Below are 121,896 nucleotides of genomic sequence, written 5' to 3'. Positions count from 1 at the left end.
ACTGCTAGTTTGCTCAGGGATGCGCTGCAGGTTTGCATACACTTGATGAACACTACATGCGCATGCAGAATACTATAAAAATGCTTCTGTGTATGCGCAGAAGCAAAAAACAAGATGGCGATGCCTATAGAACCGGTTTGGGGGCGTGGCCAGCCGAGTTACTACTTACTCGTCCAAACCGGTCCGAACCAGTAGAAACCCTCCTGATCTAAATTCTGCCAAAAGGATAGACTTTCTCTAAAGTTTATTTGTGATCCTACATATGTGGGATTGAGCAGTTACAGAAATGTCACTTTAAGAGATAACAATAAAAAAAGCTTCAACACAAATGTTATAGAAAATGAAAACTATATTTACATTTCTCAGATATACAAATACTTATAACACATTTTTCATTTTGTTTAAAAAAACTACTGACAGCTGGTACTTTTCAATGATTTAACTTAGCACCAGCTGGAAAACACAGGTTTCAATGTAAAATAGGAGAATATGCAAATACAGTGAACATTGGAAATAGTAAACAAATCATTCCTTAGAACAGCTACATACACAGTCTATTGATTGTTTCTTATTGTTTTCCATAGATTTTGTAAACAGTATTTACAATTCCAAGACATTCCGTATATACAAAGAACAAGGTGTACTAATCACACTACATTCCTTTGCCTTCAAGGATCTTCACCTAACTTGCCATCTGCAACTTTCATAATTCTTTACATACACAACCATTTTAGAATATTGATAGAATCAAAACAAAAAAGGAATTTCTCCAGAGCCTCAGACTTGTTCTTTGTATGTACATGTTGAAAGTGGTTACTTTTTTTCAGCGTTGGGAAGACCTGGTAAAGTTTTAACTTCTCTTGTTCTATTTCCTATAAAGACATCAGAAAACAGTGCACTAACGTTAGCATCTCCATTTCATTATCCTACTTTCTTTTCAAATTTGATTGAAAAGAGGAAGAAATAGAATAGTTGTAATCACAGTATTTATTTAGAATGATTTAGAAAAAGACCAAGACAACTTGTGACCTATTGAGTCACTTGTTTCAGAGATATTTCCTTACTAAATGAACAGAAACAGAATGATCACTGGTGAGTAAAAAAGCAATGGAATGGGATTAACTCCTGACTCTGTTAATTTCCCCACTGTCTTTCCTTGTAGGAATCTGACAAGGAATATTGCAAATTAAAACCATGTGACCACAGCAGTATGTTGGCATGGTAGCTTTGAAATGGGCACAAAATTGCCAAATTTCAATCTATGGGAGTCATGGGTCCCAAATTTGGGGTGCATTCTGTAAGTTAACCCATTTGAGGTACATAGATTCAATAAATTGTTGCTTTGTGAAGCACTGGTTTGCCTAAGTGAAGGTTACAAATAAACAAAAAGTTTAGCAGTGTATAATAGATCTACAATTGTGACACATGAAATGGGAGATAGTGAATTACAGGAACCTTCCTCAATCTAATACATTTCAGACATGTTACTCTTCCATTCCAACATACCACAGAAATACAGTCTTGGGATTCACTTAGATGTCACTAGGTTCACTTAAGAGACATACCAATTATTTTTATATACAGCATGTTAGACATAATAGCAATAGTTACAAGTTAATTCATTGAGGAAAGACTTCAATTAAAACAGGGGAAGTACAATCTGGAAGGTAACAAATCAGCTTTAAGAGGACCAATGCTGGCATTGATTATGGATTAATTCTTTCAGAGAGTAAAAAATTAAGCACCCTTTAATCTGTGCTTAATGAAAAAGTTCCTTTATGTTGCTTCATAAATTACAATGAGTAATTCTGTACTGTTTTGCACATTTTTTGCTCTAGCTTTGACTGCATGAGAGAAAGTTATGCAGAATATCAAGAATTCACCCACCATTTCTGACAATCTTATTCAGTTATGTCTCTGGCTCCTATGATTTAGAAGACATATATATGTATATGCACTTCAAACATATATTTGCCTCCATTAATGCTGGACCCATTCTTAAAAGCAAGGTTCTTAGAAATCTACAATTGGCACTCACTATCAGTCTGCCCTTTCATATATTGGAGGCATGTGTGCAGCTTTCACTTTCTTAATTTTTTTTTCAAAAACACAAAGGAGGCATACTGTGCCTATTGAGAAACTAACTTCTACTATTGTCTCTAAAGCAACATGTTAGATGCTTTTTGTCAGTACTCTTGGTGGTGTGTCAAAGATCATATAATATATCAACTACTTTCCAATCCAAATATATTCCCTTTCTGAATTAGAATCACTAAACTAAACTAAATACAATTGTTTTGGTTCCTCAACTAGCTCTTCTAGAAACTTCTTGTAATTTTAAAGACCACGGCAAAACTAATTTGTCACTAAGGAAAACTTTCTTTGTTCTAAGATACCTTGTTGAAAAAATATAAATTATTTTTTCTACTTTGCGATAACGGCATATTAGTCCCACCCTAAGGTTGAAGAATATCTGTTTAAGCAATAATAAAATTTCCAAAAATCATGTTTTCACTCTTCTTAATGTATTACAATTCCAACTTGCAGTTTTTCAGGCCCTTCTAGTAGCTTGACCCTCTTATCTTGAAGCCCAAGACATTAAAAGCAGGGACTACAGGTGTGGTGAGAAGTAAAAGAGCACTCCATTCTGCTGAAGTACCCAAATGGCAGCTGAGCTGCTTGAATCAGAGGAATGTCACAGATGTAGTGCCTTATAGCCCAGAAATGGGCAGACTTCAAGTTTGCAGGATATTAAACCTCTTTTTATTTAAAACTACTGTCCGCCATCTGATATGTGGGGTGATGGAAATATACTTAGTGTTGCAAAATTCTGAGCCAACTAATATGTTTAATTACTAGTACTATACTGACCAAAACTTGCAATCCAGCCAAACAAAAATCCATACTTGGACCCCAAAACTTTCAACAGCACATCTTAGGGCAGTAGCAAAGGGAAAATCTTGCTATTGCCAGTATTAAATAAGAGGGAGTAAAAGCCATGCTATTCTATTGCAGTAGATCCAAATGTGCCCACCATCTTCTTTCCTCAAGAGCTAGGAGACATGAGAGAAACAACCCTACTGGGCCTTAAAAGGACCATTAAGGCTTTAACCGTGTTCATCATGCATGGGTAATTCACTGGGTTTGTATCCTGAGGTGTCTTGATTGTAAAAGTCAATTTGACTGGTCATGAGAAATAGTTTTTATGCAAAGTCCTTGGAACAAGTGACTGATTCTGACAGTCCTAAATACTCCAGGTTCTCTGCTGTTGGGGTTGGAGGAAAGCCATTGGTAGCAGCAGGAGGAACAATGGAGGTGGCAAAGAATTCTGCTGGATTGCACTTAGGATTTTCTTGGTTCCAATAGTAAAGGTTGTCAAAAGCCTGTGGTAAAGGGCTAGACGCAGGGACACTGCATGGTGTCAGGTACTCTGGATTTTCCACTGCACTGGTGAAACTCACATAGAATGCATTCTTTGGTTCCTTGACAAGCCCATTTTTGCCCATGTGCCTTTTTTGCTTTTCTAGTGTAGATCCTGGTAATCGTAGGTTTTTGTTGGGTGGAAGGTTGTTTTCTGGTTGATTTACATACTCTACAGGGAAAAGAAAGAAAATAGTAAGAATAGTAAAATGCAGACTGTGGTAGCGTGCATGTTTAATAACAAAAACTACTAACAAAACTACACCTATCAGGATCTATATAGGGTTGCTTAAACTAAACATATTTTCTTAACATTGTGCTGCAGAGAAAAAAAGATTTAAGAATTTGCAAACTACATAAATATCCCAAGCACTTCAAAATCAAATTTCTATGCTGCCTTCCAATAAAAAATATAGCACATACCTGGTATGAGAGCCAAGCTTAATGTGTAGCGTAGCTCTTATTATCAGGATTCTCCTTTTCATTAATTGACGCACTCGTGGGATCTTCACTATAGCGCTGAAGAAAAGAATCAGGTGACTGCAAAGGTGCTGAATTCTGCCCTGCTTTGCTTGCTGCATAGTCTTCCTCACGCACATCAGTGGGGATACTTTCTGACTCTTCAGAAAGGGGTGGCCCCAAGTATGGGTATTGAGGAGACTCCTCAACCACTTCTGCATCCAATTGAGTCTCTAGAACATTCTAGAAAAAAACAGTTCACAAGCGCTTAAAAATTGGTGCTGTAAGAGCATGCTGTGGATCTAGATCGGCATTTTATAGGAAATGTTGTAATACACGCACACGCACAAACACACACACACACACACACACACACATTAGATGGCTGTCTGCATTTATACACACACACTAGCCAGTTTGGTCTAGTGATTTAAGGCACCAGGCTAGAAAGAGATAGATCGTATGTTCAAGTCTGCCTTAACAGCAGTAATAGCACTTAGACTTCTATAACTTCTCTCACAGCCCTTTCTAATCGGGTTACAGAGTCAGTATATTGTGCCCAACAATCTGAGTCCTCATTCTACCAACCTCAGAAGGATAGAAGGCTGAGTCAACCTTGAACTGGTCAGAAGTGAACTGGAGTGAGCAGTGAGTTAGTCTGCAATGTTGCATTCTAACCACTCAGCCACCAACGTTCTTAGCTATGAAAACCAGGATGACTTTGGGCCAGTCACTCTCAGTCCAACTCACCTCACACGGTTTTTGTTGTGGGGAAAATAGGAAGAGGAAGGTGTGTTTGATATATTCAGTTTTTGTTGTGGGGAAAATAGGAAGAGGAAGGTGTGTTTGATATATTCGGTTTTGTTGTGGGGAAAATAGGAAGAGGAAGGTGTGTTTGATATATTCGGAGCTTGAATTATTTGTAAAATAATAAAGCCGTAGTTTACAAATTTGGGTTTTTAAAAATGTAGTTTTAAACTAATATATGTTCAAATCTTCTACTTATCATAGCAAAAATTAGCAAAACAAAATAACTTGCAAGAGTTTTGCTAAAAGTATGTTCGTCTTCCCCCTTGCATATACCTTATTGTGTATTATTATTTGTTTTTCACTTCATAGACATATCTCCAGCCTTTTTGGACCCATAGGCATATTTCTCTCAGGTATCTTCAGGTGAACTGTTGAGGGAACTGGACCAAACCTCCTCCTACTTTCTGTATGTAGGTTTGATGTTTGTGATTTTATTACTTTAGCTCTTTCACCTCACCTTCTAGACTAGCTATCTCTGGAACTATGTTTTTTTCTTTTTTTGCTGATTTTTTTTTTTTTGCTCTTGCCTCAAAAGAAAATTTTGTACTGCAGACTTCAACTGCTTGGTGATACTGGCCGCTGTTTGGCAGATTCCTTTTCTCCCCTTCCCACCCATGCTTAGAAAACAAGTGCTAATCTTTTTCATTATGCAGACAAGTGGCACTGGTTCCCATCTATGATTCCATTGGAAGGAACATTAGAGATTATCTAGGCAAGTTTTTCACACTTGGCAACTTTAAGATATGGACCTAGCTCCCTGAATCCCCCAGTTTCTGGGAATTGAAATGAACACATCTTAAAATTGCCAAATCTGAAAACATTGATCTAGTCTGATCCTCCACTCAGAGTTTGAATTGCTTGTAGCTGGAAACAAAAACTCTTTTTATTGAGACATCCAAGGAAGAGTTTTAAATTTTTGTTTGCCTAAATTAAAGCAGTCCTTCAACTAAAAAATTCCCTGTTCCTAGGTAGGAGAAATAGTGTGGCATAATCAAGATTCAAACTGGTTTTGACTGTTTTGCAGATTATAAACTAAATCATATGCTTACTCTTGTGAAGGACATCCTAGATCGATAGTCAGCTGATGTTTCACCACTGAAAAATCCCTGATGGGGGACAAGGTATTCTTCTGCATCCACCAAGTCTTGCATGTCTTCTTCCTCCAGCAAAGTGCGATAGAAAGTGCTGTCTATGGGGCTGGCAAGACCCATCTTTTCATCATTCTATCAAGAAAAACAAACAGCAAATGCTTGCAGGTCCCAAAATTATCTTGCTTCCTGTGGAAGTATCGACTAGGCTTATAGCACCCTGGATAGTCAAAATTAATATCCTCATAATGCAGTTGTGTCAGCTAATGCTGTTAAGATGATTTATCAAAGGTCATTAATATTTTTATGATGAAAATTGGAACTTAAATGGGGAATGTCATGGTTCACAGCTTATGGTTTATATTAGGGGGCACCAAGCCAATATCCATCTATCTTCTGCAATCTTATCCAAGATTCAAAATAAATACCACTTTGGCAGCAGAAGAGCACAAACAGAAAGCAATACAGCAAAAGATTACTACCGGTATTTCTAATTACTAACATCTACTATACAATGCAATACCAAAACATAAATCAGAGATAAAAATCTAGAACTCTCAAGCCACAATGGCCCCTGAAAGCTTTGGATGTGGATCCTAGAATGTTACCAATTATTGCTTAAGGTGGAGGAAAGCGTGACCCGTCAAAACCACGGTCCACTAAAGCGCCCGATCAAAGCGCGTACGTGACGTCATCAGCAGCGCGACAAATAAAATTAAAAATATTAAATTAAATTAAATTAAAGCAAGCCGATAAGGGTTAGGTTAAGGGTTAGGGTTAGGTTTAGGGTTAGGTTAAGGGTTAGTGTTAGGTTTAGCGTTAGGTTAAGGGTTAGGTTTAGGGTTAGGTTTAGGGTTAGGTTAAGGGTTAGGGTTAGGGTTAGGTTTAGGGTTAGGTTTGGGGGGGTTAGGGTAAGGTTTTCGCGTTAATTTTAATTTACCGCTCACAGCGTGCCGTTTTCGTCGCGCTGTGATGACGTCACGTACGCGCTTTCGTCGAGCGCGCTTTAGTCTACCGCGGATTTGTGGTGGAACCGGAGGAAAGAAATTATGAAGTAAGCAGAAAGTATTCCTATTCATGATATGTAATTAATTAAATTACAGTTAAATGCCAAACAAAACAAATCAATATTTTTATCCTGAATGGTCCCCCTTTATCTTGGTGTTATGTACTTTATAAAATGCCACTCCCAGCAAGTAACTTAAAAGAAAACTGGGACTTTCCCTTGTCTATCCAATATAGCTTCTCACATCTATTGGATTAACAGTGGGTTTCTAATACAGAAAACTGAAGCAGAATTGATGAAAATATTCCAAACTCAGATAAAATAAATAAACACAAAATTGTAATACTGTTGTGTGATATAACTTAGCTAATTCATGCTCTTCATTGTATGAGAATATCCATATACTATGCTCCTTCTGAGTCAATTTGAAATTGCACCTTCTATAAATTTGGAAGCTGGATAAGTGAAATGGTTGCTTATATTATAAAAGATACAACACATTGTCCATTGTTCTGAAGGCTACAACATTAAGAACAGACACATACTGTTGCCTGAAATTAGTGAAGGTCCAAACATGTGATCTTAAACCACTGAGGTAAAGATGGACATTAAACCAATACTTTATTAGTCATTATTAATTAATTTTCCTTAGTGTAAAATATTTCACTATATCCAGACTTCCTATGTCCAAAGCATAGAGAAAAATTTAGATCACTGAGGTCTTGTTTAAAAATAAAAATTTTGAGAAACAATGTTATTCTAGCTGGACTTAATCTGGTAACAGGAAGTTCTTTTAGTTTTTCTTCCCCTTTCTCCCACACTATCCCTACTGTTGTGGAATAAAAAAGTTGGGAGGCAGTGCAATCCTCTTGAAAGTAAAATATTCTCCTCACCTGAATAACCACAAACCTCTGAGGATCCCTAGCCATGCGGTGAACTCAGTGACCAATTCTCGGAACTTAGGCCGGCATTCTGAGTCAATCATCCAGCCTACAGGGCAAAAAGAGAATACATGTATCTATACAAATTAAGTCCTCCTTATGATAAAAAGAACTAGTTTCTCTGATAATGGGAAGGAAAATAGTGAAAAAAACATGATCCTTGCAAAGATCAGCTACTTAACATGAATGAAGAAAACACAGGAAATATTATCATGACTTCTGGAAATTAAAAATATTTATTTATCTACTTCAGAACTTTAATTAAAATATTGCTTTTAATCTCCTGCAATGTTTTTCCTATTGTAAATCTAAGTACAATGCACTTCAGGGGTATGTTGTTATGTTATGTTATGTTATGTATGTTAGTATGTAATTCTGTGCCGGACAGTTCATACCTTTGTTTCTTACAGGAAGGAGTACAAATCTCTGAATATGCTAAAGATGCCAATTCCAATTTGGCAGAAAACCCAGGCAGTAGACAGGACAAGAAGTCACTGTCCACTTTTAAATAGCTATATCTAGAATACATGTTGCTTTTGATTTTTGAATGGAAGCATGCTTTCCAAATACTAAACACTGCCAAATATAATATTCTATGCTTTTAAAAATAATTCAATAAAACAGATACATAACTGAATAAATAGAAGCAAATTTAGTAGTTGACAAAAAAAATTAAGCAATTTACAAAAATTAAGCCAATGGTTTATAACTAGCAAATGTTGGAAGGCATATTTCTAAAAATAAGAAAGCTATTTCACTAGACAAAACTTCAAATTCAATTATGTTGTTTGGAAAAAACAGCCAAATACTGTCATATCTTAGAATAATATTGGAAGTGATCTGTGAGGTCATCTAATTCAACTTCTGTTTGACACATACAGTTAAACTTGCCCTCATTCTTTTCCTGCTTCATTTACAGGACAGCTAGAGGCTAAAGTTAGACAAATTACAGCAATCAACCAACTATATGCTTTATATTTTATTGCAGTTTTGACCACAGACTTTGCTAATCTGATACTGCTCAGAAATATTGGAGGTATAATTTCCAATCTAGGGTTAATAGCCCCAATATCTTTTCCCCCTGTTAAAAATCTATTAATTATCCCTAATTGCTTACATTTAACCATAATCATATAGACGTCAATGGTGCATATGGGAGGCTGGGGCAATCTCTCTCCTTTTTCCAAAAGATCAGGAATCTCCCGGGCTGGGATACCATCATAAGGCTTTGCACCAAAAGTCATCAGTTCCCAAACAGTAACCTGTTGAAAGCAGAAGAGAGAAGAAAGAGATTTCCATGAAGGAACAGTAAAGTTTTCACAATGGGAGTTAATTGAAAGGAGAAAAGACTACACATACCATAGCTCCACACGTCACTTTGATGAGTAAATCGTCTGCGCAAGATGGACTCTAAAGCCATCCACTTGATAGGCACCTGGACAAAGAAATCAATCATGCACGATGATCACAAATCACATCTATGTTGGTTAGTTTCAAGCAGTATTGTTATTTGAAAGTTTTTAGATCCTGCTTAGAAATGGTTGTGGTTAGTTAAAATGTTTCTCAATACAATGGTAATGAAGTATTATTTAGCATCTGAAGATGTCCCACTTCAGACTCAACAGGTGGGAAAAGGATCTGACAGAATAACCAGAAAGTTTTGCTTGGAAAAAATCCCATCATATATACTGATTCCTTGTATGCAATAAGCACAAGATAGTTTATCTATCCTACTTCCAAGCTCTGAAAAATATCACCCAATTATTTTTTTCAGCATTTTGAGAAAGCGTTTTAAAAAGATTTGAAATGGCAGCTGTTTGCTTTCTGAAACCCTTCTGCTAAAGCTCTTCTTTCTTTAATTTTGGAAAAAGATAATGGTACTGCTGATATTTTTCTCACTGAATTTCAGGCAGTGGAATCTTTACAAACTAGGGAGATACAACCGACAAGAGCTCTAATTGGTCATCCATATTAAAAAAAAATACAAATTAGAAAGGGATTTAGAAAGTTCGTTCTGATTATTGTGCAATTCTATCCTGTTGCCTTTCCATTTTAAAACTAACTTAATTTTGTATTTCAATTTGTTAAGTTGCTTTGGACAGAAGGAGAAAGTGAGGGAAACTGGGATAATATGCTTTCAGAGCCTTAATTTAAAAAAAAGGAATTAGTTCATACATTAAAAAGAAGAGGCAGGACCAGTAGAAAGGATGACATCAATGAGAAGGACTGAGTATATTATTCACAAACATTCCTTGAATATAAACTGTGAAATGTAATCTGAAATGTATTAAAGTTGTCACTCTTGTTCTATGTGTATGTGGGGTGACAAGACAAAAAATATTGTCAAAGTATTAGCCAGCCTTCGTTCAGAAGAGATTGTGCTCTTAACTTTACAAAAGTTAAATATTATCAATCAAATTATTTGCAGTTGTTTTGGGTTACAGCGATAGAATTTTATCTGTTCAACTAATATATCTTCAATCTGGCATTTCTCATAATCAGTATCTCTCACACTTGACAACTTTGCAAGTTCAATTCCTAGAACTCCCAACCAGTAACGCTGCCTCAGACCATACAAGTCTAACTAAATATGGGAATTCTGATTCAAATATCTAGTAGCAAGTTAGCAAGTTGAAGGAGACAGGTCAAAGCAATGTGTTAGGAGAAAGCTAAGTGCACTTATTATTATGTACTGTACAGGTAAATGTACATTTCCTCACAGAACCTATCTACATTTGGCCTATTAATGAAGGAACATTGCTATATCCCACCTTCCCTCCATCAGCGTGATATTCTGTTTCATCAATGTCCAACAGTCGGGCCAACCCAAAATCTGTAATCTTCACATGATTTGGGCTCTTCACCAGGACATTCCGGGCAGCCAAGTCCCGGTGAACCAAACGGACATCCTCCAGATAGCTCATGCCCTGAAAGAGAAGCAAAAACTATTTGTTTGTTGGCCAATAAAAATATTGATGGATCTCCTTAATATAATGTATTCCTACCCACATTAATTATAACACCTCCCTGAGGCTGGTGATTGGAGCTGTTTTCTACAAGGGGGGAATCAGAGAGACAAAGATAGGGGCCCTTTAACTCCATTTCATTTCATCATATATCTATAACCAAATAGCAATAATACATTCTGGATTAGTGCCCGTGAGATTGTGATTTTATTTTATTTCAAAATGACCGGCTTAGTTCAATGTAATAGCTGTTTTGCACTGTCTTTTGCAGTACTCTTTTCAAATTTGGATACGGTCTCCTTTGTAAACAAATTACTAGTCTACATAGACAGATTACCTATACAGAATCTCTAATCTGTGCTCTCCAAGCAGAAATTAGGTGTCCAATTTGACCATTCCACATTATGGAGATGCCACGCTATCAGCCCCCTCTACCGCCAAGACCCTGCAGGAGAAGAGCAGTCTGGACAACCGTGGGATCTGGCAGGGTAAGAGCTGTGAACCATAAACACAAAGCTTTTGCTGTGACCCAGCATAACGGATATAGTGCCCTTGCTGATCTTAATGGGGACACTAAAGAGACAGATCAAGATAGTTTGATAATGATGACTCAAATAAGCAGGGATCGTGATCCAAAATGAAGAACTTTCTTTGGAAAGTGAAATGGGGACCCAGGTATCACACATCAGTCACACAAGAAGATCAAGGTATGTAAAAGAGAAGTCACCTTCTGGTTGGTGATTCAATCGTAAGGGATGTAAATTTAGGAAAGGATATGGAGGTTTTAAAAGAGGTCAGGTGTCTGCCAGGTACTACTGCCAGCAGAGACAAGAAGCGTATTCTTTAAGATAGTCAAGAATGTAAGTAAGACTGTGACATTGATGCTATTATACATCTTGGCACAAATGATCTGTCCCCAAAAGATGTACTTTCTGAGAAGAATGATTTCCAGAGCTTGGGGGTATGACCTTAGTAGTGTATATTGTAGGTTTATCTTTTTAGAGTTTTAACCAATATATAGGGAACAAAAAGGGAAGGGCCAGGTGTGTAGCAGAGTTTATATGTGGCTAAAGGAGTGGTGGAAAAAGGGAGGGCTTTGTTTTATTAGACATGATGCCTGCAGCTGGTCCAATGAAAAAACTGTACAAAAGAGATGGTTTGCACCCATCCAAGAAAGGGACTGAGTTACTTGGCATTAAATTCACAGATTTTCTGGATAAACATTTAAACTGAACAGCGGGGACAGAGAATTAATTAATACAGAAGCTTTCTGTCCCTCAGCAATCTAAAACTCATAGGTTATCAGTGCTGTAACATAGATGTTTGTGTGGGGTAAAATTATCACTCCTGCTGTCAAGCAAACCAAGCATTTAATAGTGAGTGCCATACTATGTGCATGAATCATACAAGTGGCAAGAAAATAGGGGCAGTCAGGGCATAACACAGGTTAGATACAAAGTAAACAGAGTGTCGATCAAAATGGACTCAAATGTCTATACACCAATGCATAGAGTATGAGAAATAAACAGGTGATTAGAATTCAGTAAATGAGGGCAGATGAACAATATTGTTGCCATTACGAAAACGTGGTGGGATGAAACCTACAAATGGAACATACAGCGAGAAGGATTTAAATTTTTAAAAGAAAGAGACCAAATAAAAGAGGAGGTGGAGTTGCACTATATATAGAGAAATAACTACATCTCTACAGAAATAGAGCACAACATGATGAGAAATATCTTGAAGGCATTTGGGTCAATATTAGAGGTTGAGGGGGGAAATGACATTGCCATAGGTCTATACACAGGCCACCCAACCAAGCAGAAGAAGTAGATGAACTTTTTGCTAGTCAGCTAACTAAGGTATGTAGGAAGCATACCACAATAGTAATGGGGGATTTTAAACTACCCTGACATCAACTGGGAAACAAACTCTGCACCAAGTGGAAGATCCAACACATTCCTAACGAATCTAGCAGACAACTTTGTTTCCCAAAAAGTAGAGAAGGAACAAGGGGATCGGCCATATTAGACTTAATTCTCACTAACAGAGAGGAAATGATAGAAGGTGTTGAAGCCCAGGAACCCTGGGGGCAAATGACCATGCAATATTGTAATTCAACATTATGCAAACACAAGTAGTAGAACAAAGTCAAACTAGAGTCTTGGATTTATGAGAGCTAATTTCAATAAACTTAGAGAGAGTTTGGGAAGAATTCCATGGATGAGAATCCTCAAGGGGAAAACAACTCAAGATTGGGAAATTTGAAAAATGAGATTACAAAAGCTCAGTCTAGCACAATACCAATGAAGAAGAAAAATAACGCTCTCAAAGAAAACCAGCATGGCTGCAGAAAGAACTCTCTGACAAATTGAAAGACAAAAAAGTTAAGTATAAAAAGTGGAAGAAGGGGGACATAACTAAGCAGAATATCAGCAAATAGCCGAACCTGTAAAGATGAAGTAAGGAAAGCTAAGACTCACAATGAAGAAAGGCTTGCCACAAAAGTAAAAACACAAAAAAGCTTCTTCCAATATGTTAAAACAAGAAAAAGATTAAGGAAACAATTGGCCAGTGCTGGGAGAAAGTGGCAAGAAGGTGACAAGCAACAGGGAGAAAGCAGAACTATTTAACTCATTTTTTGCATCTTTCTTTACACTAAGGGATAAAACAGTCCAACCTATCAAAAACAGCAACACAAAATCAAATTAGGAACACAAATTGAAATAGGGAAGAAAATGGTAAGTGAGCACCTGTCTACCCTAGACAAGTTCAAATCACCAGGACAGACATATTACACCCCAGGTTCTGAAGGAACTGGCAGATGAGATCTCAGAACCACTGAACTATATGTTTCAGAGTCCTGGAGCACCGGGAACTGCCAGAGACTGGAAAAGAATTGATGTGGTTCCCATCTTCAAAAAAGGGGAAAAAAATAGATCCAGAAACTATAGACCTATCAGCCTGACCTCAATACCAGGAAAGATTCTGGAAAAGATAAGCAACGAATTAGCGAACACCTAGAAGTAAACAAAGTAATAGCCAAAGGCCAGCATGGTTTGTCAAAAACAGATCATGCCAGACTTATCTTACTGCATTCTTGACAAAGTGACAAAATTAATGGACCAGAGGAATGCCATCGATATAGTTTTACTTGGTCTTCAGTAAGGTATTTGATAAGGTAGACCATAACCTACTACTAGAGTAAAGGTAGAAGAATGTGGGTTTGGACAGCATCACCACCAGATGGATTTGTAACTGGCTGACCAACCGCACTCAACGTGTAGTCCTCAATGGAACTGCATCTACATGGAGGGAAGTATGCAGTGGAGTACCCCAAGGCTCTGTTTTAGGGCCAGTAATCTTCAACCTCTTCATCAATGATTTGGATGAGGGAATAAATGGGTAACTCATCAAATTTGCAGATGACACCAAGCTGGCAGGGATAGCCAACACTCCAGAAGACAGGCTTAAGATACAGAAGGATCTTGACAAACTGAACATTGGGCACTATCTAATAAAATGAAATTCAATGGTGAAAAGAGTAAGATTCTACATTTAGGCAACAAAAACAAAATGCACAGGTACAGTATAGGTGGTACCTTGCTCAATAGTAGTACCTGTGAGAGGGATCTTGGAGTCCTAGTGAACAACCATTTAAATATGAGCCAGCAGTGTGCAGCAACTGCCAAAAAAAAAGCCAACACAGATCTGGGCTACATAAACAGAGGGATAGAATCAAGATCACGTGAAGTGTTAATACCACTTTATAATGCCTTGGTAAAGCCACACTTGGAATCTGCTTCAATTTTGGTCGCCATGATGTAGAAAAAGATGTGGAGACTCTAGAAAGAGTGCAGAGAAGAGCAACAAAGATGATTAGGGAACTGGAGACTAAACATATGAAGAATGGTTTGCAGGAACTGGGTATGTCTAGTTTAATGAAAAAGAGGACTAGGGGAGACATGATAGCAGTGTTCCATATCTCAGGGGTTGCCACAAAGAAGAGGGAAACTATTCTCCAAGGCACCTGAGAGTAGAACAAGAAGCAATGGGTGGAAACTAATCAAGGAGAGAGCAACTTAGAACTGAGGAGAAATTTCCTGACAATTAGAACAATTAATCAGTGAACAACTTGCCTTCAGAACAGGGGGTTGGACCAGAAGACCTCCAAGGTCCCTTCCAACTCTGCTATTGTATAGTGCATTGTGGGTTATTATTAAAATCAACTTCTTTTATGTCATCAGAAAGTTGCTGAAATTAATTTGTAAGCAGAAGTAAAGTTGGGGGTTTCCCAGGATGTTTCGGATGCCATTGATTAGTCAGGCTAATGTTTCAATATATGAAGCTAATTATCTACTGAACTAGACAATTATTCTTTTTTCTTGACTTTAAAACATGTATAACTCTTTTTTAATATATATTTTATTCATTTTTCACATTCCATTTGCAATCACTTATATACAGGGTATTTACTATAAGAAAAGAAAAAAAAAGGAGATAAAACGAACAAAAAAGGAAACACAACTCATCATTCACAACCCCACCTAACCCTTCCATCCTCCATACACCCCATCTACCCCCTCCAACTTTCCTTTCTCCCTCTAACACTCCCCTCCTACTTCCCTTTCCCCTCAAGCCTTCCTTCTCCCCTTACTCCCCACACACCCTCCTTACATTCCCCTTACTCCTTCCTTACTCCTCCCTCTTCTTTCCCTCTACCCCGCCCTCCTTGGTGTATGCCTTTATTCGAGTGTTGTTTGATCTGATAAAAGTAAAATGAACCAAGGAAAAAATAATAATAATAAAAGAAAAAAAAGAACCACCGTATATAAATACATTCTTGTTCTTATTAAGACTATGTTAACACCCCCCCCCCCACAAATCCCCATCCCTAATCCTCCCGACTTCCCAGGGCCCACACCTGGCACTACCTTCTGTCTAAAATATCTTGTATACATATGGATTAAAAAAAATAAAAGTAATATGTCAAAAAAAAGAAAAACAGAAAAAAGAAGAAGAGAGAAAAGAAAAGAAAAAAAAAAAAAAAGAAACCACTCTTTGTGTTGATCTCAGCCCCCCATCTTTATCTATGCTTAAATAGTATAAATCATTCTATCTATATTTTATTCTCGTCTCTTACTTCTTTGCTATTTACCCCAACCTTCTGTAGACTCTCCCGTTCCTCTTCCTAAACCTTATGATCCCTTCCGATAAAATTTAAGCAACGTGGTTCATGCCACATATTCAAATTACTTTGCAGAAGAGTAATCAAGCTTTCCCTTCTAGTAAAATTTAAACAGCGTAAATGATCTTTCTTAACCTCCTTTTCAAACAGTAATTCAAATAATCTAGCCAAGCTTCCCCTTCTTAGTAAAGTTAAGCAGCGTAGATCAAATATTACTTTACACAGAAATCAACTTCTATCTTAAGATAATTCCAACCGACTTTCTCTTCTAATAGGATTTAAATAACGTAGTTCATTCCACATGCATTTTACCCTCATCCCTTACTTGTCTGATATTTACCACTATCAAATTTATGCTAACATTTGTTTGAAATCTAACTCAAAGCAATTTCAACCACTTTCCCTTCTAATAAAAGTTAAATAGCATGGATCATTCCACATATTCAAATAATACTTTCAGCAAGAGTCAGTTAACCTTCTGTTTTAAAATAGTCCCTTCTAACAAAGTTTAAACAACATAAATCATTCCGCATTCTTTTTACACCTATCTTAAGATAATCCCAACCGGCTTTCTGTTCTAATAAGCTTTAAACAACGTAAATCATTCCACATATATTTTACCCTCATCCCTTGCTTGTCTAATGTTTACCACTATCAAATTTATGCTGACGTTAATTTAAAATCTAGCTCAAAGTAGTTTCACCCAGCTTTCCCTTCTGATAAGAATTAGTCCGCTTTTTCTACCGGAGAGAGGTCTCAAACCCCCATTCAGTCCTTAACTTTGGCGAATATTTTGAAATGTCTAAATTCTCGATCTCCGTTTTTCTGCTTCTCCAGGGAGGAAAGGCTACCCCCTCCATCTTGCAGCCACATGGCCTGCCGTTTGCCTTCTCCTTCCGCTTGTCTCTCCTCTCTTCCAAGTGAGTCAGGAAGTCCCGCCTTCAAAGTCCTGCAGTAGAAATCTTGAGCCTCCGAAACAGAGTTAAGACGAAATCTTTGATTCTCAAATGTAACCGTGATGCCGGCAGGGGCCTCCCATCTGTATCGAATCTGTTGACTCCTAAGCTCTTTAGTTAAAAAGGTGTAGTCCCTTCTTGCTTTCAACATCTGGAAAGGTATATCTTTGAAGACAATCAGGACCTGGTCATCAACTCGGAGACTGTTGTTATGAAACTTTTGCACAATCGCGTTTCTAGCTTTTTTTGTAGAGAAATGTATAATTATGTCCCTCGGGAGCTGTCGCTGTTCCGCTATCAATGAGTTCTGGCGATAGATTTTCCGAATCTGCCAATCAAAATTAAGTCCCGGGCTTCCCACCGCATGACTGAAGGCTTCAGCAAAGGTCTGTTTCAGATTCTCTTGCTCCTTTTCACGGAATCCTCTGACTCTTATTGCAAATGCCTTCCTATTAAAATTTATCATCATAAGCTGTTGTTCAGTGTCTCTAATTTTTTGTTGTAAAATTTGAATATTGGTAGTCAAATTAAAATTAGCCTTCTCCAAACTTTCCAATGTTCACTATTTCAGCAGAATAATCTGACAGGGCAGACACGGCTGCAAACGTATTCGCCTTCATTTGATTAACTTTAGACTTTAAATCATCATATAGTTCCAATACAAATTCCTTAATTTCTTGTTTAAAACATTAAACATTTTAAAGAAATATTCCTGTGTTAAAAGTTCTCCAGTAGATGGCATAGGAGACAAAGGCTGTGGTTCCAGTAAAAATTCTTTAAATTCTTTAGACACATTTGTAGCAAGGCGCTTCTTTGACCTGGGTGCCATAATAAATAAACAAGTAAGCAGCGCTTTGCTCCCCTCTGTTTCCAAAGAAGAAGAGTTTATTTTGTCAAGGAGCGGTCTGCAGGAAGGTAAAACCGGCTACGTATATCCACTATCAATCATCCACGGAGAGAAATCGCCATTTTGAAATCCATTTAGACAAAGAAGTCTCTAAGACAAATGGTGCTGGTATTTAAGATAGTAATAAAAACATAAATCTCACAGGGGTGGGACCCGCCCGTATCAATTCTAGCTTGAAAAAACTTTGTTTTGTCCTGGGGGGGGCTATCCTGTCTGGGGCTGCCAAAAAAAAAGGCAGCTGAGAAGAACTGGCTGGAGATAAAAGCTCCGCTCCGGCTGGATCTAATCTCTATCCACAGCCAAAAAAAAAAAGGCTGTGGCTCACGAATAGACCCTAGCCTACAGAGCTACTCCCTGCCCCTTTCTTAGCCAAAAAGGGGTGCTATCTATGATCTTATTTAGATATACAGACCAGATCTCTGAGGAGCTCGGTGGAGCCCTCCTCGGCAACAGGCCACGCCCCCAGGAAGTCCAAAAACATGTATAACTCTTGAGAATAGATCTCCAATATACTGGACATAGTTTTCTAGATCTTCCTATTATCATCCTGTGACTCGAGATACAAAAATGGAAAATTGACTTTTGTTTTTACAAAGAAAGAATTTTCATTTCATACAAACTATATTTCTAAGTCCTTGAGAAAGAGAGATTCTCAGGTAAGATAGCTGTGGAAAAATGTTCTAGTAAGAATAGAAAGAGAATTGTGTATATTCATTAGGACAAGTAGGGAGACTATATAAGAGATGTGTGGAGGAAAAGAACACTATTAATTAAAATTGAGCAATTCCTTCAAAATATTTATTGTTTTGAATCTACAACATTCTGACTTTCTTCATAAGAGGAATTTGGGCAAATATCTTTTCCAATTACAGAAGAGTTAAATATAGATACTTGATGGTTCCATTCCTAGTAGCACATTAATAAACTGAAGAACCTTTTTCTACAATGAACCCTTCAATATAACTTGCCCTTTTTAACATTCTCTTCAGACCTGTCCAGTTGGTGTTTTGTAAATAGGTTGTGTTGATGTAACATCAGAAGAATTTCTTACTTTTAGTCAGACCAAATGAAAAAATGGAAAAGCAGAAACCTAATTTGATTAGCATAATTATATGGGAAAGATTTCTTGAAGACCTAGAAAATTTGAGTAGTGCTTCCCATGAACCAAAAGGGTTAAAGGTAAAATAAAGGTTCCTGTTGCACATATATGCTAATCGTTCCCAAGTCTAGGGTGTGGTGCTCATCTCTGTTTCAAAGCTGAAGAGCCTGTCCAAAGAAGTCCCTATGTCACCAAGGCACTATACAACCATCTCCCTACCTAACATTCCACTTACCTTAGCTATCTGCACACACCAGTTGAGGAGGTCTTGGGATCCAATGCGGTCCTTATTCTCCCGCACGTAATCCAGAAGGCAGCCATATGGCATGAGCTGAGTCACAAGCTGCACTGTGGAGGTGAGGCAGATTCCCAACAGCCGAGAGACGTAAGGGCTGCCTACACCTGCCATAACATATGCCTCCTGTTGGAATAGAGAGGGATGGAATTGAGGGATCCTGGGTAGGAAGAGAACTATTTGTAGGAGATTACCAGGCTGAGCCCAAGAGGGAAATCAAACATCATCATCTGGAGTTCCTATGCTGCTGAAAGAGACCTAAATCCAGCCCTCTTTGAAATTTGCTGAATTTTTTTTGGCAGCAATTTGCCTTAAGCACTAGTAGATCAGATTTTTGTCTATAGATTGCAAGGAATAAACTTGCAATGCTTCTGAACTCTATCCTGGCTCCTGTTTTCTTGCGCCTGACACTACTGAGATACCAACAAACACAAACAACAGGAACCATGTAACAAATTAGGTAAAGATGGGGAGGTACACTGTCCTTTTCTGAAAGGAATACACCCTCCTGGGAGGTCATCACAGTTTTCTTACATCCAAAATCTCCTTGTTGGCTTTAGGTGAAGTGTTTTCCCTCAGGACTTTGATAGCTACTGGATCTTCACATTCTCTCCATCTGGAATCCACACACCCTGCAAGGACAAAATAATAATATAATAATAATAATAATAATAATAATATAATAATAACAACACAACAACAACAACAACAATTTGAGCCCTTGGAGCAATACCCAAAGGGCTACCTCGCTATTTGGAAATTTTAAATTTATCAGACTTGAACATTCTGAGTCTACAAAAAACCACCCTACTTGGAACAGCTTATATCCTCCGACGTTACCTTAACAGTTCCTAGGTCCTTGATTAGGACCTGAGCTGTTGAGCTACCAACCAGCCACAAAGGCTGTGAATCTCACCAAAGATTAACCACATATAATAATAGTAACAATAACAACAATAAATAATATGGTGATGGATTCAATCAGGTTATTCTTTAATCAAGAAAGGATGTGATTATGGTGTATATGTACAAAAGAATTCTGTACCAAATTTCTCCAGTGAGTCCTACCCAAATACCCAGCTCCATAGCAAATTAACCATGGTGATTTTTAAATAGTATTATTCAGCTGTAAACATAATTAGCAGTACTTCTAATAAATAATCAGGAAATTACTCAATCACAATGAAAATACAGATATGATGATAAAAATGCAGTAAAAGAAAAAATATATTATAAAATATTCAGTTTTCAGAATGTTGTAATAAAGGACTCTGTCTGAGGATTTGGGAGAACTACAGCACAAATATGTGTTTTACCATTACAAATACAGATAAGATGTATTTAACAAATATTGTGAGTATTTTATTTGATTGTTTGTTTGTTTGAAAAATGAAGGAAATAGAATTGGAATGGATCATATAGGTCAGTGATGGCGAACCTTTTCTGGCTCCGAGTGCCAAAAAGGGAGCGCGATTCATGGCACTGAGTGCCAAAAAGGAAGCATTTTGCTTGTGGGCACTTATCTAGGCCGTGACCAGGAAGAGGAGTTGCCCAGGGGGCATATACACACCAAAAAATGTATTTCTGGTTTCTTGTACCCGGGCTGGCAAGTCTTCCACTTAGCTGGCTGTAAGTGCATGATCACTCTGGAAAATGGAAGACCAACTCTTCCGGTTTCTTGCACTGCCACATGCATAAAGGCCAGCTGATCGGTGCATGCGCATGTGCGCCAGAAACCCAGAAGAGGAATGGCTGACGCCACATATGTCAGGGGACATGGCTTCACGTGCCACTTCGGGCACATGTGGCATAGGTTCGCCATCACGGATATAGGTTCTCTTATCCAACCATATGCTCTGTGCAAGATCCATTAAAACGTCTCTGAGAGATAGCCATCCAATCTCTTAAGACCTTCGGGGAATGAGAACTCCACTAACAAAATTACAAATCTGGCAAAAAAAAAAAATCCTTCCGAAAGAGTAGAGCTGGAATCATATCATAATATGAAAATATGTTTTAAGAGTGAACAGATACTGGTCAAATGAATGGCAAAGCAGCACCGATCACAAGGATAGCTCCATACTTGATCCCCAACTAATTCATTTCTGCTGCTTAATCCTCTTCTTGAATAAAACCAAGAAGTCACTATGGTTTACACTTTAACAGCATTCAAGGTAGTCCTTCAAATTTCAGAGAATTTTCTCATTTTTGCTGATTACAAGGACACTCCACACATCGTTACAGTGAGGGTACCTAATCAGCACCATCTTGATCATCTCACAACTATGAACTATTCAACACCTGAGTCAATTTCCAGCTGAGATCCATCCATAATCAGTGAATCTGGTTTTTCATTAGAAACTGTGAAGCTTACAAAATGTGGATCATTTTCCTCATTGGTGGGAACTGTGGATTTATCATATCTCCCAGCTCTTATACATGTTCAGCCATTACTGCTATATTTCAGTATTTCTGTAATCTTTTAAACTGAGCAGAAGGATAAAACCAAAAGATAAATTATTCATTTTTCTTTTGGTTTATAAAGTATTAAGGATGCGGGGGGGGGATTATGGAGGAAGTGTGCTATTAGTTGTGTGCTGTGTTTTGTACTTTCCCTTTGGTCAGCGGGGAAGAATATTGATTGATTATTGATTATAAGAATATTGATAGTTATGTTTCCAAAGGCTGGTGAAGCATCAGTTTGCTTCAGAGAATTTAGTGAATGAAAACAGAGAAAGAGGGAGATACTCTGAATTTCTCAGGGTGGTTTCCAGCCAAAGCTTCGCCTGTCATTTGCCCAACTTTAGTTATGTAGTTTTCAATTCCTGTTTCCTTACCTTATACACTGTTCCAAAGGCACCTGACCCCAAAACCTTGACTTTTTTCAGTTCTGTCTCCTTGAGAATACGCATCTGAGCCTGGTTTGGAAGAGCTCCACTCGGGGTCAAAGGCTCCACTAACTAGCAGAATCACAGAAAGAAAGGAACATAAGAATGAGGGCATAAAAAAGAAGATAAATGTATTTCCTTCAATGAATCACCAATGCAAGAACATATCAATATTTTCTAAATAACATATGTAAATTAAAACAAAAGCAGTGCTATCTATCTCTCAGAATTATTGGAACATTTCTGTTTTTTTCTGGGTTAGATTTTTATCCCACATATCTTCCATATACAATTCAAGAAGGCAAATATATCAATACTCTGTCTTTCTTTTATTTTCCTCAAAACAACTATCTTGTGAGGTGAATTGGACCAAGAGAGAGTAATTGGCCTAAAGGCACGCAGCCAATTTTTTTATAGAATTCACAATCTCTTGGTTTCTAGGCTTGCATCTTAACCAGTGTACCAACAAGTTTAAACAGTGGCTAGCCACATCTTTCTAATACCCCTGAAAGCAGATTATAAAAATAAAGTCTTCTGGTATTTGTTCCCATGACTCCATTCAGCAGTATTTGGGTTATGACGGCAATTGGACTGGGATTGCTGTTGCTAAGTGATGCTGTTGTAAAGTATAATGCCACATGATCACATTGCTTAGTCATAGCAATCCCAGCATCTCCAGTTACTGTGTGGGACGTTAAGTGGGAAGAAGTAGGATTACTAGGCAAAGAGAGCGGCAGTGCCTTGGGAAGGCCAGAGTAGGCTGCAAAGATGGCCAGTGCATGGCTGGAGGGAGGCTTAGGAGGGCCATGGACAGGTTAGGGAACTTGGTTGTGCACAGGAAGAGGTGTGCTTTGGTGGGAGAAAAAGCAGTGGAAGACACCTACTAGAGCAACTTGCAATCTTCCCTATCTACATCTTCCTTTGACTTTGCTTGTGGAAAGTCAGCAACTAGGGAAGGTTGCAAATGGCGATCATGTGACCAAGACCCATGTCAAGGTCATACTGTAATCATGAGCCAGATGTCCAGCATGGGTCATGATCACATGGTTAAGGGAAAGCTGTGATGAACAGAATGACAGTTGGTATTACCTGAACTGTTCTTTTGGGAGGTTTTGCAGGATTAGCCAGGATTGGGTATTATGATCCAATTGGCCTCAAGATAGAGTTAATTTGAAGCCACGCCTCTGTGCTCCTTGCTTCTGATTTCCAATTTCAACTAGTCAAGTCCACTGCAAAATACCTGAAAACAAGTCATAAGGGAACAAACCCTACCCCCTGAACTCACCAACCCCTGGACCAATGCTAGGGCGGGAACCTGGCTAATCCTGCAAAATCTCCTAAAACAACAGTTCAGGTAAAACCAACTGTCATTTTCCAGAGGAATTTTGCAGGATTAGCCAGGATTGGGACATACCAAAGTTAATGTTCCTTAGGGGGGGGGAACTATTGGTCCTGGACCCCTCATGCACTACCTGTTGTAACACCCTACGAACAAACACCGCATCAGCCGATGCAAGTGTGCTGTGATGCCCAGGGGCACTGGAAGGTGCTGAACCTCATAGGCCAATGCGATGGCCAGTATAATCCACCTCCCTATAGCCGAGGAGGACACCCTCTTCCCCAGGGAAGACGGATAAAAGGAAACAAAGAGCGCCTCAGATTTCCTGAGGCCTTCCGTGCGCCTCAGGTAAATGCAGAAGGCACGCCTGACATACAGCCGGTGCCAAAGGCGCTCCCTATCATGAGACGGGTCCGGACAAAAATCCGGTAATACCACCTCCTGCGACCTGTGGAAAAGGGAGTTAACCTTGGGAACAAAAGTCGGATCTAGTCGCAGGACGACCTGATTATTGTGGAATGTACAAAGATCTGACCTGAAGGACAATGCCCCCAGTTCGGAGATGCGACGGACTGAGGTGACCACCACAAGGAACACTATCTTAAAGATTACAAACTTCAGGTCAACTGTCCTCAGAGGTTCAAATGGTGCTCCTGTCATTTCTTGGAGAACTGTAGTGAGGCTCCATATCGGAAACCTGTGGACTACCGGGGGACGGTGATTCCCTGCACCCTTCAAAAACCTCTTAATTAACAGGACCTGGGAAAATGGAAGGAGTCTCTCTCTCGCCGAATAATCATGGAGAGGGCTGCCACCTGTCTCCTGAGGGTGCCATGTGAGAGCCCTCTATCCAATCCATCTTGGAGGAACTCCAAGGCATGCAGTACCGAAGCCTCGTGAGGATTCGCTCCCGAGACCCGGCACACTCTGCAAAGACCCACCAGGTGGAATCATAAATCCTAGTGGTGGAACCCTTGCATGAAGTCTCAATTGTGGAGATCACCCTCTGTGAAAGCTGAGCGGCCCTTAGGAACTCCCGCTCAATCTCCAAACAGCTAGCTGCAGCCACTGTGGCTCGGGATGCACCAGGTTCCCCTGTCTGAGGTCCACATCCCTCCCCAGAATCTTACACGGTGTGACACCGACAGACACATTAGGTCCGCAAACCACATCCGGTGCAGCCAGCAGGGCACCATTAAGATGAGCTCCACCTTCTCTGATATCACTTTCCAAACTACCCCAGGGAGAAAGGGAAGGGGAGTGAAGGCGCAGAGCAGACCTTCCGGCTACGGAATCCAAAGCACGTCGACTCCCTCCGTCCCCCGAGCCGGGAACCGAGAGAAGAACTGATCCACCTGAGCATTCTGCAGTGTGGCAAACAGGTCCACCTCCGGATGGTCGAACCTGGAGCAGATGGCCCAGTGCAGTTTCGGAGAAAGGCTCCACTCCCCGTGGTCGACTGTGGCCCAACTGAGCCAGTCAGCTTGATGGTTGTTCACTCCTATGATGTGCTCCGCTCTGAGCGATCGAAGATGCCTCTCCACCCCAGAGTGTGTGCCGTCCTGTTGGTTGATGTGGGCCTTCACCGCCACGTTGTCGGTCAGCACAAAGACCTCGATCCCGAACATGGTACTTGAAGTGCCACAATGCCAAGTGAATCGCTCACAGTTCCAGCCAATTTATATTGTGTTGGGGGCCCAACCAGGTCCAATGCCCCTGCCCCATCCGAGACTCCAAGAGAGCTCCCCACCCGTACAAGCTGGCATCCGTTGTCAGGATGAAGCGCTCTGGCTCCCTGAACTCGCAGCCCTCGTGTAGTGCTGGGGAGAGCCACCACCTCAATAACAGCTGCACCTGTGGTGTCACTGGAACCTTTTCCTTGGAATTGCTGGAGTTTGACTTCTGATGCAGCAGGAGACACCACTGGAACGGCCTCGTATATAGATGAGCCCAAGGCACCATGTCTATGCAAGAAATGAATTTCCCCAGCAAGCTGGAGAGTACTACTACAGGAACAAAATGTTGACTTCCAATTTGTCTAACTAAGGCTAACAAACTAACTTTATGGTCATGGGACAGGAATACCTTCCCCAGCTTAGAGTCTATGATGGCCCCAGGTGAGGAACCCTGGTGGTGGGAACGAGGGAACACTTATCTAGGTTAACCGAAAAACATAACTGCTGTAGTGTGGATACCACCAACAAAATATCCTCCCTTGCCCGCTCAAACGATGCTGCTTGGACTAAGATGTCTATGGGTGAGGTCACTATTGACCTATCTATCCCAGTGGTAGGGATGGCCACCTCCCCCCCGAAAGGACCTCTTCCCCTGGGGTTGGAAGCTAGGCCTATCCCTGGTGTAGTGCCTATCCGACTGCCTATCTGATCTCAGAAAATACCTGCTGTGCTGCACCTCCTGATCTGACTGACGATAGAACTGCTTCCAAAAGTAAGGCACAGATTTTTGCTCTGACTTCTTTGTGGGCGAAGGCATGATCTTCTTTTTATTCTTGTCCTCAACGAGGATTGGGTCCAACGGGGTACTGAAAAGGGATCCCCCGGAATAAGGTGATGATGCCAGGTGCCATTTTGCCTTGTTCTCTGCTTGCCACCCCCTCAGTCACAGGAGACATCGGGAGTCACCGAGGCCCGCCATTGCCCATGAGGCATACTTCATGGCATGCAGAGTAGCGTCCTCAGAGAATTGAGCAACAGCAACTAGCTTGTTGAGATCTTGATGAGTACGCACCTCCTCAGGCGGAATCCTTTCCTGCATGTTTGTAGCCAAAGGATAGCCGTGCAACTGAAGAACGATGCAGAGGCAGCTGCCTTGATGGCCCACGTGGAAGACTGGAATGTTTTATGAAGGGTCAGCTCCGCCTTCTTGTCCTCGGCCTTCAAGTAATCAGCCACATCACTGGACACCACCGTTGAAGTGGATGCCAATGCCATCACTGGAGAGTCCACTGTGGGCACCTGCAATGCCTCAGAGAAACTAGGTTCCATGTTAAAGAACCTCCTATCACTGCTGGTGGGGTTAGGAAATGTTCCTGGCTTTTCCCACTGCTTTTTAACTACCTCTAGGAACAACTTAGGGGCAGGCATGTCTTCCTTCGCTGGAGGAGGCTCTGAGTAAACTCGATCCTCCGGCTTTTTCTCCAGCCCACCCTCCTTGGCACCCTCCTCGCCACTCTCCGTCTCACCCAGTTGCACTGTGGCCCTGGCCTTGCGCAACAGTGACTTGAACAAATCCAGATTAAACAGACCAGAGAATGCTGGATCCTCATCATCAGACATATCTATCTCTCTCTAGACCTCAAGGGAGAACTAGGCCTACCCTTCTGTTCAGCCCTGGACATCTGCTTTTCCAAGGCCCTGTGCCTCCTTTCTTCATCTTTCTGCAAGGCCTTGGAGGATTTTCCAGCTGCTGCAGTTTTTCGCAATCTCACAGAGGCTTGGGCCTCACTCGGGCCCCACTGGAGGTCCCCTCCCCAGGGGACAGGGGGGGGAATTCGGCCTCTCCTCTGCATCTGCCATGGCACCAGGTCAACGTTCCACCAGGCTCAGCCCACCAGAAACAGCAGCAACCAAAAAACAGCTTCCCCCAATCACTCACAGCCTCCACGCGACGAAATCAGCCTCTAGTAGACCTTTCCTGCCTCTTTTGCAAGCCACGTGGCTGCCGGTAGCACCACCCAGTGTGCCATGCAATCCTCGCTGTCCCGCACTGCTCCGGGCCTCCTGGCATCGATCTGGGCCTGCAGGGCCTTGCCGCTGCAGAAACAATGGCCACCCAGGAAGGCAGGGATGAAAACGAGGCTTTGTAGTAGCCTCTGCCCCAGCCCATGCAGCCCGCAGGAATTGAGGCCCCAAAATGGCTGTCGTAATGGTGTCCTTCCTCAAGAAGCAACTTTTAAATCCTTTACTGACAGCCGGGAGTGAGCCACATCAAGGGGAAGCTTCCAGGTATCAGTTGGAGGCAAGGGGAAGAAGGCAGGGGGAAGGAATTTGCAGGATGGCACTGGATTTTTTTTGAAAAAACAGGAAAAGCAACCTTTCTTTCTTTGGCCAGACAGAGTTGAAAGTGGGAACCAGAAGCAAGGAGGCACAGAGGCGTGGCTTCAAATTAACTCTGTCTCGAGGCCAATTGGACACCACCATACCCAATCCTGGCTAATCCTGAAAAATTCCTCGGGAAAATACCAAGGTTATAGTCCATGTTTTCATTGCTATTGTAACTTCAGACAGTTGCTGAATGAATGGATATTAGCTGAGAACTAATTATGTGGAACTCTGAATTTGAGTTTTATTTCATTTGCTCTCACTCTTATTACAGTGGGGAGGGGTCACAACTTCTGATTATACCTCAGTTTCTTGCAGAAGACGCCTCATGGTATGTTTCCTCTCTTGCTGCTTCCGTCGACTGATGCAAATAATAGTGAGAAGCAACAGAAGCAGGGCAAGGGCAGCACCCACCACACCTGCAATGATTGAACTAGCATGGCTGAAAAGAGGATGGAGAGAGAGAGAGAGATAAATTGTAATCTAAAACAGGAAATGCCAAGCTGTGATCAGTATTTCCCTGGTTGGGACCATCTGTAGATTGGGTTTACTTGCCCAAAGGATTAGGAGCAAATCAAGTAAACAGAGAAACTTTCCCTAATTATCATTGACAATAGCTGGGAAATCAAAGTCACAATACCTTCCTCTTACAGTGATCTTGTTATTTGTATGTGTGCAATAGTGCTAACTTAATTGGTTTCTCCATCTGGTTCTACAACAGTTAGAAAGATTAAGCACTTCTCAGACATAAGACCCCCACCTCTTCTCTCTCTGCAATATAGATACTTTTCTTTCCCCAATTTCTGTCTCTCCATAATATGCTATCCTCCAGTGGGAAAGAGCAAACTGCCTATAGACATACTGAAATTACAATGAAGCTGCACACAAATCAATATATGGATCATCAGAGGTATTTCATTCATTGGTAATGAGACAGCAGGCCTAACCCCGCCAATGTCCTTTCTTGAACATTATCAGGCAAAATAAGATCTCACCATTCTCCTCTAGCAATGTAGCCCATTAATTGCCTCCAAGTAAAACATTTTTAATGTTTACTTTAAATAAACTTTGAGCATATCAAGCTGATGCCTGCCAAATCAAACCCATTAATTTGCCTAGCTTGGAGGAAAGGGAACAAACTTTAGGGGACACATTTTCTTTAGAAGGTCTTGAGGTTCTTCCTACTATCCAATCTGAGGGCCCGTTTATTATTTCTAAGCCTTATCAAATGGCAGCACGTGGCTGATTTTTTTCTAGAATCAGTAATTAAGCAGACAGGACCTGATTAGTGCCTGGATGAATGACTACCACAACATTCTAACACTGAGAAATTAAAAAAATTCCCAAAGGGTGGCACTTCCAATAAACTTTAAACTTGCAAATTCCTCCTTTGCAAATAATAGGTTTTAAGTATATTATTTTGATTTCATGATAGAAAAATGAGATAAGAGAAACATATATATATATATATATATATATATATATATATATATATATACATACATACAACATACATACATACATACATACATACATACATACATACACACACACACACACACACATAAGTATATTATTTTGGTTTCATGATAGAAAAATGAGATAAGAGAAATACACACACACACACACACACACACACATATATAAATATAAAATACCTGGGCTTCTGATCCACAGGGCAGCCAAATTCATCCCGTACTGCACATCTGGAAAAAGAAAACTGATGTCACACAGTCATTCACTAGCCAAGTTTTACTTTAGTGCAGCCTTTCTCAAGTTTTTACTTAGGAAATACTCTTAAAATAATTCCCAAATCTCAGAGAATCCTTGCATAAAGATTGCAAAAAATCCAAAGGACTTCCAGTTCAATTCACTTCTAACCTACACAAACTTTGTTTTCAATGTTTGCAATGATAGTAAAAAAGCAGGATGGCAGCAGTTTCAAGATGTAAAAAATTCCACGATTATAAACCCTACATCTGCACAGTGCCAATTAAACACAAACACACACACAGATACACACACGCTATTCTTTTCCATTTCAATCACAATCTCACTAGGGTTTTGCAGAATCCTAGTTCGGAAAAGCTGTTTTAATGAATAGTAGTTGTGCAAGAACCAAACGAAATGGAGTTTATGCAAAATAATTTTCTGGTGAGATATGCCATGTACATATTATAACAAGGCTCATTACAGTTTTTGCCTGGGCACCACAATGAAATAAAAAATAAATGTTCATACTCTCTTACTTACTCTAAGGTAAGAACTTATTTGTACCTGAAATAGAATTAGACAGCAATAATAAAAAGTGATAAAAGAAACCAGATTAGACTGTAATTTGAAGAGGAAGGAAATACTATTTTCAAAGTTCACTTATTAACAAACTCTCAAAGCACAGAACAGGTTACACTTTAACCTTTTCTGCAATTCAGTTCCAGTTTAATATTTTATTTTCTTAAAATATGTACGCACCACCCATCTTGAAGTAACTCTGGGTGGCTCAAAACAATAAAAATTTTAAACCATTAAAATATTTTTTTAAAATTAAAAACCTGATGCCCCAACAATTTTCTGTGAACTTCACAACTCCACCTGGGGAGTTATGTTTGGGGAAAGAAACAGATTTTAATGGCCTTCGGGAAGGCCAAGAGAGTGGAAGCCTGTTGATTCCTGGGTAAATGTGTTCCATATGACGGGTAGCTTCAGAAAAAGTATGCTTCCTAGATCCCACTGGGTACAGAGGACAGTGTTTCAGAGAAACGGACTAGAGTGAGCCCCCCCCCCTATCTAATCTAATGGAACAAACAGATAATCTCAGTAAAAAAATCATTTTAACAGCTTGATCCTGTACCATGTAGGACTTTAAAGTCATATCAATAGCAGTAGCACTTAGAGTTATATACTGCTTCATAGTGCTCTACAACCCTCTCTTAAGTGGTTTTACAGAGTCAGCCTATTGCCCCCAACAATCTGAGTCCTCATTTTACCCACCTCGGAAGGATGGAAGGCTGAGTCAACCTTGAGCCTGGTGAGATTCGATCTACCAAACTGCTGGCAGCCAGTGATCTGCAATGACTAGAACCTTGAATTTTACCCAGAAAGAAACTAGAAGCCATTTTGCAACAGAGAAGTAACATAGCCACACCGCACATGCTGTTGCATTCTGGACTAGTTGTAGCTTCCAGGTAATCCTTCAAGGGCAGCCCAATGTAGAAAATGTTGCAATAACTCCTTTGGGGGAGACAGGTAGCTATATATAGTTGATTGATTGATTAATTAATTAATCCAAATAGGAAATGACCAATGCCTCAGTGACTGTGATTCAGAAAAGGTTTAAATCTGTTGGCTCTTGAGCAGGAGCCATGATCCCAGGAGGATTCCCCAAATTACATATCACTCAATCCAGAGAAGTGCAACCCTGTCAGAGTCAAAGATGACATATTAACAAACTGGGGGGGGGAGGAGGCAAGGGGGGGCTGAAAATAAAGCCACTAAGTCTTGTCAAAGTTGACTCAAAGACAGTTCCTCCCCATCCAGACCCTCATAACCTCCAGGAGCTTGGTCAGCACCATAACCACATCACCTGTCAGAGCAGGGCTGAAGTTGTATACTGATAATATCACATTCCATGCCCGTGAATTACTTAATCCAGAAGTTTTATATAGATGTTAAAAAGGAGAAAAACCTAGTCCTTGAGAAACCTCATCTCCCATTCCCAATAAAATGGAATAGCCAACCACATAGTATCAGAAAGATACCATGTTTAACTGTATTTTTATGATTTTATTGAAATTTAAAAATACAAAGATAACTAATGAAAACTAAGAAAAATAAAAGAACAAATAAAAATGCAGACAAAAAAAGAAGGGAGAACTATGAAGGGAAAATAATAAAGAAATTGGTTCTTCTCCTTCATCGAGATAAGTACAGCTACAGTAACCTTACTTCTCTAACATTTTAATGAAAAATCTCTTGAACTCACGTGTGCATGTATGCAGACACACACACACACTCTAAAATACCAAAATATTGATCTTTAATACCTTTAAATAATCTCCCACAAATTAATTTACTGTTTTCTTTTCATCTCCTTTTAGAAACTCCTTTACAAGTTTAACTTTCTTTCAATTTTAACATCATAGCTTATATTTTTTTCTAAACATACAATAAAAAATCTCTTCTTCTCACATCTTATCTATAAGCAAATCTTTAAAACTTTGCCATTTAGTTCAAATCATGAAAATCCTATTCAAAACTACTAGAAAAAAAATCATATCTATATTACTAAAACTCTCATTTGGGTAACTTTTAGCTGGGGAAAATGGTGCACCATAAGGCAACAATTTTTGAAACAAGATACTTCAAATGAGCTAATTTATTCAAAATCTGGGTTCTGTGACCAATGTGGAATTCAAATATGGCAAATTTTATAAAACATTTTATTATTAGATAAACATTATCATAAAACAGTTAATGTATATATAATACAGTATAAATACTTTCTGTGCTCATGTTTGACAAGGCTATATAGTTCAACATGGGGTATTTTTCAAGGCAGATACATCTCTTAATGTATCCCAACTTTTATATTTTAAATTATATTTTATTAGAATTCTGAACAAACCACAGGATTCTTATAATTAGCTTCAAAATCTTATTTCTAGTCAATCTGTTCTCCTTATTGCATTTGTAACTTTCCAGAATTAACACACTAATCACCCTCCTGCTGCTTAATTCCATTTTTTAAAAAAATCTCCTTCAATCCTCAGCAAAAGAATTTTCATGTAAGTTCAAGAACTTAAGAGATTTTTTTTTTCCATTTGGAAACAAAAGGCACTGAGATCCAGGAGGACCAGGAGGGTTGCACCAGCTCTGTCCCAAGCCCTCCAGAGGTCATTCACAAGGACAATCAATGCTATCTCAGTAGTGAAGTGAATGCAGACTGAAAGAGAGTCCAGATCTCTCCTCTGCTCATCCCTCCACATTAAATCCATAGCAAGGCCACCCAATAAATAACTCAGGCCTCTCTTATCTCATTCCATTTATGCATTTGTGTAAGTCAGAACTTAAAAGTTTTATTATCATAAAAACAAAAACAAATAAACTCTTCTTATTGTTCCACTCATGCTTAAATAGTTTGACCCAAAATTGAAAAAACAAAAGTGGAGAATATCCGTTTAAAAGATTAACTCTAATTAGTCGCGCAATTTCAGCAACAAAGGGAAATGCCTATCAATGAAGAAGAGTCTCATTTATAATCAGGCTTAGGTGATTTAAAAATATTTAATTACTGTTGAACTTTTATGAAAAACTAATTAAGAAGGTATATAACTTCTTACTAAATTTAAAATGGAGGATGAACAAATGAAAGATACAATGGATATTTTTTTTGCTATAACAGAACTAGAGAAATGGCAAAATTTATGGGAAAGAAACTATAGGTTGACAATGTAAACTTCTTTATAAGAAAATCTATATAAAATGTTTTATAGATGGGGTTTACCACCTGCTAGGTTAGCTTAAATGTTTAAAAAATATGTCTAGCAAATGCTGGAAATGTAATAAAAAAACAGGCACATTTTATCATACTGTATGTGGTGGACTTGTGTTAAAGCTAAAAAAAATACACAGATGGATAGAAAAGATCATAGGGAAATGTGTAGATTTTAAATCTGAACTGTTTTTATTAGGGATAATATCAGAAAATTTTGATAAGAAAAGTATCTATTAATGTTGCATGCCTTAACAACAGCGAGGATTATTTTCACACACACTATTGGAAAAATGAAGAAATACTGCAAGATGAAGAGATAATTAAGAAGATATTAGATTGTGCAGAAATGGATAGACTTACATTGAATATCAAACAGAAAGAAGATACAGAATATTATCAAACGTAGGACTTATTTTACCAATATTGGGGAAAAGGGGTGGAGAGTAAGAAGGAAATTTGAATTGTTAAGCAATTTAATACCCAGTAATACCAATAAACTCAATGTTATTAAGCACTTATTAAGCACTAAGAAATGTAATAAATAGAAAATTAAAAAAATAAATTTAAAAATTAATTATTTCATCAGTGATGAGTATGTTTTGCTCTTGTGATGTCTTTAGCCTGAAACCTGATCACATTTTTTGTATTACACTGTCCATTTTTTGTCAAAACGTAGTCAGAATCCTGCTGTATCTCGCTCTATGATTTTCCCACCCTGGACTACTCACGAAAGGGTACAGTTGACTGGACAGAGCTGACAGACATTGTCTTCATCAGGGTACTTCCAAACAGGTAAGAAAGAGCCATCAAGCTTCACACCACTGGGACACCGCTCCACGCAGGAAAGTCCATCTTGTAATGGGCACAAGCTATACACTGGTCTGCCTCCTAAAAGGGGGGGGGGGGGTTAAAAATGGCGGGAAAGAGTCTCAATTAAACAAAACAGGGGGGGGAATCCTCCTCTCATCCAAGTTTTGTTGGATACGTTACATTATTGAATTATGTTCTTGTTATTTCGTCGTACAAGCTGGTTGCTGATGTGACCTTAGATGGACATAACCTACAGAGCAGTGAAAACCATCTGTTTGATAGACATCTAGGAATTTAGAGTCACAGGGTATGTTGCAAAGTTACCTCAGGAAAATAGCAGTGGTTACACAATTTATTACATACATATGAAGGAAATAGTTGTATACTTTGGATCTGGTAAATACTGCAGAGAGTTGCTAGAAAGCAAGTTAATCTCAAGGGTAACAGTCTCTCAAGATGAAGTTGTCCAAATCAAATTAACTCAAGTTAGCTTACATAACCTATGATGGTTTGCTCTGTACTATTGCTTGCCTTCTTTCTTAAAAGTGTTGTGACTGCATCAATGACCCTGAATATTATAAGTCACCAATTTTAGGTTTGTAGTCCCCAGAAGGGAAGCCTGGTTATTTATTCTTTTCACTGTGAACCAATCACAAAAGGTTTAAAAAAAACCTAATGGGTCAAAAAAAGAGGCAATATAATATCTGAACAAGATTGTGGTTTCAAGATATTTCAGTGTTCTTACCGATCCATAGCAAGATTCAGTCCCATTTTGAGGCATGCATTCTGGATGACATGTAAAGCAGCGTGTCCCATTGACATATTCTCGGATATCCCTGCAAATTCCAATCAAGCCAAAGTTTAAAACAGTCCAATTTCTCAATTTCCTAGTTTTCTTAAACAACATTATTTTATTTTCAATTTGGAATCCACTGAATTAGAAATAAAAACAACTTTATAATCAGGGTAGAGTGATTTCAAAATATTTAATTATTTCATTGGTGATGGGTATTTTAGACAAAAAGGAGAAATGATGTTACTTCCATGTACCTTCAATAGACATGGAAAGTGAGAAATGGCCCAGGATCAAGCATCCCAACAGTGATAAAAGTACATGTAGTCCTCAACTTATAACAGTTTGATTAGTGACCGTTCGAAGTTACAATAGCACTGAAAAAAGTGACGAATGACCATTTTTCACACTTAGACCATTGCAGCATCCCGATCATGGTCATGTGATCTACATTCAGATACTTGACTACTGGTTCATAGTTATGACGGTTGCAGAGTCCCGGGCTCATGTGATCATATTTTGCAATCTCCTGACCAGCAACGTCAATGGGGAAGCCAGATTCACTTAAACAATGTGTTAATTTAATTTAACAACTGGCAGTGGTTTGCTTAACAAATGTGGCAAGAAAAGTTGTAAAATGGGGCAAAACTCTCTTAATAAATTTCTCACTTAGCAACATAAATTCTGAGCTCAATTGTGATCATAAGTTGAGGACTACCGTAAATTGCCATGAAGTGAATCTGACTCCTTTTAAATTTATTTATATTTGTTGTGAATTTACCTGAAATAAGATAAATCTAAAGAAAAAAAATGAAAAAGTGCAAAGAAAAAAAGAAACTGAAATTACGAAATACGATTTCCAACCTTCTCTTCAACAGAAAAATTACACTTATAATCTTTTAGAGGTTATACAAATCCCTTCAGTATCCCCAATCATATAATTTATTTGGTGCTTTTCAGCAAAAAGCCCCATTCTGTATAAGGACTCTTGATGACCTATAATGCAATACCCAGGCAGTTTTCTGAGCATGAAAAATTGAAGTAGTTTGCTAGTGCTTCCACCCATGATAGTTTCTTTCTTTTTTCTTCTTTTTGAAACTTCTAGTTCTAGATTTTCCAGTCAATCTCTTCTCCAAATAAATCAGAACCAATTCTGTTTGGCTTTGTAAGGTAAGCTACGCAGTGCCACCTACTGAAACTTTAAGGATATTATTTTGCTTTTTGTTTGAGGATAAGGGAAATCAAACACATTCGTACATTGTATTGTGATTTTATTATTATTAACACTAATATGCTATTCCTATTGTATCCAGTTTGAGCAGCTTATACTTCTATATTCAGTGATAAGATTAAAATACAAGACTCTAAACTTATTTCTTCTAATAATACTTTTGAAATCCTCCCCCTTATGATTTTCTCAGTAAGGAATCAGAAAGCCCCACTCAATCACATCTCCCCTTGCCACATACCCATCCAGAACATTGCAATTCTCAATGCATTCCTTCCCACGGAGAAAGCCACTGCAGGACACACACTGAGTTTTCCCTGGTCCCCAACAATGTCCCTGGGAGCACAGAGAATAACAAACTTGGCCTTGGAGATCTAAAGACAAGAAGAGAGGCAAAGGAAGGTTGGGGAGCATATAATTTTATATTCAGGGAACCAATCAATATAATTAATCTGCATTCTTGCATCAGGTCCTAAATTATGACAATCACTGTGATATATGATGTGTTAGACTAGGAGTGGGGAAACTTAGACTCTAATCCCGTGATGGCGAACATATGGCAAGCGTGCCACAGATGGCATGCAGAGCCCTCTGTGCGGGCACATGAGCTGTCACCCCAGCTCAGCTCCACTGCCCATGTGCGCACACCTCCCACCAGCCAGCTGATTTGGGGGGCACATGGGGGGGCATGCCCCCCTGGCAGCCTGTTTTACTCCCAGGAGGCTGTAAAAAGGCCTACTAGGCCCAAAACAGGGTGCAGGAAGGGGGGTTGCACGCACATGCACAGGGGAGTATGGAGGGTAATGTGCGCATGAGTGGGGGCAGGGGGTTACATGTGCATGTGTGCGGGGGGGGCCAACGTGCATTGTATTATTGTGTGAGGGGGCACACACAAAGTTTCGGCATGCGACAACAAAAAGGTTAGCTATCACTGCTCTAATCTATCTTCAGCCATTGAGTGACTTGTGCAGGTACTCTTTTGGCTGAATCTATCTCAAAGGGGACAAATAGGAAGAGTGAGTACTAGATATGTCACCTTGTACGCTGTTCAAAGGGAAGGATATTAGTTGAATGAAAAAAAATGAACCATATGTAAATCAATCTTATGCCTGAAATTTTTTTCCTCCAGTACATTTTTGAGAAATCACTCCATACTATCAAATTATTGCACTAAAATAGAGTAAGTCCCAAACAACTCTCCTGCCAATTCCTTAGGATGAGCTGTCTTTCCCAACACAAGCAAAAACTGAATGAGAATAAAGAGATGGGGAATTGTTCCTTAACTCAGAGGTACTGACAGAATCACTTACCTGACCTTGGACTCAAAATCGAAGGATCCCAACCAAGTCAGGAAAATGCTACCGCTGAGTAGCAGATGACCAAGAAATGCTGGATGATATGGGAATTTTAAGCACAACAGTCTACTCAGAAGTAGACTATTGTTTACATAAAGCTTAGCAACCACAATTTAATCTTACTGGTATTAGCTGGGTTGGAACAGAACTCGGAAGCTTAAGGAATAAAAGTCTTTTCTGAAGTCACTTCAACTTTGAAATGATATCTAAGTAGTTTATCCTTAAGTGCTATATGCCTATGACACCTCAGCAAAGTTCCCTCGTCCAAAATTTTGACAATATTTCTAAGCTTCTCTCTTTGAACTTTACTAGAAGTAAAATAAGGTAGAAACCATTTGCTTTCTACTCTGGACATTATTACTGCCTAAAGACTATCATAAATGCTTAGTACTATATTTTGACCAGAATCATCAGATGGCTTTTTTTCATCTCTGAATGGGACCTTGCTCAAAACATTTCTATTACTTTTTCCTTGTTTTATCTTGATGTTTACACTATCTATTTATTTATTTATAAAATGTATTGGCCTCCCATCTTACCATGGTTTTACTATTACAACCTGCCCAAACCAAAGATATGCTAAGCAACCTTCTAACTTCTTCCTCTGAGCTTCACAATATTGCAGGAAAATCTCACATGGGATTCCATTTTAAGTCCTTTCAACAGCCCACCAAAAATATCAGGCTTAGAGGACATTTTCACACCTACAAAGAATGATGGGTGGGGGAGGACACACATACATTAATGCAAATGGGCTTCACACATGCTTACCACATTGCTCAGGCGAATTGTTGTCATTGTGGAATAGCTTCTGTCGAGGGTTTCTGAAGATGTCGCCCCAAGGAACATTTTGGATGAAGCAAAGGTTGGGATTGTGGTGGATAAGGACCATGCCACTACTGACCTCTTGCAGTGAACGTAGGCCCAACCATGATATGGTTGAGGTTTTGCAGTGTTAGCGAATAAGCTCCACTGTCATATGAAACAGATTTCCCAATTAAAATGAGCAAAATTTCCAATGACGGAAATAGCAATTTCTTCTAGTGTTAAATGTACACCACTAAGCTAGAGACATAATATGGTCATGAAGATAGACTGTCCTCCTGATTCTCTGAGAGATTAAAATATAAATAAAAGTATTTATAGACAGTAAATAGAAAATAGTTTTATTATTCTATAACAGTTGTAGGCATTCATAATTTAAATGTTCTTTGTTATAATAAAAGTTTCCCTCTTACCCCAGCCATTGAGCAAAGATACAAAACCTAATCAGTTGCCCAAATTTTCAGCACTTTGTGGTCAAATAAGTCTGGGTAATCTAGTAATTGGTGATTTAAAAAAAGAAAAGAACCCATGGAAATTACTCAGATATGGACTTTTCCATTGATAACTTAACACAGGTCTCACTTTCATTAAAACACTTGAGACAACTTACTTGTAAAGTGCCCGCCCTCGGATCACCTGAAGATTCTGGAAAGGGCTCAGGTCCAAGAGAGTCTCTGGCCAGGATTCAATGTATAGAAACCCTGAGAAAACACCAGATGGGTCCAATCAATGGAGAACTGTGACTGTTACTTCTTTAAAGGATTGATGTTGCCTTCATTCAGAGGAGCAATACTTTGATCAGAGGCAGGGACCAAGTGGATATGCTGCTATTTATTACAAGCACTGGTACACTGCCCTTATTACAATGCCTCAAACTATCCTGAAATCTTCTTGTACATACCTGTTAAATCTTTCAGATGCACAAATACTTCAAGCTGTTCAGGTTGTAGGGGTGGGGTATTTGTGGCAGGATCTCTAAACAGAAAAGGAAGGAATAGCTTGGAGTGAAACTGAATGTTCACATGCACACATGTCCCCTACTCCCTGGTTATTCTAGTGGTGAACACTATCTTTGCTTGAATTGGTTGAAATGATGCCATAATATTGCACACTTTCACATGTCTCTTTTTGAAGAATTACAAGGAACATCTTTTCAAAAAAAAATTCACAGAAAAGTATAGAAACAAGGAAATATAAATGCACATATATAACTTTTTTCTCCCATAGGTTCTTGCTGTCAAAAGCATATTTTGAGGAGCTACAAGCCACGGTGAGTGTCATGAATGAGAACAGAATTCTGTCCTGCCAGACGGTTTCCCGTTAAGATTCAGATGACTCGATCTCCTGCCAAGACTCTTATGGTCTGGTTCTTTCTTGGGTCAGAGTAATGAGATAGTCCCTTTCTAGGAAGCACAGTGATATGTTGGTTAGTGTATTTGGTTCCCAATTTCTTCTGCTATTTTGATAATATTTTGTGATGGATTGGTAACTGATTTATATGTGTTTGAATATCTCCAAGAGTCATTATGAGTTGGGCAGTCATACAAGTTAAATGAGTGAATGAATGTATAGCACAATACTGTTACCTTAGAAAGTAGGACTATATTTTTTGTCTCCTCATATTGGGAGTTGAGCTGTTGTTGTTTTGTGTGGCAAGCCTATTAGAAGTTGAGTACCACACTATTTTAGAAGACTGTAAGAAAAGCTGCCAGATCGTAGCTTTGCTAAATTGCAACTAACTGCAAGAAAGGGCTGAATATGAATCCTACAAATCACCCATTTCTGCTATAATACTTTCAAGATGACTTAATTTTTCAACTATCACAAGTGCATACTACCTTTTCTTTTAAAAAGTAACAATATATCATGCCATCATGAGATACATTTCTATGGGCTAATTACAAGGACTTTCATAGTTCATGTTCTGATTTCCCTCTAAAATTGTGACACTTTCAATTCAACAAAATGAGAATAGCAGATTTATTCAAATCTAGACCCAATCTCATCCACCATTTCTTAGGCTATAGACACTAGTCTCTTAAGCCTTTTCACCTTTGAGCTGGCAAATGGGAACCAGAATGTGTTCAGCATCAAACATCACCCCTACTGCTGGAAATGTTTATTTTAGGAAATACCAAGTGTTTTTTCAATTTAGAAGCTTCTCCATCGAAATTGTTAACATGCATAAAAGCTTCTATCTTAGGCCAACAATGATTTTCTCTCTTCACACCACAATTTTCACTGGCAGCATTATTCTCCTGCCCATAGTATCCTCACAATAGAGACTAGGTGTTCTGTTTCAGAACAGTATTAATATAGTTCTTTCTCTTCTCGACACACCCCATTTTCTTTTTCTTACAGACCTCATCTTTTGAGAAGTACAGACAGCTTAAACTTTTAGGCCTTCAAACAAAATTGCTCAGTGATTACAATGGTACCATGTTTTCAACCTTATTCTCTGGTCCTATGAGTTAATATCCTTAAAAAAATAAAAGCTTTCTAAAGATGCTGAATTGTGAAATAAGCTGCTATTTCTGTAAACAACTCTGGATGGTTATTTATCCTTTAAAAAGCTCACCTAGAAAACAAAATAGGCCCTGGCTTTAAAAAAATAGCAAAGCTTAATTGCAGCTCTAATTTACTGGGCTTGCTCAGAGGCTTCCCAATGCATAACCTGGGATGCATTACCCAGAACTACACAGATGCATCCCAGAAACTGATACAGCCTTCTGACTCTAAGACTTGGTTACCTACCCTGCAAAGGTCTCTTTCAGAAAGGCTAAACTGCCAAAGATCTTGGTACAGCCAGTAAAGTGGTGGATGTTAGAGGCATTGACAGCCCGAACGCCTTTCAGGAAATCCATTCCTAAACCATAGCAGACTAAAATAGAGAGAAGGTGGTGTAGAATTAACTAAAGCAGAAAAAAGGATGCATATATTTATCTACACATCATATTAACCAACAGTGTAGGGCAGCCTATCACAATTTAACTTCTGGTCTTTACAGCCAGTGAAGAACAGGTTGGTAGGTTGGCCTTTTGTGGAGGCATAACAATATGTAAGTGAATCCTCTGCATTCCACAGCGGTAGCAAATTATGAGATGACTGAACTCTAAAACAATAAGAATGAATGCCACACATGGAGACTGAAATTTACAATTAAGCCAACGTGCTTGGAGTTGGACAAGCATAAAGCCAAAACCCATACATTCTTTCCATAGCTCTATCGAAATGAGACAAAAAAATCAAGGATAATCCAGAGAGATAACATTTTGCTGTGTCCAGAAAAATGGAGAATCTTTTTACACTTCAGCCATTTTCAGTTCTTACCTTCTGGACAGGAACTGTCACATTTCTCACATTTCTGTGTGGTACCCCTGCTCACTTCTTGACTGTTCTGAGGACACACCAGAGTGCAAGAGCCTACCTGCAGCCAAGTAATTATCTGTCATGAGATATGGGAAAACTAGTTTTAAAATTCTGTGCACAGGAATCTATCAAGCCAAGAAAAAGTAACGTTATAATTCATCTTGATAACTGTATGAATGCATGGGTGCTCCAAAAGAAGTGGGAAATCTCACATACCAATATATCAAATGGTTGAAAGTGATTAGAAGTACAGTATATATAGGACCCAACTATCTTCCCCTCACTCCAAGCAAACCTATCCATGAATAGAGGCTTACAAGGGCAATGAGGGACACAAGTTGCTCCAAAGTGTAGCGTCCATTTGGGTTGTGCATAATTTCAAAAGTATCTGGATTGTAGTTCATTAACTGTGGACAGTGCAGTTCACATATGCCACTGTGGTTGAAGTGGAGGCAGGCCTGGAAAAACAGGAAGTCGTAGCACTTAAAAATAAATACAACAGCAGGCAAAATTTAAGGAACAGTCTAGGAGATGTCCTGCCCTATTCATCTCTCGGAGGAAAAGCAAGAAAAATTGTGCCCCAAGAGACAGTCATTGCTTTTCATCAGGTAAAGATAGCAGAACCTTTATTAATAGCACATTAATATAAATATTGGTTTTAACATTGGTCTAGTTAATGGAAATACTCTAGAGTATGTATACAGCTAAATTTTGCTTGCCAAAAGAAGCATCCAAATATTACATCTTTGTAACAGCTTCTTTATTGACTATATGCAAACACAGCACACTGCATCCTATGAGGCTGGATTAAGAGGGACTGGACAAAATCACTCTCCCCATTGGCTGAAAAGATATCAACTTCAGCTTCTCCAATCCTAATACCATTAGGTTCAACAAGACTTGACTTAGTATAATATATCTAGTCATTAAAGTGAAAAGGAACTGTTTTTTCTCGAACGCCATCACTCTGCTAACAAATAATTTCCTCAACACTGTCAAACTATTTACTAAGTGTACATTACTATTACTATTAATCTTCTCATAGTTCCTATCACCCATCTCCTCCCATTTATGACTGTATTGTATCCTTACGATTTATATTGATTGTTTCCTAGTATGAATGCTTATTTGTACCCTATGACTATCATTAAGTGTTGTACCTTATAATTTGTGAAGAATGTATCTTTTCTTTTACGTACACTGAGAGCATATGCACTAAAGACAAATTCCTTGTGTATCCAATCACACTTGGCCAATAAAGAATTCTATTCTATTCTAAAACAAAGAGAGAACTCAACATACTTTCTCACAGCATGGAGTCTTAAAAGTCACTGAACACAACACCAGTGTTTTCTGGCTAGAATCTTCACTACTGGATCCATACTCTTTTGATCACAGCCAATCTAACCCACAGTTTCCAGATGTGTTTATTCATATGCGAAGGGAGGGTAAGTTTAGCTCCTTGCAGGAATACTGGCGGTTATGAATTAACAAATGTCAACTTTGCTGAAATCAGAAAGTAGCAATCTGTTGAATGAAGTGGACATCTCAAGGCTGGGGGAGAAGCCTCCAAAAGATCCACACTCACCAGGCAATCGGAATGCTTGGGTCCTGTACAGCCTGCTGCACACTGCTCATGGCAACAGTCTGTTGGGTGTCCTCCTTTGCACCTTGGACAGCTGCTGGCACAGATTGTACTTGTCACTGTCAGAGAGCCAAAAATGAAGAAACTGGTCATTCTACCTCTCTCCCATACAAGCAGAAGTCCCTGCTCTCAGATACTTTTGCAGGAAGAAAGGACTTCAGTCCAGGCTCATCTTAAACCAGAAACCACTGTATGAGGAAGGAGGCTAGAGAGAACAGCTGCTGAGACCACTGTAGGAAACCACAGCATGAGCAGCACTGACCCTCAGGTTATTAGAGGCAATAGGGGACACCCAGTACAGACCAGGAAGCTTTGACCATAAGGAAGATAATTGAGAGAATAGAAAAAACTGAACTCCCAGGCAGCCAGGATACCACTAGGCAGAAGCACAGCTCTCCCTTCCTCCCCCTGCCTCAAATAACGGAATCCTTTCACCCTCTAAAGCTGGCATAATGGCACACAGAGTCCTATCTGCGAGCATGCGAGCCATCAGCTCAGTTCCACTGCGCTTGTGCATGTGTGCGTGCCTCCCGCCAGCAAGATGATTTTTGGGTCTCTTCCGTGCATGCATGGGGCGCATGTGGAAGATGTGCATGCATGTGCAGGGGAGCATGGAGGAGTCGTACACGCATACACAAGGAGTGGGGAGCGTGGGGGTGCATGCACATGTACAGGGGTTGCATGCACATGTGCAGGGTGGAGGGCATGTGGGGGTTTGCATGCACATGCGTGGGGCACCGGGGTGCACGTGCAGGGATTGTGCATGCATGTGCGGGGTGCACAGGGGATTGCGCATGCATTGCATTATGGGTACGTGCACGCGTGCTTTCAGCATGCTGCAACGAAAAGGTTAGCCATCACTGCTCTAAAGCAACTTTCTCCCAGTGTCTTGGGGTTATGACTGCCAAATTAACATGCTGACTGGGAAACAGATTCTGAGAAGCACAACAATCTGAAAAGAAAGGATGGTGAGGAAAAAGAGAATATGATAACACACTTTAGTTATCTGAAGAGTTATCCTACAGAAGTTGCTCAAGATTTGTCCTTATTTGTCCTCAGACAACAGAACACATAAAGGACTTATATTACAAGAAGATTTACATATTTAATGTAAATTTAAGAAAAACCTTCCTAATAGTAACTTGATAATGGAGCCAATTATCCAGGGGAACAGTAGTGTTCTTGCGCTGCACTAAATCTTTGGCTTAGACTCCAGCACTATACAGCCCCTTACATTTTAAGATCACTTCAGTAACACATTTCAAGTGCTTTATTTTATTTTTTAAGCCCTAGGATCTTGGATTTTGAAAATAGACTTTGTCCAAAATTTCCTTGCATGCATTAGAGATGTTGTATTTTTCCATCAGATCCCAAGTAGTGATATTCCTTCTTACATATTTGACAGCTCCCTTTTGCTTCTCCCCAGCAGTGGTTATTATGTGGGCAGATTTGGCTGCAGTCAGGGCCTAGAGGGAAAGAAAACAGATTTTTAAAATCTTACATCTAGGAGGAAGAAGCTTGCAAAATTGGAGTAGTAACAATTGTGAGATACCAGATGTGCTCAGCTGGGAAGACTGAAAAAATGAACTTGGCAAAGAGTTGTGTATGTTGTAATTTTGCCAGGACACAGAATCCAGTTGTACTGGATTTGGCTTCCTAAGAATATCTGCTTTCATTTTTTAAAAAAAACTAAGTTTCTAGTCTTTACGTTTGTAATAGCAAGCAGGGTGTGTGTAAGACACATTTTCTCAAGTCTCGGATGACAGAAACAGCTGAATATGATTGTTGATGGAGAAGAGCAGAGTTTCAATGTTCCTTGTGAATAAACCAAAATATATCACACAAAGCAGAAAATATTACAGAAGGCATTATATAAAACTAAAGAGAAAATATTTAAATTTGCTAATATAATACTGAATGCAAAATTTGGCTTTTCCTCATGTGAATTTCAGCAATTTGGGCATAGAATCCAGACATATCTCTAACGTCTAAAAGCTTAGATAATGCACATTGACTTATTAGGCTGACAAAATGACATCAGCCAGGTCAAAAATGAGGAATTCCTAGAATACTGATGGTGGGGTTGGTTTTCGTTCTGACATTTTGAATAGATGAACTGTGAACATACCGTAGGAATAGGAAGGAAAATAAAGAGAAATGATTGAGTTACAATCAATTGTTACAACAGCACTGAACAAATAATATTTATGATGGTTCTTCATAGTTCTGGTGCCACAATATCCTCACAGTCACAAGGTCATGACATTCTCTACTGGCTTCCCACAACCAAAGTCAATGGGGAAACTGGCATAAAATTGCAGTCACGTGAGATCCTCATTTAATGACCCATGCAGACTTCACTTAATAGGGAAACTGGATTTCTGGAATTGCCATTGCTAAGTGACATGGTCATGTGACATAATCCTTTATGACTGCATCACTTAAAAAACAATAATTCCAGTTGTAATAGCTTTGCAAGCCAAGCACTACCTAGAGGTAATAAAAGAATACAGCTCATTCAAAACCTCACAGATTGTAAAAAGATTTACAGGGAAGCATAAAATGGAAAAGAAAAATCCAGTGCACAGATAGTATGGGGTCTATAAATCTTTGTTTTATTTGTTATTCCAGTTATTATGGGCATGCTACATGTACAAATCACAACAACTAAAAACACAGATATAATATCTAGAAAGTTCAGAATTAGCGCCAGATAAGAACAAACATAACCCAACTTCTATTACTAACAGCAGCTATGAAATTCATTTTATGTCAGAGTAAGACTTCTTAATTTTACCAGAGAATAAACAGTACTGATGAAAAACCAAATTTTCAAACTTTACTCAGAAGAAACTGGTAGATATTAAATAATTCCCTAGCATCCTTAAAACAAGGATTTACTTCTGCACATAATTTCCCTGTGAAGCCCAGAGCCTAACCAATTATACTTATACTTACAGTTCCTACGGCGATGGCTGCTGATCTCTGTATAGTTTTGCAAGTTATACTTATGGAAGATAGCTTTCCAATGTATAGTCTCTTGGAAGCACAGCTGGGGGTTCCTCTCTATAATCACACTACCTTTTAAGATCTCTGAAAGGAAACAGGAGGAAAGGAAGGATCAGAAAAAGGGAAATGAGTTAACAGTCTGTTTTCGTTCATTATTTTAAAACCACACATTGTCTATTAGAAAGTTCAACCTGTTGTCACAACTGAGCTGGAACTGTATTACAAACTGTGGATAAAATTGTATTACACTTCCTAAAGTTAGCTAAGAGTTTGGCACATTATGAACACAATGTACCAATGCTGAGGAAAATGTGCCTAAGGCATACTTATAAGTTCATGGCACAAGCAATGTAAATTCATGGCACAGGTAAGATTCAAGCAACAAACATCCTACCTTATAGTTCAGGCTGAAATATGATGCCAAATCTTCTAAATCTTCAAGGGGGCTTTGTGTGGGGATATAGGAGCAGATCATCAATCAATCACTATACTACCAACAAAACTTTTACTCATACTTTGTGCAATGAATTCATTGTAAACAGAAATATAGAGTTTGGAGAGGGGGAGCTGCTAAAACTTGTTGGCATGAGTTGGGCATTAAAAAATAGGCCCATTAAGTCTTTTCACCTAGAAGTGAGATAAACTTTTCAAATTCACATTATTTCAAATTCTAAACGCATCATTTGGAGTTCAAAACAGTGTTCCAGCAATTCTAGAAGCATTCTGAATTCAGGACAAGACAGAACAATAATATCTTCTGATATCAGTCTGGGCATTTTGATCTGGGTTAATTTTACAGATTTGAGATGATTTCCACACCTCTTATTTCTAGAAATGGGAATTGAAAATACAACTTTCCTGCAAAACTTTGGGGTTTTAATAACACCTTTAGCGTGATTTTTTTTTTAGAGCTGAGCCAGATATAAATGCTTTCAGCTATCAAGTAGAAATAGTATAGTATTTTTACAGAACTGAAGTTGCTCCTAGGGCTAAAAATTCTTTTTTTAATAATGGCAGCTTCATAAAATATTTAATAAATAAACACTGTAGTACACTTTAGGCCTGGTTAGAACAGCAAAAGTAATGACTTTTGGCTTCTCCTAACAATAAGAATATTTATACCAGTTGTCGCTTATTACGTATATGTGAACTGGAATCTGATTTGTTAAAATCCATCAAAGATTCTAATTCACACATTCTTTTAAGGCAGCAATCCACCAACAGTGCTTCCTGTCTTTATGTTTTAAATGCAAATAATTTTGTTTGGATAATTTTGTGCATGGCATCAAACACTGCCTCTTGCATATTCCACTCCTGGAATACTTCATCCAATTTTGGTCACTATACTACAAAAAAGATGTTGAGACTTTGGAAAAAGTTCAGAGAAGAGCAACTAAGATGATTAAAGACCTGGAGACAAAACATATGAAGAATGGCTGCAGGATTTGAGTTTGGCTAGTGTAAAGAAAAGAATTAGGGGCAACATGATACCAGTATTTGAGGGACTGCCACAAAGAAGAAGGGGTCAAATTATTCTACAAAGCATCATAGGGCAGGACAAGAAACAATGGTTGAAAACTAATCAAAGAGTGAAGCAACCTGGAATTAAGAAGAAACAAGAAACAATGGAAATTTCCTAACAGTGAGGGCAATTAACCAGTGGAACAGCTTGCCTTCAGAAATCTTGGATGTTCCATCACTGGAGTTTTTAAGAAGAAACTAGACAGTCACTTATCTGAAATAGTGTAGGTTCTCCTGCTCGAACAGTGGGTCGGACTAGAAGACCTCCAAAGTCTATTCTATTCTATTCTATTCTATTCCTACTCCTACTCCTGGAAACTATCCAGCCCATCTTAACACACCTGTTAGCTTCAACATGCCCAGTTCCTGCAGCCCCACGTCTCCACTGGGATCAGCATTGTCTAGGACAGCCAGTGCATACTTCTCCTCATAGAGCTGTGTCCCACGAATGATCAAGAGGCTGTTCAGGTGCAAATGGCGCATGTGATTCTTGGCTATTAACACATATCCCTGGACTTCTCTGATGTCCTGAGAAGCAGAGAGACAAAAATGAAACATAAATGTTTCAGGATGCTTGGATTTGCAAAAGATCACCCAGTAAGAACATGGTGAAGATATGGCCCAACAGAGCTGAGGGGCCATAATACCCTCCTTGAACTCTACTATACTGGCAGGGTCAGATGAAAACTGAAGTGCAATAGCTGGAAGACCAGATTCCCTGACCCAACAGACCCAAATCTTCCCTGAGCCAAACCACAGTATGTTGCACACAGAGAACAGAAAGCTTTTAATTACACTGTTCTATGTATACAACATACTGTTATTCCTTCATAACCCACAACTTGTAAATTGCAATAGCTACACTTGGGGAACATGGTGAGTCCTACTCAAAATGCATATTTGGGCTTACTGCACTATATTTGGGCTCAGTGCAGTAAACCTAGAGTTTGTGATTTACAAATTGTTGGTTGTGAAGGTATCATGATATATTGCTAAAACTGTAGCTTATTGATAAAACCATGGTTAATATAAATAATGAGTATAATGTGCACTCAGCATTAGAGCATATAGGGGGAAAATGGAAGATGATTTGTATTTATATTTTCATTCACTTTTTACCTATACCTGTCTATATCTTTGTTTTCACGTACTCTTTCTATTCTAAGCTTGTAGGTGTTGCTTGAAGCCAACTTTTCTGGTTTGTAAGTTGTGTTTGACACAAAGACTAGGTTCACATATTATGCTTTGGTATATTTTGTTTAATAATGATTTGCCTAATTGAAATTTTAATAATGAATAATGAATTTCATTATGGCTTAGCGTGTCACAGAAAGTAAACTAGCTTATGGACAACTGAACCCAGCGTAAGCAATCAAATTCAAATTCTTGGGCTCCAAAACAACATCTTGTTATTGTGCTCATCTGCAGGCATGAGACTCAAAAGCTACTGAAGCCCTTTTAGAGAGAAATAAAAATATGCACAACTAAATTCAATTTAGCTATACTTTATTAAATGTGGTGAATATTTGGAGTTGATCTAATACAATCCTAGTAGACAATGTTTTTGTAACTTCCAGTCATCAATGTCACCTTCTTAAATTCTAAGGGCAGGGACAGCTAAGTGGAAGCATATAGCATTTCTTCTTTTCCCCATTCCCAAACTAATAAAACAAAGAAGTTTGGAAACACCATCATTTTTCACATTAAAACTGTACCTACTTTGAGAAAGGATGTATCCACATCTGCTGGTAGGTATGTGATCTCCAAATTGCCCTGCACAACCTGACAATGCTCATAGAGCCAACGGAGGGTGTCTGGATGGTTTTCTGGACTTGAGGGCGGCTGCAGTTTCATATCGGTCCCTGTGCATACTGAGAAGAAGAAAAAAGGGGGAATTATCATTAAGCTCAAGAGAAAGACGGATCTGCTCCACTCAATAGGATTTCATCTAACTGGCAAGTAAGACATACCTGGTTACTTTGATCACAGTTGCAACTTCTGAAGACTCTCAAATTCTTCATAATGATCCCTGATCAATTACTCAACACAGTTATAGAGAGCATTGCCCTGACCAGCCTCGGCTCCAACTAGCCAACTAATAAGCAAAGACAGAAATTGACCTGAATTCCTTGCTCTCTTTCATTGCAGTAACCTTGGCTTCATGCATGAGTTCCGTGAGAAAAGAAGCGAAAGTAAACCACAATTGCAAAAGGGCTGAAGAATAGCGCAAAGGCACTATGGAGCTCCAAAATCACCTTAACTACAGAAGATAGAAATTGATGGGCCTTCCTGTTAACAGCAAAGTTGCAGGCTCACAGATGCAATTTTGTCATCCCAAATAACAAAACAGAAATTTTCAATTGGAGATTAGGGTTGGCAAAACTGGAACGAAATTAGTTCAGTTGTCCAAGATAACATTAGCAGGCGGAACAAAAGGGTGGAATTCCAATGCACTATATGGAGGGTTTTTTGCTTTCTTTGGAGCTATACCTTGGCAAGATATATGGGTTTATTTTGGAACATTGGAATTAAGTTGAGGGGGTTTAAAATCTTAATATTAAACTGTAAAATAAAAAATTTAAATGCATACAAGCCAGACATTCCATATTTCATTACTAAACAATCACTGAGCAAAGAATATCTTGAGAATCTCAGTTATTTTTCTTTTTTAAGTAAGCTTCCAATTCCTGCCACAATGAGCTTAAAGAAAATGGGGTAATTCTCAAAGTTTACTGTATGCAGTGTATAAAATTGTCTAGTGTATATAGTGAGTGTCCAAAGAACATCATATCTTTTCTCCTAATTAGCAGGACTAAACAGATTAATACTGTAGATATGTATAAACTTGATGTGCACAATTTCACAGCCTGCAGTGTTCCATTGTAAGGGCCTAACGCATATTAAAATGAACATGAACAGCTCTACAAGTCTTTTTTTAGCAGAGGATGGAATCCGTCTTTCCAAGTCAAAAACTAATAACAGCAACAGTGACTGAAGTCACATATTGTATAAGTAAATATTTCCTTTCTATTTTGCTGAACAACCTACAGTGGCCTACTTTTCACAATACCGAACCATAATAGCTGGGTTTCCACCTCATATTTAAGTTACTGACTTGTTATAATGACTGAATATGAAAATATTAACTTAATGTGCTGCCAACTGCTAAAATACCTGTTTTTTTAAAAAGGCGTGTATACCTTGTTTTCAAAAGAAGAAAAATATAAGAATCTAACATGTATGGACATGGGTTGTCTGGGTTAGGAAACTAACTTTTGCTATTCCTTGCAGCATGCAGCTTTTCCTACTATATATAATTAAAACGTATTTTTCTTGGAAAAATGGAATGTGGCTTTTAGCAGTTGAGACTCAGAGATCCAAGAGGTCATTACCCTGTTTCATTGCATGGCATTCTGGAGAAATTAAAAAATGCAGAGCAGGATGGCAATATAATAAACTGCTTTGAAATAAATGTGGGTGGAAGGGGTTTTTTGCTTTCTGGAATTCAATGTGCAATTCAATAGTGGAACTCTGGTATCCATCCAAGCCTTTCCAAGCCAAGCAGCAACTTCTCAGATCCTTTTAGAAAAACCAACACTTCCTGTGTCACTATCCAATTATTGAAAACATAACCAAAATCAGCATACATGTTCCCAAGTATAATTCCATGCCTCAGTATAATCCTCCCCCAGATTCGCGACATGCAATAAAACAGTTGTACAGTAACTGTTTCTTTAGGAAATACAATGAACTCAATTTAACTTGATGGTTCATTTCAATAACTTCCTATTGATTTCCTGTAATAACCTAATTCATCCCAGCTGCTCTGTCTGTGTATGAGTCACTCATTCTCATTTCTCAGCAGGGGATTTGAAACATATTGATTTTGAAGGACTGGGTTTTAAAAGGCATAGTCTTGCTGTTGTTTTTTAAAGATCTGTTTATTTCAAAATATATTTTGCTGTGATTTTCGATTTGGAATGGCTTGACTTGATTCCAAATCTTGTTTTATCAGAAACAGTACACTGGGAAGCCTGACAAATTACCTCAATTTGTTCCCTTCAGACTGATCTCTAATTTTTATATTCAGCACCAATTCCTTCTTGACTCTACCTCTTCTTGTTCTTCTACTACCCACATTTCTCGTTACCAGATTCAAGTTATTTTATTTCTCTTGATAATATCCAACACTCATTTCCATATAACAAAAACACATTCTTATACACAGCCATTTTTTCTTTTACAAGCATACATTTGATGCAACAGAGTTCCACCCACTGTATCTTAAGATTTGTCCATTTCCCCATATTTACTAAATATACTTCCAAGATACACTCATGCTTAGTTTAAAAAAAATTATGGGGAAAAGATATTTATTATATATTAAATGTAGAACTACAATGTAGTGTTAATACATACAAATTGTGCAATTGCATTATTTTTCACCACTATACAAATTACCTAAATCACAGCGGATGTTGTACAATTAAGGTAAATTTGATTAAATAAAGCTATCTTGTCCAGACTACCTTTTTTTAATAAAAGTTTTTATTTTTAAACAATCATAAAACAAACAAACATAGACACACACAAAGTATAAAAACCATCCTTGAATTTCCTACAGTGTGTCAATTGGTTACCAAGCTTTTGAGCCTCCTCACAATAGTCTTCACTTGCAATTTACATAGTCTCATATCATCAATCTAATATATATGTATACAATTGTTATGATTATTAAACATTCATTGACTATAGCTATTATTACATCCTTATGTGAAATATTCTAAATTTAAAATAAATTTATATTATGGCATTTCATTACATCATACTGGAATCCTCCAGTAATATTGCATCTTTATATTCTATTCGATATAGAATTATTTATCTTTTATAACAAAGCTTTTCAACATCATCTCTATAGTCCTCACTTACAATTTATGTAAAATTTCATATTGTCAATCTATTGTATGTATGTATGTATGTATGTATGTATGTATGTGTATATATATATATATATATATATATATATATATATATATATATATATATATATATATATATGCATCATTATCATTGTTAATCATTTATTTGACTATAAACTATTATTACTTTTTCTTATACATAATACTCAAAATTTAACTAAGTTTAACTTAATTTTTATTATGGCATTTCATTTCATCATCCTGTATCCTTCCAGTAGTAGTGCAGTCCTATATCTCTTGCCATTTATAGAATTTGGATTCTAATTGTTTTCTTGAAAAGTCTTATGTGGACTTCTCTTGGCAATTTGTTGTTCATTGCATATCTTGTAAAGACTCGAAACCCTCCATCTGCTCCTTCCATCAGCTTGCCTTTAGTTATGCTTCTGTCAAAAATGTTCTCATTATTTCTGCCAGATTTCCTCCCTTTTCTTCTTCCATATTTTGAAGTCTGAGATAGAGTTCCAGTTCGTCAACCTCTCCTTTCGATATTCCACTCCTATCGTTTCCCTCCACACTCAATTTTACTATCAATGTCAACAATTTTCTTATCACTTTGTTCATATTTTCCATCAATTTTTTGAACTCTATCCTTAAATTTCATCATAGCTTTGAAAATATTCTCAAATCTTCCCTCCATTCTTTCTGTTCTTTGTTCTATAATATCAAATCTCTTTTCAATGTTTTCTGTACTTATTTGTAATTTTTGAATTTTTTGCAATTTTTTTAAATTATTTGCAATGTTAAGGTTCTCTACCTCGCTTTTTGGAAATTTTAAATTTATCAGACTTGAACATACTGATTCTATAAAAAACACCCTACTTGGAACAGCTTATGTCCTTCGACGTTACCTTAACAGTTCCTAGCTTCTTGGTTAGGACTCGAGATGTTGAGCTACCAACCAGCCCCAAAGGCTGTGAATCTCACCAAAGATTAATCATGCAATAATAATAATAATAATAATAATAATAATAATAATAATAATGCCAAATCCGGCGAAACAACTGGCCGCTGTGATACAATTGTATAATAATAATAATAATAATAATAACGATGTCCTAGGCCCCTGGGTGGGGCCCAACTAGTAACCAATGCCAAATCCGGCGAAACAACTGGCCGCTATGATACAATTGTTATAATAATAATAATAATAAAAACTGATTATAAATTGCGGCACAATTCAGTAGCACAAATGATCCATTGGAATTTGTGCAAAAAATTATAATATTAAAACAGCAACAAACTGGTGGGAACATCAGCCTGAAAAAGTCACCGAAAATCAGATGATCAAGATCTTGTGGGACTTCTGTATACAAACGGACAAAATACTGGCGCATAATACACCAGACATCACACTGGTTGAGAAAAATAAGGTCACAATCATAGACATCGCAATAGCAGGTGATAGCAGGGTCGCCGAGAAGGAACATGAAAAAAATCGCAAAATACCAGGACTTAAAAATCGAAATTCAACGACTATGGCACAAACCAGCAGTGGTAATTCCAGTGGTAATTGGCACACTGGGTGCTATTCCAAAAGCACTGGAATTACATTTAAAACAGTTAAAAGTTGACAAAATCCCCATCAGTCAAATGCAAAAAGCTGCACTGCTTGGATCTGCACGCATATTACGAAAATACGTTATGGCGTCCTAGGCCCCTGGGTGGGGCCCGACTAGTAACCAATGCCAAATCCAGCGAAACAACTGGCCGCTGTGATACAATTGAATAATAATAATATAGCCTTTATTGTCATTGTACATCATGCATACAACGAAATTGGCTTAGCCTCTACTGGTGCAATCCATAACAGAAAATACAAGACAGGGACACCCTGTAATTGCTCCTGTAAATCTGCTTCCAACTACGGGTATTTCTGAGCTTGAGTTCTTAGGCAACAACAAAGCACCATGTACACTGCACTGCTGTACATGTTAAGACAGCTGACCTAGAAAGGTGGTTGCCAAGAAACTCTTTCTGATGACCTGAAACGGACCACCCTATCCCCTTTTTAAGGCATGTAGCCAGCAGTATAATTGAAAAGGTTTGGCTCTATAATATTTCCATTATAATATCCAGGAGTGGGGGTGCTAGAGTGTTCCTTCCCAGTGAAAGAGCAGTTTTCAGAGAGCCCTGGTTCCTCTCTTCCTTTGTTCATGGATTTTTTCTTTTCTTTTTTCTTTATTTTTTTTAAGTTCTAGCCTTGAGTAAATCTTTTTGAAAACTCTCCTGGCTTGCATGAAATAAGTGTCGTATTTTGGTGTTTTTTTAATGAAAATCTCTTTCTGCTGAAAGTAGAATGAGATTGGTCCCTTCTTCTACACAGAGAAATGGGATCCTGCATCATTATAAACCACGTCTTCCCCAGTGGTGAAATTCAATTTTTTTACTACTGGTTCTGTGGGTGTGGCTTGGTGGGCACGGCATGGCTTGGTAGGCGTGGTGTGACTTGTTGGGTATGGTTGGGTGGGCGTGGCAGGGGAAGGATACTGCAAAATCTTCATTCCCACCCGACTCTGGGGCCAGGCAGAGGTGGCATTTGCCAGTTCTCCAAACTACTCAAAATTTCTTCTACTGGTTCTCTAGAACCTGTCAGAATCTGCTGGTCTTCCCCTAAAATGATACATGTAGAGAAATGGATGGGAAGAACATTTGTCTTCCCTTCAGGGCACCGTATCAAAATTGCATTGAAACTTCTCTAGGCCTGAGCAAACATTTGTTTGTTTTGCTGTGATCCATTATTAAAAATCTTCCTCAAAAGTGGTAAATTTATTTTTATACTTCTTTATACCTTTTCATCCTCCTCTTTCAAGAGCTGAAAGTTTGGATTGCACTGAATTACTCTTCTTTAACCAATATGAGAAGGCCGCATTCTTCCTAGCTTTTCAAAATAGTCTGATATTACTTTGTCCTTGTTTTGAGTCCTCTGTTATACTTCATCAAAGCTTTAATAAATTGGAGGGTCTGAGCATGTGATGCCTGGCTCCTTCCAATTTTTTGAATCAGAGAGTAAATTAGCTCCCAGGTAACTGGGACCTGGGCCAGGTGAATCAAAGACGTGCACTCTCTATTGTACTGAAGTTTGTTCTCTGCCTTTATAGAGATGACAAGGTGCCGAAAACAACTTGAATATGGGGCCACAGTATCATTTGCTAGGCAGTGTCAGGCCACTCAAGTATGTGCCTTGGGCTAGGACACATGTCTATTCATGAAATAGTTGGGCAAGTGAGATCTTATGGCCATGGGCAGGGGCAAGAATTTATGGCCCACCCAATGTTGATTACACAGGGGGGGACGACAACCTTACTATCTGTAAATACTTCAGCCTAAATTGGGCAGTCAAGAGGAATTAGAAGAAAGTATAAGCTGAGTTTCCAGTCCTCATAACTTGTGTAAAAAAGAGTGGCAGACTAAGTAAGGAGCTCTTTTCATTTTAACAATGTAATTTAAGACAGTTTGCTGCTGCCGTTTTCAAACTCCCAATCAATGAAAATAATTCTTCATCAAATACAATTTATCCAGAAATCTTTAGTATATTCAGGTCAGCTTTCTATTCACTGTTGTTTTAATGCAAAAGTACGTAACTTGAAGTCCTCTAATGTCTATAATGTCTATTTTATATAATCATCTCTCCCATTGTTTTTTTCTTCCCCCACATATTTACTAAGATTCCCAGGCACCAAAAGCTATATCAGTTTTATATTCATTTCATATCCTTTATTTGGGGAGAGGGGAGGAATACATGCTGATATATACTCGTGGACCCATCTCACCAAACCCATATTAGGATCTCTGACTTTATGAAAAATATACAAATACTTAGCTGCATTGTTCAGTAAACAATTGACACAATTCAGCAAGGCTATTTGGTGGAAAGCTGAATTCACATACTATACACAGAATAATCTAAAACCTTCTGTTTAATATTGGAAAGAAACTAGAACTTTCTAATTGGAGTTTATGGATTACTGAATCAGAAAAGATTCATGGAAGATAAATGTTATATATGGTAATGGCAGTATGATTATTATATACACAAAGATGGAAGATAGTGAAATTCCCTCAATGCAAGAATGATTATAAAACTGTCAGAATTATGGAAATGGCAAAAGATATTTGTTTGGTCAGAAAGAAAAAAGCAAATATTTCTTTAAAGTTTGGAAATCTTTTACTGACTTTTTGCTAAAAAAAAAAAAGCAAAAGAAAAAAGCAAAATTATGATTTGTGGATTTAATAATTGCAAAAGATAAGAATATAATACAGAGTTGAAGGGGTTTCTGGAAGAGAAGAGGGAGGAAAGATATCGGTTTGTCAACATCTGTTGAACAAATTATTAGAAGCCATTGTTTTTCATAATTTTAATTTTTTTTCTTTGCCTCCATCTTTTCCTTTAGGTAAAATTCTCAGTAAACACAAAAAATATATAATTTATTTGGTGGACTTGAATCTAAAGGGATACTTATTTTGCTTTGTTAAACAAAAAAAAAGTTTAGCTAAGAACCAGTAGGTTAGTTATAAAACTCAGGACAACTAAGCAATAAACCTGTTATTTGGAATGGATGTCCTCACCTCTTCCCTCTTTCCCCACTTTGCTTCTTTCCCATGAAGGCTATGCCAAGGAAGATGAGAAAATGAAGAAGAATCTGCTTCAGCTTCTCAAGGATGGGCAATTTAATACTGAGAGCCATTGTCAGCCAAGAAGAAACTTTTCATACAAATATCACAGCTTCTGATCAAATAACAGTTAGAAAAGTAGGAAGAAATACTGGTGGCAGATCCCGGCTGGCAAAGAAAACATAGTTTTCACTTAGTTCCAACATTCAGAATTAAGCAATTGATGAAGTGGAACTAATACATAGGTTAATGAATGTCAAATGGATTAGATTTACAATGCATGTTAGTGGGAAATTATCTAAAATAATGGAACAAAGCCTGGAAACTTCAATAAAATATCTGATTTGTAAAATTCATGATCCATGAAGTTAAACAAAGGTTAAGACACCAGCCTGGCGGGAGATCGTGAGTTCAAGTCCTGCCTTAGCCATGAAAGCCAGATAGGTGACCTTGGGCTAGTTACTCTCTCTTAGCCAAACCCACCTGACAAGGTTGTTGTTGTTGCTGTTATGGGGAAAATAGGAGGACGAAAGACTATTAGGTATGTTCACCACCTTGACTTATTTATAAAAATAATTAAGGCAAGATACAAATAAATAAACAAACAGTTCAGTACTGTTGCTGGAGTAAAGACACTTTTACTACACGAAACTGCAACTACAATTACTGTGAAACGACATGTGGATAACAAGCTATGCAAATTTAAACTTCAGTAAACACAGTTTCTTTTAAAAAATAATGTAGGGACAAGATACTTGCATTTAAATAAGAGTGAGAAAGTCTTTACTGGAATTTATATTATATCTTTAAATCTTAGCAGATCTTAGATTTTAAGTAAAACAACAAAAAATTGAATGGAACATTTTCATTTTGGAGTGCAATAAACATCCTTAGCCACAATTAACAATGTTAATCAAAACAACTACTTCTGCATTAATTCTGGTCGAAGAATTTGGGTTATTGGTGTATAGGTAGTTCCCGACTTACAAGAGTTTATTTAAATTATCATTCGAAATTATAATGGCCCTTAAAAAAGTGACTTATGACCTGTTTTCACACTTACGATCATTACTCCATCCCAATGGACATGTTACCAAAATTCAGACGCTTGGAAACTGATTCATATTTATGACTGTTGCAGTGTCCCAAGATCACTTGAATACCTTTCGTGACCTTCTGACAAGCAAAGTCAATGGGGAAGTCGGATTCACATAACAACTGTTAAGTGTTAATTTAACATTAGTAGTGAATCACTTAATAACTCTGACAACAAAGATAATAAAGCTCACTTAATAAAACAGCTCACTTAACAACATAAATTTTGGGCTCAATTGTGGGCGCTAGTTGAAGACTACCTGTACAAGGTTGCAGAATATATTCTTAGCAAAGGGGGGGAAATTATTACTTTGGAATGTAAACTGGAATACCAACAAAAGGGGTCTACTATGCAAATGATTTAAGTGGACCGGCTAACTTTTAAATGAACTATGTACAGTAAAAGACTTTGCAGCTTTGGAAAATTTAAATCAAAAATGTATCCCATTATGTTATAACTGAGAGCCAATGCTGTCTATTGGTATCAGGCTAGAAACTAGAAGACCATGAGTTCTAATCCCATTTAAGCATGAAGCCAGCTACAGGACCTGGGGCCAAACCCTTTCCCTCAGTCCTAAGAATGAAACAATGGCAAATCACTTCTGAAAAGCCTTGCCAAGGCAACTGCAGGCATTTGTGCAAGGGGTCTCTGAGAATCGGACTTGCTTAAAGGAAAAAAAGTGTTCTAATTGCATAATATTGGAATCAAGCAATGAGAAATTTCATTTTTAAAAAATTTGACAATTTCTGAGGCTCCAAGAATCTGGACAACCATATATCAAAAACTACTTATTTGTTGTTATCTAATGATTGTCTGGACTTCTCTGTCACAGATATAATCTTCAATGGGTGGATCACATCTAAATGCAATGGCCTCATCAACGTTTGTTTTTGATTTTTCAGAACAAAAGCAAGGGGGAAATGACCAATGGTAAATAACAATTGCATAAAGTTGGAATTGTAACTCTGCTGTTCACAAACAAAATGAAAATGCCATCTACAAATTAGTAGTAGTAGGAGACTGCCACCTTTGAACTGAGTCTTCTAGGCAGAAAAGGTGACACCCGCCATTGCAGATGGAACTCCTCAGAATATCTGCATTTTAAATCAAGAAACAGATGTAGCAATCGGCTTTTCCTTAATTTCTTAAGGCAATTTCTCCAACTTCATGACTAACACTTCTTTGGGTAACCAGGTTGGAGAAAATTGCTTCAAGGAATATCTGATGCTAAACTCTTTTTTCTATCAGATCAATAATGTCTTTACATCATCCCTTAGGCGGTTGGCAGAGTTTGACAACAAAACTACTTTTTCAAGCTGAGCATGTTTAGAAAGGAAAAGTGATTCTCTGAAGTAACCTTGATGAAGCTAAAATGCTCCATCCCCCAACTAATGTTGGTACTGCCCACACAGCGTGATCCAACTAGAATTAGGATCAACAACCTCAATTTATGTAACCTTGTTGCCACTGGAAAATCTAGATGTACAAGTACAGGCTGTGGAGGAAAGGAGTTGCTAAATTGTTGAGAGACACAGGACAAGTATACTTTAATGCAAGTGAAGTGCCATTACTGTAGCTACTTTTCCTATTCAATGCCAACATGAAAAGCAGAATTTCAAAATAAAGAAACAGATGAAGACTCGCTATTTTCTGGAATACAGTTTCTATTCAAGAAGCTCATATTTCTACTCCCACAAGAAAGAAAGCGATTGTTACTCAGTGAGAAGTGGAAATATATTTTACATATGTTCAAATTCAATTTACACATACCATAACTAGATCCCTTGGGTCCAAAACTAACCCATAAGACTTTAGATAAACACAGCCTGTCACAGAAGGCTTAGGAGATATACAGACCAGGAAGCTAGACAAAGATTTTGTTACCTCTCCTTAATAAAAACAGCAGACAACTCCACCCAAACATACAAGGGTCCTGTGATGATAACAATATAATGACACCACCCATAGATTTCAGAATCTGGTAGATATATTGGGGTATGACCAAGAATATGTTTTAATTGGTCCTGCCTAAATATATCATACATTTTACTATTTTAATTTTTCACTGAATATTGATCCATGGAATGAAACATGAGATAGTATTGAATTTGATAGTTTATGCTTATTACTAGAAATCTAACGATACAAAATACTTGGAAAAGCCGACTTTTTGCAGTTTATTTAACATAGTGGCTTTACAAAATCTCAATTTTTTGCATTCTTTAATCGGCAGAGATCAATTTTTGCAGAGTTTGGAAATTATTTCTTTCTTCCACTCTTTGGCAGGACTACTAATGAAGAAAGGCCTCTGGCCAAACGAAGCCAAGTGTTTTGGTGCTGCCCATGGCAAGGACACATGGGGGTTGGTTCTGCAGCTAGAGGCCACTGCCAGTCAAAGGAAGTTCTCTGACTCTAAGTCAGCAGGGACCCTCCTCCAGGATAATCAACTGAAAGAGCCCGTAATAAAGTGCACTCCCAGCTGCTGGAATTCTCAGTGTGTCCATCAATGGTCTCCTGGCAACAGGCAGCAGGAGGCTGAAGGCCTCGGCCACCCAAATGAACAGGGACCTTGGCTCTTATCTGGCGCTGAGTGCAGCGTGGGAGGAGGCCGGGTTAAAATTAACTGCATTACAGATGGAGAGATCCTCTTCCGGAAAGAACCCCCTTCACTACTTTAGTAACTGCCAATGCCCCTTCAACTCACTTTTAAGTAATTTTTAATGAGAGGAAATAGGCATTGGTGAACAAACTAATAAATAAAATCTGGATGAGACAAATAAACAAACTGGTTTTAAATTAATTTACCAAAAGGTTTGCAATTAAGTAGACAACAAACCACCACAAAGAAGTATTAGTGGCAGTTAGTCTCACAGATGCTGACTGTTTTTTTTTTTAACAGAACAAATCCGGGGTGTAGTTTTGTAAATTTTGCACATCTTCCTTTCCCCTGCATTAACAATTTAAATACTATCAGTATGTAATGAGTCTTCTATCCATCCTCTGTGGGTTTTTTTTTAATTGTATTGCTCATCAACCCAAATTCAGGCAGTTTTTAGAGCCATCACAATAATCTCATTAATAGTCTAATAGTCCTCCCTCCATTTTTCACATTTTTTTCTGCCTTAAACTTTGCCCTTAGAAATAAAAACCAGAGCTTTGACAGACTTCTGTGTTGTGCTCAATTTTGTTTTGCTTTGCTGCATTTGTATTAATTTTGAAAAATTCAGAAAATATGAATATACACTTCTCAAGGAAGTATTTATATTTCCTATTAGTCACTTTCTTTGTATCCATTTAAAATGATTTATAGAGGAAGCATCTGCTAAATAGACTACTTTACTTGAATGTTTGTCCTTCCTTCCTTCCTTTTTTTCCTTCTTTCTTTCTTGCCTCCCTCTTCCTATGATGTAATAAACTTAACTGAGTCATCCAATTTCCCAGAACCAGTTTCTCCTTCCCAAGAAATCTGTTACTTCTGTGCAACATCCACAAATCGACTAATGTAATACCTGAATGTAACAACAGAATAACAGAGTTGGAGGAGACCTTGGAGATCTTCTAGTCCAACTCCAAACTCAAGCAGGAGACCCTATATCATTTCAGGCAAGTGGCTGTCTCTTCTTAAAAACCTCCAGTGATGGAGCACCTATAACTTCCAAAGACAAGCCATTCCACTGGTTAATTGCTCCCACTGTTAGGAAATTTCTCCTTAGTTCTAGGTTGCTTCTCTTCTTGATTAATTTCCATCCACTGTTTCTTGCCTTGTCTTCTGCTGGTTTGGAAAATAGGTTGACCCTTTCTTTTTTGTGGCAGCTCCTCAAATATTGAAACACAGTTATCATGTCACCCTAGTCCTTCTTTTCATTAAACTAGACATACCCGGTTCCTGCAACCGTTCTTCATAAGTTTTAACCTCCAAGCCCCTACCTAATCTTTGTTGCTCTTTTCTGTACTCGTTCCAAATTTTCAACATCTTTTTTATAATGAGATGACCAAAACTGGATGCAGTATTCCAACTGTGGTTTTATTAAGCCTTTCTTCATAAAGCAGTCCTAGTACTTCATGTGATCTGTTAATGTAATCTAGGATTGCATTGGTTTTTTTGTTCACATTGCTGGCTCATATTTAAGAAATAGTTCACTAGAACTCCAAGATTCCTCTCACAGTTAGTGCTATTGAGTCAGATTTCACCCAATCGAAACCTGTACATTTGATTTTTCTTGCCTTACATTTCTCCATATTAAATTTCATTTGTTGGATAGATGAAAAAAAGGTAAAGGAGTTCCTGCAGATTTTATTCTACTATTCTTTGCCTACTATGGGGGGCAGTGTTCATTCCCATTTCAACACTATTGAGCCAGTGCTGTCCTATGATTATGTGGCCAGCTGATGTCACACAGTGCTATTACTTTGCCACTGAAGTAGTACCTATTATCTATTTGCATTTATATGTTTTCAAACTGGTAGGTTGGCAGGAGCTGGGGTGAGGACAGGAGCTAGGGTCTCAAACTAGGGCTCCTGGCTTTCCAACTGATAAACTCATTATTTTAACCTCTGAGCCACCATGCTGTCCCTTTTTTGAATAGGACCCAGTATAAATCACACCCAAATTTCTTTAGCTTACTAACTCCAGTCCAGATCTGCTAATGGAAGCCTACCTTATAAATGAATGGAATTACCATACTCCTGTCAAGGAGGAGTAGGAGGATAGTCTTGAAGAAGGTATGCAATAGTTTTTAGGAAAGTATCAGCTTAGCCCTGAAAGATAATAGGGGGTGAAAAAGAAACTCAAGATTTCCCTGCCTTGATTTATTTTTTTATTTTTTTTAAAGAGGGAGACTGTCAAGACTTTACAGTTTCTCTATAATACATAATATAGTAGAGCTCCAGTAGTTCTTGCCTTATCTATACCCTGCTCTGGCCTACCTCAAAGAACTGGAAACATCTCTGAATATCAGCCTAATGCAGACAAAGAGATATTCTGTTTGGCTGTCTCATCATTGTTATACATGGACTAGATCAAAACGGACATTTAGTCAAAATGACAAACTAAATACAAAGCAGCAATAGCATTTAAGTATTAAACCCAAATCAAAATTATATCTCATCTTTGCTTCAGGGCCATTGATTCAATAGCTTAAAAGGAATAAAATAAATGCCAGAGAGTTAAAAGGAAGCAGTAACAAAAATGATCAAGGATTTTTCTTGTTTTCGCTTGAAATTAACCTGGCAGTTTCCAGAAGAATATGCAGATTGAAACAGTTAAACTTCATTTGCACATTTCTCCAAATAAATCTTAGCTCAAAAGTGTACTTTGCACAAATGTATGTATTTTTACCTAAGTAAGATAATCCGTGACTTATAACCACAACTGAGTGCAATTTTGTTGTTGTTAAGTGGGATATTTGTTGTTAATTTTGTTCCATTTTACAATCTTTCCTGCCACAGTTGTTAAGCGAATCCCTGCAGTTGTTAAACTACTGACATTGTTGTTAAGTGAATCTGATTTCCCAATTGATTTTGCTTGTCGGACATTCGCAAAAGGTGATCACATGACCCCAGGACACTGCTACCATCATAAATATGAGTCAGTTGCCAATCATCTGAATTTTGATCACGTGACCAAGGGGACACTGCAATGGTCGTAATTGTGAAAAATGGTTATAAGTCACTTTTTTCAGTGCTGCTGTAATCTTGAATGGTCACTAAATGAACTGTTTTAAGTTGAGGACTACCTATATGTATTTAAAAATTGCATCTGTGTAAAATATGTTCAGGAATAATGAACATTTCAATGTGGTTGGATTCAAAATAGGAGCCGCTAACTTACAAATTAAGACAAGACAAACTGATACAGGCAAGAAATTGAATGATCTCAATTACTTACTGCTTTAGTCAAACATAAGGTGAGATTGTACTGTATTCCTCAAATTCGGGCTATGCAGCACAAATCTAGTAGTAGTATGCAAACTATTTCAAATTCAAAACAATGGACCTGATCTTACTGGAATACTTTTGAAAGGTCAAAACAATCTGTTTCAAATTCAAAGTAGGGTGTTACGTATTCAAAGCATTTCGCCCATGCCTATTACGTTTGAAATAGTATGAGGTGCTAAAGGTAGGTAAATAGGCACTGCAAAGCAGTAATATTCTGAATATTTTCTTATCAAAATTATTGCCCACAGACATAAGTACTTCTTTGATAATTTATCTCCAAGATCCTTCTTAAAGAGATTGCTCTTGAGTCATCTACATGAATAGAGTCAGTGCAAGCGTGGTGACATTGGCAAAGCACCTTTCTGCCAGATTCTTTCCATTTGAGACTTGAAACAATAACAAAAGTGCGTAACACCTCATTTTAAATTTCCAAGCATATTCTTAATGATCTTCCTCCTATCCTGTTTGAATTTAAAATTGCAGTGTGTCAACTCATTCCTAATTCAAAGAGCACAGAAAAACCAGCTCTATGAGGTTGAGGATTTGGCTGTGTTTAAAAGAGGTAGAGATTCTCTCCCCTCCCCCCCTCGCCTTTCTCTCTTCCTTTTTATCGCCAGGATTCTTAACTTGTAACAAAGGCAAAGTAACTTATATTGTTCTCATTCCATGTCATTAGCATATGATTAAGAAATAAGTATTCATATTACTTGTAATAATTTTAATACTTATATTTTCAAAGACTGTTTTAACGTTGGTTGAACCTTAATGAAAATAAAATACAACAAATAAATAAAGACTCAAATCTTGGTTAAGCAGGTGATTAACAAATATTCCTTAAAGAAATTTTTTAAAAGTCCAAACCCATATTATCATCAACATAGCTGATTCTTGTTTTGCAAAGGAAGGAAGGAAGGAAGGAAGGAAGGAAGGAAGGAAGGAAGGAAGGAAGGAAGGAGGGATTTTATAATCTGTAAATAATTGTATACCTTCAGCAAAGATAATTTAGTAGAATAAGGTTTCTGTTAAAGTGATGCTTATGGCAGGCACATGAAAACTCTCTAAGGAGATTGTATTAATATAACCTAGAGCTTTTTGTTAGTAACAGGGAGATAAAATATGTTTTGGAAGCAAATGGTTGGATATATATATAGAGAGAGAGAGCACTAAGAAACCACAGAATGGTTTAACATAACATGGAAATTATATAATTTATAATACTACAGAGTAAAACTCACCTACTGTCTGGAACATGGACTCCTGAGAAATTGATTTTCATGTAGTTGGGAAAAATATTATCCACCTATTAATTTATAAAGTGTCTTTCCATTGAACATTCATTAATTTTTATATATAATTTTTATTGAATACATGGACAAAAAGATAAACATAAGAACATATATAAAGAAAAGTTAAGGAAAAGGAAAGTATTAGTATAAATAAAGAAAAGAAAAAAAGCAATTTCTGATCTTCTTTATAGTAGTTATAGACCAAATTATTATCCCTCCTCACTAAGATTATGGCTCTCCTCTGTCCTGTTCAATCTTTTTAATATTAATTTCTAATATTGATTTGGAAATCCAGAAATCACCATTTCATTTTCCCCTTTTTAGAAAAAGGTTAATCAAAGGCTTCCAACTACATTTATAAAAATGCTTGTTTTATCTTTAATAAACAGGTCAGCTTTCACATGTCTGTATACCAATCTATTCCCCTCCATTGTGGGCCATTGTGGGTATTTCATTATTTCTTCAGTGTTTTGTATATAGCAGTCTTGCTGCAATTACCATATACAAAATCAATCTTCAATAATATTTTTATAACTAGTTATCCATAAGACACAATAGGGCAATTTTAAAAAATCTAGTTCAATTAGAATATTAACTTTTTTTAAAAAAATTATTCAGTATGTATTCATATATTTTTTTGTTTTTCACTAGTCCATTCATGAGAAAATTGTGTTTTTGTGTTTTTCATATTTCCAATACTGATTGGGAATTCTGACGAGCTGCAATAGTTTCAACTAGCCACATAAATTACAAATGGAGAGACTACACATCCACTCAAGAAACATTTCTCCTTTTGAAAAGAACATGTAGGTATTAACATTCTGAACTCTTGTTTAGTTATACAGGAAGAAACAATGCAGGAAGAAAATATATTCAACTGCTCCAACAATTACTGAGTTCAGTTCCGTTGTTATTTTTAAGATTCTAAGCATATATGACCTTGACTATAAAGTTCCTGTAAATTCCCATTAGTTAAGCAAGGACTCAAAATAAATCATCCTATATGATGCTGTTCACAGATTTATATAGTTTAGGAATTTTTTTGTAAGATTTTTTATGGTACTTCATAGGTAGCAGATTCAAAACAATGTGCTCATTATATAATCCTCTTTGGAGTACAAAGCATAGGAAAGTTGCAACTTTCAAGTGTCCTTTTGCTATTATGCTAAGCATGCTATGCTAAATCTCTTCTAAATTGAACCAATCGTTATTTCCGTCTAGCATCCCTACTGATCTGCAGGAGTTTCCACAGAAAATATCATTTGCCTTAATCCCTCTAGAGCAGGGATGTCAAATTCACAGCCCACAGGCCGGATGTGTCACGTGCTGGCCATGCTGACCCCCAGTTTAACGAAGGGGGGGGAAGTCACCAAACGTCATGTGACGTGATGCCACAAATTTGATACCCCTGCTCTAGAGCAATGTTTTCCAATCTTGGAAATTTTAAGATGGGTGAACTTCAACTCCCAGAATTCCCCAGCTAGCAAGGCTGCTTTGGGAATTCTGGGAGTTGAAGTCCACACATATTAAAGTTCTAAGGTTGAAAAACACTGCTTTAGAGCTTTATAACAGAACGCATGCTAATGGAGGCAGAAGATATGTCAATCCTTCAGTGGCACGGCACACAAAAGTGTACTTTCCAAAGATTTGGTAACCTTAAATATGGGTGCCGGTATTAGTTCCAATCCTTGTTCTAAAGCTTCCCAAAATAACATCATGAAGCACTTCAGATATTCAAAAAGTGTTAGATAAAAGTGATCATTATTACCTACCAGTAGCAGCTGTGACTTATTAACAAACTGTTGCTAGGTTCTGAAATAACAATCCTTTCCTCTTTCAGGAACTGTTCTTGTGTTTCAAACTGCTTGTAGGAATCTACAGGTCTTGTAAATCTGAGTGACACTCCAAGGGCCACTTGCATGGCTTGTTGCTCCCACTCTCAAACATAACCCTACTTGGAGAAGGTCAGAAGACTAGAATAGTGTTGCATTAACAGCAGCACCTTGATTTCTCTTCCAGGAGTAATCCTCTAACTTGAGGGTGGCAAGAGTTGGGAATAGGGAGGAAGAGAAGATCAGTATTTAAAGACAAGAGATCTATAGTGCAGCCACAACAGGAATGGCTCAGTTAAAATTTTATTAACCACTATAATCAGGCAGGCAGTTACTTTGATACATTAATCTTCTCCCTCCCACATGCAATTCCACTGCATGTTAGCTATGTATAATCAGGGATGTTCAATGTGCCACCTCAGACTCCATACATTTCCTAAACTCATTTTTATGGCTGCAAATCTCCTTCAAATGTCAATGCCTTTTCATCTTGAAACAAGAAATTCATGAGAACTGCTGTATAACAGTCAATGAACATAAAATTGGCTTAAAATAGCTTTAAAATGAGATGAAACCACCCCCATCCCCACCCCTATTCTGCAGAAAGAAATGAAATACATAGCTTTTCTCCAAGTGCATCATTTTTATGGAAACATGTATAGGAGCAGGAAATCAAGAGAAGCCTGTTCCAGGTTACCATAATTCTACAAGGAATGCATTTCTCTAAGCACATACTGTATGTCCTCTTGTACTTGAGCATCCTCTGCAATATTACAGATGATACAATTGAACAAGGAAAGAAGTTCTCTTCCATTTGACTAGAGATGCTATTTTGCTCCTATTTCTCATTTCCACTTTTGGGGACCTTGTAGCAGAAAAAAATCCAGGCTATCTAGAGCTAGTTAATGTCCTTTAAATTAAACTGAGAAATGTCATGGGGAAGTGAGGTCAAGAGTTGCATTGGGAAAGTAGACTTTTCTCTTGGTCTGAAAACCATTTTGGTTTAATTTTTAATAAAAACTCTGCAGTGGAAATATAATGAAGCGGAAAGCAAAGGAATCTTCTGATGAAAGCTTGAAAGTCACCTTGGCAATAAATTAAGCCTATGGAAGTTGCATACTATATATTTGAATGCCAAAGTAACATCTTCCCAAATTGTTGTCTCAGATTACTATTCTTCTCTTGGTCTGAAAACCATTTTGGTTTAATTTTTAATAGAAACTCTGCAGTGGAAATATAATGAAGCGGAAAGCAAAGGTATCTTCTGATGAAAGCTTGAAAGTCACCTTGGCAATAAATTAAGCCTATGGAGGTTGCATACTATATATTTGAATGCCAAAGTAACATCTTCCCAAATTGTTCTCTCAGATTACTATTCTTCCATGTAACTTCTTTTAAGCAAAGATCTAAGTGTCTTTTGATGCTCCTTGACTGCAGAACACAAGCTCATATTATTCAGAATTTCATTTGGTCGCAGCATATCACAGTTAATCTAGAAAAGATATGATAAACTTGTGTTTGAAAGTGATTTGAATTGTAGTACCGATGTATTCAGTTGGGCCCATTCAAGAAGTTCAGAAGTTGCTTGAGAGAAAAGTAGAACACGTTTACTATTATTTTCAAAAGAAGCAGAGACATTTTATTCTAATTACTTCCTCCGAATGATATGGTTTGAAATAATTCTCAAATTTAGTCTGGGTTTGTTGTCAGTATATATAGAAGAAACCACAGATCTCTCAAGGAGAGACTGCCACTTAAAACTAGTTTATGTGATGCCATAGGCCAAGTATTTTAAATACGGCTTTTTGTTTGCTTGATGAAGAACTATGCAGAATTTAAAACCTTGCAGAATATTTTGTTATTTGATTTTTTTTTTACCTTTAAAAATGTTATTCCACCAGTAAGGATTGTGAAATGTATTGCAGCAGTAGTCATTACAACAAACGTTTACGTGATTGTAGACATTGTACAAAGAAATGTTATGGTGGCAAAAATTCAGAAAATATATGCCTTTCAGTAAAATTTGATAGTTAGAAAAATGCTACCAGATTTTGTAAACCAATAAGCTGCAAAGTAATATAGTCAGAGGATCAGGGCTATCTGGACCTAAATATGGCATTTGAATTTCATTTTCTTACTGAGAGCTCTTGCTGAAGCCTTATTTGAAACTGATAAATATAAGACCAGGTTATGATATATTCAATTAAACTACAGTTAAATAAATTATGACTTAATACAATGTGCAGATCCAGCCCGAGGGCAGGGCTGGTTCACCCCAATCTTACAGACATGTACACTCCCAAATTTCCAGATGCTCAAACTTGTAGAAAGGCAAGACCAGCCTGAATATGAAGTAATGTCTTAAATTCCTAACTATAAATCACTGTCATATATCTGGAATGAGGAAGAACAGAAAGGCCTCAGCCCCAGGACCTCTTTCTTTGGATCTCAACCAATGGATCTCCTTTATTGCTGATGCTCTCAAAAGTGGCTTCTGCTGTTATTGGCCACTGAGGTTACTACTGAAATCCTTCCATTCCAGTTGCTGGGAACTGCCCTCAATGGCCATTTCAGGCTGCATCAAGGACAAGACATCTGGTATCTGCGGAGACATCTATCTTTCATAATATCAGGTCCTTAATAAATACAAGTTCAGCATCTTTTGAAAGAGGGCATGTATGCATTTGAAAACAGAACTTTCACTTTCTGGAAAGAGTATTACTCTTATGTTACACACCTTAATTTATAAGAGAAGACAGGTGGATTCAAACAACTTGCTTTGTTGCAGGTCTTCACCATTGGGTGTATTATACACTTTCTGCTGTTTCTGTAAGTAACCAAAATAGTAACTAATACAGCTATGCAAAGGCTGTATGCAGTGCCTCTGCATAGTTGTATTAGTTTTTGTTTTATTACTTGGAGATAGGGGTGGTATGGAGTAATGGCACCACCTTGTCTTCTCTGCTTTAACTTCATGGTTGTTTATGGGCGACTTCTGGATGTCGCAAGGCACGTAGATAGAAAGCTGCTAGCACTACTATTTCCTCTGCCTCTCTCAAGAACAGAATTCCTTTTTATCTATTGTTCATGTCCGCTTTCTCCTGCGCTGCTATTTTTCACCTGTGAGTTGGGCTAGGCTTGGGCTCAGGTTTAGGACTCTTTCAGAAAAATGGTAGACCCTTGTTCAAAAGTAGCCTGATAGTCTGCTTCCTAACATTTCTTAACATTTCTTCAGGCAATCTAACAGGTGGCTAAACATGACTTTCCAAGCACACATCTACACTTGTCCAATCCTGCCATGCCACACCTTACAGAAGGTGATTGGTGGTTGGTTCCCTGCCAGTCTACAATGCTTGGCAGGAGGAGAAATGAAGCTGAGAGATTCTACCAATCACTTTCTTTACTCATCCTTCATTAAATCAATAAGAGCAAGATCACTCACCAGCCTTGTTATTTTGACAGAGTAGAACTTGACAACTGAATCAGCAATTTTTTTGCCAGCATTACTTCGAACTCAAGGACTTGTGGGCATCCTTCAATAAGTTATCTAACTGAGTCCAAATGTGGAATGCCACAAATTAAAATACTATAACAATCAATGTAGTGTATATGCTGCTTTAAATCAAAAAGTACAGAACAAGGAAGCACTAGTGAGACAAAAGAAGGTAATAAAAAAAACCTTCTCTGCATAATTTATAGCATGCTATTAGCATTATTTTTATTGCCACATCAAATGTTTTGCAACATTCCAGAAAACACCATCAAATTTGGCGTCTCTGACTCAAGCACCATTATTATCAATTCAAGTTAGCACACACATAAAAAGCTTATCTTTCTATCTAAAGTTTAAATAGTAAACATTTAACTTGGGGTGTGGGATAGAAAGAAAATAATTTAATTTTCTAGAGAGGCAAGCAAAAATTAGTACTGTATGCTCCATTTAATGCCTACATTTAAAAAAAATAATCAACCAGTGTTTTTGAAACCCATTGTCTTCAGTCCAGTATCACACATCTACGTATCAGTTCTCCAGAGACAACTGCTGACACTAATCAGAAGAAAGTTTGTATCTATTTAAAAAGGCAAAAGTTTTTCAACATAATTATATTTATTGAGACACTAAATTGAGATTGTGAAATGCAGTGTGAATTACAAGTCCACCTTCCTTTTGAAAAGACCGTCACCTCTGCTTGTGTTTCTGTGATTTAATGTTCTTCTCTTCCTTTTCTGACTTTTAGAAATTTACCAGGTAATATTCCTCCACCACTGACCTGATTTCCCCAGAAGGAAGTCCACAAAAGGAAGATCATCTTTTCATGAAGCCTCTCAGAACACTAAATAAGGCTAGGAGAAGCCTTATTTAGGCTGAAGAATACCAGCAGTACAAACTGTTTTTCACACTGGTGTCTTCCAGATATCTTGGTCTACCATTCCTATCAACCTCCCATGATTATGTAAGCCCATTACATCTTGGGGAAAAAGTTAAGGAGATGGATAAGAAATTCCTGGTTCTTCTGCACCCATTTGGCCTGAGATTCATGAGACCCATGAGACACCACTTATTAATCTCTAAATTTCATTCCTTTAAATTCAAGGAACCCAATAATATTTTCACAATATTTCCTTAACAGAACCCATTCAAATAAGATATGCAGCAAAAATGCCTGACCTGCATATCATGAATTATTTATTATTATTAACCAGATTCAACTGAACATTTGTTCTCAAATCATCCTTAACTTATTCAACTTCTTTGGAGTAGCAAGATCAAGAAAGGCACTGAGAGAATATTGGGTGTATGTAAACAACCTAAGGCCAAAAGAGTTGGACAGGACAGCATTTAAAGATGGGAGTGGAACATCCATAAAAGGTACTTATAAACCAACTTTTGAAAAGTAGCAAAATGTTCAGTACGTAACCGTGAACAATTAAAAGACAGATGGCAGGCCATCTCTATTTTTGATGGACAATTCCTGCTGGGATTATGACCAGCAGCACTGAACAATGATGAAATGTATAGTTTTCTTTTCTGTAAACTGATATCATCCAATAATAATACATTTCCTATTCCACAAGTCCCAATCATCAAGCTTATCCTGTCTGGAAATTATGGCAACTGTGATCCAACACTTCAAGTTTGTATAAGGCTCTAGTTTGTGGAAGGCTGGTATGGCAACTTGATAAAAATGAAATCCACAAACTCAAATGTGGCTTACTTTTCAGTAGCCTAGGATTTCATTATAAATCTAAATCAGATCCAGCCAAACTTCATATTCGATTAGAACTACTGGCCACTGATTATTTCTTGACAGTAAAATGATTTTAGATTGGTGCTTCCATTTTTTTCGTTCTGAAAAAAAAATCAAAGTAAATGGGCTCCAGGGAGATTTAAAAATTAAAATTCTTTGAATATATGCAAAAGCTGGGACAAACCCGCTTCTGCCATCGTCCATTGAGAGCTTCAGCTTTTTATCTCCCTTCCTTACAAGGTAGAAACATTCTCTCTTATTCACACATACGCTTTTGTATAGCAATCCAGATAACCCCTAATTTAACTCATGAGTAATTCAACCAGACTTCAGACTTCAGGCTCATAATCACTGATTATGAGTGCACGGATTGCAACAAAACAGCCAACCAGAACAACAACAACAACTCCTTTCTCGAAGGGCGGGGCTGTAAAGACAATCTCCTACACTAGATCGACGATAGACCCGGACCCAAAAGAGTGAAATGATCTCCCGAAGAACTAGTAATCCGGTGCATTCTCCTGATTTGCTTTGTTAAACTAAAATCCGGGCGAACCCGTTGAGAAAAAGTCAGTTTTCCATGAAAACTTCTCAGATCCCATCTGCAAAAGCTGCCCCACACAAAACCCACCGAGTTTAACAACCGAAGTTGCGTTTATTCTCTCTCCCACTCGCCTCGCCCTGCCTTCCCTCAGGGTTGGCCCCTATACAAGAGTAGTTCCATGCTGTTTATCGACCCCGTACAATAAAATTACACTCTCACACAGAAGGCGTAAACCGAGAAACTAATTGGCACGCAAGATTGTGTCTGTTGTGCAATTCTTCTTTCCCTCTTTTTCCCTTTTCTTTTTTTTCTTCGCTCCCTCTCCCATTAAATCTTCCATGATTCAAATCACATGTACAATGTATAAGCATTCACAATGACTTACCTTGGGTAGTAGAACCGCTTGGCCAGACAGAAACCAAGAGAAACCCCATTCCGAACCAGCAGGGACAAAAAATGTGGCCCATTGTTTTATCATTGCAACCCCCTGCGCATAATGTTCTAGACTAAGAAGTGGAGTTATTTCCACACAGCAATCTTCAAAAATGTTCCCACCAGCTTCCCTCCACACTTCTTGGCTACCTAACTTTTCAACTCCTTTCACTTCCTTAAAAAAAAAAAGTCACCACCTCTGTGGGTTGGTTTTTTTTTCCTTCTCCGCCAACGCTAAACATCAGGAACGCGCCGAGCGCGGGCACGAGAAAGATTCCAGTTCCCCCGGGAGCGGCTAATGAGCTCCTCTGGGAACGTACGTAAATTATGCCTATGGAAAGTACAGCAGAAGAAGAAAGCTTTCTCTTTTTTCCCCCCTTTGATTCAGTACTGCTGAAGTTCAAATTTTCTTTTTGGCTTCGGATTTTTTTTTAACTTGTAGATCATTGGTTGACTGACGAATGCAAATCTCAAAGTAACATAGAAATATGTTACTTTATGGAGCCCACGTTACTAATGGAGCCCACCCTCCATTAAAAAATTGCAGAACAAAAAACATGATCGATAAAATTAGCACCATAAAACGTTACACATCCACAAAGATCAGTAATAACGCCAAAATTTAGATGATATATTTGTAAAGTGCTTCTAAATTTGTATTAATCTTGTATTGTCTTGAATGAGTGGGAAGATTGTATCAATCTTGAATGAGTTGATGGGAAAAAAGCTATTTGAGAGACTGATTAATCAGAAAGATTAGCCTGAAAGATTAATTGTAAAGTTTTTAACTTTGATAATAGAAAAGCATACTATCTATGCATAACAGGTTTTTTCCCCTAAAGGGCTGAAAGAAATCAATATTATTTTCTCACCTATTTCAAAATACAAAAGTTACTGATACAAAACAGTTTCAATAAATAAGTAAATAAAGCTATAAGGTAAAAGTTATATTTACTTGTATACCAGCATTTAGGGATGTGTGCATATATTGTGTTTGCATAAAGAGAATAATTTGTTTTTTTATCTTTTAGTTTTTACCTAATTTTTACCTAATTATTTTTTACCTTTCCATAAGAATCATGAATTAAAATTGCCCTAATCAAGTTTTTAAAAATTCACTATGTAACCCTATGTTTAATAACCGATATTATTGAATTAATGAAGACTAATTTCTGTATAAGATATGACTGCAATATAAAACAAAAACATAATTTTAATCAAAAGCATCTAAAAGGGAACACGTGTAAGTCAAAATGTAGTTATTTAAGTTTATCATATTATTGTTCATTGTTTGTAAACTACGAATTAAGCTGTGCATATTTATGAGTTATTCAACAAAACTATGGTTTTGTGGAAATTGTAGAATGACTATAAGTATTGCTTATGTTTACAGTAAGTTTCATGCACTGTGAATTAAACTTGAATTCTCTTTCTGGGAAACAGGTGCTATGTACTGTAGGAAGTTAGCACCCATCCCTCTCCTAGAAGAATAAAATATTCTGGGAAATATTAAGAAGGCAGAATATTATATTTCCCTGGATCAGAAATGGAGTGTTCTTAGGCAGGAAACAGACTCACTCTTAATAGCCCCATTTTCTTAATGGGCCATTAAGATGCCCAAGGCAGTCTATTCTACATAATAAAGAGTTCTCTCCTTCAACTCCAGAGTAATGGGATTAAGGCATGATAGTGTTAGCCCTTCACCACTCAACACATGGCACCTGGAAATTCAAACTTGGACTCAAAACAAAGCCTAGAGTTGCCCCTGTATGGCCCCATGGGAGTCTGACAACCAATCAGAATACAGGAAACAGAGGAATAGGAAACAGAGAGTATAAAGCCTGGAACTTTCAGCCCTTCTTTCTCTTTCTTGTTCTTCACCCAACATTGAAACACGTGATCACCTTTTCTGTTCAGGACTCAAGCCATGTGGTCCTGTCCACCAGTAAACCATCTTTCCAAGCAGCCTCCATGTCTCTAGTGTTTGGAGCTGAACCCAAAAGGACATTTCTTCCAACAGTACTTTTAACAATAAAAATGAAACATAATGTTTATTTCCTGCTTTCCACTCAACGGTCAACTGAGATTATGTTTCTAGAATATAATGATCTCCTCAGATGTGGCGTGGGATGAATGGTGGGAAAATCTTTTCTGCAATGCCCCTCCTTTTTGGAAATGAAGTTGCTCCAGAAAGCATAATCAAAACATCAGAGAGGCCCACTTACAGGCTTCATGGCTGCTGTTTGGCCTCAGGCAAATGCCCTTCTCTTTCGCTAGGCTGTTAAAAAATTACCTCCGGCCTCTTACATGCACATGCATACCTTACTTGGATTGAATGCCTCTAGAGGAATATAATGCTTTTTAAGAACACCTACAATACCTGTTTGAAATGTCCCTGATGACTAATCAGCAGAATGTGCAAAAGAGTTTTAGCACGTAGGTAAAGGGAGAAAGTTATAAAGGAAGTGAGCCCAATAAATCACAAGAACTATATTCTGCCATGCCCAGTGAAATAAACAGGAGGGTGCAGCTGCAGCATCATTGCTGGAGAGAGGCCTGTTCAACTTCTGGATATGAACAGCTCATAAGGGTCTGCATGGAGTGATGACAAAACATGTTTTGTCATTGCAAACTCCATGACTTCTTGCATACTTGGCTGAGACAGAGGGATATAAGTACATTAGAGCACAATTTGCACAAAGCCACTACAAAAGTTGGCATTCACTGCAAGTAGCAATGCAACAGTTGGATTACTGTATGGGTTTGCTATTTTATTTATTTATTAATTTTTTAAATTAACAAAAAAGAAAAGCACTGTGGGAAGTTATCATCCAACCCTCTCCCAGAAAAATGAAATATCCTAGGAAATATTGAAAAGGCAGAATATTTCTCTGGATGTGAGGAGAAAGAAACATGTTTTAAGAGACAGAAAAGTTGCCTGTAGCTTCCTTTCCATCCCCACTTTGTCAATGGGCCATTGAGAATGCCAGGCTAGTCACTTTGCATAATAAAGACTTCTCCACTGCAGCCCCAGGGGGGATGGGAGTAAAGGCATGATAATGTTGGAACTTTACTCAACTGATCACAAGGCATCTGAGAACTCATCACAGCCTAGAGAGTAGCCCCTGCATGGCCCCATGGGAGTCTGACAACCAATCAGAATGTATTTCTTACACAGGAACAGGAAACAACGAAGTGGGACTAAACAGGGTATAAAAAGCCTAGCAAGCCCCTTCCTCAGCCCTTCTCTGTCTCCATGTCTCCAGTGTCTTCTTCCCCACTTGGAGCTGAACCCAGAAGGACATTTCTTTCAACAGCACAAAAATAGTTATAATGTAAACACAAAAAATATACATAAACAGTGCATAAAATGAAAATGTATAACCAAAAAAAGCAAAGTATATTTCACTGTAGCAATCAAGTTACAATTACATACACAATATTATATAAATACACAAATTTCTAATGCATTTATTTAACTATCATTCGGCATTTTTGACCTACTGTATTTTGTATAAATGAGTTCCATCTTTCATTTTATTCATCTATACAAAATCTAGGTCTATGTGCAGTACACTCCTAGTTGGCAAGTGTAATTAGTTCTTCAGTCCATTGAGTGAACTAGGGTATATATTTATCTTTGCAATGTTGTGGTAGCCGTTTTTAGCCAAAGAAAGAGCACAGAGCACATTGTTCGTTGTCAAATTCCGTGTAACAAAATGCTGTTTTGACCATTCTTTTCTATATAAACATAAATTCTAATTATTTTTTGTTGTATAAATTGTAATCTGACGTCTACTGGCACTCTTGCTGTAGAAGACATTCTCCCACTGTTTAGGCAATATAGGAAGCTCATATTTTATTTCACCCATTTCTTAGCTTCTGTATATCAAATTGATTTATTAATAACAAAATCTGTAAAACTGATTTTTTTTTTAGTTTTAAAGTATTTAACCAGTTATTCTGGGATCTCAGAAGCTGAAATGCTGCTGGTCAAACAATGTTGTTAACAATTGTTGTAAATATTACAATTGGGTTACATCTGCCATATTAATATGGCTAAAATTCATCTTTATCATCTATCATTTGTCCAAAGAGATAAATTTTGCTTACCTCCAATGTTTCCTTTTCATCATCATCTTCCCAATTTTTAAAAGTTCAGTTTCCCCATAAGTCAAATAAGCATGGAAAAAAGTGTTAAATCTTTTTTTATTGACATTACATTCCGTAGCTTTCTAAGTGACTTGTTTCCATAGTTCTAGTGTACCTAGACTTTAGAAATAAGATTTAGAAATAACCCAAATAATGTCATCTGCAAATAAAAATAGTTCATTATATGATCAACTGAATACCATGAGTTTCTTTTGGAAGCTGAGTTCCAGCTGAGACATAGACAATGGCTTTGGGAGATCATTTTTTCCATCTAGACTTGCTCGGTTTGAATGATTTTTAGTTCTGTTCTCAATGGTTGCACTGAGTGCTTTCAGAAGCCCACCAATTTCATTCCACCAGAAAAGAATTTTTTTAGTTAAACAAAGTGTGCTAAATGAAGTGTATTTTTTAATGTAATTTAATTTACAGTTAATCTTCTGGTTACAACCATAACTGAGCCCCACAATGATGGTTGTAAGTCAATGGTGCTACTGGTTCGGTGCAACAGGGCCCGGCGGCCATCACATTAATGCGTGCAGTTCGCATGTGCGCGTGCACAGCGCGTGCATGCATCCTTACCTTCTGCAATGCTCCACAACACCTCTGCAACGCCTCTGCAACCCTCCAGTTGCTCGGCGAAGCGTCATGCAGGCGACGTATGCTACACGCGTGTGTGCAAATGGCCTGTTTCCTTCAAATACAGATAAGGAATGAGGGCAGGTGAGTGGGCCTTCCAGAGCATACCGCTGGCAACCCACCACTATTATGTCATGACGGTAACTGTAAGGCAGGTCACTATGTAACTAGACCCAATTTTACAATCTTTCTTGGGGAGATCATTAAGTGAGTGTGGCAGTTGATAATTGAACCTACTGTTTGCTATGGGAGAGTTTTTGCTGGAAAGGAGAAGTTAAATTCTGGTTTCCAGTAAAACCATTGGAAATTGTGGTCAAATGACTGTAGAGTGCTGTAAAGTGCTATCAATGCAATCTGGTTGCCAATATCCAAAATGCAGTGAGGGGCAATGTCAGATCTTCAAAACCAGGTTGTAAGCATTTTTTTGCAGGTCTGTCATAACTTCGATGAAGTCTATCTGTACAAGTTTTAAAGCAGGAAAGCTGGAGAGTTACTAGAGTGTATTTGCTTTTAAAATGATCCTACATTATTTAAATTATATTTTACTGTGATGTTGAATATCAACAAGTGAGTAATTTCAAACAGTAATAATAACAATAATACAAGTTTGTTTCATGGCCAAACTGCTGCTTATTCCAATGAAACGTGCCCCAGGAAAATAATCAAAAGAATGGAAAACTGGAATTGAGATTTATCAAAAGTAGCAGCATCCTACACAGTTAAAGGGCATAGATCCTCTGCTGCTGTAGTCTCAGACATCCAAGACAACTGCCTCATGCTATTGAACAATACAAAGGGATCTTATTAAGTTTTCCATTGAAACCAGAGCAATTACCCTATATTAGCACTAATGGATATATGGTAGGATGCAAAACTCTGCCCACTAAAGTAAAGCAGAATTGGACGTTTCTGGCTCTCTTTGCTGCCATCTAGTGGTCATCTCAATTTCTGTAGTTTAAATCTTGCAGTTTTCGTCTGTTTACCTGTGTAACTTTTTAAACTCAGTGCTTCCTATCGAGTATTGATAGGGAACCTGAACAGCTGCTTATAGTTATTTTTGTAATTTTCAAAACATAGAATCTCACAGTATGTTTACTGTTCCTATTTGGAGTGTGATACATGCAATTCCAAGGCTACAAGATCAGGAATTCTTCAATTTTACTCTCAGAGGTTTCTTTTTTAAATTTTCTTGCTATTTTCAATCACTTTGAATTATTATTTTATAGGATGGACCTCAGATGTTATTGAAATGCAGTCCCCAATATTCCTCCTCATTGGCCTGGCTGACTGCAGGCTGCTGGGAGTTGTACATGATTTCATTATTTCGAAGCAAAATGTTTCCCATAGATTTTAGAGTTCCATAGCACAATGTGAAAAGCAACATTATGAATTTAAGCCCCAAATGTGTTTTCCTGAGCAAAGGGCATTTTAGCAGCACAAAAACAATGTACAAATTCATTCCTTAAAGGTAAAGGTGAAGATAAAGGTTCCCCTTGCACATGCATGCTAGTCGTTCCCAACTCTAGAGGGCGATGCTCATCTCCGTTTCAAAGCTGAAGAGCCAGTGCTGTCCAAAGACATCTCCATGGTCATGTAGCTAGCATGACTAAATGCCGAAGGCACGCAAAACGCTTTTACTTTCCCCCCAAAGGTGGTTCCTATTTTTCTACTTGCATTTTTACATGCTTTCGAATTGTTTGGTGGGCAGAAGCTGGGACAAGTAATGGGAGCTCACTCCGTTACACAGCACTAGGGAGTTGAACCACTGAACTGCCGACCTTTCTGATCGACAAACTCAGCGTCTTAGCCACTGAGCCACCATGTTCCTATTCATTCCTTGGTACCCCATAAATCATCATAAAACAGGGTCATGTGATTGCAAGAAGCCGCAAATGGCTGCATATGTGATCCAGCTGCCAAGGGCTCAAAGTGAGATCATGTGACTGGGGGTGGAATTTCAAATCCAGGTCATAAGTACCCCACAAGTAGATTCTTCAGAACTTTGATTGCTAAGCAACCAGTTGTAATTTGAGGATTGACAAAAGAGGCTTGTTAAAATCTTGAGGTTTGTGAGAAGGGACAAAGAAAAAATGAAAAGAAATCAAGCTCTATATTATTTGAAGGGATTAAAGATCAAAATGGTTAGAAATAAAAGGGATATAAAATTGTTTATTTGATCAAATTTAAAGTAGATATGTTATTTCTCGTGACCCCATTGGGACTGAAATGATAAAGCTTTATGGATTTGTTTAGTGATAAGAGATGGTATATAGGAACAAGAGGTCATTTGTTGTATTATAAGAGAAGGGGATAAGTTACTAAAATCATTTATAGTTGCTGAGCTGAATTTCTTTATATATTTCTTTTCTATTTTGTTTTACTCTTATTTGTTTTTATCTCCCTTTTCTGAACATTTTATTTTTTCAACTTTATTAGTTTTTACTATCGTAATTATCTGAAATAAAATTACTATTAAATCATCATTTTTATTGTATTGAAATTGCTAACTCTGCACTGTTAATCTAAAGATACTTGTTAATTTTCCCCATTTTGCAAATATGTCTTTTTAAAAGTCCAGTTATTTTCCTCAGCTAAAGACCAGCCTGCCAACTGAGTGCTCCATTGTGCAAGTTATCTTTGTTCCAATTTCCCTCTTATCTTTAAAACTCTCCTCAAAGTCCCTTCTAAAAAAAATCTCCCAGAGAATCTGACCACTGCAGGTACTGTCAGAAAGTCATGACCGATGTCTAACTTACACAATTTAGCAGGCTACATTGTTTGCTGTGCCTCCTTAGAGCCTTTGGCATCTTCTGCCACTTGCAATGATTAGGACTTCTGTTGCACCATAGTTCCCTTTCAGATAGGACAAGCCAGGCGGTGGGAGAGGGCTTTGGAGGAGGGGAGGAGGGGGCTGTTGGCTTGAGAGCCTGAAGCCTGTGAGGAAATTCTTGGAACAAGGAGAGATTGCTAGAGAATGGGCTCTTTCAAGACCTCTATCAAATCCTGCAGGCAGTGAAATGAAGGCGGGGCAATTCTTTTGTTAGTGTTAACTTTTCCTTTAACTTTACTTTTCAAGACCTGCAGCTGTTTGCAAAATCAAAGTTTACTATCTTGAAAACGACAAGAAATCTGCTTTAAAAGATCAATAGGTTGCACAGCAGTTACCATATTTCCTATCAATATTTGACCATTGAAAATGAAAGGATTTTGAGAAGGATCTTTTTAAAAGACTGCCTCATAATTGGCTACCATAGACATGAATTTTGCTTCTATACAGAAATCACTTCATATCACTGCCACGTCAACAAGGCTATCACGCAACCTGAGTTTAGACTACAGCAATTAACCGCCAAGCCCTAGGTGGAGGCAGACATGCATAAAGATAAGGTTTCCTTCAAAGTGAACAAAACATGGGTGATTTCATAGCCAATGTCCATGGTTTCTTGGCAGCAGTACAGAAATGATATGCCTTTGTTTCCTTCCAGAATGTTTTTTTTTCCCAGTCAGATTGTTCTGGTATTCTCCGAAGTTCTAAACTTGAGGCTGCACAGGATGAGCTGTAAAACAGCAAGAGGATGGCAGAATTTTTCACCTGAGATGTGGAAAAAGCTAAAAAAGCCAAAGATGGATGGTGTACCTCAACAAGATATTGGGAAATGGGAGAAGCAGAGATTTGCAAAATGCCAGATAGTATGGAAAGCTTAATGAGGAAGAAAAGTTATCAAACCACCCCCCCCAAACCCCACCCCCCCACACACAAGACCATCCAATGCAGATTAGCAGCAGTAGTTTTAAAACTTAAAAGTATTTAATTCAATTTATAATAAACATATGGAATTTATTTATAAAATATGTGAGCAGCATCTAAAACAGTGTTTCTCAACCTTGGCAACTTGAAGATGTCCGGACTTCAACTCCCAGAATTCCCCAGCCAATGCTGGCTGGGGAATTCTGGGAGTTGAAGTCCGGACATCTTCAAGTTGCCAAGGTTGAGAAACACTGATCTAAAAAGTACACATTAGCAAATATGTAAGTGTGCTAATAATATCCATAGTTAATATACATAATATTTATGCAGAAAAAGTTGAAAAACAAGATTAAACACAATCTATAAAATGTTAGGTTAAAAAGAAATTAGCTAAATTTATATCTGGCTATTAATTTCTCATTTATCACTAAGCAAAGAGTATTTCTGTAAAACTATTGAAAAGTTAGAATTAAAATATGCTTGACCATTACTTTGAAGGTAGGATTGGTTGTATTCTGATTGGTTGTCAGACTCCCATGGAGCCATGCAGGGGCAACTCTCTAGGCTGCGTTTTGAATCCAGGTTTGGTTGAGTTCTGAGATGCCATGTGTCGGGTTGGGTAAAAGGCCAATATTATCATGCCTTAATCCGATCCCCCTGGAGCTGAAGGGGAGAATTCTTTATTATGTAAAGTGGACTAGCTCAGGCTTTAATAGCTCATTGACAAAGGGGGATGGGCAGGAAGCTGCAGGCAGCTATTCTGTCTTTTAAAACATGTTTCTTCCTTTTCACATCCAGAGAAATATTCTGCCTTTTCAATATTCAATATTCCCTAGGAGATTTCATTTTTTCTGGGAGAGAGGCTGGGTGATAACTTCCTACAATACCTTGGGACTTGGCCGCTAACTTCCACCTAAAAGAGAATCAGGTCCATTTAAGAAAATATACAGTTAATCTCGGACTCAAATTTTCCATTTCTAACAAGGTGGTTAAGTGAGTTTTCCCTGTTTTAGGACCTCAGGAAAGTGCCTCAGGAGTACCAACCGATTACATTATTTAATCAAAGGAATTTGGCGCATGCTAACCCTGTAAGATCTAAATCGGGTTCCCAAACTCTGGGTTGCGGCTTAGAACCGGGCTGCAGAAATGCTGGGTGAGCATGCACACACCTGCAGCTTCACTTGCGCACACAACAGGGGGCACACATGCTCACCTGCCACTCGCACAGAACCAGGTCTCTCCCCCCACCACTGCCGGTTTACAAAGCTGGAAAGGTTAGAGATCTAAGTGGTTGGGCATATACTATGGGAAATAAAAGATCCTTCAGGCCCTATTCCATGATAGTCAACATGCTACAACTAATTAGTTTAGTTTCTGCAATAATGTTGTGATGGGCAGGTACTCTTACTGTTGTGAAGTGCTAAACTATTTCCCTCATTTGGCAGGCCTGTAGTGCTAGTACCAGATCTGCGAGATAACAAGGCCATGGGAGCGGTGAGTGCTGCCACGTGTGCACTGGACCCGTGCCCCTCCTGGCTGGTCGCGAACAGCAAGGAGGTGACGTGGGGCTGGATGCCTCTCTTCGGGAGGGCTTCTTTCCTCCGGCATTGAAGACAGCGGTGGTGTGACCCCTCCTGAAGAAGCCATCTCTGGATCCAGCCATTTTGAATAACTACCGTCCAGTCTCCAACCTCCCCTTTGTTGGGAAGGTTGTTGAGAAAGTGGTAGCCTTTCAGCTCCGAAGGTCCGTGGATGAAGCTGATTATCTGGATCCCTTTCAGTCTGGATTCAGGCCTGGCTTCAGCACGGAAACTGCTTTGGTCGCACTGACCGATGATCTCTGGAGAGCCAGGGATGGAGGTCATCCCTCCATCCTAGTGCTTCTTGACCTCTCAGCGGCCTTCGATACCATCGACCATGGTATCCTTCTGCGATGGTTGTGAGAGATGGGGGTGGGAGGCACCGTTTTTCGGTGGTTCTCCTCCTACCTCTCGGACAGGTCGCAGTCGGTGTTGGTCGGGGGGCAGAGGTCGACCCCTAGGCCCCTGAAATATGGGGTCCCACAGGGTTCGGTCCTGTCCTCCCTCCTGTTTAACATCTACATGAAGCCATTGGGTGAGATCATTCGGCGGCACAGGATAAAATACCATCAGTACGCGGACGACACCCAGTTGTATTTGTCCGCCCTGTGCCAACTCAGTGAAGCGGTTGACGTGATGTGCCAGTGCCTGGAGCTGTCAGGGTCTGGATGGGGGTTAACAAGCTTGCGCTCAATCCAGACAAGACCGAGTGGCTGTTGTGTTTCCCTCCCAAAACTTTGGCTAGTACTCCATCACTCAGGCTGGAGGGTGAAATTTTACGCCCCTCAGACAGGGTTCGCAATTTGGGAGTCCTCTTGGACCCACAGCTGACCTTAGAACATCATTTGTTGGCTGTGACCAGGGGGGGCATTTTCCCAGGTTCGCCTGGTGCACGAATTGTGTCCCTACCTGAACCGGGAGGCACTCGCAACAGTCACTCATGCCCTCGTGACCTCAAGACTGGACTACTGCAATGCGCTCTACATGGGGCAGCCCTTGAAGAGCATTCGGAGACTTCAGCTCGTCCAGAATGCAGCCGTGCGAGCGATTGTGGGTGCACCTCGGTACACCTACGTTACACCTATCCTCTGCGAGCTGCACTGGTTACCGATTAGTCTCCGGATACGCTTCAAGGTGCTAGTCGTCACTTATAAAGCCCTTCATGGTATTGGACCTGGGTACTTGAGAGACCGCCTGCTGCCAATTACCTCCCAAAGACCCATTAGATCACACAAGGTCCCGTCTACCAGCCAATGTCATTTGGCTACTACCCGGAGGAGGGCCTTCTCTGTGGCGGCTCCGGCCCTTTGGAACGAACTCCCCGCAGAGATTCGGACCCTCACCTCTCTCCAGGCCTTCCGAAAAGCCAGGCTTTCCGAAAAGCCGTTAAAACCTGGCTGTGTCGGTAGGCCTGGGGTCGATGAGTTCCCTTCCCCTCTCGAATCGTGTGGTTGTTGGTTGTTTTTAAATACCCTGTACTTTTGTAGTTTTGGTGTTTTTCCCTTCCCCTCCTTGGGTTTGTGCGCCGCCCTGAGTCCCACCGGTCCTTATTTATTTATATAAATAAAATGAAACTCAAACTCAAACAGGGACCTCTGATCTACAATTCTCAAATGCAATTTTTTTTTGCTACCTAGTTCTTAACTATCTTACTCATAGAGCAAAAAGTTGATTATTTCATTAAGCGACCAAATTCAGAAAGGCTGTTTTGAAAACTAAAGGGGAGGACTGGAGCAGATGAATTTAATAGTTTTATCCTTTTAATAAAAAATATTAGTAGGATTCCTACATGGCTTCATGGTAGATAGAAGTGCAACAACTGTAGTACTGATGGTAAATGCAATATTTATCATACAAATATTGAAGGCAAGGAAGCATCCCATTGCAAATGGGATTGGGAATACATTTTAAAACTAGCATCATTATGTCTATGGTGTGCCCCTGTAATTGCATTAATTAACATATTAGATAAGTAGCAGTAATATTTGTTCTTTAAGTGAGTGAGATAACACACATACCTTAGTTCCAATCAGTTATCAATAGGAGCTTCACCAACATCTGAAATGACAGGTTTCTACAGGGCACCTTGCTACATATGCAACTTTCTTAATTAACGCCTACATCTGCCTGATTCAAACTAAGGATCTCAAAATGTTTTCACTAAATCAGTATTTTCCTTCTACCTAATTTCTCTGCATCAATTACTGATGAAATGATAAATTGTGGGGGGAGGGGGGACGAGAAAGTTAACCCCTTTGCTTTGAAAAAAAAAGGTATAAGACGCAAATAGGTCTTCAGAAAACTCTCCTCCACGCAAGTTACAGCTTTTAAAGGCGAGCGCCTTTTTCAGTTCAACGTTTTCAGAATTTTCTTAGGGCTTCGTTGAACTAGGGGATAAAAGGAAAACTACATTACCCACAATCCCTTGCCCTCACGGAAACTTTGAGAATGCAGCTCGGGTTTCCACAACTTTGTGGTTTCCCTCGCTTACGAAGATAGCGATTATTTCCGATGCAACCCAGAAGTGGAGCTGCAGAGCTCCCCGGAGGCGGGATGGCGGCTCGGACCGCGCTGCTCTTTCTCCTGGGAGCGGCGGGAGTGGGTCCAGTGCCCTCCCAAGGCTCGCCGGGGGACCGAGAGCCCGTCTACCGTGATTGCGTGGCTCACTGCGAGAGGCGCAACTGCTCTGAGGCCGGGCTGCGGCACTTCCGCTCCCGCCAGCCACTCTACATGAGCCTCACAGGTACGGAACGGCCCCAGCGGAGGTTACCTACGCCGAAGCAGGGCCACGCCCACACTGGGGATCAAGCGCGGGGTGTTTCGAAATGCCTGTTTTGCATAGCCCCGCCCATCAGGGAGGGCCCCGCCCAGTGCTTGGCAGGCAGGTTGTTCCTTTGGTGATGTCGCCAAGTCTGCTTGGATGCTTTCCCGCCGTCACTTCTTTCTTGGGTCGCCATAGTAATGTTGGAGAAGAGTGTATCTGACTGTTCTCACATTAACAGGAACCATCCCGTAGAAGTAGCCAGTATTCATGGAATGCGCTGAGCCAGAAATCAGGCTGTCATATTTAACCTAGTGTTTGTTGTAGGAACCCACCCTACCTGGTTATTTTATAGGTGGATCTTCTGCACTGTGCCGTTTAGTTAATTCGGCTGTGATTCAGTTAATTAGGGACAAGTTAATTGTTCAAATGAAACCAATATGTACTCTGGTGTAACATCTATCCACTTAGGTCTGCAAACTGTGATAATGTATGCATGGAAGAGCTCTTGCACATCTCTTCTTATTCCCTTGCCTGGAAGAATAAATAGTGAAACTACAAAAAAACAAAGTGGTTACATTTTTAGGTGGTTGAATAGTTTACAACTTTCAAGTTGATTAAAGGCAAATAAGAAAACTGTTAAATTCACAATGATTGGTAAAAATATTATTGACCAATTTGTATGGGATGCCAGCAATGGCAACACCTGACTAGATAGATTTTCAGGGCGGCGAAGATAAACTTGAATTGGGCCTGGGTAGACTGCAATGAATTGTGGACAATCCTTAAAAACATTGCTGTGGCAGTCCATTTGTTATAATGGAATATGAAGCAATTAAATGCTTCAAAATTAGGAATAGTATGTGTCATCACTATATTCTGTTACCTTATTTGTTTAATATATGCAGAATATATTGTGAATAATGTTTGATAAGAACAAATGGAATCTGAATTAAAATTAATTGAATAATTAGTCACCTCAGGTACATTGATATCAATGCCATTTTGATGACTGGGAATAAGCTTTTCTTGAAGGAGACCGAAGAAAGTGCAAAAATTGATCTGCAACTTGGTATTAAAGAGACTAAACGTTTGTCAGTACCATCCCAATACAAATAAGCAGAGAAAAAGTTGATGCATTGTAATAACATACTTTATATTCCTAGGCTTGAAGATTTGCAGGTATTGCAATTGTGAAACAAGGAAATATCTACTTGGGAGAAGGTCCATGACATATCTAGGCAAAATATTGAAATGTGGGATATCACCCTGGCAGTGGTGGGTTCCGGATTCTGGTTGGAACGGCCCCGGCATCACAACGTGGACGCGCATGGCTCACATGCACATGTGTTGTACTTGCCTGTGATGCTTCCGCAAGCCTCCGTGATGCTCCAGCTGCTCGGCGGAGTGTTGCGCAGGCGCCATTTTACAACCTTTTTTGCCGTGGTTGTTAAACAAATCACTGCAGTTCTTAAGTGAATCACATGGTCATTAAGTAAATCTATTTTCTCCATTGATTTGCTTGTTGGAAGCTGGCTGGGAAGGTTCAAAATGACTCCAGATGCTGTGTAAATACTTACTGGTTGATAAATGCTGAAATTTTGATCACATAATTGTGAGAATGCTGCAATAGTCATAAGTTCCAGGACCAGTCATAAGTTACTTTTCTCAGTGCTATTGTAACTTTGAATGGTCTCTAAATGGACGGTTGAAGGCTACTTGTATTAGAATGGGAGACTTCCATTGAATTCCAGAGCTGTAGGCCAGGGGTGTCAAACTCATTTTCATTGAGGGCTGCATCAGGGTTGTGTTTGATCTTGGGGATCTGGTTGGGCGGGGTCTGGGTAGGTGTGGCCAGCTTGACATCACTTGTGTCGGGAGCTCCTGTGGTGGCCTGAGCGCTCTGCCAGTGAAAACAGGCTCGTTTTTGGCTGCAATGGTCTCCTGCAACCCTCTGCCAGCAAAAAGCTCTAGTTTTGCTGGCAAAGGCACTGTGGGCTGGTCCTTCACTGTTTCCAGGGCAGCCTCGCAGGCCATATCTAAGCACTCCACAGACCGGCTCCGTCCCACGGGTCTTGAGTTTGAGTACAACAGTCTGTTTGACTGTTGAATACAACAGTCCCTGCTGTTAACTAAACAGGGATGTCAGAAAAAAATCCCCAAAGAATACAATGGCAAACTACTTCTACATTAGTGAAAAGAATTTTCCCTATTTATTTAATTTCTCTCTTCCTGGGAGTCAAGCTTACCCTGAAGATTTTGTTTTTCAGTTTATAGCTGAATGTGCTACATGAGCATAGTGAGTATAATTAGTTTATGGTACAATAGTTTGAGCTAAACCAGCCAATTGGGGAATATAATAAGCCATTGTTAAGTATACTTTGGGTTAGTATTGTAATCCTACTTAAATGTTTTTAAAGCTTATCTGAGTAAACATACCTCCCAGTTGGCTTTTCCTGATTGAATTTATTTCTCCCAGGTTTCTTTATGGTTTACATTTATATAGTAAAAAATCTCGTTGTAGAATCCTATCTATGCAGTTTAGCCCTTTGTCAACCTTTAAGTTCATTTGAGGTTATAGTGTTACATGAAACGAGTCACAGTTCTTTAATCAGTTCTTTGTGAGTAGTATAAAAGATTTACATGCAATTGGATCCTGTATATATGTATATATATCCAGTTTCAGTTTAAAAAAACACACATTGTCCTAAGTAAATGTATTGTAATATTTAGAGTGCTGAACTATAGCTGAGAAGATCAAGTTTCAAATCCTTATTTATTATCAAACTCACAGAATAATTTTTAGCTTTAATCTACTTCTCAGGGTTGCTGTGAAATAGTAATAATAAACTCGATTACAGTCACTGATCAGTTCAAAATGAAAAACAAATTCTGAGACCACAAACAAAGTTCATTATAAAACTTAATAATTATAAAAGTGAGATGGTTGAAGTATTGCTATTTTATTTAAAACAAAATAGAACCTAGCTATGTTTTGAGAAATCAATCCACATTCATCAGAGAATCACAACAGTAAATAAAATGGATCTGTGTGATTTGGGAATCTAACTAGACAGAGAGTTATTACGCTGTTTCCCCGAAAATACAAACTGTCCTGAAAGTAACGCCTTGCCACATTTTTCGCATGGGCAAAAATATAAGCCCACCCCCCAAAATAAGCCCCCTGGACAACCCCCCCTCCGGCCAGGCAGAGCACTGCTCACCGACCTAGCGGTATCCTGAAGGCCCAAGCTGGGGGGGGGGAGGCGCTCACATTGCTTGGCTCCTTCAGGGGGGTTGCCTGGCCGAAGAGGGGAGTTGCCAGGCAGCTGCTCCCTTGCGAGTGGGCTCCCGAAGAGCTGGGCACAGCCTCAGGGGCAAAGCAGCCATGAGATAACCATGCTCACGAGCAGCCGCCCGGCAAACCCCCTCTCCAGCCGGGCAGAGCACCATTCACTGACGTAGGGGGTATCCCTAAGGCGCCAAGGCACATGGCGCTCTGCCCCCTCCCCAGCTCCCGTGGCTTGGTACATTCAAGATACCCCCTAGGTCAGTGCATAGAGCTCTGCCTGGCTGGAGAGAGGGTTTGCCGGGCAGCTGCTTGTGAGTGTGGTCACCTCATGGTTGCTTTGCTCCTGCGGCTGTGCCCGGCTCTTCGGGAGCCAGTTCGCAAGGGAGCAGCTTCCCGGCAACCCCAAAACAATAATATAATAAGCCCAAGGCCATATTTTGTGGGGTAAAAGAAAGTAAGACCCTGTCTTATTTTCAGGGAAACATGGTAGCTATCGGTAGGAATATTTTTAAGAAGGGCAATATTATATATAGCTGTGATGGTGAACCTATGGCATGTGTGCCACAGGTGGCATGTGGAGCCATATTTGCTGACATGCCAGCCATCAGCTCTGGCATGCATGCACGTGCCGGCCAGCTGATTTTCGCCCTTCCGGAGGGCTGTTTTCGCCCTTCCCAGGCTTCAGGAAAGCCTCTGGAGGCTGGGGAGGGTGAAAAACGGCCATAACAGGCCAACCGGACGTTTGGGAACAAACTTCCGGTTGGAACTTCCGGTTGGCCTGTTGGGCCTGTTTTTCGCCCTCCACAGCCTCCGCAGGATTTCCTGAAGTCTGGGGAGGGTAAGAAACTGCCTCCTCTGGCCCCCCCAGAAGCCAGAAACAGATATTTTCCGAAGTTTCGATTGGCTTGTGGGGGCAGTTTTTCGCCCTTCCCAGCCTCCGGAGCCTTTCCTGAAACCTGGAGAGTATGAAAATGGCCCCTCTGCCCCCCTCCCCGAGGCTCTCCGGAAATCTTAGTGTTTTTTGCCTGGGGAGGGTGGAAAACAGCCCCAATCGGCCAATCGGAAGTTCAAAAACAATCTGGATCATACGCATATGTGCCGGAAGGGGGGAGAGTTGCATACACATGCGCAGTTTGCCATCACTGCTATATTGGAAAATACAACTTTATGTTTTAGCAGCTCTTTTGTCACAGTGGCAGAGTTTTGTTCAGATGGGATATCATATAATTTGTCCTTAAACATAAATAACATAAACGTCCCTGACTGTTGCCTGAAGAGAGGCCCAGATGTGTAAATATTTCCCAGCTGTATCTGCTCCTTTTGGAAAAATGGAATTTTTCCTATTCCTATACAGGACAAGGAGAATTACCACTTCTCAAATTGTGATCCTCACAAGGAACCTCTTCATCTAGTCTAGATTCACTTTCAATGTGTTGTTCCTCATCTAGTTTATTTCTGACTTCAGATAAACATTTGGAATCCCCCATTATTACCTTATGTTGAAGAGAAATAGACCTGGATGTAATCAGTATACTGATAGCACGCTGCTCTACATGCTGGACAGTGTTTGCCAAACAGGGACCACAAAAATCTATCTAACTCTTTGTGACCATTTGTGGTGATTGGAACCTTGGCATCCAGATTTGGTTGTTTTATTTCCAAGTGCTGTTGTGCGCCCACCAGAAAGCATTCGAGTCCAGGGAGTACAAAATGCAAGCATTTTTCACAAGCCTTTGTCCCCCCCCCCCTTTTATTTACTCTCAACTGCCTCCCAAGCAAAGGAAATTTTTAGTCCTAGATGTCAGCACTCAAAATGATAGGGAGTTATGAGCCACAAATACCAGTAGTTCTTTAAGTTGGTTGGCTAAGAACAAGATTATTTTTCAGTTTGAAAAATACTAGTCAATGTGTTTGACTCTAGAAGGGCCTTTACTAGAGCCAGATTTGAGTTGTTGGATTCCATGGTCTAATATGGGCACTTCCACCACCTGCCATAACATGAGAAGACATGTATATGTGGTGTCCCAGCCACTGAAGATATTTTCATGTTTGGTTTGATGGTCAACTCTATGCCATTCTAATGCTTAGATACTTAACATCCGTTAAGTATTGAAGGAAAAGCCTATTGGGATCCAAATTGCAGATTGTCCCATTTCCTCCTGGTTTCTAACCTATACATCATGAGCCGAATTCTAAGCTTATTGCTAAGGCAGTTGACCAAAAGACAATTTGACCAAAAGACACTGTAAAGCTAATGTATTTACCTGAATGGGTTTTGTGTGTGTCTGTATTTAACACGCAGGTATTTTATAAATGCACTTTTCATATTTTACCTTGGACTTATATCCTGTATTTATTTTTGTTTTATTTTTTATTAATTATAGCACTAATCAATCAATAAAATATTGCCTTTTTCCAAATATTAAATATCCCGACAGACTCAAGTTTTTTGAATAAGCATTTATTTCTAAGAAATCCATACTGGATATCAGTTAGATCCATAGATCATGATTCTAAAAGGGTGTTTGGATTTAAGTTTCCATTGTTGTCAAACATGTAAGCCCATTTTGGGCTTACCCGTTTGACAATAAGTGTGGTGGAAACTTAAAAATAAAAGCAAGGAACATGAGACACGTTAGTTTCAGCCACAGAAACCTGGCAAGAACAATATAAAATCAGAATGAAGCAAGTCACCACACCTTAAAAATGATTGTTTTTAATGAAATAAAATATGCTATGCAAATCTGAGTATCTTCATATCATTTCTTTAGAATTATTGCAGTAACACACTGCTATCACGTGTTATCCAAATGTATCACTTACTCTAATTTTACTAGTTTTACCCTCTTTTATATTCTAGGGTGGACCTGCAGAGATGATTGCAAATATGAATGTATGTGGCTGACTGTGGGACTTTACCTCCAGGAGGGATCCAAAGTGCCTCAGTTTCATGGAAAGGTAAGCCTTGTTTACGAAGCCAGATTGGCTAACCTGTACAGGTTGATTCAGTTCTTTGTCCATTTAACTCCGTTTATCTACTTGGGCTGACATTTTTTCAGTAGATCATTTATTAGTTATGTTATGTGGGATCCAAGCCTTCACTATGCGGTTTTGAGCAAGCCAAATCTGTATATGCCAGACAGCAGGAAACCATTTCCTTTTTGGTACACTAATAGGAAATAGTAGAGCAAGCAAAAAGGTGAGACTGTGCAAATTTTTGGGTAGTCTGTATCAGCCCTTTACGTATTTCCAGCCTGTAAGCACCAGAAAAAGGACAAACTGTTAAGCTAATTGCAACTATTTCTTGGCAATCACAACGTGCATAGAATACATGGCAACCTAAACAGAGCTTCAGAAATCTTCAAACCATTGGGGTCAAGAATGAGATTTTTTTTTCCTCTTCCCAAAACACTGCCTGAAGCTGCATTTCAAGGGCAATTTCTACTACCATAGTTTATCCAGTTAGTTTGCTCTGGTTTGGGAGTGTAATAGGTGAACAAGAGACAAACACAGCTCACTGAACATCCATACCTAAGACCAAAGTATTACTTATTTCAGAAATTAGCTGTGCAATTTCAAATGAAGAACTTGGTCAAAAGAAAAAGGCAAAAGATCTCCGTTATTTCTGGAGCATTTGGAAAAAAAATCTGAACTGCAGTTTCTCTTTTCCACCTACTTTAGGATTTGGTTTAAGCAATCATAGGAAAATATGCTGATAATCTCATTTCCATTTGATAACACTCTTTATCATTTTCTCCTCTTTCCCCTCCTTGCCTTGCCCGTAGTGGCCCTTTTCTCGTTTCCTGTTTTTTCAGGAGCCTGCTTCTGCCTTTGCTTCATTCCTTAATGGTCTTGCCAATTTGGTGATGCTGAACAGATATAAAGCCACTGTTCCCCGTTCTTCTCCTATGTATCATACCTGCATTGCCTTTTCTTGGGTAAGTCATTTTTAACAAGAATCTCAACTTCCTTATCTTCTTTATCAGGTGGAAGAAAATTATTGCACAAAGCAAGCTGGTCTCACATAACATTCTAAACCATCATGACTTGTTTGAGTTAAAATATTGTCTGAGTCCTGCCATCATGATCTGTAAATACGATTTAATGCAGACATTTATAACATTCTGAGCTAATGGTTGCACATGTCCAACCATTAGGATGTGGGTAGGGAATTTGCCCTCTCCCCCTTCGACCGGGATTAACCCCCCACCTACTTTAAACTGTAGAACTTTGTCCCTTCTACTTGATCCAGCGGAGGAGAAGCCCCTGAGCGTAAAGATTTCCTCTCTTGTCCTATTATTGACTTATTTATCTCCAAGCTGCGCCAACTGCCTGACGACTTAAGAACGGCGCCCATCTTTGTTTGTTGAGTGTAGGAGTACATGTTGCTATGGATGGCTGAGAGAATGTTCCCACGTGTTTAGACTTAAATTTTAAATTTTATCTGTTTTTATTGTACATTTTAGCCTTATTTTTCTGGGGTATGTATGTGGAGAATGGTTGGCCTGTGTGTATGAGGGGATTGAGAGTGCGACCTGGTGCCCCCTCCACTGAGTGCAGAAGCAGAAGTGGATGGGGGCCTGGGCTCGCCTCTCGCCCCAGAATGTGTGGTTTAAATGCCCTGCCGGGGAGAACGGAGGCTACGGGGGGGGGAAGTGGGGCCGACGGGTGCGGGGATGGGCCGGTACATTCTGGTCATTGTTGGGAGAGGCAGGTTCGACGGGAGCTATAGGGCTAGCCATTGCCGGGGAAGGAGGGTTCGCTACGTTACAGCAATCCCCCCTTCCGGCCCTACCAGTTCCACTCCAGGACCAGATGGCGAGAGTTCTCATGGCCCTGGTCTCAGGCTGCTGTTGCTAAATGCCAGGTCTGTGATTCATAAAGCTCCCCTCGTCCAGGACCTAATATTAGACGAGGGGGCAGACCTGGCATGTATTACTGAAACCTGGCTGGGCCATGAGGGAGGAGTCCCCCTCACTGAAATGTGCCCAGAAGGTTTTCGGGTGCTCCACCAGTCGCGACACCAGAGAAGGGGTGGGGGAGTGGCTGTCATCATCCGGGAGTCTCTAGCTCCTCGCAGGATCCCTGCTCTGGAGATTGTCGGGTGTGAGTCCCTTCTGGTGAAGTTGGACCTTGGAGGTCAAGTGGGGTTGTTACTAACGTACTTACCTCCCAACTGCGTTACAACAGCCCTACCTGTGCTTCTCGAGTCAGTAGCCGAGCTGGCGATTGAGTTCCCCAGGCTTATAGTGCTGGGGGATTTCAACCTGCCGTCGCTCAGCGAACGCTCTGATGGAGCACAGGAGTTCATGGCTTCCATGACAGCCATGGACTTGACCCAAGTAATTCAGGGTCCGACTCACACAGCGGGTCACACGCTCGACCTCGTGTTTCTTTCAGGGAAGTGGAGATGTGATCTTGGGTTGAGGGGCATTAAGATCTTGCCCCTGTCATGGTCAGATCACTTCCTGGTGAGGCTTGACTTCCGGAAACCAATCCCCCACTGTAGGGAGGTGGAACCGATTAGGTGGTTCCATCCCAGGCGCCTGATGGACCCTATGGGATTTCAGACGGCACTTGGGGAGATACCTGAATCTCTGGCCTACAGTCCGGCGGAGTCCTTGGTCGCTGCTTGGAATATAGCTGCGACAGAGGCTCTAAACCGGATTGCGCCTTTACGGCCTCTCCGCGGCAGTGGATCCAGGAGGGCTCCTTGGTTCACCGAGGAACTCCGGGAGATGAAGCGCCAAAACAGACGCCTAGAGCGACGATGGAGGGCTAATAACTCTGAATCCGACCGAACACAATTAAGAGCCTTTGTTAGGACTTATCTAGTGGCGATACGGGTGGCAAAATGTGTGCATTTTTCCGCTCTTACCGCATCCGCAGAATCACGCCCAGCCGCCCTGTTTAGGATAGCCCGCTCCCTCTTGAAAGGGAGGGATGCGGACGAACCTCTACAGGGTAGAGCTGAGGAATTTGCCCAGTTTCTGTCGGATACAATCGCTCGGATCCGGATGGACCTGGACTCCACTTGGACGGTACCAGCCGAGGCGCCGCGGGAAGATCCTGATCGGATTTTATGGAGCGAGTTTCAACTTGCTGCTCCTGAGGAAGTGGACAAGGCCATAGGAGCAGTGAGTGCCTCCACCTGTTTACTGGATCCGTGGCTGGTTTCGGCCAGCAGGGAGGTGACGCGTGGCTGGCTCCAGGGGATTATTAACACCTCTCTTCAGGAGGGATCCTTCCCGCACCCCTTAAAGGTTGCGGTGGTGAGACCCCTCCTCAAGAAACCTTCCCTGGATCCAGCCACTTTGAACAACTATCGTCCAGTCTCCAACCTCCCATTCGTGGGAAAGGTTGTGGAGAAGGTGGTGGCCTTTCAACTCCGACGGACCTTGGATGAAACAGATTATCTGGATCCCTTTCAGTCGGGTTTCAGGCCTGGTTAGGGCACTGAAACTGCTTTGGTCGCACTGACCGATGATCTCTGGTGGGCCAGGGATAGAGGTCATTCCTCTATCCTAGTGCTTCTTGACCTCTCAGCGGCCTTCGATACCATCGACCATGGTATCCTTCTGCGATGGTTACAGGAGGTGGGAGTGGGAGGCACCGTCTTATGGTGATTCTCCTCTTACCTCTCGGACAGGTCGCAGTCGGTGTTGGTTGGGGGACAGAGATCGACCCCTAGGCCCCTCAAATATGGGGTGCCATAGGGTTCGGCCCTGTCCCCCCTCCTGTTCAATATCTACATGAAGCCGCTGGGTGAGATCATACGCCGGCACGGGATTAAATATCATCAATATGCGGACGATACACAATTGTATCTCTCCACCCCGTGCCAACTCAGTGAAGCAGTTGAAGTGATGTGCCAGTGCCTGGAGGCTGTCAGGGTCTGGATGGGAGCGAACAAGCTTGCACTCAATCCAGACAAGACCGAGTGGCTATTGATGCTGCCTCCCAAGGATGGTCCTGACATTCCACCTCTTAGCCTGGGGGGTAAAATTATCCACCCCTCGGAGAGGGCTCGCAACCTGGGTGTCCTCTTGGACCCACAGCTGACGTTAGAACACCATTTGTCGGCTGTGACCAGGGGGTCCTTTGCCCAGGTTCGCCTGGTGCACCAGTTGCGGCCCTATCTGGACCGGGAGGCACTTCAAATGGTCACCCACGCCCTCGTCACCTTAAGACTGGATTACTGTGACGCGCTCTACATGGGGCTGCCCCTGAAGAGTGTCCGAAGACTACAGCTGGTCCAGAATGCAGCCGTGCGAGCGATAATGGGTGTACCAAGGTACACCCATGTTACACATATCCTCCGCGAGCTGCACTGGCTTCCTATTGGTCTCCGGACACGCTTCAAGGTGCTAGTCGTTACTTTTAAAGCTCTACATGGAATTGGACCTGGCTACCTGAGAGACCGCCTCCTGTCATTTACCTCTCAACGACCAATAAGATCACACAGGTTGGCCCTCCTCCGGGTGCCGTCGACTGGACAATGCCAGTTGGCGGCCCCCCGAGGGAGGGCCTTCTCTGTAGCTGCACCAGACTTGTGGAACGAACTGCCTGCTGAGATCTGGACCCTCACCACTCTCCCGGCCTTCCGTAAAGTGACCAAGACCTGGCTGTTCCGGCAGGCCTGGGGCTGTTGACTATTCCAGCCCCATTGATGTAATGGATGTTGTGTTGATTTTAATTCTATAATTTTAAATGTTTTTAAATGTTTTTATTTGTTGTGAGTCGCCCAGAGTCCCTAGGGAGTGGGCAGCGTACAAATTCTATTAAAGTTTAAAAGTTTAAAGTTTGAGTCTGGAAGGGATACTCCAAAAAGTAAGGTATGAAAACAGGAAATATGATTTGACTCAATTCCAATGTAATTAAAATTAAACATGCTATTTTCCAACACACTTTTTTCTTTTAATCACAAAGAGTGACTATTAGAAATTTAGAGAACTTTTAGGGCTATGCTACACAGACTGTGTGTAGAGGTCAATTTGTTGGAAAGGATGACCATAATACACTGAAACATAACAATATAGCATAACTGGAAAGACCTGAGTTCAAATCCATCCTGATGTATGGAGCAATATTTTGCTGTTCACAAAATCCCAGTCCAAGCTTTCTTACAAGTTGTGGAGGGGTGGGGGTGGGAATAAAACAAAGAAGATCCCCATGGAAGATCTTTTACTTCCTGGAGAAAAGGTAGATCTAAAAGGTTGAATATTGATCTAACAGATTATGATGGGGAGGTGCGGGGTGCTTAAGATTTTGCACTTACGCTTCAGAGCGTTGTGTGAATTCAGGCAATTGCAAAAGGAGGCTTCTTAACAGCTTATAGACAAGCTAAAAGAAAGGAAATTATTTTAAGAAATGTCATTGAAGGTAGTAAAAAAGAGGATGAATCACATTTGCTCAGAGCTGGAAAAACAATAGCATGCCCTCTGATGGAATGGTGATTAAAAGGAGTGTTAGGATGTGCGGAGATGGATAGGCTAACAATGGAAATAAAAGAAAGAGGAGAAATGGAATTTGGAACACATGGTATAATTGGTTGGAGAATAGAAGTAAAGATCAAAAAGGCTGAAGTAAATTAAGAGGTGACAGAAATGTAAAAAACATAGTGATGTAATTATAATAATAGCATACTGTATAAAATAGATATGCACATAAAAAGAAAAGGAAAAATAATGTAAATAACTTGTATATACATATTGGATATACGGATACCAGAGTGTTGTGCTGCTACACCAATCAGAAAGTGAAGGGATAAAGAAAGCATATGAGGTCTTTTTTTAGGCTTGTCACATAAACAACTCTCAGACTTTCTTTCCTAAATAATGTCCCAACCTCTTAAGAGGTTTCAGACATCATAGCCCCAGCGACCTAAGAGCTTTCAGGAGAAGAGTAGTCAATCTTTGGCCTTTAGATGACTTCCCTTGGGCCTCATTTGAAATTAGTATCTATTTTCATTCAGCATATTTGACAGACTTACTGTTATCATTTGATTGTGTGTGAGAAGCTGAGATTCAGAGATTATAGTTTGTCTAAGCCAACCAGCTACATGGAAAAAAGAAATTTGGGCAAGAAGACATTCAGTTTTTTAAATTCCTTTCCAAACATTAATCTCTAGGCAAGAAAGAAAAAGGGATTTGAGTTTTCCTTTCCAGTTGTCTTCATTTTTGAATCAATAATCTATTCAGGTTTGTAGATGTAATCCAGGGCTGCCCAACCTTAGCAACTTTAAGATTTATGGACGTCAATGCTAGTTGGGGAATTCTGGGAGTTGAAGTTCACAAGCCATAACATTGCCAAGGTTGGACACCCCTGATATAATCAAATACCATTTGATAGCCACATAGGCACTTAAAAGAGTGGACTATTTCCTTCATTTCCTCTGTGCCACAGCTGCAGCTTTGTTGATTGAATCTATGCTCAGACCAATTCTTTCTTGCACTTTTCCTTCAGGTGTCTTTAAATGCCTGGTTCTGGTCCATGGTTTTTCATACCCGAGAAACAAATCTGACTGAGGTGAGCTTTTGTATTGTGATATCATAGTGGTGTTTTTCAGATGGCATGCACATTGGACAAGATCTGGCCCGCCTCTCTAATTCAATTTCTCCTCTCATAGAAAATGGACTATTTCTGTGCATCAGCTGTCATCCTTTACTCTGTGTACTTGTGTTGTGTCAGGTAAGTTGCTACATAAGACCAAAGTTCACATAATCTTTCAGTGGTTTTGTCTTCATTTTCATTACAGTTATTTGATTAAAATGTCTCTCTGTCGTTTTAAGATGTCTTATTACATGGAAAGTGGTGTAGAATTTGATTAGTTAATGTAAAAAATAGTTCAACTGATGCAGGTCATATATTTTCTTATGTCCAATTCTGAATTTCTGAATTTCCCTTCTATTTCTCTAGAGTATCCTTCCCAAGTTCATGTCCTTTTGGTATGTTGGGAGCACAGCTCCCCATATTCTTAATCATATAGATCTATGTTGACTAGAGTTCTTGGAAGAGGAAGCTCCAGAATATTTGAAGGGGTCAGTTTGGGTAAAAGAAAAGAATTTAGAGAAAGAAAAACATAATTTATCTGTCAAGAAAGCTTCTAGCAATACATTGCCATAGCATGCTATCTGTAGGAAATGGTGAGACATGATAAGAAATGTTTTTTCAATGAAAGCCCATATATTTACAGTATATGCAATCAATAAGCAAGCTCTAATCACACGTTATTTATTGCAATCTGTTTCCTATTCCAGTCCAGACTCTGAATGGCTTGTATTCTTCAGTCTAAGAACATTCATCAATAAATTCAGTACTTGAGGAATATTTATCAAAATATAGAAATCCCTAACTGGACAGTTACCTTCTTAATAAATCTGCACTAAGGCTCACTGGAATAGTCAGTGACTTTCCTAAAAAACATAGTTACAGTCATGACAATTTCTAATCCTCACAATTACTCCCTATATCAGTTTTCTAAAAGTCTTCCCTAAATAGCTCCCCCCAAATCTCCAACTTCAAAGGGTTAGTTAGGGGGGGGAAATGTACCCTTTTCCTGAAGGAAAAAGTGGGGATGGTAGCATCTTGGGGATGGAAAGTTGTCAAAGGCTAGAATACAATTTTCTTATTTAAATTAATGTGTGATTTTTTTTCTATAGCTGTAAGTAATCTGTATTGAGAAAAAAATATTTCTTTTTCTGTTTAGTCTAAACTAGGGATAGAAAATGGTCTGTATGAAATGAGGCAGTTCTTTGAAATATCTTCAACTTCATACGTTTTTTTATTTGCAGAACTCTAGGGCTGAAACGTCCGGCTTTCGCCACTGCCTTTGGGGGTTTCCTGCTCCTTTTCCTGGCCTGCCATGTTTCCTATCTGACCCTTGTGCGCTTTGATTATGGTTACAATATGGCTGCCAATGTGGCAATTGGTGAGATTCAAGGAATCAATATTTTTATTTTATTTATGTATAATAGCTTTAGCTAATTAGTTTCAGTATTTCTTTTCTAAATGTTGAACATTCTTACTGGCTTATGAAACTTTTTTCTCTCCTGCTTGCCTTTTCCCAAACTTTCCTTTTCTTTTCCTTTCCTTCCCTTCCCTTTCCCTTTCCTTTCCTTTCTTTTCCACCCTCTCTGTGCCTTTCTGCTATGGACAAATGGGATATATACTCAGCATTTAGTGCTGAGGAGGGAGCAATGCGATCAGGGCTCTGGTGATATTGAAACCGTAACAACAAAAAGCTCCTTGTTTCTGCTGTGATCAATGAGTAGTAAAAGTGCATTTCTCCTGTGTGCTGCTCCGGGAATCCAATCATGGGTTAACTTAGCCCTCTAGCCTTGAGACTGAGTATGCAAATTTCAAAGTCACGCCTCCTCTGACTGGACTTCCGTTTCCATTCAGTTTCTCTTACTCAGTCCAAGCCTACAGACCTATTTCAATTCTCTCTTGACTAATTGATAATTTCTCAGGATTAATACTGGATTTCCTTGGTTTTCATTGTGGATTTCTTGCTGGTTGGAGGTAAAGCGGCAGTTTTCTGCCAGCCGATTCCTCTCTCACTACTCCCTTTGCAGGGATATCGGATTACTGCAGCTGGAGCGTGGGGCGATCTTGCCGTTCCCAAACGGCTTCTCCGCCTGTCCTCCCTTTAAGTTCGGCGCGCAGGGAAGCTGAGTCTCTCCAGCGCCGCCTTCCCACACCGGATAGCACCCGCCTACGGGCGCGGTCAGATCCGAAGCTGTGGCTTATCGGGGCTGTTCCTCTCCTCCCCCCTGCCTCCCTCCCTTCTGCCCTCGCTGGAGCGGCTGCCGGAGGATTGCATGGATCGGCTGTTTGGGATTTCTCCCTGCCGTTTCTTTTAAATTTCGCGCCTTTGATGCCGGCTGCCTTATTTGGAAGCAACTTCACGCATGCGTGATAATGTCTGGGGATGAGAAGGCAGAATTTATTCGCGCGCTTGAGTCTGCGCACTGCTTTCGCCCCTCCCTTTTCCCTCACTCGAGGTTGCTGACTCAGGAAGGAGGTCGCTTCTCTCTTTGTCTCTGCTTCCACGTGGCGTTCTTGGCGAGTGCTTTGCAATTGCATTCCTTTGTTTCGCTGATTGAGCTCTTTCAAATTCATACTATGGCTGATCAATCGGTAGTGCAAGGTACTGTCGGGCCAGTTTCTGAGCCCCGTTCCCCTGGCGAGGGGGGGGATAACCCTGGGCCTAGCAAGGCCACGACCAGGGCTTCCAGTAGCAGGCCTCGAGCCTCATCTACTGTTCGGGATAAGTCGCACAAGCGCAAAGATAAGGCCAAGGCTCCCCCCAAGGCATCTGGGGCTCCCATTTGTTCCCCTCCGGTTCTGATTCAGCAGCCTGTTTCTCCGGTGCGAGTCGTTGAGCAGGGTTGGTCCCCTGATATTCAGCTTCCCCAGGCCCCTCTTCCTGAGGTAGGGGTTTTCGGGCCTCAATCTCCCCCAATTATTTCTGAGGCTAGTGGGGCTTCTCTTCGTTCGCCTCCACGTGCTGGGCCTTCTGCCACATTCACCCCCACAGCTGCAGGCCTCAGGCCTCTGGAGGGCCAGGATTTGGGCCTTCCTGCTGATTTTTACAGCATGATCTCAGAGGCTATTTCCAGAGGGGTGGATGCGGAATTAATGCGTAGATCCCAGGCCTCCAGGCCTACTATGGCCTACTCGGGCCTAGCTCCTCAGGCACTGCAAGGGGATTCTTCCATTCTGCAAACGGATCCTCCTTCCCCTTTCCCCTCTGGGTTTAGTGCACAATCTCCTTTAGTGGAGGAAGGTGAAATCCCGGATAGGGATTTTTCTGGTGATGAGGGCCTACCTATGGATCAGCCTACTGCCCCTGGGCTCTTCAGGCACACTCTTTTCAAGTCTCTGCTGTATAAGGCCAAGACTACCACCCACATGGGGGAGGCGGTTTCTGGAGAAAGTGCTGCTGTGGGCCTGGATGCCACCGAGCGGCTCTTTGCTGAGCAGGTGGCCTTACAGGATTTTATCCCATCTCCCAAGCTTTTTCTTGATTTAATCCAGAAGCAGTGGGATGAGCCGACCGCAGTTAAGCCTCCAGGGTCCGGAGATAGGAAACTTTACACATCTTCCCCAGAGTTGGAGGCACTCCTCCAGTTTCCCACGGTGGATGCTCCCATTGCTGCTCTTGCTTCACCGGCATTAATTCCTTCTGAAATTTCAGAAGGTTTGAAGGCCGAGGACCGCAAGGCCGAATCGGTCATTCGTAAAACTCATCAGGCAGCGGCGTGGGCCTTACGTTCCGCTACTGCAGCTTCCTTCTTTAATAGGACTTCCTTAGTTTGGCTGAGACAACTACAGGAAAGGCTGGACCCGGAGGAACTGCGCCTCCATCAGGATGTCACCAAGCTGATAGCGGCCTTAGAGTATTCTGCAGATGCCACCCTTAGCGCGGCAAAATTTGCATCCCGAGCCGTGGTTTCCAATGTGGCCTCTCGCCACTTGCTCTGGCTCCGCCACTGGCAAGCTGATGTCAAATCTAAGTGGCGCCTAGCATCCACGCCCTTCAAGGGCGGGGCCTTGTTTGGTGCAGTGCTGGATCCCATTCTCATTGAGACTCGGGACAAACGCAAGGTGCTTCCCTCCACCAGCGCCCGTGTACTTAGGAGGCCACAGCCTTATAGTAGGCGGCAGCCCTTTCGGTCCGGGGACTCGGGGTTTACTTACGCCCCCTATGTCCCCAACTACACCAGGGGGTTCTCCCAGGCACAGGACCGTGGCCAGGACCGAGCTGGGGCCAGAGACAGGGGGCGCCAGCAGGGTCAGGCGCAGAGTAGACGGTCCTCCCGAGGAGTGGGCAACCGTTCCTTTCGTAGATACCGCTGACTCGCAGGAGGTAGAGGCCATAGGAGGACGTCTCTTGGCCTTCGCCCACCAATGGGCGGAGCTCACATCGGACGCCTGGGCCCTTCAAGTGGTGAGCTTGGGTCTCACTCTAGAATTTCTATCCATCCCCCCGAGGAGGTTCATCAGGTGCCCTGTGCCCAGGTGCCCGTCGAAACGGCGCCTTATGGACGCCGAGATATTCCATCTTCTCACCATCAGGGCCATAGAACAGGTACCCAAGGGGCAGGAAGGCCTAGGGTTTTATTCCATCTTGTTCCTGGTACCAAAGAACTCCGGGGGATGGAGGGCAATCCTAGATTTGAAACAGCTCAATCAGCATATCAAATACCAAAAATTCAAAATGCAGTCTCTAAAGAGCGTATTGGCTTCCATCCGCCAAGGCGACATGATGACTTCCATAGACATCAAAGAAGCGTACCTCCATGTGCCCATTCATCCGGCACATCGGAAGTTCCTGCGGTTTCACTTCAACGGCCGCCATTATCAATACCGGGCCTTGCCATTCGGCCTCTCCTCGGCCCCGCGCACGTTCACCAAACTTCTGGCAGTGTTGGCAGCTTCCCGTCGCTCAATTCCAATATGCATCAATTGTTATTTAGACGACGTGTTGGTGTTGTCGCCTTCTCGAGATCAGGCTCTCCGAGACCTACAGGTCACGATGGACTCATTGCGAAACCATGGGTTTGTCCTCAACCTGCCCAAGAGCCATCTGCGTCCAACCACGTCCCTCCTTCATCTGGGAACCACCATCAACTCGATGTCGTGCGAGGTTTTCCTGTCCCCGGAAAGGAGGCAGAGCATATACCATCTGGCGCATCATGTGCTATCTCAACGGCGAGTACCACTGCTGTCGCTGTCCAAACTGCTAGGAAAGATGATCTCCTGCATCGGCGTGGTGCCCTGGGCCAGGTTCCATGCGCGCCCTCTCCAGTGGTTTCTGCTGCCCTTCCAGAGAGCGCATACCAGTCATTCCCACATCAAGGTGCAGCTTCCGGGCAAGGCCAGGTGGTCCCTGCATTGGTGGATGTCGTCCAGGCTCCTCCGGGGATGTCCATTCAAGGAGCCGGACCGCGTTCAAGTTACAACGGACGCCAGTTTATTTGGATGGGGGGCCCATGCCCTGGACAGAGTGGCCCAAGGTCGCTGGTCAGATCAGGAGCTGACGAACAGCATAAACTGGCTGGAGTTGCGGGCCATCCGTCTAGCTCTCCTGGAGTTTCGGGACATTGTATCTCATTGCCATGTGTTAATTTTGACCGACAATGTGGCCTCCAAGGCCCACATCAACCGCCAAGGGGGAACACAGTCCAGAGCTCTGATGCTGGAAGCGGAAAGGTTGTTCCATTGGGCGGAGCCCAGACTCTCATCGATTCAGGCGGAGCACATCTCGGGCGAAGCCAACACTCAGGCGGACTGGCTGAGCAGAGCGACTGTGGATCAGGGGAAGTGGCAGCTCCACCCCATTCTCTTCCAGGAACTCTCTCGCTGCTTCGGCCTACCCGAGGTGGATCTGTTTGCTCACCCGCACAACGCGCAGCTTCCCCGGTTTTACTCCCGATACCAGACTCTGGGGGCGGAGGGAGTAGACGCTCTACGCAGTCGGTGGCCAGCCGGCCTTCTTTATGCCTTTCCTCCTCTCCCGATCCTTCCGTCGGTCATTCAGAAGATCTTGACGGAACAGGCGGAAGTACTGCTGGTCGCTCCGATGTGGCCCAGACGTCCCTGGTACGCAGACCTCGTCCATCTGTCCGTTTCGCGTCCTTGGAGGATTCCGGACGACCGGATTCAGCTCAACCAAGGGGCTCTCCTGCACCCGAGCCCTCAGCTGTTGCAGTTAGCCGTGTGGCACGTGAGCGGGCGATGCTAGCGGCCCTTCACTATTCGGATGAAGTAATTTCTACCATTCAAGCGGCCCGTCGCCCGTCAACTACCCGTATTTACGAGGCTACCTGGCAGGCCTTCTGTCGGTGGTGCCGGCGCACCGGGGTCAATCCCATCAGGGCCTTGGTGCCCCAAGTTCTGGATTTCTTGCAGTCCGGCCTCAACAAAGGGTTGGCGCCAAACACGCTTCGCCGTCAGGTCACAGCCTTGTCGACGGTGGTCGGGGGTGGCCAAGGCCGCTCCTTATCTCAGCACTCGCGGGTTCGGACCTTCCTTAAGGGTGCTTCCAACTTACGACCGCCGACGGTACACCGTTATCCCACGTGGGATTTGGCCTTGGTTCTCAGGGCCCTAACAGCTGCCCCCTTTGAACCTCTCCATTCCATCAGCCTCCGATTATTGACGCTCAAGACGGCTTTTCTGGTGGCCATAACATCGGCCAGGAGGGTGTCAGAGCTAGCAGCCCTTTCTGTTCGTGCGGATCTTTGCATCTTCCACCCGAACAAGATGGTGCTTCGTTTGGATCCGACCTTTCTTCCAAAGATAAACTCGTTGTTTCACAGAACTCAGGAACTTGTCCTGCCGGACTTTTGTCCTCACCCGTCTCATCCGCAGGAACGCCAGTGGCACCATCTGGATGTTCGCAGGGCTCTTTGTCGCTATGTGAAACGTACTGCGTCGTTCCGACGATCAGAGGCTCTGTTCGTCTCCTTCCAGCCATCTTCAATGGGACAGAAGGTGTCCTCCCACACCATCGGCCGATGGTTGAAAGCTTGCATTGCGTTGGCGTATGACACCCACTCCAGACCGGTTCCAAGGCGGATCACTCCTCATTCCACCAGGAGTGCGGCCACCACAGCGGCCTGGGCGACGCAAGCGTCCGTAGAAGAGATTTGCAGGGCGGCCACCTGGGCGTCGCCCTCACCTTTTATTCGCCACTACAAGATTGATGTCTTTGCCTCGGCTGAGGCATCCTTTGGGCGGAGAGTGTTGCAAAGGGTCCTTCCGTCTGCGGAGGAGCCTGACCAGCCTAGCTCCCGCCCTGGGACTTAATTGCTTTGGCATGTCCCATGATTGGATTCCCGGAGCAGCACACAGGAGAATGACCGTTGTCTTACCTGAACGGTCCTTCTATGGGTGCTGCGAAGGGAATCCAAACCCGCCCGCAGTTTCGGCTGGTCAGGGCTCCATTTTGATCGTGACTCTGTGACTTTCTTATTCTGACTGGACTCGACTAGGTAGTGCCGGATGGCCTGCGGCTTGATTGACAATTGACATATTGTTCCTTCGGTGGACTTCGTACGAGAACTGAATGGAAACGGAAGTCCAGTCAGAGGAGGCGTGACTTTGAAATTTGCATACTCAGTCTCAAGGCTAGAGGGCTAAGTTAACCCATGATTGGATTCCCTTCGCAGCACCCATAGAAGGACCGTTCAGGTAAGACAACGGTCAATTAACACAAAGTGTTGTTCTGTGCTTTGCAGGCCTTCTCAATCTCTTCTGGTGGCTGGGTTGGTGTATGCAGAACCAGCAACGCCTGCCCTATGTCTGGAAGTGTGTGGCCGTTGTCCTGCTTCTCCAGGCCTTGGCTCTCCTGGAACTCCTGGATTTTCCACCCCTGTTCTGGGTCTTCGATGCCCATGCCATCTGGCATATCAGTACTATCCCTGTCAATATCCTTTTCTACAGGTCAGCCTATTTTGCATGCTTTTTCCTTCTTCATACTTTTTTTCTGGGTGGGCTTCTGCTGGTAGATCTCTGAGAGTCCCATTGCAAAAATATGAGAATGTCCCAACATTTGGGGATCAGGTGATTAAGATAATGGTGGCTGACCATTCATTTCATTTCATTTCATTTTATTTGTCTTGTATGCCGCCCACTCCCGGAGGACTCCGGGCGGCTCACAACAGACAAGGGAAAGGGGATAAATAGACAAGACAAATTTTTTTTTTAAAAGGCGCAACATTCACAATTTCCGTGGGGCTGGATATTTTACAAGCCCCCCGGCCTGCTGGAGCAGCCAGGACTTGGTGGCTTTGCGGAAGGCCAGGAGGGTAGTAAGGGTCCGGATCTTCACGGGGAGGTCATTCCAGAGGGCTGGAGCTGCAACAGAGAAGGCTCTCCCCCATTGGCTGGCAGATGGAATCCGGAGGAGACCTAACCTGTGAGATCTTATCAGTCTGAGGGAGGTAATCGGCAGGAGGCGGTCTCTCAGGTACCCAGGTCCGATGCCATGTAGGGCTTTATAGGTAGCGACCAGCACCTTGAAGTGGATTCGGAAACTAATGGGTAGCCAGTGCAGCTCGTGGAGGATAGGTGTGACGTGGGTGTACCTAGGTGCACCCACAATCGCTTGCGTGGCTGCATTCTGGACTAACTGAAGTCTTCGAACACTCTTCAAGGGCAGCCCCATGTAGAGCGCGTTACAATAATCCAGTCTTGAGGTCACAAGGCAGTCTTGACCAGCTTGATAGCAGTCTAAACATAGTAAATTATCTAGACTTTTTCAGATGTTTTTCAAGTCCAGTATTGTTCTGACCCCCCTCGTTCCACACCAAAGCACACTCCGAGCCAAAGATAAATTATGGCATTTAATTAACAGACAAACAGGTCCTTGGCAGCAACCCAGCACAGACAAGCTTGGGCAGCAATAAACACAGATAAGGCTTGGCAGCAATCCAGCCTGGCAAGCTCATACAAAGTTCTCTGACATTCGATTCTGTGTTGACTTCTGCAAAGAGGGACGTGTGCACAAGTAGCCTTTTTATAATCTGGAGAGGAGCCTAATGACCACCAGCTGAGTGCAATCACCTCCTGTAAGTGCGTAATTGTTCCTGACGCCTAGTAGCTCTTCGATGGCGTGCATCCAGGAACAACTCACTACTGGCCTCCGGCTCACTCTCCTTTGTCTCCTCCCCACTGGTCCGAGGCTCAGGTGCCTCCTGGTGGCCAACCAGCCTCTCTGCGCCCTGCTCGGAGTTGGAACCCTGTCCAGGGTCCTCCAGAGCCGACTCAGAGGGACCCTCGCTGTCGGAGTCTGGTGGCAGCTCCAGCGGCACCTGCTGGGCCGCAACAAGTATGGAACAGAGACAATATTGGTCTCTCTTGGGTGACCTATTTCTAGGTTGGATGGGGGGAGAACGTCTTGGTCTTGTTTTTAATACCATCAATCTCAATATCCATTGAATTGTCTACAGAGGTTGGCTTTATTTCTTGCTCAGTAGGAAATTTCAGTCTGAGATAGTGGAGAGGAAATATCAGCCTGATGGCCCCCCAATATTTAGAATGGTGCTGTGGCTAGAGGGGTCTATATTAGCTGGTATGTCTGTTGTGAGTTATTGAGTTATTTTGGGACCACATAGAAGCGTATATAGCTTGACACTTGAATATATGCGGGATCACCTGCCTTAGTCACCATTAGCTCAAATGATTAAAAAGTCTAGGGAGAAAATACTCCTAATTCTATATGTTTTAGAGGTTTGTGAGGCTGAAGCAAGAAGGGCCTTTGTACAACACTACCAGAGTTTGGGAACAGCTTTCCAATGTAGATCAAGTTGGTTCCTTTCTTGCTGACTTTCAGAAAAACATTTTATTTTTTAAAAATGAATGATTTCAAGGTGCCTTTTAAAAAAAATTCCATTTGATTCCATCTTGTTTTCTTACTGCTTTCTGCCTTTTTCTTTTCTTTTTAAATTCTGGAGGTAAGTAATGTTTTTGTGGATAGTTTTAAGTGATAATTGGGATTGGTTTTCACCTGATTATGGATTCTTGCTTATGCAGGTAGTCCTCAACTTACAACCATTTGTTTAATGATCATTCAAAGTTACGACGATGCTGAGAAAAGTTACTTATGACCAGCTTTCACATTTACGACTATTGCAGCATCTTCACAGTCACATGATCACAATCTGGGCACTTGGCAGCTTGAATTTACAATGGTTGCAGCATCCTAGAGTCATTTGATGGCCATTTGTGACCTTCCCAGGGGCTTCTGACAAGCAAAGTCAATGGGCAAAGCCAAATTTGCTTAATGAAGATGATGATTTGCTAAAACAGTTGTAACATTTGACATGGCTCACTGAATAACCATATTGATTAGCAATGGAGCAGGGGTGGGCTTCAAAATTTTTTAGCAAGGGGTTCTCTGCCCAGTTGCTGGGTGGGAGTGACCATGTTAGGCATGGCCTAGTCAGCCTCATGACCCATGGTTGAGAAGGGGGTGTTTTTGCCCTCTCCGGGCTCTGGAGGCCCTCTTCCTGAACTTCCAGTAGACCCATTTTTCACCCTCCCCAAGCCTCTGTGCTCATCCTGCACTTACCTGCATCCAAAACAGGCTGCGTGGGGACTCCGGGGAGGGGTGGGTGGGGCCAGCCAGGATTGGGATTTGGAGGTTTTCCGAACTTAGAGGTTTAGAGGTTTCCCAGAACCCCTGCGAACCCCCAGCAGCTTACCCCTGCAATGGAGGTTCCGATCCCAATCGTATTTGGAAGAAAAGGACTACACGTGTATCCTCTAGGCTGCTGAGAATAGCTTTGATTTTCAAAGTTTGAAATAGAGAGATTTCCATACTTACTGGTACAGGGAATCATCATCATCAGAAAAGGCCATTTAAACCACTGAGAAATAATATTAGTGATAAATTATCATTATTACATAGCCTAATTTAGGCCCTGCTTATTTTTTTCACTTTCTCCTATCATGATGTTGAACAGTGATTGCAGCTTATGGCCTGAAAAAAAAAATGTCCATCTGTGTGCTGAATTTAAAATTAGCCTTAATCTATTACTACTGATTTATCCTAGTAACTTTCTTCTTTTTTCTTTACAGTTTCCTCGTCGATGACAGTCTTTATCTCCTGAAGGCCAACTCTCAGATTCTTAAAATAGACTAAAACCTGTGGCAGAGACTAACTTGGAAAAAGCCATGGGCTGCCATCTATAAAAGACACCCGGTTGCTTTGATTTCTAGCATCTGAGGAGTTTGATGTTCTAAGCCCACTTTGCTCTGACGATTGGTGACAATTTCCTCTCTATTGCTTCTGTTTTTACATCTCAACAGCTCCCCTTTCAGAATTCTGTTGCCATAGTGTGATAACCTGATTGCCTTTTTTTGCTTGAATGTATCGAGACATGCCTCTCGTCTCCCTGGGATTATTTTGGGTCCTTTCATTTGCCTTCTCCAGTTCTTCCTACGCTTCTCTGAAGAGAGCAGGGAAAGCTTTATTTATTTCATTCGGTTTCTCTTTTTTTTTTCTTTTTTTTTTCTTTTTTACAAATGCGCTTCTGTGGGTTTTGGCTGGTCCAATAGACTGCATTGAAAGGACTTTGCAAGCCGCTTGGAAAAATAAAGGGCAGCAGCAGGTCTGGTAAACCACAATCCATCTTTATGCTGCTCTTGACTTAAAGTCCAGATTTTCAAACAAGTGGTCTTATAATGCTGCTTCACTGAGAAGCTCCCTGTTTTCTCAACAAGCCATCGGGAATTTAGCACTATGCTCCCTACTTTCCTGTCAGTCATGAGAAAAGTAGAAAATGGATTCTATACTGCAGTGACTTTTTTAAAAAACAACAATAGGTGCTGGGGTCAACTGTCTTCTTTTTCCAAAGTTTGTTTGTTTGTGTGTGTGTGTGTGTGTGTGTGTGTGTGTGTGTGTGTGTGTGTGTGTTCGGGTCTTTTCCCATGTAAGATTGAGATTGTCTTGGCAACGTTTCGGCGAGGTCTCACTCGCCATCTTCAGGCTGGAGTTTTCGGCTTACAAACAAACATACATACATACATACATACATACATACATGCATGCATGCATGCATGCATACTTACATACATATTCATTCTATCATAATAATACTTATTCTTTCATGGACGTGCTCGGTCACATCACTTCATTGTGTACTGCATTATTAAGTTGCTCCAAAAATCTTGAGAACACCCCCACCACCAGATTTATTGGACTGTCATCAGAATTCGCTTCCAGCTGGAGGAGGAAAATCATGGGGAATTATTTAAAAATATTTTAATTAATCTTTTGGAATTAATTTGTGACATTTTAATGGCACAACCTATTCCTAGCAAGCTGCAATAGCTGTCTGAGAAATTTCAAAACAAAATGCAAAACAGATCTGGAGGGGAAATAAATAGCATTTCTCCTACTCATCTTGCCACAAAACTTCATCTTGTTCTATGTTCCCTGAATCATTTGTCACTCAAAGTCCAGGAGGAAGTTTGCTGTCTTATCTGTCTACACTATTGGGGCTTCTATGGCTATACCCCATTGCTTGGATCAGCCAAATCCATCTATATTTAAAGGCAGGCTATTCCTATAGTTTCTTTTGGTGTTCAGCCATTTTCTTTCCTTTAATTGTAGGAAGGCTCAAATTAAGGGATGTCCGTCTGAATCAGAAGATGACAGAGTGCCTGAATATTTATGCCAAGAAATGTTGATTGTTTGCAGAGACAGATGACCTCAGGATTTTGTTGCTCATTAAATTTTCTCATTGTTGAAGCCTTTCAGGGCATTCAATTCAGCAACACTTACAGCACTTAAGAGAACTCATTACATGCTGATTGTGAAACACTTGAGCAATTTTCTGCCTGTGGGAAAACTAGAAAAAGTAACCTGAGCCCAAAGTGTCTCTTGCTTGAAGAGTGCCAAAAGATTCAGAAATTGCCTATGATTAGTGAAAAATCAAAATAAGATGTGCAATGGAGTGAGACTGTCTGTTCATGTGGGTATTTTGGTTCTATTCGGCCACCAGATGGCAGTGCTTGCCAATTCATCTATGATTTGGAAGTGGTGTTTAAAACAAGGTTTTGGTTGTGTTTTTATTGTAATGTGGTAATTTTAAACAGGGGAGCCTTTAATTAATTTATGTTATCAGGCTACTGCACAAGAAAATTGGCAATAGCGGCTAGACTTGCCTGAACAACAGTTTGCTTATTCTCATCCTTTTTAAGAAACAGTCATGGGGAATCCCATTTATTGCTGGTTGTATTGTTCTGCCTGACCTGGGGGAGATTCTTTTGATAGTGACTCCCCAATCTTGGGGCATGTGCTTGGTATCTGTTCAATGTGAAAAGGGTTCACATTGGCAGTGAAGGAGATTTAAAATCCCCCTCCCCCATACTATATGCATTCCCACTTTCAGTTTTGAGAGAGAAAAGGAGTGCCTTTTATTATAGCCTTTTAATTCACTTCAGTTTGGCTAAAACTTTTCCATTTATGTTCATTTCTCTGAAGACTGGAGCAGAAAAGTTGCTCACCTATAGTTCCTGGTCATAGGTAATACTCATTAGGTCTGGAGAAAGTTGAAATCTAGAATATCTGATCTGGAACCTTGGTTGCCTTTCTCTGGCAAAAATTCAGATATGTCCAAGACCAACAATATTATCTTATGCTTATACAAAAGAAATCCTTGTTTGGTGACTGCCTTATTTAGCAGATGTTCACAATTACTATGTGATGAAGAAATAATTTTACAACCAATCCTTGTATGTATGACCTTCACAGGTTTTAAAGGAAAGGAAAACTGAAGTAAGTACAGTTGTTTCACTTAGTGATTGCTTGGCTTAATGCCTGAGTGGTTGGGCCCAATTGTGGTTACTAAATGTGAATAGAAGACAAGAGATCATCAACATGAAGTTCCAGATGGCTAGATTCAACAACAAAAAATCATTATCTTACAAGATGTTGGCCTTCTCACATGAAATTTCATGCATCAATGCTGCTTTCACAAATTTTTCTGTGAGAATACCAGATTAAAGTAATTAAAATAGACAAATGTTGATCATCTTGGACAATTTGGATTGTGATTATTTTAACGGGGCTGGTTTACATTGTTGCATGATGATAACCTGGGGAAAAAATAGCTGATCTTAAATTTAGGCTTCTGGTGTTGGCAATTTCTGGCAGAGTTCCAGGAATGTTAAATAGTTTCTCCCAAAGTTAAGGTTGACTTGAAGATGTTATATTTAACGTTCTACAGCCTTTCTTCGTTATGTTTTGCTGCAGTTGGAGATTTGATTGTTCTTCAGGAAGCAATCAAACAAGCTTGGGAATGATTTCAGACTTAAATGTTAAAGTCCACTGGCGTTCTTGTTCTTTTAAAATGAAATGTTACTTTCTTCAATCATAAACAGGTATTACATTTTGCAGTAGAATGTACGGAGTTCTTCAAAGACGAAAGCTTAATTGACTGAACCATCTTCTGGCAGCATTCTGCAAGCCAGCATTGTATACATAACAATAGGGAGCAAGAGAAGCTGCTCATTGTGTAGGACTTAAACATGTGAAAGCAGAAATTAGAGTCTTGGAAATCTGACATTGTCCTGATTGCCTTTTGTCAGTCAGCATTTCTGTTCAAAAGTGCTGTGTCACAAAACAGAGTGTGCCAGACGTAACAGGGGGTTCAAAATAATTAGGATGGCCACCATAATCATAAAATTGAAGCCTTACTCCTTTTTTTTTACATGCATCATAACACACTTTAAAGGAGGCTGGACTTTGGTTGAATGTTCATAGCAATTATGTCAAGTTTTTGGGCTGTCTTGCAGACACTGCTGAAGTCGGCTGACTGGAAAAGATCCAGGCAAGGGGAATTATCCGACGGTCCTGAGAGCCATATTTGTGAGAGATGCTTATTTTTGTTTCCCAGACACCACTTTTTAAATGTAAGGCTGTTTTTGCATGTCTAATTTTATATAGTACATCCACCTTCAGGTTAAATGTGTGAATTGGATTAATAGTAATCCTATTGTTACTTTCCAAAAGTCACTAATCCTGTTTTAGAGGTACTTTCCACAAGCTTTGCCAATCCTTTTGGCTGGTAGCTTGGAACCTGGACAGCTGGAGATGTCCTGTTACTGGCTTTGGGGATCTATATTAGGCTGCACCTTAGTTTGGCTAACCAAAGAGAACAAAATGTGATGTGCATTTTTTTTTTTTTGCTTTGCTTTGTCTGAGCAATCTGCAGCCTTCTGCATGTTGCTCAATATTAACTCACTGCAACTTCTATCAGAAATGTCATTGTTAACTGACTAGTCTCTGGAAGGTTGCAGGTTGCCCACAGTTTGGATATCTAATAAATGAAAGAAAAAAAAGGAGCTAAAAATGCTGGTTCTGAAAGCATGGGGGCGGGGGGGGGGGGGCTCTTGTGCAAGCATTGGTAGCCAAAAGAACAGTTTCTAATTGGGCCCATGCAGAGCAATCCTGACTGACTGCCCACCCAGTGTTTAAATATATGAAATCAGTGGCATTTTTGCTGAAAGTCCAAGAGCTGCTTTCCTGTTTAGGAGAGGCAGCTGCTAGAGCTTTTTGGTTTCCTAAGCGGAAAATAGAAAGGAATAGGAAACATGTCTGTTGCAGAGCCACTACCAGGCTAGATGTACTATTGGACAGTTTTCAGTTCCTGTGACTAAAATCTCATAGGAACAATTGTAATTGGAGCTGTGTGCCTTCTGTTCTAAAGCTGTTCTGGATTCTGTGCTGAGAAGGGTGTTTTGTAAACAGGAAAAAAATTCCTTCCTTCAGAAGTGGTGGGTGCTCCGTCATTGGAGGTTTTCAAGAAGAGAGTGGACAACCATTTGTCTATTTGCTTGAACAAGAGTTTGGACTAGAAGACTTCCAAGGCTTCTTCCAACCCTATTCTATATTCTGATCTTGACCTTATGGTCAATGGGAGGAAAGCCTTCTTCCTGCCTTCTTCCCATGATTGTTAGGAGCCTCCTGTTTGTGAAAATATATCTAGAATATGCTAGCATTATAGCTAAGTATGTTGTGTGAACACAGTTGACTTAATTTGATAGACCATAGTCTAGTAAACCATGTGCTAGTAATTTGTGCATACAGATCTAAGTTAGCAGTTTCAGATGTGGTATGTATGGGATCAATAAATCATGAAAAATAATGGTGAGGAAAATAAACTGATAAAAGAAGAACCCTAGTTTCCTATCCCAGAAGGATGTGGGTGCATTCCTATAAGTCCTTGCTAACCCATCAAGCTCATTTGGCCTTCCTGTTTTATATTTCAGTTCGGCAGTTTATAACCATGAGTACATTGTGCAATTAAGCCAATTATAGTTTATTAACTGAACCCTGAAAAAAAGCAAACCTTGGTTTAAGCATGAACTCAATCCTAATATGAGTAGTACCACTCATACTCTACCCCACTGTCCTGAGAAGGAGTTGGGTGAAAAGAAGACCCAGCTCATGCTAATTTTTGATGTCTGATACATTTTCACCAAGATAGTAAAGTGCTCTAGTGTCTCAAATGCAAGCTAAATTGTAATAATGGGACTTTTTCATGGCTAACCCCCACCCCTTTCTATTCCAGAAGAGAAATTCAATAACATTATTTTTTCTGTGACTGGTCCCAATTCTGTTTGGAATTTTGGGAAAATCATAGAAAAGCACCCACTCTTTCTTCTGGGACTCCAGATGCCTCGTAAATCATATCCTTATAAATGTGATACCAGGATTTAAGTTAAAATCCAGCCTTTCCTTTGCAAACAGCTTAGACGAAATTCCTAGGCAGGCAACTCTCCTTCTTTCTGTTGAATAGGGTAAGGTTGGTGGAGTTTCAACTGTGAAACATTTTGTCTATCCTAAGATTTTATATATGTCAAGAAGGAAAAGCACAATTTTATTAAAATATTGCATAAAAGATAATATATTCTGTTTAAACTACATTCATCTGTCCAGACTTACATCCCAGGCACTTGGTAATTTTTTTATTGCTACTTCTGCTGGAAGTCAGCTGAATTGAAAGAAACTATTAAATCCCAGATAACATACTGGATCGTCAACTGCATTCCTCTTAATGGGTTACATTGTACAGAGTCTTCTCAGGGAGACATCCTGCTGTAATTGAATTTCTGCTGGGTTTTTTTTTCAAATGTGTGTGCAATTTCCAATAAAAATGATTCAGTTTAAATGCTAAACTCTTGATGACCTTATTTAGCAGCTTGTAACTGCCATGAAAAATCCTTCCATCATATTACTATCCCTTTAATCTCCATTTGTCTTTGAAGCTTGGCTTGGTTAAAGGGCAGCTGCTGAAGTCTGTGAGTTTCCCAGCGTGTGAGAATGCTTACAGACAAGCAAGTCCGTGATGGATCTTCTGCCTGCAAGCTGCCTTTTTCCTAAATCGGGGAATTTGATTTAGGAAAAAGGTGGCCTGTAGGCAGAAGATGGATCTCTTCCACCAGCTGTGCTAAGAGGTGACCACCCTATGAGTAACACTATCACATTCCTCCTATCTGCTTTCTGAAATGACACAACTCAATCATGGATTTGCAAGTGAAAAATTCGGTAAATGTAATGAAATACTTAAAATATTACGTTTTAGTTTTAGAAACATTTGGCTGTTAGATATGTTTCATTCGGTGATAATGTCTTTGTGTCAGAAATGCTGTAATAACACACCCATACATACACACACAGGCACACGGAGGGGCAGCAAGAGGTGTGGAAATACTTGCAATGACTTCAACGCCACCGAGCCTTGAACATAATCATTTCAATAGCCTGGTTGTTGTTGTTTTTCCAAAGAAAATACATGTACAGTATCTAAGATCCTCTGCTTTTAGTATATTCTCTTCTACTCTGAAAATAACTTTTGGAATTAAGGAAGCATACAATCTGCAGAATTTACATAATGCCTTGGCTATGGCTGATGCTGCTTCCTGTCGGGCTTGGAAGCCATCTTTTGCAGTGGGCCTCAAGCCTGCCACATATTCTGCTGTGGGAAACTGGGAGGCGAATTGTATGGAGCATGGAAGGTATGTAGCCAAAATAACATTCTTTCTAAGTGAGTCAAGGTCATCTTGCCCCTGCACCTGGAGTGACATGATTGGGAGAAATCTTCCTCTGGACAATGACTGATTGGACCATGTGATGGACGTGTGGGTGCTGGGGCGGGGTCTTGAACTTTCAACTGGGTGGGGAAAACCTGTAAGCTTTCAGATTTGGGTTCTCCCAGATGTGCCAACATGGCTTCTTTTTTATAGCAATAGCAGTAGACTTATATACCGCTTTCAGCCCTCTCTAAGCGGTTTACAGAGAGTCAGCATATTGCCCCCAACAATCTGGGTCCTCATTTTACCCACCTCGGAAGGATGGAAGGCTGAGTCAACCCTGAGCCGGTGAGATTTGAACCGCTGAACTGCTGATCTAGCAGTAGCCTGCAGTGCTGCATTTAACCACTGCGCCACCTCGGCTCTTATAATTGGAATAATCTCTAATAAATTGGAACTTTGAAGAACCTCTAGCCCTCGATTCTTATTTGATTGAGGATGCTATTTGGAACTTCGACACTTACAACATAATTGAAATCACAACACCTGCTATTTGTGTTTTACTGTCAATATACCCAAACCGTAACTCCTCAGATAATGCAACTAAATTAGAGTGAAGGGAAGTATGAAAATATTACAGCTGAGTTTAACTTATATTCCAAGCAACTTTGTTTTTTAAAAAAAGTTTAGCAGATCCCTCTAACTGCCACCAAAGATGGCAGCCATTCATGGCAAACATCTTTCCAGTTAACACATTTGGGACGGAAGATAAAAATTTAAAAACTATTTGTGAATTCAAAGTGGTTCTCATATTAATTCCTTCAAAAAGGTCAGCATGAAGAGGAAAACAAAACTTCAATAAGCATGCAGCACCTCCTAGTACAGCAATGGCGACCCTTTTTTGGCTCGTGTGCCATAAGTGGGGGGAGTACAGGGGGGCGTTGTGTGCGGGCATGCCACACCCATAATGCAATGCGTGACACCCCACACCCCATGCGCATGCGCACACTACAGGCGTGATACCATATTTTTTGCATGTTTTTTTCGCCCTCCCCAGGCTCCAGAGGCTTTATAGGAGCCTGGGGAGGGTGAAAACAGCCTCCCCCTGGAAGCCCTCTGGAGGCTTCAGGGACCTTCAGGAGGCTTCCCTGAAGCCTCCAGAGCAGTCAAAATGACCCTCTGAGCAAACCAGAAGTCCGTTCCTGAACATCCGGTTTGCCCTTGGGCTGTTTTTTTGCGCTCCGGGGGCTTCAGGGAAGTTCATGAAGCCTCCGGAGGGCCTCCCGGGAATGTGGGCAGGGGAGGCTCCTTTTGCCCTCTCTAAGCTCATATAAAGCCTCTGGAGCCTGGGGTGGGCGAAAAATGGCTTTAAAAAGGGTGAACTCAGCTGGTCAGCGCGTGCATGCATGCTGGCCAACTGACAGGGCAGCGCCTCACATGCCCTGACAAATGGCTCCACATGCCACCTGTGGCACGCGTGCCATAGGTTTGCCATCACTGTCCTAGTAGATGTCCATAAAGTGTTGGTTTTTAAATGAAAGCTACCCAGTCTGCTCAAATATATTTCATAACATATGCTGTAGTATTTATTTAGTTTTCTGTCTCAATATTGAGTTGGATTCAGTTTTAATCATATTTTATATAAGTCTATTGAAATAGATGCACTTAATTATTTTGTCCAGCAATTTTCCTAGATCTTGCAATCTTCCTGATTTTTCTTGCTTTCTTCACCCACCTGTTAGCAGAATCCTTAGTAATATGGATTACATAATACATATAATGTGACACGAGAATTCAAGCAACTGAGACTTCTTTAAACCACAGTTAAGCAAATCATTCCTTAGTATATTATACAAAACAAATCAGTAAGTTGCTTATGATGCACCTTCCTCCTAAGATGTTTTTCCATAAAGCTTTTTAGAACTTGTGATTGATATTTCTGGAATTATTTTTCTTGTGGCTGTGAAGTTTGATTTCATAGCCAATAATACTCATGCCATTACACTGAAAACAGAGGACTTAGAAGATAAAATAGCTTCTAGCAGCAATTTTCTCAGGCAATCAGGGAAAAAAATGTAGGGAAGTGTCCAATTTGTTCTGTAGAACACCAAAACAGGGTTCTTCTGCCAACTTCAAAATTAATAGAACAGGCAATATATAGTATTTATTGAAATAGGCAGGCTATTTTGTGGATAATTGTAGATTGCTTGCTCAACCTTGCTATCCAATATATTTGCAATCTTCAATTTGATGCGCTTCAAATATATTGGGCTCCAAATGTTATATTTGCCAAGTACCAAGGCCTTGGAAGTCCTACACATCTGGAGAATACCAAACTGGAGGAAACTCCCTCCCCCTTTTTTTACTGCAGTTCTAGAGGTATAACTTTGCTCTGGCTGTTCTAAATGAAAAATATGTTTTATGTCCCTGATCTGCACTATAGGTGGGGTATAGAATTTGGGCAACACATTATTTCATTCTATGGACAGTAAAAATGAATAAAATCTGCAAAGGGATTTGGTTCAGATTACTGAAACTCTCCCCTTTTGGCAATAAATGTGAATTCAGATGAGAAAACAGAGGCAATAAGATCTAAGCACAGAGACTCCCACCAGAAAAAACAATGGGAAGAATGAGCAAGCTGAGTTTTTATGCCACATTATGTTTCTTTGACGGGAAATAAAGCAACCTGGAATCAAGCAAACTTTTGTGCATGGATGAAAAAGATCCCTTGTACATCATCAACTCCGATCTTCAAGGTTGGAGGCATCTTGTAGGAATGGAAGTCATGAATACGATAGCCATTTTTTGCAAACGATTCCTTGATGTCTACTTCACTCAGGGGCACCACCGTCAGCTTTACTTCTCCTGCTAAGTAGAAAGACTCTTCCAAAGCTCCAATCATGAGGAAATGGCCACCAGGTTTAAGGAGCCTGGTGACATTCTGAAAAGCTTTATCAAAGCTTGGGCGGTCAGGGCTCGCAGCCTCTAGGCAAAACGTAGAAATCAAAGCATCAGCTGGCTGGCTGAACAAAGAACCCAGTGGGTCAGGTTGATGGATGTCAATAGGAAGGATCTTTTTCAGCTTCTTTTTCAGCTTTTGTTCTTTCTCCTTCCACGGCTCCCTATAGTCACCAGGAAGAGAAAAAAAAGGGAGGCGGAACAGGTTTATGGCTGTTATGATACATGGAAAGTTTAATTCTAATATAGAAATGGAGTCATGTGTCAAATCACTGTATTACATGAGATCAGGGGTGGGATTCAAAATTTTTACCAAGAGGTTCTCTGCCTGGTTGCTGGGTGGGCATGGCCATAGTGGGCACCGCTTAGTCGGCGTCCTGCACTACAGCGGGTGTGTTAAGGAGTTTTTGTCCTCCCTGAGCTCCGGAGGCTTTTCTCAAGCCTCCGGGAGGGTGTAAACAGCCTCTCCAGGCTCCAGAGGCCTGATTCTGGCCTTCCTGAACTTTCAGTGTGGCAGTTTTTCACCCTCCCCGAGCCTCCACACGTGTCCTGCACTTACCTGCATCCAAAATGGGCCATGTGGGGACTCCTGGGAGGGGAGAGGTGGGTGGGGCCAGCCAGGAGTGGAATTTGTGGGTTCTCCAAACTGCACAGAATCTTAGCTAGAGATTATCCCAAACCCCTGCGAACTCCAGCAGCCCATTGATCACACATTGGCATATTAATCAGTTTGGCTCCTGGTTTATATTTCCAGGTACAATATAATTTTCGCTTTCTTTTCTCACAAATCATGTTGGGTCCCTCTTAACCATTTTTTACGTGGACATAAATTCCAAGAATATATAGCTTTTCCCTAAATCCAAAAGCAAAGTCCCCTCTCGGTTTCTTACCCTTTGCCCTCAATTTTACAAACATGCTGGATATAAGGGGACCAGTCAAAGCCATCCTTGTCTTCATTGTGCACCCAGTTGTGAATGAAAGTCCGGTTCACTTCCAGGAAGTCGGTGGCTACAATCTCCTCAAAGTAGTCACAGGCACTGAGGAGCTGGTAGATGGTGGGGCCTGTGCCAATATCAATCAAAGTGTGACCAGTGATTTTTCCTGCAAGGGATTTAAAAAGGGGGAGGGGGACCAATGTTTGCAAAAATCAGAAATGATTTATTTAAATATCAAAGTCAAAATAGTTAGTGAGAGTGAAGTGAAATACAAAGAGGAGGAGGAGGCACCATTGTAATGTGGTGCTTGGATACACACTGAGAGTCCTCTGTCATACTTAATCCCATTGACCCCAAAGGGCCATCCCAAAAATGATTTCTTTTGTTTTTCATCACAGCACTATGGAATCCTAAGAGCATGTGTGGAAGGAAAGCAGGGAATTGACTCTCTAGGGAATAATATAATATTAAATAGTAGTTGCTATTCATTTTGAGTTTCCTCTTTAGCTTTGTGCTAAACAGCTCAGGTACTGTTATTGTAAGAAATTAAGCAGTTCCCTTGACAGAAATAGAACACCAGTCCATTTGACATTCCAGGAGGCAGACAAATTTTCCTGAAAATTTCAGGGAATGAATCAAGGGCTTTTTGTAGGCAAAGAATTATTCCATGATTGTTAACCCACTAAGTTTAAGCATTATTAAAACAATAAACAGGAAGAGAGGTTAGTATAGGACTTCTTCTCTGTGATGTCCCACAACATACATTGAACAGCAAGTTGTATATTATCTTTCCACCATCAAAGAAGTCAATAATTCATCAGAGTCGACAAGGCTG

The 121,896-nt window shown here is 40.3% G+C and overlaps 3 protein-coding genes and 1 long non-coding RNA gene across 4 annotated transcripts in view; 2 read left to right on the top strand and 2 right to left on the bottom strand.

Moving 5' to 3' along the window:
• Nucleotides 1-878: 878 nt before the first annotated feature.
• On the bottom strand, nucleotides 879-73,663 carry ERBB2 (erb-b2 receptor tyrosine kinase 2). Its single transcript, XM_032235678.1, is given in 34 exon segments — nucleotides 879-3,592; nucleotides 3,844-3,867; nucleotides 3,870-4,122; nucleotides 5,739-5,912; nucleotides 7,677-7,717; nucleotides 7,720-7,773; nucleotides 8,842-8,986; nucleotides 9,082-9,159; nucleotides 10,496-10,651; nucleotides 19,076-19,261; nucleotides 19,670-19,734; nucleotides 19,737-19,767; nucleotides 21,973-22,095; nucleotides 27,727-27,865; nucleotides 29,082-29,129; nucleotides 33,646-33,772; nucleotides 33,775-33,805; nucleotides 34,473-34,563; nucleotides 35,990-36,122; nucleotides 37,875-38,040; nucleotides 38,042-38,075; nucleotides 38,539-38,629; nucleotides 38,830-38,903; nucleotides 40,683-40,809; nucleotides 41,259-41,359; nucleotides 41,361-41,373; nucleotides 41,615-41,647; nucleotides 41,650-41,755; nucleotides 42,886-43,001; nucleotides 44,337-44,408; nucleotides 45,901-46,035; nucleotides 47,814-48,000; nucleotides 49,192-49,343; nucleotides 73,395-73,663. Coding segments are annotated over 34 exon segments (3,777 nt in total). The 5' UTR covers nucleotides 73,477-73,663; the 3' UTR covers nucleotides 879-3,203.
• On the top strand, nucleotides 33,253-40,674 carry LOC116521063. The gene is made up of 4 exons (XR_004256897.1): nucleotides 33,253-33,709; nucleotides 35,626-35,690; nucleotides 39,156-39,198; nucleotides 40,290-40,674. It is a non-coding gene; the product is annotated as an uncharacterized LOC116521063 (long non-coding RNA).
• Nucleotides 73,664-85,744: 12,081 nt separating the features above from the next.
• PGAP3 (post-GPI attachment to proteins phospholipase 3) lies at nucleotides 85,745-111,055 on the top strand. Its single transcript, XM_032237811.1, has 8 exons — nucleotides 85,745-86,300; nucleotides 92,471-92,568; nucleotides 93,396-93,548; nucleotides 99,076-99,138; nucleotides 99,239-99,300; nucleotides 100,404-100,540; nucleotides 106,860-107,064; nucleotides 110,203-111,055. The coding sequence occupies exons 1-8, from the start codon at nucleotides 86,069-86,071 to the stop codon at nucleotides 110,264-110,266; spliced, it is 1,014 nt and encodes a 337-aa protein (XP_032093702.1). The 5' UTR covers nucleotides 85,745-86,068; the 3' UTR covers nucleotides 110,267-111,055.
• An 8,805-nt stretch (nucleotides 111,056-119,860) lies between these two features.
• PNMT (phenylethanolamine N-methyltransferase) overlaps nucleotides 119,861-121,896 on the bottom strand; it is a 5,352-nt gene continuing 3,316 nt past the window's right edge. Inside the window, exons 2-3 of the mRNA XM_032234557.1 lie at nucleotides 121,017-121,227; nucleotides 119,861-120,290 (exon numbers count right to left, since the gene is read on the bottom strand). Coding sequence (XP_032090448.1) covers nucleotides 119,861-120,290; nucleotides 121,017-121,227 — 641 coding nt within the window. The remainder of the gene's footprint in view (nucleotides 120,291-121,016; nucleotides 121,228-121,896) is intronic.

The sequence above is a fragment of the Thamnophis elegans genome, chromosome Z (assembly GCF_009769535.1).
Source record: "Thamnophis elegans isolate rThaEle1 chromosome Z, rThaEle1.pri, whole genome shotgun sequence".
NCBI classification, from domain to species: Eukaryota; Metazoa; Chordata; class Lepidosauria; order Squamata; family Colubridae; genus Thamnophis; species Thamnophis elegans.
This window is presented reverse-complemented; position numbering and strand designations above follow the sequence as displayed.

What these genes read in the sequence shown, in the direction of transcription:
- PGAP3 (XM_032237811.1), top strand. Translation starts at nt 86,069, where the DNA reads ATGCAACCCAGAAGTGGAGCTGCAGAGCTCCCCGGAGGCGGGATGGCG. An exon ending in GAGAAACAAATCTGACTGAG is followed by an intron (nt 99,139 to 99,238) that starts GTGAGCTTTTGT and finishes CTCCTCTCATAG; the next exon opens with AAAATGGACTATTTCTGTGC. An exon ending in GTCAATATCCTTTTCTACAG is followed by an intron (nt 107,065 to 110,202) that starts GTCAGCCTATTT and finishes TTTTCTTTACAG; the next exon opens with TTTCCTCGTCGATGACAGTC.